The sequence below is a fragment of the Protopterus annectens genome, chromosome 15.part0 (genome assembly GCF_019279795.1).
Source record: "Protopterus annectens isolate FY-2018-M chromosome 15.part0, PAN1.0, whole genome shotgun sequence".
Classification (NCBI taxonomy): domain Eukaryota; kingdom Metazoa; phylum Chordata; order Ceratodontiformes; family Protopteridae; genus Protopterus; species Protopterus annectens.
This window is the reverse complement of record NC_056749.1, coordinates 540,806,589-540,950,767: the sequence shown is the minus strand read 5'-3', so window position 1 is coordinate 540,950,767 and position 144,179 is coordinate 540,806,589. Positions and strand designations below refer to the sequence as shown.

The 144,179-nt window shown below is 41.8% G+C and overlaps 1 protein-coding gene across 1 annotated transcript; it reads left to right on the top strand.

Annotated features, from left to right (window-relative positions):
* Positions 1 to 42,842: 42,842 nt before the first annotated feature.
* Positions 42,843 to 96,907, top strand: NDUFA1 (NADH:ubiquinone oxidoreductase subunit A1). The gene is made up of 3 exons (XM_044057359.1): positions 42,843 to 43,045; positions 79,513 to 79,602; positions 96,750 to 96,907. Exons 1-3 carry the CDS (start codon positions 42,944 to 42,946, stop codon positions 96,768 to 96,770), a joined length of 213 nt encoding a protein of 70 aa, XP_043913294.1. The 5' UTR covers positions 42,843 to 42,943; the 3' UTR covers positions 96,771 to 96,907.
* The last annotated feature ends 47,272 nt before the right edge of the window (positions 96,908 to 144,179 follow it).

Below are 144,179 nucleotides of genomic sequence, written 5' to 3'. Positions count from 1 at the left end.
ACCATTTTGTTTTTAGTTTGCAGGCATAATCTGAGTTAAAATTATAGCTTCAACCAAACAGCTTGGCTGCTTTACTTTAGTCCATATTGTGCAAGATAATGGAGCTATTTCTAACTGTCTTGGTTTAATTTCTCCAAGTCTTTTGGGTTTTTAATACCATGACTGGAATGGTCCTCATTCCGAAGTCTAAGTATGACCAAAGTTTGTGAAATCATCTTTATGTTAGCCAAAAGAGCTCTTTGCAGCACCCACAATGTGCCCAGAATTGACTCATTCTGCAATTCGTAAGGAGTTACATGTATCGTTAATATATCTAAATACAACTGTAAATTCTTTTTTATGTGGCCTATTGCTCTTAATGCTATTTGAGCTGTCTGGGCATCCTTCTTCTACATTGCCCTTGTTTATGCCAGCAAATCCTGGTATTTTATAACTTTGTGTCTCTTTGTACATAACACAGTGCAATCACTGAGTGCAGTGATTTCAACGATCAGTGCTACTTTTGTGTTCTTTTCATGGACTACTATATCTAGTTTTCTCGCATCTGTTTCTTGAACTGTTGGTAATGGGTGATCCCATGTGATATAAACTTCATTATTTTCTATAATGCTTTGTGGCTCATGTTTCCAATGTTCCTCAGCTACTTCATTATTGTAATGTTTGCACAAACCCCAATGCAACAGTCTTACCACATTACTATGCCTTTCAGTATACAGGCCCTCTGCCATTAGTGTATCATACTCCACAACAAGATGTGTGACTGTTTCCAGTTCTCTTTTACACAACCTGCATTTGTCTGTTTCTCCCATCTATTCAAAGGACTTGGTAAACCATTGTGTACGTAGTCCTCTATCCTAGGCTGTCAATATTAACCTTTCATCTTTTGGTTTAAATTCACCTGTCCTTAACCATTCCTAAATCAGATACAGATCGACATGAGGTTGTTCCAGGAGTTTTCTGCACTTGCAACTATATGTGTGTCTTTTCCACATTTCTTGCCTTCTTATCTGACCCTTCACCTTATATTCTTTCTTTTGTGTTTTCATACATTCAGTTGCTGCCTGATTTTTGTCTACTTCTGTTTGATTTCCTTTCCTGTTTGACACCAATATGCTTCTGCTAAACTATGCAGGGAGGTCATCTTACACTTGTTCTCTTCATGCTTTAAAACTATCACTATGTTTGGATCTGCTGAGGTCAGCAGATATGTATACACTCCTATGACTGCAGATCTATACATGTAATCAAATTCGAGGAGGCTCATACTTCCTTCAGAGTGAGGAATATATAATCTTAGTAAACACTGATTTGTATATATTATTTGTTAAGCGTGAAACATTTCTCTTGTTTTCCTGTCCAACTGATACAGTGCATTTTGGGGCCAGTCAATCACCCCAAAAATTTAAGTTAGAACAGAAAGAGCAAATTGATATATAGCTTGGACTTTCTTCCTATATATCAGGGCTGTTTACAGTATTAATTTTAGTCTTCTAAAATATTACTGAGTTTTGTTCACATTTGCTCATTTTTTATTGTTGAAGCTTCATCAGTTCCCAAATATTTATACACTTCCTCCTGCTCAAGTTCCTTTATATCACATTCCTGTCCCAGATTCATATTTTCTTGTTGCTGCAGCTTTTCTGCTTTAAATGTTGCTTCTGCACATTTATCAAGACCAAATTACATTCTTATATCATCTGAGAAAGTTTTGACCACTTGCAGTTGTGCTTTCAGCTCCTCATCTCATGAATAATATAGTTTTAAATCACCCACAAAAAGAAGATAAATCTTTACACTTTGTTATTTTCTGGAAGCCTAAGATAAGATAAAAGGAAAGGGCTATGAGGAGAAAGATCTGGCTAACAGAAGAATCAAGAATCATATTATAGTCAGTCCATATTTAAAGATGGAAGTTATGTATTTTCCCTTCAAGATCATATAGTGAGGAATACCAAAAACAGAATGTTAAATTGTGTGGGAGGAAGGTACAAACACATAGATGTGACATATGAATGTGAGGTAGTCTGAGAAGACAAAATATAACAAGCATAAACAGGTGCCTACATATAGCATGACAGGGGTCTAATTGGAAATATGATAAATCAGCAGGATGAGGTGAGGTGAGTGCCTTCACAAGGTAGACCCTGTTTTTACAAAATCTCACCAGGATCATAGGAAGTTACTAGGTTACTGGCTCTGAGGCCCTTATAAGCCTAGCCAGGATGACACTGATATAGACTGTATTTTATACAGAGTATTATCATGGACAGAAGTAAGTTAAAAATAAATAATACAGCTGGGTGCACAAGTTTCAGAATAAAAAAGTGCCCAATCCTGGTATGTGTACTGATGTCCGGCCTGGAAAAAAATGACAATGCAGAATCCTCAAGACATGGAAACATTCCTACAGTAGGGTTAGGCCAGGCTCAGGGGAGAATAGCCCTCCTGCTGTATAACGAAGTAGTAGTACACAAAAAACACAAAAACTGACAGGCCAAAAAAGAGCCATAAAGATGATAGAGTATACTACTGAGGATAAGAAAGAAATTATGTATTGTTACTATTATGCAAGAAGCCCAGGATTTCCAGATAAAAGATATTAAAAAAGATTAAGAGAAAAATTGGAGGAAAGAAAAATACTTGCACAAGAAAAAAGAGTCAAAAGCTTCAAATTCAAATTTGTGTTTATTAATACATTATATAGACCAATAAACTTTGGGCCATTTGGAAAAATGACAGAGGAAGTGCGAAAATATAAAGAACAAAACCTAGAGATTTTTGAAAGTTATAATAAAGAAACATAATATTTAAATCCTCCAGTTTATTTTTTTTTCTCCTCCACTTAACGTCTCCCATCTCCCCTTTTTTTCTAGGTACAAGCTCCTTGTCTACAGCCTTGCCAACTGCTCTCTCCACTGCATTGTGCTGTAATCTTGTACACCTAGCAGAACTACTGCATTAAATGCACCTGCACCCAAGAACTTTGCTGAGCCTCAAGATTATAATGTTGCCAGCCAACCTGCCTCAGTAATTAAAAAGAAGTTATGTACCTACCATAACGTTCCATGTTAGTTGTCTTCATCTCACCTTCTTTCTTGCTGGTTGGGATCGGCTCCAACTTGGCCATCTTCAATAGCTCGAGAGCCATTTACTGGCTCGAGGCTACCCCTTATCCCATGATGCCTAGCACTAGCTACCCAGATCTCATTTGATATAGCTAACCCAGACATAGCTATAGGAAGAAACCCCTCCAAACAAATGGTCAACATACCTGTTCCACAGTCTAAGTCAGTAAAGGAAACAAACCAGCAAACACTGAGCCAGTGAAAATTTGAACTCCTCTCGGTTCAACAGGATAGGGGGATGGAGGGGGGGATGCAAGAAAGAAGGCAAGATGAAAACAACTAACATGGAATGTTATGGTAGGTACATAACTTCTTTATGTTAAGTTGTCAATCTCGCCTTCATTTTTGCTGGTTGGTACAGTGTCCCTAGCACCTACAATCCTGGGTGGCTCATTGGAACAGACTCTTCAGAACAGTGGAACCAAAGTTAGCTCTACTTCTGGAGACCACATCCAACTTGTAATGAGAAATAAAGGTATGAGGATTTGCCCACGTAGCGGTGGCACAGATAGAGTCCATGGGCAACCTAGACTGGAATGCTACAGACGTGGCTAAAGCCCTGGTAGAATGACCTTTCAGTTTGATTGGCAAGTCTTTGTTCCTTAGTTGGTAGATAAAGGTAATGATATGAGACAACCACCTGGATAAGGTCACTTTGGAAACTGGGAGACCCTGTTTTCCCTGAGCATAGGAAAGGAAAAGTTGGACAGACTTCCTTATATCCTTCGTCCTATGCAGATAGAAACGCAACTGTCTATGAACATCCAATAGATGTAACTTGTATTCTGCCTTGTTGGTGTGGTTAGGGAAAAACACAGGTAGGTCTATAGACTGATTCAAATTGTTTTCTCAGCAGTCCTTTGGAAGAAAAGAAAGATTAGTCCTCAGAGCAACCCTGTCCTTATGAAATACTAAGTATGGAGGGTGGACGGATAGTGCCTGAAGTTCAGAGACACATCTGGCTGAAGTAATCGCTACCAGAAAGAGAGTCTTCCAAGATAGAAACTTAATGGAGCAGGAAGCTGCCGGTTCAAAAGGGGGCATAATTAATGAGGTTAGTACCAAATTAAGGTTCCAAGGAGGAGGAGGGGGATCTCTCTCTAGGTGTCTAAGGAGAGAAGCCCCTCTTAGAAACGCTTTACATAGCTTATGAGACATAATGTTGGCATTAGAAAAACCAACATGAAAATTTGAAATGGCCGCTAATTGAACCCTGATTGTAGCAGAAGCGGACCCTGAATGAAAGAGTTCTGTTAGGAACACCAAGATCTCATGGATAGGGGCTGTGAAGGGATCTATATTTCTATCCCCTGCCCAACAAGAAAAACATTTCCATTTACTAGCATAAGTCCTTCTAGTAGCTGACTTATAGGAGGAAACAATAATGTCGCGAATGGCTGGAGAAATACTCGGAAGCCTGGCTAAGGCTGGAAGTGGAGCAACCAAGCTGTGAGCTGGAGTGTTTGAAGGGATTGATGCAGCCCACCTGACTGATGAATCAGTAGGTCTGGAATCGGATCCAGAGTCCAAGGCCACTCGAGAAGGTAATGGTGCAGAAAAGGGAACCATATCTGTCAAGGCCAGTAAGGGGCAATGAGGATCATTTTGCAACCCAATGACATAGCTTTCTGAATGAGTTTCGGTATCAGGGGAAACGGAGGGAAGGCATAAAGAAGTCCCTGAGGCCAATCGTGGACTAGAGCATCTCTGGGAGGGTGACCAGGAAGCAGAAGAAGGGAGAAGTAGCTGCTGCATTTGCTGTTGAAGGGGGTGGCAAAAAGGTCGCAGCAAGGTTGACCCCATTTGCGGAAGATTAAATCCGCAACTACCTGATTCAGAGACCACTCGTGAGGCATGAGAATAGCTCTGCTGAGCCTCTCCGCTATGACATTGGGCATCCCAGGGATGTGAGTTGCAATGAGAAATCGTTGGGAGGAAATCACCCACTGCCAGAGTCTGAGGGCTTCTCGACATAGGGGGTAGGACCTGGTTCCCCCCTGCTTGCTGATGTACCACACCACTGACGTGTTGTCAGTTTGAATTGCAATGGTCCCCGAAGGAAGAGAGTCCTGAAGAGCTTGCAACGCTAGGAGCACAGCTCTCATCTCTAGGACATTTATATGCAGATGGTACTCATGAGCCTGCCAAGTGCCCTAGACTGTCCTTCCCTGATAATGCCCCCCCCCACCCTATCAGGGAGGCGTCTGTGGTCACTGTAGCAACCGGAGGAGGCTGAATGAAGGGTTTGCCCTGAATCACTAGTGGGGAGACCATCCACCAGGAAAGGTGTCTTTTGCATACTTCTGTGATGATGATCATGTGAGACATGGGAAGTTGTTGAAAGGACCACTGCGTAAACAGAAGCCACTACAGGATTCTCATGTGGAAGCGGGCCAGGGGTATCAGAAGAATTGCCGCCACCATAGAACCTAGAGTATGAAGGACGTACCGGACTTGCACTTTTTTGCACTGCATGAGAACATGAACCTGCTGGTGAATAGTGGACACCCTGTCCAAGGGCAGCTTTGCGGACATGTTCCTTGTATCCAAGCCTGCTCCTATATAAGTAATAGATCGACAGGGCAACAAGGCAGATTTTTCGAAATTTATGGTAATGCCTAGCTGGGAGCAAATTGAGATTGTATAGTCCCTGGCTTGAAGGAGTTGATGCCTGGTAGTAGCAGTAAGGAGCCAGTCATCTAGATAGGGAAACACCTGGAATCCTTGACGCCTCAGGTGAGCCGTGACCACTGCCATACATTTGGTGAACACCCTAGGGGCTGTGGTGAGATCAAAGGGCAGAGCTCTGAACTGTTAATGACTGGCTCCCAGCCGGAAGCGAAGGAACCTCCTGGAGCATCTGTCCATTTTGATGTGATAGTACGCATCCTGGAGATCTATAGAGCACATCCAATTTTCCTGACCCAGAAAGGGTAGAATGGACTGTGGCATGACTATCCAAAACTTTGTTCTTTGAACAGACTTGCTCAGTCTGCTGAGATCCAAAATAGGTCTCCAGTCCCCTGTCTTTTTTGGTACCAAAAAGAACCTTGAGTAAGTTCCGGATCTGTGTTGGTCTGCCAGGACTTCCTGGATGACTCTTTTTCCTAGCAGTTTTGAAACTTCTATAACTGCTTGGTCCCTCAGATTGGGTGGAACATCTGGGAGGGACTTGTATGACGGTAAAGGGGGCTGAACGAAAGGAATTCTGTAACCTCCGGATATTATTGAATGTACCCATTTGTCATGCGTTATACTTAGCCAGGTTTTTGGGTACAATGAAAGTCTTCCTCTGACTGCCTCCAGAGACGGACAGTTGGGCAACCCCTCAGGGATGTTGGAAGGGCTTGTCAGAGAAGGATTCTCTACTACCCTGGTTCTGCAGACCCCCTCTGCCACGAGGGCGGCATCTGATATTATTGTTATTTCCTCCTCTGCCCCTGGTGGAAAAATCACTACGTGTGTCAGGCGAAGATCCCTGGGATTTCCAAAACCACATCTTTCCACTCTTCTGACCCTTGGGGTATGGTCTAGAGGGAGTGGAAAAACGGACTCCCATGGCAGAGAGAGTCTTGCCTTCCTGTTCACACCTAGTACGAGTGTCTATCACCTGTGGTCCAAAAAGAAAGGAACCATCAAAGGGAGTGTTGGTGAATGACGCTCTGAAGGGTTCCGCAAAATTACACAGCTGCATCCATGCATGTCTCCGAAGTGCCATGCCTGTGCCTGCAGCTCTACTCGCCCCATTGGCTGCATAGGAAATGAGCCTCATGGAGGAGTTGACTACTGAGTTAAGGGTTGCCAGCTGAGAAGCCACTTTAGCCTGGGCCCCTTCAGCTGAAGGATACTGCAGGGTATCTCCGAGCTCTTTTAGGAGATCTCTCTGAAGCCTGGTAAAATGGCATAAGTAATTCAGTGACCTCATGGAAAAGGTCGCCAAAGCAAACATTTGCTTCCCATATGTCCTAGACTCCTTGTTAGGAGGATGGACAGAAGAAGAAGTTTCCGCTAACTCCTTTTTAGTGGCTGCTGCTACCACCATGGCATCCACAGGAACACCCTTAATTAGGAACTGCTTGTCAGGGGGTGCAGTAATAAACTTGGCTGGTCTCCTCGGGGTTGGTTCCACTGTATCCGGGGCTGACTAAGCCCTTCGAGCCACCACAGACATTAGTGGATCGAAGGGCGGAGAAACCCAGGAGGTGGAAGGTCGGGAACCGAACGCATCCAGGAATACAGATTCGTCCTCTGTAGAGGCTAGGGTATTCCAGTTCCCCCTGTGCTTAAGTATTTTTAGGATGTCCGAAAAGGAAACATCTTCAGAGGGGGATCTCGGGGACCCTTCAGACTCATCCAAATCTGTATCAGAAGTGACAGACTCGGGGGAGTCAATGTGCTTCCTCTTGCACTTCTTCTTCCAAGGGGGTTCCTCTGAATGATCAGGGGAGGCCTCGGAGGAAGAGGAAACATCCAGTGGGGTGCCCTGAAGCACTGGTTCCCCATGCTTGGGGTCTGGAGGAGGGGCAGAGGTCGACGCAGGCACTACGGGGGATGGAGCCTGTGGGGTCGAAGGTGGAGCTGGCTGAGAGGCCAGCACACTCCTCATGACATCGAAGGCGTCCCTGCCACGATGAAGAGAAGGCTCCGGCTCTGAGGAGACCGGAATCCACCTTTGCACCAAGGGAGACTGCTCTGAGGCCGATATAGGAGCCGAGCTCACCTGTGCCAACGCTCCGAGAGGGAGAGTGGGGTTGGACAAGGGTCCGATGCCACTTGCCCCCTCGGAGCCGACAAGGGAGTCTCGGTGCCCAGATCCCTCGAAGGAAGGCACCATCGATGGGATCAGAGCTGACGACTGATCCAAAGGACAGATCATTATCAGAGCCGATGGTTCCACAACTCGAACCCCAAGAAACTCCGTCTTCGAGCTCAATGGAGTCGGAAGGGGAACATCGATAGAGACAGACGGAGCCGACCCCTGTTGAGGGGGGCTGGACAACATTTTGGCCAGTGCCTGCGACTTCAATAACCTGCTGACCACTCTCTCCACATCATGGTCTGAGAGCCTGTAGGACCGAGAGGAGTGTGAAGATCTATGACTACAGTCACTTTGCAGGAGGGGAGACCGAGGAACCGAATGAATGGACTCTAATGAAGGGGACCTCTGCCTTTTCTGAGTCCTTGATGGCTCCAAGGGGACTATTGGAGCCGACAAGGAAGCAGTTTCCTCAGTTCCGGCCGGAACCGAAGTGGAAGGTAAGCCTTGGGCCAATGACGGCTCCGAGCTGGGAGCTGAAAATTTGGCCAGTTTAGGAGACTTCACTGGCAAAGTCTTGGCCGGTGAGTCCTGAGGCTTAAGCAGCCCTCTCAAAATAAGTTTATTCTTGCGCTCCTGCAGAACTCTTGGGCTAAATGCAAGGCAGATAGAGCAAGAGTCCTGCAGGTGTACAGCGCCTAGACAACAGACACAAGAAGTGTGCCCATCTATCAGAGATATCTTCTGACAGCATGAGTCACGCTTCTTGAGTCCCGACACTTTGGATTCCTTAGACATTATACACAATAAGAAATACCATTAAACTAACAGTAAACACTACCACACAAACCACAAATAAGACACAATATACTACAAGATAAGGATATATCTTATTATTATTATTTTTTAGGAATTAGGAAGCCTCTAACTAAAATAGCTACCTAAAACAAGGAAAAGGAAGACATTTTTACAGAGTAATCTATCGGATAAGGGAAGAGGGGGAGGGGAAGAACTCTCTAACTAAAACGAGTTCTGAAAAGCCCACAAAAACACACTAAACTATCACAACTAGTTAGCAACTACTAGACAAATACAATAAGGACAGAAAAAAATCCCTAATCTGACTGAAAAGGTAGTAGAAGAAAAATATACGAGCCTGAGCCAGTACCACAAACCTCGCAGCTGAAGCGGCAAACGAGATTTGGGTAGCTAGCGCTAGGCATCATGGGATAAGGGGTAGCCTCGAGCCAGTAAACAACTCTCGAGCTATTGAAGATGGCAGAGTCGGAGCCGAGGATCGGCTCCGATCCCAACCAGCAAGAACGAAGGTGAGATTGACAACTTAACATCATATGTTTATCTCCTAACTTTAAACTGTGTACTTCCCAAACAGCTTCCTGCACACCACCAGATCCAGCAAAAACCTCCTACCTATCCGCTCCTCTCTCTTCTTACTCTACACCCCTCACTAAACTGCCTCTCAAGCCTGCACCATATTTCTAAATAAGCTTTAATGCCCTACCTGTCTTCTAATCAGCCAGGTACACAGCCCACCTCTCCACAGTCCCTTCCACACTATCTCTGTCTTTGCTTCCGACATACCTAAAACCCTTTCTTTTCTATTTGCTGTATCCAATTGGTCTCTCTACTGCTGCTACCTCTTTTTCTGGACTTTCCTTCCCCTAGCCAAGCTCCCGAGTACTACTTTGCCCCACCTACATCTCACTCCTATTTACCCTCCTCTTCAAACTTCCCTAGTCTGACTACTTTTCACTCTCCTTGTTTCCCTTCATTTTTCTTCTTAACTTAAACATTAAATGTAAAACCACTTGCCTAGGCTGCTTTGCATCCATTAATTGTTTTTTGCAAACTTCTCTGGCCAGTTGTAGCCCTGCTCTGATTGCCCTCGCTATGCTTGGGCTCACTCCGCTCCCCTACCTTACCCCCACTCCCACCCACATATCAATAACTCCTCCCCCTGCAACTCTTGCACCCAGTCACACACCACCAATAATCTTTTATCTAATCACATACTTCCAATTAGTCTCCACCAAATCTCATACTTAGAATTTAGCTTCCAGCAAATAATACCATACACACCTCCCATACCTCATCACTCTACACTCCCCACCCAGCCTAACCCATTACACATACCCATTACTTTTCTACCACCCATTAAATTCTCTAGCATGTTTTACAGTAAACCTACCATACCCCTCTCATTGCTGTAACTCTCAGTCTTCTTATGCATATCACATCATTACACCCCCAAAACCTCCTCATAACAGAAAAATCTACCATATCCAATACCTCCCTAGAAATGAAAACAGATACTTCTCTAATATATCATCCACTGCATATGATTCTAGTATATTATTATTCAGCAAATTTAAAATTCTACATGCATCCCTAAACCAATACCCCCACCCTTAACAAAAGTGAGGCATTTAAACAAAACTACCATCTTCAACCACCACACAACAATCTGCAACAAAAAACTACAGAACTCCATGCATAGCTATCCCAACACTCCCCTGACATACTTGCACTCACTGAAACATAGCTTAAGCCACATATTAAAGATACTGAACTACTCCCACCAGGCTACAACATAATAAGAGCAGACCATACTCATAAAAAAGGGAGAGGTGTAGCCTTAATCTATGCCAACACTGTTACCTTACTCCCATATCCCAAACCCACCCCCTAATTTTGTAGAGCTGAAATTCTCTTAGCCTCCTTAAAAATCAATAACACCAAACAATTATATTCCACCAGGGAGCAACATCCCTATATTGGAAGACATCCTATCCTGGATCTCTCAAAACATATCCAATGAAACCATCATCATGGGAGATATCAATGTTAAGTGGCAAAACCTAAACTCCGACTACTCCACCAATAGCATAAACCTACATGGTTTTACTCAACTTATCTCTACTTCAACTAGAATTAAAAAAACTAACAACCAAGGATCTACTATTGACTGTATCCTGGTTTCAGATCCCCACAAATACTCCAACTCCAGAACCTACCAGATACTTTAAGTGACCACCTGCCCGCTTACACATACAGAACCATGACCCACACCTCCAAAAACCACATCTATAAAACCTCCCACAGTTTGTCTAACATCAACCAACACCACTTTAATTCAATACTAAATGAATAAACTGGCCCATACTAAAAACCCTACCCTTAGATGATGCTGTCAGCCACTTCAACAAAATATTTCTTGGTACCCTTAACATCCTAGCCCCACTCCACACAAAAAGAATAAAAACTATTCGTGCTCCCTGGCTAACCAAGCCTACCAAAAAATTACTAGTAACAGGAGAAAACCTCTGGTAAGAATGCCAAAGAACCAAAAATGACCTAAATTACCAAAAGTATAAACAGCTATGCAACCAAGTATAAAACTGTTAAACAATGATAAGAAGCACTGTTTCTCCCGCAGCTAGCTTCCCACAAAAACAACCCAAAAAATTCTGTCATACCATTTCTCACCCCTGGGACCAAAGAAAACCCATCTCCTGCCACTGATAAAACCCCATGCCAAATAGCAGAAGCATTCAATGCACATTTTATAGACACTATACTCAATTTACTCAACCATGACAACAAATCAGGAACTCTCACACCATGCAGAACTGCGGCCTCTCCTGAACTAATACAAAACACTCCTCCTTTTCTTCCTTTCTCCCACAGGATACACTTAGAACTGACCAACATCCTCCTCTCCTTACTCTCCAACCTGTACCCAGTCATCACATACATAGGTTATTCCTTAAACTAAAATCTTGTTCACCTTCCGCTGACAACCTCCTACCAGAGTACTTAAAATATGCAGCTGATGCTATAGCTTATCCTGTCAGCATATTCATGAACTCATCCATCTCAGAGTCCTACATCCCCACCCTATGGAAAAATCCATAATAACCCCTTACACAAAGGCAGAAAGTGCAATGACATTACCAATTACCATCCCATTGCTATCCTATCTTCCCTATCCAAACTGTTAGAAAAATGTATACATAAAAAATTTCTTAACCACATTCTTCAAAACAATTTACTTACTCCCACCCAACATGGTTTCAGACCATCACACAGGAGAACTACTGCATTAATCGCCTTCACAGATACAATCAACAAAGGCAGGGATGCTGGACTACTAACCTCAGTAATACTTCTTGATCTAGTTAAGGCATTTGATACAGTTTGCCACCCAAAAGCTACTACAAAGACTCTCTTCCCTCAGTCTTTCCCTTACAACTCAACAATGCTTCAACAGCTACTTAACAGACAGACAACAATGCGTAAAATGGTAGGGAAGTCTCTCCTATGTACCAAATAACACAGGAGTTCCTCAGGAATCCATTCTCGGACCATTACTCTTAAACAAACTTCACATTGCCTCCCACCAAAGCTCCCTAATCCAATATGCTGACAATTCCACTATCATCTCCTCCTCCAACATAAAACAACTTCTGCATCTAACTCAGTCTGCCTTCTATTCCATTGAAACCTGGCTACACAATGCACAGCTCCTGATGAACCCAAATAAAACCAAACTCCTCCTCTTCACACCCAAAAGTCTCTCAGCTGGCTTTAAGAGCTTTTCACTAAACAATACTCAAACAGAAGTTGTTTCTCAAGCCAAATTATTGGGTGACCACAGACAATAAGCTTTCCTTTGAGCTACATATCCACAATCTAATCAAAACAAAATGACTGCAAACTAGGAATGCTCTACCGGCACAAAAACTTCAGGAATACAACCCATCAAAACCACCCTGACCAGCACTTACCTGCTCCCCTTTCTACTCTATGGTCCTCTCATTCTGACAACATTCAGATTACCCTAAAAACAAACTAATACTGTTATAATAAAAATTCAAAATTTGCTATAAATGCATCTCATTACACAAACCACTGTACAGCTATCAGTGCCCTCAACTGGCTCAAACTTCCACATCTCCTAGACCACCTACAAATCAATATAGCACACAAAGTTATATATCAACCCAGTAACTGCCCTGCTCTTAACTCACTCCTCCAAACCTGTATACCCACCAGGATCTCTGATCTGAGGACAAGCAACTAGTAACCCTACACAGACCTAAAGAAAACGCTGGACAGTGTCTATACTCCTACACTGTACCAAAACTCTGGAATGCCTTACCAGCACACAGAGCAATAACAAACCACAAGAATTTTAAACTAACACTAAAAAACACCCTCTAGAAACAAGTATCTGCCCATTCCAAAATTACCTTGTAGAAACAAGTATCTGCGCCTGTTCCGAAACTACTTACCAACCTATTTCCTACTCCCTTCCCTACCTACCCCTCCCTTACTCTACTATACTTTTTGCTTCCTTCCTCCCCTCTCTCTGTCTTCCCCTCCTATATTCTACTTTACTCTACTATACTTACTTCCTTCTCCCCACTTCAAAGGACAAAGCAGCCAGATTTATTGAAACATGACAAAAAACTAATATATGATTACAAATATTAACCTCCCTCATTTTTCTCTGTAAATTAGCTGTTAGTCTTACTGATATATATTAGATGACTAATTTACCCTTTTTCTAAATGTATACCTGCAGTCTACCTAAAAATCATTGCAGATAACATCTAACTATACAAAACTTTTTAAACTGTGTGCCATCAGTCTAACGAAAAAGGACTGTAGTTGATAAACTAAATGTATAAACTTATATCTCTGTATTTCTTGTTTTCAAAGTTTACTGTTGTAAATGTATACCACATTGTCTCTGCCTTGTAACTTATTGTAACCTACACTCCCACATGTAAATTTGATATCTCTCTATTTTTTATTTTTTCAGTGTTTTATTCTGTGGAGCTTTTCTTTCCAGGCCTCCACTGAAAATGGGTTCCTGACCCAGTCGGACTTTCCCGGTTAACAAATGTCAAATACATATTATAAATAAAAATACATAAACATGGACATGGGGGGGAAAAAAAAGAGATCTGATATGGTGCAATATTTATGCAATGTAGAAAGCCAAATTAATCAACACAGAAAAAGCAGCTCCAAAGGTATTTGATACTGGGGATATTTGATCAGAATACTGGGGAAGGGAGTGCTAACACTGCTATACGAAAAATATACACGTAGGATGGAGATATATATATATATATATATATTTTTTTTTTTTTTGCCTAAACATGGACATTAGGATTGTGTGAGGCATCTGCTTTTTTTCAGGCCATAACATTTATAATTTTATTTTTAGGAGTTTTATGGACTTTTAGAATCTCTAAATTTTTGGTGGAATTCTAGAAATACTTTGACATTTGGGAAACTGACTTTTTGAAACTGATGATTAAATAAAAGGTAGACTGAAAGGGTGTTAAGATAATACTCTGGTTGCTGGATTAAAGGCTGGATTGTTAGATTGACATATCAATTCAATGGAAGAGGTTAGTCTTGTCTAAGGTAGGGAATTTTGCAGGCTGAATATATCTTGATTCATTTTTTTTTGAAAATATTTAATAAAATGTGAATATTAAAAAATGGAAAAAGGGGAGAAAGAGAGTGACAAGGTTAAAGGTACTTGACCAGCCAACTAGATACTGTTAAGCAAAAATCTACAACTTATACTAGAACAGTCCTGGCAAACTGAATGCCTTTTTGGGAAAAAAAAAACTCCACATGATGAAGGCATTATGCAAGATCGACAAATTACTGCTTAAGATATACAAGTGTTCCAGCTCACTGGATTTTGAATACATGCTGACCATTTACTTATTTCTACAGCCTCTAAAGCTGTGTTAATATTCAATTAACCTTATTGTTGTTTTTCACAAGATTCAGTTAGGCACTTTTCAAACAGTTTTCTTACTTTGGACCAGAGGGTAAGTGGTATTTGTACTTCATTGTTATTTGTATAACCCATAAATCCATTTGAATTGTCCATCATTTTTAAAATGAGACAGACTATGTCTCTTTTCCAGTGATCAGAAACTATTGCATACTATTAGATTATAATCTGTTTTGCTTCTGATCCCCAGTGACTGCCAAGCTTCCCTCCTTGTACATCCCATCACTGCATCCATTACTCCAAAACACAAGAGTCCTATGACCCATTTGTTCCTCTTGGGGCAAGGGAACAGCAGCTAGAGCAGTGTTGCCATCCATTCTGGGGATTTTTTATTTTGTTTATGGCTCTGTTGTTTTTCCCTACATATAACCATTACATCCAAAAACTGGTGAAGATTTGGTGTCAGAAGAATATGCTGGTCACATCAACGAAGCATAACTTCTAAGGACACAGACTGGCTTGGTGCCTAGAGGGACAACCTGAGAGTGTGTCCTCCCACTTTTATGAGAAACAACCCAAAAAAAGCCCTGCCTCCCTTAAAATGTATCTTGGATAAAACTATTTTGCATTAATGCACAATGTTTTAAAGGAGGAGCTAAAATACCATGTTCAGTATTACTACCCCTTTCTTTTACAGTAATCAGATGCCACCAATAAAACAAATCTGGCACACCAAGGTCACAATTACTGTGCCTGCTTCCAATAAACCAACCATACTATTAACACACAATAGCTATATTTAAGCAGTATATCTCTCAATATCTCTCCACAAAACTCACCAATTTGTGTAATTGTCCTTATATAAATTAATAAACAACCAATCACAGACACTTGAGACCACATAATGGAATTCTTTATTTAAAGGAATTAGGCAATGAAGTTTAATATTTAAGTATACAAACAAGCATATTCTTGCAAAATGGAATATACAATAAAAAGCACTGAACAGACATTTATAGAAAAATCATGCATACTATCAATAACTGTAAATAACTGTAAACGGTCCACTTCTAGTTTTTATCATCATACAGTAGTGGCAGAAAATACAATGGCACAATTTACATGAGCTCACAAACTCTGGGAAGCAGGATATCTCTCTTCTAACTTGTCCATGTAGAGCTCTTCTTCATACTCTATCAGGAAAGCACAAACTTAGTAGATTAACTGCTAAGCTGATTTCAAAAAGAAAGAGTAATTTTGCTTAAAGAAACTACAGAGAGATATCTTGAAATAGGTCAGTATTGGGAAGTCTTCAGTTAATCCTATTATTTTTGGACCCCCTCCCCATTTTGCACCAGTTAAAGAAGTCCTTCCCCTTAATTCCCTGCAGAGTCAAAACCGTATGTTCAAAAAACACCACAAAGCAATTTTACTTAGACAGCTAGATTGTTCCAACCCCAATAAGGCAATGTAGCTCTGCTAATTTATGTGTGTATGTACATGTGCATGAGCATGTGTGTGTGTGTGCGTGTGTGTGTGTGTGTGTATGTGAGATTGACTTTCAAAGCTCTGTTGCATGTCTATAAAAAAAGAATTATTTGCTTCATACAGGATATCATATTTCACATGTATGCTGCATCCTTACTACAACACTTGCTGGTTTTATACAATATTTCACATTTTCACACCTTTGCTGCATCATTGGTAAAGGATTTGTAATTTTGTACAGCTTTTCACAATAAGTATCATGACTGGAAAATTAAACACCTGGAGAATGGCACGGTTTTCTCTATAATTGAGTCTTTGAAAGTAGTCGGGCACTGTCTATTTCAGCAGGGATATATATGAGAGCTATAAGCACATGTAGGTTGCACATTTTTTTCAAAAATTACAAAAGAACTGCCAACAAAGTGTCAAAAAATGCAGACAGTGGATTCAATAAAAGAAGTTTATTGGTGTATCCAGTACCTCGGCTTTTGCCTTCAAAGGAATAACTTCACACCAAATGGCTCTCTTTTATATTGTGCTTTATCATTCAATTAGTACATAATTGTATTAAAAACAAATTGCCTGTAATACAATTAAAGTCACATTTTCATAACATACAAATTCACCTTTGTGCCTGATATGACTAGAAGAAACAAATATAAACTTTATTCATTGAAACCGAGTTCCTGGTTTAGCCCCCTAGGATGTAAAGTGCTAAAAGTTATAATCAGCTTGGTTTCTAAAGTTAACAATTTATTTAAGAATTCTTCCCCTTGACAATCATATGGTTTAGCCAAGATACTAATAAAGAAACTGGCATCTGAATTATCATGACTGTTCAAAATGTGATGTGCTATTGGACTGTCCATTCTTTTATTTCTGATATCACCTAAGTGTTCCATGATGCACTTTTTCACCGCCCTTTTGGTTTGACCTATGTACCAAAGAACTGGTACACAGACACAACCAATGATGTAAGACCACTCCACAGGAATCGCACCTGAATTCACCCTGGGCCCTGTATATCCTGCCATTAATGCCTACTCCATCCAGGTTTCTAATCCTCCTACAAGCCTTGCATCTGCTACAAGGAAAACTACCCCTTACTAGTACCTGTTGTTCCAATTTTTCCCATATTTAATAACTCTTTTAAATTCAAAAATCTACTATGAGAAAAAGTGACTCGCCTTGGAAATACATCTTTAAGGCTGACATCATTGGAAATTATTGGCCAAAATCTATTTATCAATCCTTTGAGTAAATCAGAAAGGGGAGAAAATCTGTTGACAAAAAAATAACCTATCTGTATCATTACCATTTCTCATGTTAGTACTCAGCCCTTCACATCTACTATATCCCCTTGTATTAGTTGCTGTGCCGGTTCCCCTTATTTTGTTGAAGACTTTACTTTCAGCTTTACTCAAAATGTCTTCTGAATATCCCCTGCTTGCCGACATAATCATCACCTTGGAAAACTCTCCTTTTAACTGTAATTTATTAGATGTATTATTGGCAATATGCCAATATTCACCATATGGCAAAAATGCCAATAAATGAGGAGCATGCATGCTGCTTGCCATCAAGAAATTGTTGACCGCTGTCTCTTTAACTGGCCTATACTGGATAGTTCAATCCCCTCCAATGAAAAACTCTAGGTTCAAATATTGGATTGCTTCTCTATATGTATGAAAAGTGAACTCCAATCTGAATTGATTTCTATGCAAATCTGCCATAAATTCTGTAAATTCTTCCATATCTCCTTTACATATAAAAATCAAATAATCTATAAATCTTTTATAGATGATTATCTTCTGACTGTAAAATGTGGTGTTATAAATGTACGAATTCTCAAAATAATTCATGAAAATGATGGCATATGCCGGGACATAAGATGCCTCCATGGCAGTACCCTCTTTTTGTAAGTAACACCTGTTTTCAAATTTGAAACAGTTATGCATTAATGAAAATTTTAACAAACACAAGACATAATCCATAATCAGTCTTTGGACCTTCACCTAACATGTTTTTGACTGCTTGCATTCCCCACATGTGTTTAATGCTAGTATACAATAATTTAACATCAACACTTGCCCAATAATAACTTTCATCCCTTCATGTCACCAATCAGGTCAGAGACCTCTTTTCCATTTTTTATGTGTGACACAATCCTATTTAAACACCCCTGAAGCTGATGGTCTAGGAAAATGCCTACATTCTGCAAATATGCTCCCCTACCCAATATAATTGGTCTGCCTGGGTGTTTAGTGAGATCTTTATGAATCTTTGTTATTACCTTGAATTTTGCATCCTTGGAGTTCCTAATATACAACTTTCTCACATCTGAAGCAGAAAAATTAAAACCTTTCTCCCCTCTCTAGAAGATCCAACAATTGCATGTTAAATTCAAATACCGGATTGCAAGTTAATACTTCACATACAGTACTGTCCCTGATCAAATCATTAGCCATGCTGTTATATTGTGGCCTAGAAAGAATAACCCAATTTCCCCCTTTGTCTGCTTGGGTAAACACATAATCTCTATTATTTTTTGCAAATTCAACAGCACTTCCCATTCTCCTTTACTTAAATTGAATCTCCTATTAATCAATTTGGCTTCTTTATATTCTACCTCCAGCTGCCGACATAAAACACTTTCAAATGTGCAAATGCTGGAGGAAATATTAGGAGGATGAAATTGGCTTACATAGGGTACCTAGAGTACTGTTAATTTCCCATATCCAGTCACAAAACATGCCCCATTGACATTTTCATATTCCCCCAAATTGTGAGTTTCTCATAAATCATACAATTCATTCTCATAAACAGAGATTTAACAAGGAATCATCACCATTTGAAAGTATATTTTCATAAAAGTTAGGATTATCCTCTTGAACATTTTCATTATAGCCTCAATTTCTAAAAAATACCTTCAAATGTAATTTGCGGCAAAACTGCATCACTTCCAAGGTAAGGTCAGCTAAGCTGGGGAAATAGGTGGGTATAAATTTTACCCCTTTGTTAAATAATGATTCTGTTTCATTGTTAAGCATTAAGTCTAATAAATTTACATTTTTTAAATGTTCAGAAGCATTTTGAACAGTTTGACCAGTCACATACCTGCTACAAACAAAAGTATCAAACCCAGCACCAAAGCCATAACTTGTATTATCCGTGTTAAATCCCACAAAAGTCAATACTTCTGCTTCTTGCCCTTGTTGTTCACACACACTTTTCCCTGCCATCTACATCCACGACCCCTGGATTGTTGTGGCGTACCGTGTTGGCCTGCAGTATCCATGGAATCCTCATTTAGCTCCTTGAAAGAGACACTTTTCTTACTACTAGTGGTAGCCGTTTCAGTTGACTGAAATTAAATGATAAAGCACAATATAAAAGAGAGCCCTTTGGTGTAAAAGTTATTCCTTTGACGGTGAAAGCCGAGGTACCAGATGTACCAGTAAACTTCTATTATTGAATCTACTGCCTGCATTTGTTTTTGTTTTTTTTTTGCTCAGTTTTTTTCAGTAAACTTTTACGGTTTGAATTAAATAATAACTACAGAAAAAATATTCAATACAACAAGAAAAAATATCATCACAGCCAACATTTTGTAACTCAAGAGATTTTGTAAACCTAAGAGCTTCTTTAAGAGCCTTACAATAAATAGGAGTGAACCATCTTAGAAACAAGAGAACTCTTAGAAAATCCTTAGTATAAAGCTCTGACTCCACTCTAAGGTGACAACCAAACAACTTTGTTAGAAAATTAATCCACACTACTGAAATGATCTTATATTTCAATAACTGATGACAATCATCTTCCCTAATTCTCCACATAAGGAGCCCTCCAGAGTATTAGCTTCATTATACAAAATTTTCTTCCAAACTTTATTATACAATTTGCATTTAAAGATTAAGCAACTATATGCTGAAAGTATGTAATCTCCCATTCCCAATTCAGCTGCTAAACAATTTGCTTCTATGTTATTATTTGTTAATTTCACTTTGTGCAGGATCCTTATTTCATTCTATATCTAACAGCACACTACCACCTTACCTTTCTGTTTAATGTTCCCTTAAAGTTATGTGTCCCTCAAGTTTTGTGCATCCCCCAATTCTGTCTCATTCAGACATATTTTAATTAATGCATGTTTGCCACCCCTGATTTTCCCTTTTCTGTTATTTCTGAAAAGCAATTTCTATTTCCATTTTGTCATTGTTTACATGATTTACTACAACAATAATTTCTGCTTTTTCTCCGTGATTTATTCCTTGTACAAGCCATGATTTGTAGTTTACAAATTCTGTGCTGTTTTCGTCTAAGTATTTTAAGATTGCAGTTATTCCATGAATCTTTCTTACTGCATTATTGCTGAACTCCTCTTTAAACTTTTTAACTTCAGCCTCCCCACAAGGAATAGTCTGAGTTCTAGAAAACAGTAGTTGTGGTGCCTCTACATAGGGCAGTATTGTAACTGAAATCCAAACTTATCATTCCATTGGCTTAAATAGTATTATCAATAAAATTATGGAATAGATTCCAGTCAGTCTCATATGAGTGAAACTGGTAATTTTCAAATACCAGATACTAATCTGTATGGTTTTGTGAAGGGTATTTCTTGACTGCTTACATTGATTGACTTTTTGAAGGTGTGACTGATGTCATTATTGGAGAACATTTTGCTTATGTCAATTATCTTGACTTTGTTAAAATATTTTTGATCATATGTTATTCCGTCCTTCTGTTTCAACAATCGGGTTACCTGCCTCTAGGTGGATCTGAGCCAGCAACAAGCTTCAGAGATTCTCCAGTGCTTGAGCGCCTCTTTCCCATCATTCCCTACTCCAATAGTCAAGCTTCAGATCTCACTGGCTGCCATTCTAATGAGATCAAATCTCCAGAGCTCTGATCATCTTTTAGAGTTTGTGAGATAAATGAAGGTTTTCATTATTTTTCTCTCAGCTTTCTGTATTAATCTGTAAAAAAAAAAAAGAATTCCTCTCTCCTATTTTCTTGAGCCTTTATTGCTTGTTAGTTATATTGTCTAGGTCCATATTTTTCCCTTTGAAATGATTACAGAGCCTTTAAGGTTTAAGAAGTGCCTCAAGTGCAGGCACCCTATCCCCTACAGGACCCACACACTCAGTGCTTGTTGACTGGGCTCTGCCCATTTCACTGCAGAATACAATGTTTGTTCCTCATTTGGCCAATGGGCCATAATGGACAGGAACAATAAATTAATCCTGTTGGGCCTTCTCCCTGATTCTACAAGAGTATTTGCAGTATTTCTTCAGACGCACTCCCTCCTCAGCTTTCCAAATATGCTAAGACACAGGCAGCTAGACTGTTGGATAAAGAAAAAGAAATAAAATCAAGTCTAAGGTCAGAGAAAACACCTTCAAAAGTCAGGGAAAAAGAAAAAGAGGAAAGGAAAAGGTCATCTGATTCTCTTCCACTGGATTCTCCAGCTTCAAATGTCTCATGATCACCAAGGACTTCCCCACCACTGGATTATCTTAGGGCCTGACTCCCATCCTCAAATGACTCAGACACAATAGTTTTCATGGACCACTCCCCCAAAAATAAGATTCTCAGAGAGGAAGCTCTTGAGGTTTTTTTACCTCCGATACCTCAGTTGTATCTGTCTGATTCATTAAATCCTCCAGAACTCACATATTTTGACTGGGATAAGATGAGAGCCTTTGTTAAGGCTCAGATTGATATAGGAGTCATTCCCTCCCCTTCAACATTGACAATGACAGTTTATCCCACTCATCTCCAAAGTCTTCGAAACCAGTGGTGTAATGAAATCGATCACTTGGTGCCAGTTGCCCAGAGACAGGTTCAACTCCATCTGGTTTTGAGTCTTCCTTGAGTCTGGGTACGCACCTCCAGTCTTGACCTTGGACTCACTTGGGTCATCAGTGCTGGGGATTCAGTCTTCTGGCCCATTAAATTTGGATTTACCTTCTGACTGAAGGTCATCTTCCTCAGCTCTATTGGCTCTGTCATTGGCATTCGTAGCTTTTGAGAAGATCCTGGACTAGCAATCCACTCAAGAAGGGGATTTGTCTCACACCTTAGCTCCTCCTGCCCCTCTGAATCTATCTGTGAACTTTAGATCTAATCATTTTTCCCAGGGGCAGCCTACTTCAGACACTCTTGAACCTCATCTTATTCAAGGTGCCATGGAAACTTCTACAATGGGAAGACATATGTATGGCTCCCAAGGTTTGGATCTTTGCTTGGAGGTGTTTGCATAGGTATTTTTATATCCCAAGCAGACTTCAAAGAATTTTCCCTCAGGCAGATAGCAAATGTTAGACGTGTGATGGGGAAGAAAGAGGTAACTGGAACACGTGTTTTGGGAGTGTAGCGAGTTGACAGATTTTAAAGAGCAAGCAAGGACATGATTCTTTTGAGCTAGGATACAGGATCTGAATTGCCTAGATAAAGTAATAGTAAGGCCTCATTAAGTTTAAATCTGTTGGCTGCCAAAAAAGCAATTACTAGGAAATTGAAAACAAAGTCTATACTACTTGAATTTGAGGTATTGAATATTTAAAAAAAAGAGATAAAATAACTTAAATAGGGCATTACATAGAAGTAAATAGACATTCTTGGAATAATACATGCATAATAACATTCAGGAGTAGGAGGAGTGAGGTTTAAGGGAAGGCAGGAATTCAGCATTTTTTGTAAAGTTGAACTCATGATAGTAGCAAAGAAAATATATGTGATGTGCATTGTTTTTAAATGGAAAATGTTAAAATGGTTTGTTTTCTTTTCTGTAAATGTATGTTTGTTTATGTATTAAGTGATAATTTAATAAAGATGTTTAAAAAATGTGCCACGGAAACTAGATGTCAACTCCTTCCCCATCTGGAATGCACAGAAAGTGTAGGTGTGAGAAGAAGTGCTTGGACTCCTTCAACAAAGACATTGACCTTGATGAGGGGGGAATAATCCCCTGGATCTCCTCTTGAAGACACCTATTTTGGTGAATTAACAGAACTGCTGAAACAGAGAGGGAATTGGCAGACTGATATCCCTTCCCGATGAGGAAGTGTTCTATGAGGCCTTTGGGTGGTTTCTCCAGCTGAAAGGCTATTGATATTTCCAAGAGGGCTTGTCAGGATCCTGATGTGGTGGAACTCATCCTGTGCAAACCAGATAAGGTGCTTGCCCCTCCCAAGGATTATCTACACTTAAGCAAGGACTACTTTTGGATTGCATTATTATTGCAGTAAACATGAAGAAAGAGCTTTTGGAGGAGAGCTCAATTGGCTATCCTTCAAACTGAGAGTTTAGAGTGATAAATCATTTTGGAATGCTTACATATGCTTAAGGGACTGTTATCCTTCTGGCATTAAATTTCATATCTCATATCACCAGATTCCAGGAGGAATTAGAGAATGAACTGTTACACTCCCTCAGGAGACCACCTACAACTCAGACAAAGAAGTCAATGGAGTTGCAGCTGGCTACCATGTCATCAATTACCAATGTCACCACGAGGCTGATTTCTAATGCAGCGTCTAGAGCAGCACACCTAAGCTTTGCACTATGTCACCATGCTTGGCTCTTAGTATGTGATTTTGAAGACAACTATAAGGCATCACTCAGTAATGCCCCTTTTGATATCCCTTTTCAGACCTAAGGTAAAAAATACTTTATCCAAGAGTGAGCAAGATGGGAAAACGTCTGCAGTAGGAGTTAATTTCTCCAACCCTCAAAGACCTTTCTTCAGGAATCAGTGGGGTGCATCTCTGGTTCAGAAAGTCCCAGCATTTTGTCACTCGCTCCTCTTTTGAGAGCACCCCATGGGTCAAAAGGAGGAGCTCCAATGGATGCTATCCCAAAGGCAGAGGAGCCCTGTAGAATCAAGAGGTCCCTTCACTAGGGAATGCTTGTGTTTTCACCTATGAAATTGGACAACCATCAAAACATATGTGGCAAAGAAAAAATAATGTCCAGATGCTATATAATTCTATTCCATTCAAAACGATCACTTCTCACAAGTCCTTTCCAGACATTCTACTGTAACAATAAAGGGTCACAGCCCAAAAAAATGTCCAGGCTGATAGAAAAAAGAATCATCCAGGAGGTCCCACCAGACTACAAAGGATCCAGAATCTACTCAAGATTTTTTTTTCATTTCAAAAAAGAACAAGGAGCTCAGGCCTATTTGGACCTCAGAAAATTAAGTTATGGATGGTCACATATATGCCATTCTTCCTCTTCTGGGGAAGAGATCTGAATGTGATCTATATAGCTTCAGGATGCCTATTAACATATTAAGATTGCACAGCAGTCCAGAAGGTACCTGCGCTTCTAGCTGGGAGCCAGTCACTATCAGTTTAGCACTTGGTGTTTACCAAACACATGGTAGTGGCAGCAGCACATCTGAGGCTGCAGGGGTTCCAAGTATTCCCATATTCAGATGGCAGTCTCCTATTTATAATAAAAAAAATCCTTAATCCAGACAAGAGATTATTTGCTTTACTTGCATCAGTCCTTGGGAATTTCTGTCAACTTTGAAAAATCAAACTTATAGCCCAACTAGTCCTTAGGCTTCCTACAAAGGCTATTCAATGTCAACCTCCAAACAGGCTTTGTGCTGGACAAATGGAGAACAGCAACTGTCAACTCCATGCACAAAGGTGGGGTATCAATGGGTCTGGGAAATTATAGCCCCATAAGTCTGACTAGTTTCATCTATAAGGCTATAGAAAGGATCATTATAGAACTAATAAATAAGGACATAGATAACCTGCAAACTCTCGACCCAAACCAGTTTGGATTTATTAAGGGTAGATCCTGCCTACTTAACCTGGATGGCTTCTTCAATAAATTACTGAAGCAATGGACAAGGGCAAATCAGTGCTCACTGCTTATCTAGATCTCACAAATGTGTTCGACACTATCTCACATTCAGGTATCATAGATAAACTATCCCAGCTAAAAGTTAATTCCTGTACCTCAGTGGATAGCAAACTAGCTCATAAATAGAACCGGGGAAATTAGGGTGGGTTTCTCTACTTCCTCCAAAAGAGCTGCCACTATCAGTCCTTGGGCCACTGTGAAACTCTGATGAAAATCCTTTAATGAAGTATCACAGTTATAGAAGTGGCCCTAGAGTCCTTGGGCCACTCCTCTTTAGCATTTACTTCATGGAGGTCAAAGCTAGTGCTAAGGATTTAAAGTTGACCAAGGTTGCAGATGACTATAAACTTGGTGCCATCATAAACTCCCCAGAGGACACCAAGATCATCCAAGGAGACCTTTCCAAAAAACAAGGTCTGGTGTCAAAACCATGAAGTAAAATTGAATACCAAGACATGTATAACAATATCCTTTGGCAAACAAGAAATCACTTGTATCAATCACACTAACAACACAACCATGAAAACTGATCTAGTAGTTAGGGACTTGGAAACCTATATAGACAATTAACCATTCTTTGATCACCACAAATCCACTATTGTAACAAAGTGCTTTTTCATTACACATCTTATTACTAAAGGCATAGCATTCAGGCACATGGATGTGGTCATTCTACTGTATTCTTCCTTCATCAAACCAGTCATTGCATATAACACAGAACACGCTGGTGGAATCGCTAATGATCACAGAGAATACCACTTCTTTAGAATTGTCTTTCCCTCCACATAAAGCAAAGTTGTTGTTGTCTTTCGGCTTTTCCCGGTTAGGGGTCGCCACAGCGGAATTCCGGTCTGCTAATGATTGGCAGTAGATTTTCACGAACGCCGAGGTGCCAGCTCAACGTTCAACCTTCAACGAAGGCATGCCCATTTACGCATGTCTTTCGAACGCCCACCCAACCGCGGGGAGGACATGCAGACTCCACACAGAAGGCACTCCCTGCACTCCAGCCGAGAATCGAATGGGAGAACCTCTTGCTGTGAGGCAGCAACGCTACCGCTGCACCACAAAGTACTTCTCTTAAATCTATTCAGGTGTAATCTGGATGAATGGATGGGTAACTACAAATTCTCCCCTGGTTTAGCATCCTTGTCCCTCACGAATAGGGGCAACATGTAGATGTTCTACTTATCTCTGGGTTATTCACACTTAAAATATAAGGGCTAAAAACTTCATGAGAATGTATAGCTAAGCTTCTAAAGATCTTCAAGGATCAATTGCTTAGTAAATACCTATGAACTTCATAGATAGTTATCTAGACACAGTATCACAAACTGCCAAACTACACTGTTAAGGTTGACTTTCCTTCATTTTCAGGCACAAAACAGCAATGCTACTCCAAACTCTCTAGCATCTTAAATTCTTATTTAATTGCACTCTAGGGCCACTTCTATAACTCTGATACTTCATTAAAGGATTTTCATCAGAGTTTCACAGTGGACAGCTGCAATCCAATGGTCACTGTTAACACATTCTCTACACCTTCCAGTCAGGCTATCCTGACTCTGCCATCATCACATCTCTCTGTGAATAACCTCCCTTCTCATAACGCAAGGATGTCTATTTGTCCACCCACTTTTCTTGTTCATGGTAACCATAGAGTGGAGAGAACAGTTCAGGGTGCATGGACCAGTCAGGAGATCCATTTTTACATCAATGTTCTATAGGTGATGGTAGTCCCCCTTAGCACTTCAGTGCATCCTTCCTCAGGTTCTGGTTTCTTTACAGAAATACAACACTTTGGTGGTCTGGTACATCAATAAACGGGGGAAGACTCGTCTACATTATGCTGAGAGGCCATGACAGTGTGGCAACTGGCAATGTGTTCTCAATGCTTTTTCTTAGCAATGCACATTCCAAGTCAATTCAGTATTCTAGCTGACAGGCTGAGTAACTACATTCTCATGCCTCATAAGTGGTCCCTCAATAAAACAATGGCATTGGAGATTTTCAGCCACTGGGGACAACCTTGCTGAGACCTTTTTGCTTCTCCAACTAAAGCAAAGAGTGGCAGAGATGTTGCCCTCATTTCTTAGCAGGTAAAGTCAGCAAGGGACACTCTGGCCCATACATGGTCACCTTGTCTTCTTTATGCCTGCCCATCAGTTTCACTGATACCAAAGTTCCTACAGAAAGCTTCCATGTGCAAGGCAAAAGTAATCCTCATTGTCTCTCATTCTGGCCTCAACAAGTCTGGTTCCCTTACCCATGGCTTCATTTTCTGCAGCTTCCCTGGGTCCTGGATCCTCTTCAGGATCTATTATCTAAGTTGTCTGGCAAGCCTCACCCAGACATCAAATCTCTCAAACAAACCGCATGGTTTCAACAATTTCAGTGATGTCAAAGATTATACTTTACTTTCTACAGTGGCATGCAGTCTGACCATCTCTCAGAAACCTTCCACTTGAAAAATGTAAAAGCACAAATGGAAGAGATTCTCAATATGGGCAGTGGAAAATGGGCTTGATCCTTTTTCTTCTCCCCTCCCTTCCATTTTGGACTTTTTTCATGTGTGTTTCACTCTGGAGCCAGCTATTCGACTATTAAAATAGGTTAGCGGTTATTTCTGTTTTTCATATTGAAACAAACTATTTGTCTATAGCAACTCTGAAAGTTTCCAAAGCCTTTCTAAAGGCTCTTTCTTTTGAGATCTCCTATAAAAGATCCAACTCTTTTGGTTATTTCTTTGATGTTGCAAGCTCTCCCTCAGCCTTCCTTTGTGCCTATCTCCGCTATAGAATTGAAATTTCTGTCTTGGAAAACATTATTTCTAGTAGCTGTAACTTTGGCTAGAAGAATTTCTGAACTTTACGCCTTGTCACACAAACATCCTAACCTGATATTTCACAAAGACAGAGTTTCCCTCAAATCTAACCCTAGTTTTTTTGCCTAAGGTAGCTACAGAGTCAGACTGGAACCAAGTAACACATTTGCCAGATAATTCAAACAAAGGTAAATACATTTTGTGCACCTTGGATGTTGTCCACCAACTTAGATTTTACTACACCCCACACTTTACAAAAAGTTAATCAGATTTTTGTATCTTATTCAAAACTAAATTGGGATCCAAAGTCTCTAATTTCTCACCATCTAAATGGCTCTGAGACTGTAGTTCCTTTGCTTATAATGTCAAAAGGATTATTTCTTTCAACCAAACCAAGAGCACACTCCACTAAGTCTGTTTCAACATCCATTACCTTTTCCAAACATTCATCGTTGGATGATATATGGGCTAGAGCAACCTGGTCTAGCATGAATACATTTGTCAAACACTACTAACTGGATCTCCATTCCAGATCCACAGCAAGTTTTGGTTCCACCATACTGAAAATTATCCTGACATCATGTTCTCTGCAACTCTTGGTAGCAGAGGACTTTGTCCTAACTGCTGAGACAGACAGACAGAAGGGACAACATAGGATTCAAAAGTTATGTACTTACCATAATTCTGGATCCTTGTTATCCCTCTCTGTCCATCTTGATATCCTGCCCTCCTTTCCTCTTCCAAATGACCATCATACACTTGCTTTGTTTCTGGAGGATCATAATGGACCAAGCATTTAGCAAATTTTCATGGGATACACGTATTAATCATGGTGGTTTCCTCTTAGGCTTCCATTCCAGGGATAGTTCAGTCCAATTAGAGCAAACTCAATCTGAAGCTTGATCACTAGCCAGGGAATTATGGGAGAGGAACTCAAGCACTGAAGATATGAAGTTTGTTGTCAACTCAGAGCTGCCTTGAGGTAGATAACCCAAATGTCAAGACTGATGGAGAGGGACAAAGAGGATTTAACGTTATGGTAAATACATAGCTTTCATTTATGACTCCCCTTGCAGGAGTTGCTGATAAACCTACCAGCTTAAATATTAACCTGTATATTATATGATGGATTGATAACTATTTTTCCGATTATAAACACGATGTGAAAGATGCTGGCACCTTCTCATGTTATAGAATAGTTACTAGTTTAGTCCCTCAGGGATCTTTGCTAGGTCCTCTTTTCTTTGGAATCTACTTTTCTGATGTGAAGACAGATATTCAAGGTTTGTGATTAACCAAGTTATACGATTATGGAAAAATGGGTGCCATTATTGATCCCCTCCCCTAGATTCTTAGCACCTGATATTCTGACCATGGCATTAGAGTAAATGCAAAAATTTAGTAAAGTTACATTTTGTGAAACAAGTCTTTTCCGCTGATTACAACCTAACTGGGACCTTGCTTAAAGTGGGTACAGTCATTAGAGAGATATGCACTGCCATTTGATCATCTGTCAGTTACAGAAGGATTTTTTTTATCGCCCTGTTAAGTATCAAAGTTGTATCCACACAATTCAAAAAAGTCTTAGTTCCCGTTTATTCCTTCTCTTATTAGGCTGATCACTGAATACAATGCTTGGATTGGTGTGTATCTGCAGCACACTCACCTTTGGGCTGTGGGTTTTATTCCCATACCAGGTTGCTTGATTGCTGACACTGTAGTGCAGCATAAAAGGAGTGCTGAACTCCTGAGTGTATCATGTGTACAAGACATTAAACTGAGGTCCCATCTGCTTGAGCTGGTGGTAGTTTAGGTGGATGTAAAAGATCCCACAGAACCTATCAAAAAGGAGAAGGGGAGGTTCCCGGATGCCCTGGCAAAATTTCCCCTAATAGTTTAAGTACACCTCGGATCTCCCTTGAAAAGAGGCTACTAGCCCAGTGGGACTACTCCAGTCAACAGGATAAATAAAATAAATAAAAATAAACATGTATCCCAGCTTGAAAGACTTCAAGGCTTCTTAACCAAGTAAACCAATGAGCTAGGCTCCCTTAGGTATTCCGAAAGATTATGAAGTCTTTCACTTTTTTCCATCTCAAGTAAACACTTTTGTGGAGGTCTCTGTCTTAATATTTGGGCTATGAAAGACATTTAACCAGATCTTTCCTGCCACAGAAACATTGGCAACATATAGGATGACTCACTCCAAAATGCTCAGCTTAGACTGTAACATAAATAAGTCTTTTTGGAGGGATAGGTTTATTGCTCAATTAATTGACTAGCTGTTGAACAAACTTCCCTTGTTTCTTAAATGGTGAACACCTTAACCTACTTTAAGTTTAAGTTCTGATGGCTGTATGGGTTGACTTACATTTACTGCAGGTGTTAAAAGTATGGCTCTTATCAAGAAGGAAGGTAAACCTACTGATGATGCTTCCTAGAATGCATGACTCAGCTACATACAGTCGTTTGGTCCACCTGCCTTGTACTATCCTGTGAGCATGCTTTTACAGGTACTGGGGCTGCCAATGAAACAAGCATATTATTTGCTATCTGTTTTACTTTCTTTATCATCTTTACATACTGTTGCTCATCTTGCATTAAGATTCTGTCATGTTGGGATAGGTGAGGCCAATCTATAACCAAATGGGATAGTTTATTTTGAGCATAAAAAAGGAAATTGGCTAGGCTTAAAATGGCATACAAGGGTAGCTAACCTGGTATTTACTTATGAACCTACACTATTTATACATAGATGAATTATGATAGAATAATTTTCCTAAGCCCCCCCCCCCCCCCCCAAACATCTTACATTTTTGTTTGGGTAGACATAGTATTCGGTTTAACATTGTGTTTTCCATAGTTAGAATAGTATTATTTTATTTTGTGAATATCCTATGAAGATTGTTTTGAGTGATATTGTTTCATTAATTCAGATGTCTCCCTTTCTGTTAATATCCTTGCTTCTTTCTGATCATCTCAATATGTTTAGGTTAGTTTTGTTTTGCTATTCTTGGATCCATGTTCTATGTGATCTAAACCTTTAGTGCTTTGCATATTATTTATGAATATTTCACTAATTTCTAAACTGTTTCTTCAGTTTCTTTTACGTTTCTTGTTCTTTTAATGTTTTTCCCTCCTTGTTATTATGTTTTATTTATTTGCATTACTCCATTTTCATTGCAGGAGGCCCTCACTGGCTCTGCTATTTTGCCTGTTCATATGTATAGCTGGTGCTCATTGATGACTTCCTTTCATCATAAGTGTCATTCTGTTTTGTCATTAATCAGTATCTTTATAATAGGTTCATAGCTGTATACTAGGCTAATAAACACTGTGGCTTTTAAAAGCCTAGCCATGTATCACAACTGTAAACTGCAAGTAAGTTTTTTGAGCCTTAGTGGTCATTTTAAGAGTTACATGGAAGCTAGGGTATGATTTATATACTGCTGTGTCCATTGGATACATAGTTGCTAGGCCTGGGGTGAATTTCCAGTTTCTCATCCACTGGTCCAGGTTATGTTTGAATAGGGTTAGGGAAGATCTCTGCATCAAATGGATGGAAAGTCAGTTCTAGAGAGGGAAATTCTCTGAGACATATACCTGTCAATCTAGCATGTCCTATGTTTTCTTACAAGCAAAGTTCACATCCCTAGACTGCATAGTTCTGATGCTATTAGTTTTGCAAATGTGCAAAAGGTCAATGACAGTTGGATCCAAGCATGCTTTATATGCCTGGCACAGATCAAATTTCAGCAGTCTATAGGAAACTAAGTAGAAAGATAGGGCTTTGAGGCAATCTGCATAGGACATGTTGTTTACAACCTGTATTTGTTTTGTGAGAAACCTCTGTGGAGATTGCTGCATGTTCCTGGTCAGGTACATACCGAAGGGGATGCTATATTCAATGATAGGTCTGATAAGGGCTGAATACAGAAGAATGATGACATCCTTGGACCTAGATGCCTGAGCAACATAGAATGATTTCCTTACTACCTTAGACACATGTTGGTTGAAAGCCAGGTTACTGTCCACATATGTCCCCAAATCCCTGACTACTGGGTCCACTCTTAGGGGAATGATATCAATGAGGTAGTTTCCTAATGTGAAGATGAGCAACATAAAAAGATTTCCTTACTACCTTAGACACATGTTGGTTGAAAGTCAAGTAACTATCTAAATACATCCTCAAATCCCTGACTACTGAGAATATTAGTGGGGTAGTTTCCTTGCACCTAAAATGTTTGTTGTGTTTTCTTACCACTGTCTGATTCTATTAGCTTTCCATGAAAGAAAGTCTCAACATTTTATTCATTTGTACTTTGTCATAACTTATGCGCACATTATATTGCAATTATTCTCATTTGACCCTGTAATACTGCATGTATTTTAGTATACACGCTCCATAAAGTCTCCCAGCATTTCTGTCTCTATCTGTGTTCCGGAACAACCACTTGACCTTCTTATATCTACTGCAAACATGAAGAGTACCAGATCTAAATGCTGTAACAGGACAGCAGAACAGAGAAAACCAAGAGCAAGAAGAGAGACAGAGTCAATCTTATTTCAGTATGCTATAAAGACTGGGATGCTATGCATAACTACAGTTATTTTATTAAATGAGATCAGCTATACAACCTGTTGTGATAAGAGGGCAGAGAAAGAATAGCCACCGATAAGTAGTTCTAATTTTACTGTTGTTTAAGAAATGTAATTGTACTTCTGAATATGAAACGCACAATAAAGTTGTCATAACAAATTAGGCTATCAATCATGTTTGTATTTGTAATTATGAAGTATTCAAGACTGACATTCTGTTGTTTAAGAATTACTTCACTATCCTAACTCTAGTAAAACATCTAATAGAAATAAAATTGCCTAATGCAAACTATTATCTTCCTTAACGTTTCCTTCTTATGAGAAAGAATACAGCCCTCCCCTATCCATCAAGTTGCACCACATTACCAGTTCATCCATTTGACTAGCTGGGGAAACTCAAGTGCCTTGTTTAGGTGTGGAACACACACACAAAAATAAATAAATAAATAAATAAACAAATAAATAAAAGAGAGTTTGCTAGTGGAGTCTCAATAGGCTGAAAACCTATGATAAGTTTGAGGTAATGTGGCATTGTTTACCATGTCTTTAAAGACCCTCCTAGGAATAATATGGAATACCATATGTTGATATGTTAAATACTAATATTATACAAAGATGGAATCATGTTTTTTAATATGAAAAGTCTTATGAAGTAGCTGTGTATGAATAATTCCTATCCATATTTATTTGTATTAAATGAAATAAGATTTTCTTATAAAATATGTTAACTGTACAGTAAATGCATTAATGTGTGCTAATTACATCACATTTGAGTTTAAGCAAACATCTATTTTCAATATTACTTTTATTTAATTCAGAGAAATTGGGGCCTATCCTAGCAGGCAAAAAGCATAAAGCAAGAACCAGTTTTAGTATGCACTTAATTACTGTAGTCACATGTTTAGATGAAACTGTTCCAAGAAGCCAGTTGGGTATTTTGTAGGGGAAGTATGCTAGCCCTTAATTGTGTGCGCAGGTTTGTAAGTTGGTATGTGTTTGGAAGGGGGGCCACAATATATAGTATAGCTTTAGATTCTAAAATGTTTTGGAATAGACAGTTATGCTGGTGTCAAGATTACATAAAGAAATGATTTAGGCTAGCTTTTGAAATTGTGCTACATGCAATGGTTGTGCAGGTCAATGTGAAGGATATTCGATGGATTGTGATCAATTATGAGAGATTACTATTGTCTCAGTCAACACACAGACATATATCATCATCATCAGCCTCCTTTTTTCCCCATTTTTTCTACATGGGGTCAGGGTATTGTGTTAACTGTTGCCAGCTCTCTCAGTTCAGTGCCACACTGCTGCCTTCTTCATCACTCATGCCTGACTGTTGCAGATCTTCTTTCACATAATCCATTCATCTCTTTGCTGGATGTCCTCATTTCCTCTTACCTTCTTCCTGTCTGTCCCAAATCTTCCTCACCAGATTGTCTTCTGCTTTCCTGCATATGTGCCCAAACCATCGTAATCTGTTCTCTTTGATCTTTTCTGCAATTAGAGCTACTTTGGCTTCTGCCCGTATATCCTCATTTCTTCACCTGTCCCACAGTGTGCATTCTACCACCTTTCTTAAGCACTTCATTTCCAACACCTCTAGCATCTTCAACTGCTCTGCCTTTACTGCCCAGGTTTCTGTACCATACAGTAGTACTGGTCACACCACTGTCTTGTAAACCTTACTTTTTAGCTTCCTTGGCATTCTTCTGTCATAAACTATACTTGATACTCTATACCAGTTGGCTGCGCCCCTCTGATTCTAGCTTTGACCTCTTCATTCAGACTACCCTTCTCCTCAACTACCCCTCCCAGATTCTTGAAGCTGTTTACCTGTTCCACTATCTTCCCATCTATCTCTATTCTCAGCTTCCTCTGTTTTCCCCAATTTGCTGCCATTATCACTGTCTTATCTGTGCTTAGTTTCATCCCATGTGCCTTCAGATTTGCATTCCATTCTCCTATCCTTTGCTGAAGTTCTAGCTCAGAGTCTGCTTGCACTGCCAACATCATCTGCATACACCAGCTTTGTTGATCCCTCCCCTCCAACCTGTTAGCTAATGTAGTTCCTCACCAGTATGAACAGCAGTGGGCTCAGAGCTGAACCCTGATGTACACTCACTCCCACTGGGAATCCCTCTGTGAGGCCGAACACTATTCGTACTTGAGTCATTGGGTTCTTGTACATAGCCTGCACTAATTCTACCAATGTTTCTGAGACTTCAAACCACCGCAGCACTGCCCAGATCAACTTTCTTGGGATCTTGTCATATGCTTTCTCCAGGTCTAGGAATGCCCACTTGGACTCTCTCCTCGTCTCTATCTTCTTCTGAAGTAGCTGTCTCAATGCAAACATCGGGTCAATTGTGCTGCATCCTGATCTGAATCCAAACTGCTCATCTCCCATCTTAGAGTCCACTACTCTGTGTATCCGTTTATCAATCACCTTCTCCAGAACATTCATGCAGTGTGATAGGAGTTTGATGCCTCTGTACTGCCCACAGTTGTGGATGTCCCCTTTGTTCTTGTACACTGGCATGAGTATGCTTATTCTCCAGCCATCTGGGATATGCCTTTCTCTCCACACTGCTATTAGTACCCTCAGGAGCCATTTCTCCCCTATCTCACCCAGCATCTTTATCATATCTGCTGTGACCTCATCTGAGCCTGCTGTTTTCCCTGACTTCATCTTCCTTAGTGCTGTTCTTACTTCTTCTAGGGTCGGCTCCTCTTTTTCTCTCATCATAGGCTGTTTCTGGGGCAGTACAGCTTCTGTAGGGTTTTCTTCATTCAAAAGCTGCTGGAAATACTCCTTCCATCTGCCTTTGATGCCCTCAGGACTGGTGAGCAGGTTGTTGCCGGCATCCCTTATGAAGGGTGTCTGACTATCTTCTTTATCTTTCTGTCTTTGTCTTGCAATCTAGTATAGTTTCTTTGTGCCCCTCACTTTCCAGAAGTTAGTACAGTGCCTCTGATGCCCTATTCTTTGCTATTGCAACTTCTTTCTTAGATTATTTGTTAGCCAACCAGTAGTCCTTCCTAGCCTGGTCAGTCTTTTCTATCTCCCACTTCTTCCTGCACTCTTTTCTTTTGATGACTTCCTGGACTTCTGCATTCCACCACCAGCTTTCCTTATGTACCTTATTTCCAGACCTGGTTTGGCTACATAACTTTTCTGTAGTCCTAACACATGCTGTTTTCAGGTGCTGCCATTCTTCTTCAACTCCACATATTTCCTCCTCTTCATGGGGTGCTAGAGCCCTGAGTAATTCCTTAAACCGTAGTACTTTCTCTCCAGTCAACTTCCAGGTCTTCAGTCTGGTCTCTATTGACCTTAGAGTCTTCTCCGACCACTGCTTGCAGCTGATTGTGGCAACTAGTGGTTTATGCTGTGGGCCGACTGTATCACTGGGGATGACTTTGCAATCATGGATTCTACCCCATTGCCTTTACTAGGAGCAAGTCTACCTGAGTTGAATGTTGATTACTCTTGTACGTGATCTTGTGACTGTCTCTCATTCTAAACCATGTGTTGGCTACTATGAAGCCATTTTCCAGACAGAAGTCTAGAATGGCTTCTCCTTTATTCCTGTTGCCCCAACCATGTGGACCCAGGCAGTCCTCATATCCTGTTCTGTCTGTCCTGATATGTGCATTCAAGTCACCCATTACCAATTCATGTTCTCCTGCTTTATCTAGTAGGTCCTTCAACTGCTGTCTGAATGCACTCTTTTCCTCACTCTTACAACCCTGTTGTGGGGCATAGGCTGAGATTATGAATACTGCCCTATCATTACACTGGAGTCTGACTGCCATGAGTCTGTCATTAATTCTGATTATATCCCTTACTGCCATCTGAAGCCTCTCTCTCACCACAACTCCTACACCATTTCTATCCTGCCCTCCACCCGAGTTGTAGACTCTGGATCCCAAGCCAAGTGGCTTTGCTGCCCTGCCCTTCCATCTCATCTCTTGGATACATAGGATGTCCAGCCTCCTCCGTATCATCATGTCATCCACTTCCAAGCTGTGCCCTGTCAGTGAATCTACATTAAGCGTAGCAATTCTCAGTTCATGTTTGACAGGTTGGTTGGTTTTATGTCCAGCTTTTGCTCAACAGAGCTATCCCAGGTTACTCAGGCTGGGCAACTAGACAACGGCCAGCCAGTAACTTATTTACCCAGGGCTTTATGGCGGGCACACACTGGTCAATAGGGGCACATATATCCCTCCCACTGTTAGCAAGGGTCCCTGGCATGGGTCAGAGAAGGCTGGTTCCTCAACCCACTTATTACTGGTAACTACCCATGCCCATTTTTGGTGACATTAATCAACATGACCGAATCACCTACAGCCATATTTTACACCATCGAGTTGCTAACCCTGCCATGGCACGTAGTCTGTGCTCCGTGTTCTCCTATCTTGAGGATACTGCGCACCACAGTAGATGCCCAAAGCGGTTGGTCTGTACAACTCTTCCCCCCTATAGGGCACCATGTACAGTTTGTGCTGCTGCCCACAGCTCCATTCACTGGTGAGTCTGAGATGGAAATACTCAGCATGTTTTTCGGACATGGGAGAAACCCCATGGAGACAAATGGAGAACATGCAAACTCCAAACAGGCATTGATTGGAGGTCAGGATCGAACCTTGCACCTTGTGCATGGGAGGCAAAGACCTTAACCACTAAGCCAGCTGGATTATATATGAATACAGATACTATATACAAATGTCTGCGGTGGTAGTGCTGCGGTAGCGTTGTCGCCTCACAGTAAGACGCTGTCCGGTTCGATTCTCAGCTAGAGCGTCTTCTGCGTGGAGACATGCGTGAATGGGCGTACCTTCGTTGAAGGTTGTGCATCAGGGCTGGTAACTCAGCATGTAAAAATCAACTATCAATCATTAGCGGACCGAAGTTCCGCTGTGGTGACCTCTAACCGAGAAAAGCTGAAAGACACAACAACAACAACAAGTACTATATACAAATACCCGTGCATATGTATAAATGTATATGTGTATATATGTACATACAAACATAAATGCACACGCATGTGTATAAATGAGTCTACTTCACAACAGTGAAATTTCATAACGTTGAATTTCATAACATTGAGACTATAACATCGAAAATTCAAAACACTGAAAACCCAAAACATTGAAAACTCAGAACATTGGAAGTGTGTTCATAACATTGGAAACTGCATTGCACAATTAAGTAAGATCCTCTCCACCTACAACAACACCTAACAAACACACTTTCTATTACATTTCTGCAGGGGGCAACCCCTCTGCACCACACACCCCGTAAAAGATATATACCAACTCCAAGATTGCACTACAGTGGAAAAAAATTAATTTCCTAACCTCAACAGTGAGGTTAGGAAATAAACTTTTTTCCACTGTAGTGCAATCTTGGAGTTGGTATATTTAATTTATGGGGTGTGGGCGGGAGAGCTCCCCACATAAGGGGTGCAGGGGGGCTTGCCCTCCTGCAAAAACTTAGTAGAAAGTGTGTTTGTTAGTTAGGTGTTGTTATAGGTGGAGACAATGTTATTTACAATATGCATTGTAGTTTTCAATGTTATGAAGTAAACTTTCAATGTTCTGAGGTTTCAATGTTTTGGGTTTTCAGTGTTTTAGGATTTAGATGTTTTGGTCTCAATGTTATGAAATTTCAATGTTATGAAGTAGACCCATATATATACATTTTAGTGTGTGCATGGATCTACTGAACTGTAAATATCAACAAAATAAAATAAAAAAAAAAAAATGAATGAAGGGCCGATCTTGTCTCTTCAACCTGATTGACTTCTTAGAATCAGTCTCCAGAGCTGTGGACGAGGGTAAGGCAGTCCACACAGCCTTTATGGACCTTGCCAAGGCCTTCGACACTATCCTCCACTCTGGAATCATAGATAAACTTACTAAGCTGGGCATTAATCCCTATGTCACTCGATGGGTTGACAACTGGCTTACTGACAGAACCCACACTGTAAAAGTAGCCCACTAAAAATCCAGCTCCATACAAGTGACAAGCAGAGTACCTCAGGGTTCAGTCCTGGGACCACTCTTGTTTGGCATGTACTTCTCTGAAGTACAGGCCAGCACTAAGGGACTCTGGCTAACAAAGTTCACAGATGACTGCAAACTGGGAGCCATTATTGCATCCCCAAATGATGTGTATATTCTACAAAAGGGCCTTACAGAAACAGATGCTTGGTGCCAGAGCCATGGGCTCAAGCTGAGTGCCAAGAAATGTATAGTTATCCCCTTTGGGAAAAAACACGTACCCATGAATTACCACATAAGTGGCAGTACACTAAACACTGAAAGTGTGATAAGGGACTTAGGGACACAGGTGGACAGTGGTCTCACCTTCGATAACCAAATAGCCACAACAATCAGGAAATCCTTCTGTGTGGCACACCTCATCACTAAGGGCTTTTCATCCAGGAAAAAAGAGGTCATTGTCCTACTGTACTCATCCCTCATTAGACCCATTATAGAGTACAACGCGCCATTTGGTACGTACCTCACAAGACATCTGCAACAACTGGAAGGGCCACAGAAATACCTCACTAAACGAATCACAGGCCTAAAGCAGATGCCCTATGCTGACCGTCTAAAAAAACTCCAGCTATACTCTGTCGCATATCGCCTACTCAGAGGCGATCTCTGCTTAACAAACAAGACCATGTCAAACACAGTGCTGTTGGACATGCTACACTTAAAGAGCTCCCAATCTCTCAGAGCCACACGCTCCAGGGATCTAAACCTGATCATCACAATGAACAAAACATGCTGGAGGGATAGGTTCCTGACCCACTGACTCCCCATACTCTGGAATAGACTGCCCATACATGTCAAGTTGAGCGCCTCTTTGGCCCTCTTCAAAAGGAACCTTGACGATTGGGGATCACATCAGTTGCCCTGCTAGACAGGGGACCAGGGAAGTAAATATTCTGGGAAGAAATAGCCAGGAAATTGTTATGGCTAGGCTTGTATAGGCCCTAGGGCCGATAGCCTAGTATCAACCTATGAATCTAGAAGATGCACAGCACAACCCCCCCCAAGCCACTAACATCCTACAGGAAGGGCTAAAACAGATAAATGACTGGTGTCAAAGACATGGCTTAAAACTCAATGCTGAAAAATGTGTAATAATACCTTTGGGAAGTCAGCCACCCTAGGAAATTACCTCATTGATAACACACCTCTAACAGCAGGACCAGTAGTTTGGGATTTCGGCATGTATGTAGATAGTAACCCGACTTTCAACCAACATGTGTCTACGGCAGTAAGAAAATCATTCTAAATCACTTCAGAGGTGCAGCTGGCTCAGCCAGCATCCTGTGCTCATCCCACAAACTAATGCCTTACTCCCTCAACTCAAGTGAAGAGCAGAAAAAAAAAAAGAATAAAAAACAGCTGCTCCTTCTACTCACACATGACAAGCAGGTGGCCAGATCTATGACACCCTCCACTCCATCCTGCCTCAGCCATTCATGTCCCTTTTATGTACCCTGCCCCTGTCCCTCCTTCCTCACATTTTAGAACAAAAAGTATTCTTTTAAACTGTAGAAAACTACCTGCTACAAATGTAGCACGCATTTGCAAACGTTTATACCCTGCAGGCACAGACAGCTACAGCTCTCATGTTTTAATTCATAAAAAAAACATCCTTCTTTTAAACTGTAGCAACCTGCTGGCTACAAATGTAGCAACTAACTAGCCCAAACTACACTACTATTCAACATATAAGCAAGGGCATGACATCTAGAGCCAAGAAATGAATTGTTCTGCTGTATTTGATCCTCATATTATGTGTCATCATTGAGTATAGTGCCTCCTTTGCTATGTAACTAACCAGACACATTCAATAACTTGAATATCCACAGAGGTTCCTCACAAAAAAAGAATACAGGGTGTAAATAGCATGCCTTATGCAGATCTCAAAGCCCTAGCTCTATTGTTTCTTACAAATTGTTGACAGGTGATATATCCCTACCATACATGGCATCCTTTGATCCCACTCTGATGGGCTTTTTGCATATACGCTAAATTATATAATCAGAATTACTTGATCTAGGGATTTAAACTTTGCTTGCCACATAAACAGGACATGTTGTAGGGACAGGTATGGGACACAGAAAATTCCCCTTTTCTGAAACAGTCTTCCCATCCATGTGAAGCAGAGCTCTTTCCTAACTCTATACAAGAGAAAGTTAGATCTGTGTAAGGGAAAACAGAAAGATGCCTTGGGTCTAGAACCTGTGTTGCTAATGAACAGAGGCATCCTGTAACTTGCCCTAGCTTGCATATACTGCTTAAAATTACCTCTAGAGCACAAACTTGCGGGATGCATTTGGGAAGCCTGGCTATACGTACAAAGGTTGTTGTTTGTCTTTCGGCTTTTTCCTGGTAAGGGGTCATCACAGCAAAACTCCGGTCTGCTAATGACTGGCAGTAGATTTTTACGAAACGCCGAGGTGCCAGCTCGACGCCCAACCTTCAATGAAGGCACGCCCATTTACGCACGCATGTCTTTCGAATGCTACCCAACCGCGGGGAGGACATTGTGAAATATATTTGGGATGCTTGGGTAGGCTTATAAAAGCCCCAGTGGTCATTAGTCTAGTCCTATGAAACTCTGAATCTATACATAGGTCCATATTTATGGTCCAGCTTGAATTAATTAACAATAATCTCTCTGTTAAAGCAGATAAATACTGCCGGTCATGTAAACCGGATTTAGACTGACGAAGTTTGTTTATGGGAGAAAGTACTCATCATACCTCTCAACCTCTTAGCACAAGAAATCTGGACAAAGCCTAACATAATGGGGGGATAAAGACCCAAAAACTACGGACACATTTTAAATACTGCTTTTATAACCATAGAAAGTTATTGGAATAACAGGATTTGTGTTAGCATGCATTTTCTTAATGATAAAACTGAAACAAAAGTCATTATTTAGTGATTTTAATCCTTAGATCATCCCAGTGATTTGTCAAAAAATACAATTTATATGAGGACCAGATGAAAATTAATTTATGTATTTAACATTTGCTTGCCAGGAGTGTCAGCTTGAGCCTGAAGGGCCCGTTTTCAGTGGAGGCCTGGGGAGAAAAGCTCCAAAATACATTTTTAAAAAACAGTGTTGGCATAAAACAAAAAATATATTAAAAACAAACAGTGTTAACATAGAGCAAGAAATATAAAACACGAGGTTACATAATCAGCAGTGAATACATGTTGAATTGAATAGAAAAATTATAAAAACAAGAGGTTACAAAGATATATTGAACTGAAATACAGAAATGTAGGAAAAAAGTATACAAGAGGTTGTAGAATAATTAATAATAGATATTGAATTGAGAAGATGCTACCCCAATGGTAAAAACTAATGCAGAAGAATTGTATGTCTAGCAATATTACACATTGTAATAGATGGTCCTTGACAGCAAAACACTTAAAAAGATATTGATGTGTTTCTGGCTGGGCGGCTGCGGTGGTGCAGCGTTTAGCGTTGCCACCTCACAGCAAGAGGTTCGGGGTGCATTCTGTGCGGAGTCTGCATGTCCTCCCTGTGGTCATGTGGGCTTCTTCTGGGAGCTCCGGTTTCCTCCCACATCCCAAAGACATGCTGGATTGGACACTAAATTGGCCCTAGGCGTGAGTGTATGCATGTGTGCCTTCTGTGGAAGGTTGGGTGCCGGGCTGGTGGCAACTCGATACTGTAAAACTTCACTGCCAATCAAGAGCAGATAGATGATCTCCTGTGGCGACCCCTAACCGGGACAAACCGAAAGAAGACTGATGTATTTCTGCCTAGTGGATGGGTTGTTACCCCCATCAGAATTAGGCAGACACCTTTAGAAATAAATATCTACTGTATATCTGCCTAGGGATGGGATGATACCCTCACCAGAATTAAGCAGTAATAGCAAAAAGAAACAGTACATTTTGCTGGAGGTAAGGTTGAAGACAGAGGAGAAGAACAGAAAGTAAGCTTTAGAGAGGAGATATTGTGGCTGAACTAAGGGATTAGGACAAATTAAAACTAAAGGCTCATCTTGGTGTAAGGCAGGAGCAGAGCCAGTTAGTAGACAAATTGGCTTTGAGAAGTAACATGTATTTACTTGTCTTGATTACACTTAGCGTAACATTTTCCGGATATACGATTCCCTAGATTGTTTGTTATTTTTAATAAATACATACTTCATGTAAAGTACTTCTGTCTGAACACGGTCGTTTATACATTCGTAATACTCATAGATTCACATCATAAACATTACTGTTCTTACCCTTATCATTCCCATCATAATCATCATCATAGTATCGCGATGAAACCGTTGTACTCTGAGATCACGCTGTGAGCACGCACTCGTGGGTTATGCTGGGATTGATGACCTTTAATGTCACTATTCTACTGCATTTCATGTGGTTTTAGCTTGTTTTCCAAATACTAGATAATGTGGTATGAGACACTGCCAGGAATTGCCATAATGGCAGCCTGTTTGATGGTGCCTGGTATTTCTACTATTTGGATTCACAGGTGGACAAACGGTGGAAAGGTAATTGTCTTTCCATGTAGGGTAGAGTGTAGCATAGGATTAGCCAACTAGTGATCTCAGGTGTGTCGGCGTCATGTGCATTTAAGTGATTATGGTTTACTTTAGTACCCGATTGTGCAGGGGGAAATCTACAAGTGTAAAACTAAGTGCCAGGTACTACGCTTTGAGATTACCGTGCAAGGTATTGCTTTCGTCCATTAGATGCTGAATGATTTTTTGTTTTTGTGCAGCTGGGGTGTCGCGTGCGTTATTTTGATAGGGCTTTGGTAGCTGCTTTGAAACTAGATTTTCTTCTGATTTGTTGATTGGGTCATGGTGTTTGGACTTTTCTTTCGCGGACAGAGTCTTCTTTTAACATAACTGAGTCCCTGACAACTGCCACATTTAAACTGAATGCTGATATTGTTAAGATTTACCAACGGAGATGCATTTATTTTTTGGCTTTTAGGGTTAGCTCGTGATAAACACAAAAAATTTGTTTGATGTATTGCTTGCTGTAAAAACAGTATCGTAATGGGATTTGATAACCGTCTCCAGTTTGCAGTCCTCTGCAAAAGGTGGTGAGCTTTTAGTTTTGTCAGTATCAGTTTGTGTGACATTTACGTGTGTATGTATGTAATATATAATCTCGAGAGACAAGGGCCCATTACCTTATTTTTAAGTCCTATTTTTTTTTTCTTTTAGCTAATTGGCATTTGCATTCCTTTGGTATTAGGCATGATACTGTTTGTTTAGAAATTATGCACGAAGGTGAACTTATTTAGAAATTACATATGTGAAGTGCTAATATCACATAATAGTTAATGATTTAATTTCCAGTGATATAGTATGGATTATATGACGGAGTAACTCCTGAAATGTTAAACTAATGGAAATAGTAAACACATTTTGTGTTATGTAATATAAGTTCAAGTTGCTGCTTTTGGCTTTCAAGAAGGTGGTGCTTACAAATTAACATTTGTTTGCTGTTACTGAATGTGTTCAAAAGTTAAAGTATGTTGAGGTTTTAGCCATGTGGAATAGCTTTAAACAGAGCAGGTATAAATTGGTGGAGACATTTTTGGATTGAGTAAGTAGTGCGGAATGTGATAAAATAGTAACCAAACAGAAGTGCCAACTACGAAATGCATATTCTGTATTAATTAATTGTGTTTTTATTTTCATGAAGTTTGTGTATATTAAAATACACTTAATTAGAATTGCACTAATTCTTCTTTTTGTCTGTTCCCATTGGGGGTGGTCACAGTGGATCATCTTTTCCATTTCTTCCTGTCCTCCGCATCTTGCTGTGTCATACCAATCATCTGCATGACCTCGCTCACCACATCCATAAACCTGATCTTAGACCTTCATCTTTCTTTCCTCTTACCTGGCAGCTCCATCCTCTGCATCCTTTTCCCCCCTATATACCCAGCATCCCTCCTCAGCGATGTCCTCTCTGCATTTGTCTCCAAACTGTCCAACCTGAGCTTGACTCTCTGATATACTTATCCCTAATCTTGTCACACCCAATACCAATCTTAACATCTTTAACTCTGTCACCTCCAGCTCTGACTCCTGCCTTTTTGTCAGTGCCACCATCTACAATCCGTATAACATAGTTGTTACTACCTTCTTGCAGACCTTCCCTTTCACTTTTACTGGTACCCATCTGTCACACATCACTCCTGACACTCTTCACCACCCACTTCACCCTTCCTTTATTCTCTTCTTCACCTGTCTTCCACATTCACCATTACTTTGAACTGTTGACCCCAAGTATTTAAACTCACCCACCTTTGCTAACTCTACCCCCTGGATCATCACCATTCCTCTTCACCCTTCCTTTATTCTCTTCTTCACCTGTCTTCCACATTCACCATTACTTTGAACTGTTGACCCCAAGTATTTAAACTCACCCACCTTTGCTAACTCTACCCCCTGGATCATCACCATTCCTCTGGCCTCCCTCTCATTCACACAGACATATATTCTGTCTTATTCCTGCTGGCCTTCATTCCTGTTCTCTCTAGAGCATATCTCCACCTCTCCAGGGTCTCCTCAACCTGTTCCCTCCTCTCAGTACAGATCACTATGTCGTCCGCAAATGTCTTAGTCCACAGGAACTCCTGTCTGGTCTCTTGTCAACCTGTCCATCACCATTGCAAATAAGAAAGGGCTCAGAGCTGATCCTTGATGTAATCCCACCTCTACTCTAAATGCATCTGCCTTCTAGTTTATAGCCTGCTACAGACCACCCTCCCAAACCCAGGAACCCCACTCGACCTTCCTGAGAACACTGGAAAATATGAAGGTCTCCCCAAACACCATTATATTGGGCGACTTCAACTACCCAAACATAGACTGGGAGCATTACTCTAGCTCCAACACCCTAGCCCAAAGGTTCCTAGAATTTATAAACTCAAATGCTATAGAACAACTTGTCACCACTCCCAGAAAAGGGGAAAACATGCTGGACCTGATCATCACCAACATGGGGACTCTATGCTCCAGACCAGAAGCGTATCCCTCACTGGTAAGATCAGACCATAAATTAATCTCACTGGATATCCACATCCCGACCCACCCTCTGCCCAGAAAACCACAGTGAAAAACTTCTCTAAAGCAAACTTCACACTCCTCAAAACCAAGGTGGAATCCTTCAAAGCCCCCGGGCCTGTGGAAAATACGGCCCAGACTGCAGAATCCTTTATAAATGCATTCTATGAACACCTTCAGGAATGCATGGATCATGCAATCCCAAATAAAACCAAGACCCAATCTCCCAAAGGCAGGCGTCCTGTCTGGTGGACCCCAGCCATAAACAAACTATACAATAGAAGGAGGAAGCTACTGCATGATAGAGCAAAATCCCTAAAAGGGAAGGCATCTCTGATCAGTATTGGCAAAAAACTACGGCCACTCATAAAATCATCCAAGGCCAGCTTCAAGAGAAAAAATGCACAAGACACTAAAGATAATCACAAGGCTTTCTTTAGTTATGTTAGGAACCTGGGTGGAAACTCCCAGATATGCTCAGAGTTGGTCCAAAATGACAAATACACTGAACCCCCACAGACATTGCCAACATCCTAGCTGACAGGTTCAGCGCAACCCCCCCCCCCAAAGAGCAATTATCTATCCCAGCAGAGTGCTACCCCCCTAACATCTCAGATGCTCAGGTGAGAGCCGCCCTCTCCAAAGAAAAAAACACAGCATCAATGGGACCAGACTGTGTCCCGGGCTGCATCCTACATGAACTCCAAGAAGAGCTGAATCCCAACATAAAGCTACTGTTCAATCTCAGCCTTACTACAGGATATGTACCCAAAGAATGGCGTACAGCAACAGTGGTCCCTCTCCACAAAGGTGGTTCCTCAATGGTTCCTGGAAACTATCACCCCATAAGCCTGACTAGCTTGGTCTGCAAAGCTATGGAGAGGATCATCATGGAACTCATAAATAAAGATATTGGGGACCTACAGACACTGGATCCTACCCAGTTCGGCTATGTTAAGGGCAGATCCTGCCTCTTAAACCTGGTTGATTTCTTTGAAACTGTCACCAAGGCCATTGACGAGGGGAAGGTGGTCCACACAGCCTACCTGGACCTCGCAAAAGCCTTCGTTACAATACCCCACTCGGGCATCATAGATAAGCTATCCAACTTAAATATAAACTCCTATGTCACTAGATGGGTTGCAAACAGGCTCAAGGACAGAACCCACATGGTCAGAATTGCTGGAGCCATGTCAGACTCCAAACCAGTTACAAGTGGCGTCCCACAAGGCTCAGTCCTGGGACCTCTCTTGTTCAGCATATATTTCTCAGAGGTACAGGCCAACACGGGAGGACTGTGGCTGACCAAGTTCGCAGATGACTGCAAACTGGGCGCCATAATCAACTCTCCAGCTGACACAAGCATCCTCCAAAAGGGTCTCCTGGAAACAGATAACTGGTGCCAGAGCCATGGCCTCAAGCTAAACGCCAAAAAGTGTATAGTCTTCCCCTTTGGCAAAAACAAAGTGCCCACAAATTACCACATAGGTGGTAATCCATTAAGTACGGAAGAAGTAATTGGGGACCTGGGGACCCAAGTTGATAGCAATCTCTAATTTGACAACCACGTGGCCAAAGTGGTTAGAAAAACCTTCTATATAGCCCACCTAATCGTGAAGGGATTCACATCTAGATCAAGGTAGGTCATTGTGCCTCTTTACTCATCCCTCATCAGACAAATAATTGAATACAGTGCCCCTTTTGGGATGTACCTTACCCGACACCTGCAGCAACTGGAAAGACCCCAAAAGTACCTCACCAAGAGGATCAAAGGGCTCAAACAGATGCCATATGTTGCCCGGTTAAAGAAACTCCAGCTCTACTCGGTTGCATACCACCTGCTTAGAGGCGATCTGTGCCTGACGTATAAAGTCATGTGCAACACGGAATTAATTTACAAGCTGCACCTCAGAAAATCCAAATCCCATCGAGCTACGCGCTCGAGGGACTTGAGCCTCAGCACTGAAATAAGTAGGACATGCTGGAGGGACAGATTCATAACCCAGAGGCTCTCTTCACTCTGGAATAGAATCCCAGTCCAAGTTAGGCAGAGTCCCTCGCTGACTCTCTTCAAAAGAAATCTTGACGAGTGGATGGGAGATCGTAGGTTTACCCCGGGTATCACTGCTAAACAGAGGCACAGTAAACTAACCTCGAAAAAGGGCATAGTAAAACATTTAAAATGGGTGGCGAAAGCCAAACACACTCTCTGGCTAGGCTTACAAATTCCCTAGGGCAGATAGCCTAGTATGAACTCCTACCGCAGATCTCACCACTGTCACATTACCCTTGTACATATCCTGTACCACTCTTACTACTTCTCTTCCACTCCCGACTTCCTCATATAGTACCACAACTCCTCTTTAGGCACCCTGTCATATGCTTGTTCTAAGTCCACAAAGACACAATGCAACTCCTCCTGATCTTCTTTGTACTTTTCCATTGACACTCTTGGAGCAAACATTGCATCTGTAGTGCTCTTTCCTGGCATGAAACCATACTGCTGCTCACTAATCCCCTCCCTTCTTAACCTAGCTTCCACTACTCTTTCACATAGCTTCTTGCTGTGACTGATCAATTTTATCTCTCTCTAGTTACTACAGCTCTGCACATCACCCTTATTCTTAAAAATTGGTACCAAAACACTTCTACTCCACTTCTTGGGCATCCTCTCACTTTGCAAGATTTTATTAAACAATCTGGTAAACTCCACTGCCATTGCTCCTAAACACCTCCATGCTTCCACGGGTATGTCATCTGGGCCAACAGCCTTTCCATTCTTCATCTTCTTCGTAGCTGTCCTTACTTCCTCCTTGCTAATCCATTGCACTTCCTGATTCACTATCCCCACATCATCCAACCTTTTTTCTCTCTCATTCTCTTCATTCATAGTCCCTCAAAGTACTCTTTCCATCGGCTCAACACACACTCCTCACTTTTAAGTACATTTCTCTCATTAACCTTTATCACCCTTACCTGCTGCAAAGCTTTCCCAACTTTGTCCCTCTGTCTAGCCAGTCGCTACAGGTCTTTTCATCCCTCTTTATTGTCCAACCTTTCATACAACTGTCCATACACCTTATTCTTAGGATTCGCCACCTCTCTGTTCGCCATATGCCTCCTCTCCTTATACTCGTGTTCTACTTTCATCTTTCTGACCATCCCATTTTTTTGCCAATCTCTCTCTCTCTCTCTCTCTCTGTCTGTCTCTCTCTCTCTCTCTCTCTCTCTCTATACTGTCCTGTACTTCCTCCTTCCACCACCAGGTGGTCTTGTCACACCAAGCAATTTTCTAGCGGTCTCCTTTGCCAGCTGTGCTGTAGTTTTCCTACTGTTCAGCAGCTGTTCACTGCCACCCAGTGCCTGTCTTAACTTTTCCCTGAACTCCACCTCACAATCACCCTTTTTCAGCTTCCACCATTTGATCCTTGGCACTACCCTGACACTCCTCCTTCACTTCTTGATCACCAGCATCATCCTACAGACCACCATCTTGTGCTGCCTAACTACACTTTCCCCTGCTACCACTTTACAGTCTGCTACATAGGATATAATCCACCTGTGTGCATCTTCTTCCACTCTTGTATGTCACCCTATGCTCCTCCCTCTTGTTAAAATACGTATTCACCACAGCCATATCCATCCTTTTCACAAAATCCACTACCATCTGACCTTCTGCATTCCTCTCCTAACACTATACCAATCCACCACTTCCTCATCCCCTCTGTTCCCTTCACCAGCATTTCCATTGAAGTCCACTCCAGTCACCACTCTCACCTGTGAGTACACTCACCAACATATGATGAAATTAACAGTTGAGGCTGTGTACCTGTTATTCTTGTATATGACTCTGTATAGTGTAGAAATGTACTTACTGTAGTGAAGTGGAGCATGGTAAAATACAGTCATGTGAATAAATAAGATAACTAAAAGCATTTTATTGTTAGTGAGTATAGATATAAAGCCGGAGTATAGTGATTTTAGTTAGGACTACTTTTTTGGGGAATCTGATAGTACAGCTCCATTCAAGGGGGACGTTTTGTCTTGCATCACCTATGAGATTCTGAGAATGAAGCCAAGCAAGCCTTCTTAAAACAGTACCAGTGGTCATAGCCTTGAAAGAAGTATCAACAGAGTTCATACACACACACTGCAAAGAGCGAGTAGAGACCTGTGCACTAGAAGAAGCCAAGTTATTTAAGCAGATTCTTTTTTTCACAAGAAGAAACTGTAGATAAAACATTCCTCCTATTTTCACAATTTGTCACAACAACAGACTTTAACATAGGGGCATGACAATTTTAAAGTTTTCTATTGATATTTTTCCCATCCGTATTAGAGTAGGATTGGAATTCAGTAAGTGCTTAGCAGTGGAGTCCACTAAGGCTAAAGCTGTTGGGTCAGTTTTAGGACTAGTTTATGAAAATTAAGACCAAGGAACTTCATACATTCTATCTGGCTTTTTAAGGACCACTGTCTGGCCATCAGAGTTTGCAGGAGGTAAGACACGCATCCTCTAAAGCAGACAGGGCAGAAAGAATGAATGTAGGTTCTGGAAAATCCATTTGTTACAACTCTAGTATTTTCTGAGGGCTTGAGAATTTTCCCACTGGAAACACTAGGACACACACTAGTAAAAATGTCAGAGAAACTCCAGCAGGGAGAATCAGAAGATGAACTCCCCTCCGAGTCTAAATCAGAAACTGAAGGACAAAACCATAAATCCATTTTTGCATCTTCCTGTTCAGATTCTGAATCTTGAATCTCTTCAGGAAAAGAGAAATCCCTCCTTTTTTTTTTTTTTTTTTTTTTTTTTTTTTTTTTACTAGAAACTACTTTTACAAGAAGATCAGAAGCCTGAATTACACCCCGAGGCAGACACAGTAAACTATTCCTGTCCAAATAAATTTTTGGAGGCGTAGAGACCTGTTTGGTTTTTTATTTTTTGGCAGGAAAAAAGGGGACACCCATGTTACTAATGGCAGCTGCTTCTTCCCCAGGTATGGGTGCAGCATTCTGATATAGCAGGGAAACCTTCCCTGCCCTCCCTCCTATGACTAAGAAGTGGCTCTTCCTTGCCTACTGAGTGAATTGCTGCAGAGGATATGGCTAACCCTTGTGCCATAATGACTGTAGGTGTACACCAGAGGAATCCAGTTAAAAGAGCAGAGTCGCTCGCTTGTGGCCTGGTGTGGTGAGAGAGGCTGTTTTGCTTAACTTTTTTCTTTTTGTGGCTGTGAAGGAAAATAACAAATTTTGAACCACCACGCTGTAAAATACATGTTCCACTGTTCTGTTTTTAAACAAAACAAAAACTTAAAAGATCTGCTATGTAATGAGAGGTCTAGGAAATGCACCAATAATATTGCATGTCAGGAAACTTTCCCATGTAAACGTTGCAAAGCTTGTAAATATGTTAGGAAGAACAATTTATTTATTCATCCTGTTACCAGTAAACCATATCCATTGGCATCATATGCAGATTGTCATACAACAGATGCCTACTTAGCTCAATGCAAGGACTGCTATTCGTTTATGTGGGTAAAACCAACTGTAACTTAAAAAATAGAATATTGCAACATTTATCAGCAATACATACAGGTAATACTCCCTCACAATGCTCTATATCAGCATGTAATTGAACATACTGGGCATACCTTTGATTTTATGGTGTTACAGACTGTTAAGTTAACCAGGAGAGGGGGTGACATAGGCAATTTGACAGAATACTATGAAAGTAAATGGATTATAGAGATGCGTCCACACAGACTACCTGGGATGAATGGGGTTATTCCCATTAAACTCGCCCTCCAGATAAGGAGGGCTCAATATTGACTGTGATTGCCTACTTTATTTGTGAATTGTCTGCAGAGTACTTCACCTGAAAGTGCTTACGTTGAGTGTCTTAATAAATAACTAGTATTTTACAGCGTGGTGGTTCGAATTTTGTTATTTTCTTCTCTTGCTCTGGTTGCTGAATTTGAACCTTTAGTGTTCTAGGTCCTATTTTGACTTTTTGGACTTCTTTTTGTGGGTGGAAGAAGGACCGACTGCGGAACCAGCAATCTGTTCCATGGTTAAGACAAAAATGGTACCTCTTTCCTGGGGAAGACAAGCAGCAAATGCTGGTAAGACCTACCAGTCCTTAAAAATTACTTTGCCAGAAATAACACAGTAACAAGTATTTTGTTTCTGTTGTGTGGCTGCCATGGGGTTTTAAACACAAGGTTTCCACAGAATGTGTTTTTTACTTACTTACTGTACACTGCTTTTAAACTGACAGAAACAAACAAGTGTTCTGTTTAAAAGAATGTTACAGTTCATTAAAACACAATACTCCTAATTGTCTAAACTGCTATCCTGAAGAGGAAAGTGATAAAACCACAATAAAATTAAGAAAATGGGAAGTTTTTCCCCAGAGGAAACTTGTCTGCCTAGCAAAGGAAAGCTGAAGCTGACCATTGATCCTCTAATGCGTCAAAGGAGCGTACTTTTTGGCGGTAGTAAAGCTGTGAAGGGCTTCACATCCAGACCTGTATTTTTAGTCTGCTCAGTTTGACCTGCTTGACAGTGCCCAGTTACCCTGAAGCTTTGGAAGCTGGATGGCTGTTGTATCCTCGGCAGGATATAATCCATATAGCTAACTTTACTGCAGGAGTGCTCATTCAAACATCTGCTCCTCTGGTAAGTTCAGCTTGCACAACTGTACTTTCCTTCAGTTTGTAAATTAGTTTATCATCTTCAGAAGTCTGTCTAATCACCCTAATAAACTGACTAACAGTCCCCCTTTTATAAAAATAAAGGTGCATTTTGGAAACATCCGGATACTTGTTCCCTCTACTAGGCTTCTTACCAAGCATAGTTTGTAAAGCACTAATCTTCTGGGATCAAGTGTTAAGATGACTGCTTTTAGACTCAAATGTAGGAAAATAAACTGAATTATTGCAATAGTGAGTGGAACTATAACTCTGCTTCAGTAATGTGTGTATGTGTACATTTATTTATTTTTTTTTTCAGTAAAACTCATTCTTAAACACTTTTTTTTCCCCCAGCCTGCCATGACTGAATTGACTTACTTTGGGCACTGTTGCTGTCCCCCATGTCAACCCCAATAGTTAATATATTTACTTGACAAAAAAAAATAAAATTAGTTGCATCAACAAAATTTTGTAACATACCAAGCTTGCCTCTTCTGGAATGTTTGTGCATAAGGAAACCGCATCCATCATCATTAAAACCATGTCGTGATTAACCTCTACTTCAGTGTGATTTTAAAAAAATCAAAACTGTCCCTCAGTCTTTATGGTACATTCCCTGTTGAAGGGGTCCAGGCAATCCAACCCCCATCTGGGGTTTATGAGGCAATAGAGGACACTGGTACATGGTTATACTGCTGTCATGGAGTGTGCTCTTAACTCCTACTATCCTGCGGTAGCCTTGCTAGTGCCGCAGTCACTGTCTTCATGTGGAGTTTGTCCCCTTCTCTGCATGTCTCGCTTCTCCACAGGATGGGAAAGCTGATGTCGACAACTCGCTGCCAATCTCTCCCGAGGCCTGTCCTCAATCGGTGGAGCTTATTGAACACTGGTTGTCTGGGGCAGAGTTGGGGCTTTTTTTCTTGTGGGCCATGGGCCTTCTTAGCTGCTGTTCAAATTCTTGGCACACATTTTTGGTTGGGGTGTCATTTATTTCTGTTAGAGTTTATTCACCAGCAATTTCTGATTTTCATCAAGGTATTAACTTTAATAGGTGTGCAAGGCCATTCTTAAAGGTGATTTTTTTTTGCTAAGGCTTATTGTTAGGGTCTTAAACTTCATGCTAGAAAAGTTCACAATACCTTGTCTTGAACCAGCAACCGAAGCAGATTTTAAAATTTGTCACACAAAATACTGTTTCTGGTAGTTGTTACGGCTGTTAGGATGGTTTTGAAACTTAATACTATTTCTTCCAAACTTCCTTAACTTTTTATTCCATTAGTACAAGAGTATCTTTGCAGAGTTGCCTATGTGACCATCTTTGTATACAGAACAAGTAAATGTAAACCAAGCTATTCATCTGCTCTTGTGTTTTTCCTCTGTATTCAAATTATGGGGAATATGAATTGTATTTTAGACGTTTTTTAGATATCTATAGACAGCTGCATTTCCCTTCAGAGTATCGCAAAGCATTTTCAAAAATGTAAGTTTGTGTGTTTTTGTTTCATTCATCAAAAACAATTTGTGCAAAAAGGGTCTGTGATCATTCTGTCTGTGTGGGTTACTGTACTACTTGTTACTAATTGTTTTATGGTGGCAAACCCGAAAGGTATTTCGCAAAGATGATGGCTACCGCCTCAAGACTTTTTCAAGAATGCATCAATTGGTGATATTTTTGCTGCAGCAACTCTGCTTTTGAAAGACACTGTAAGACTGATATTGTCTCAGGGTCCAGGCCAACCTTTGGGTTTGCCCTCATTTTCGGTATTCTGTCTTGAGGCCATCCAAGAGAACTGTGTTCTCTGTCCTGTTGTTGAAGTGGATGGACTGGATAATGTAAGATAAACAAAAGTATGTACTTACAGCATTCTTGTCTCTTGTAAATCCACTTCAATATACCCTTCCAGTTTCCCTCAGCCTCTTGTAAGATGTCACAAGTGAAGACTGTGATTGGTTATTATGGCTGCATTTAGAACAGAAAAATAGATATCCATAAACAAATCTTGAGCTGAAGATGCAGAATGAAGTTAGGTGGGTCATAGTATACCTGGCTGCAGAAAGTCTGCGCTGCAAATTTTCCCTTAGAACTAGGCAAGCCTCAACTCAAGTGCTTCAGATCAACTGCTCTTATTGCAGCGCTTGCATAACCCAAATCAGCACTTGTCCAAATCTCCTAGACAGCACTATTATAATACAGCATAAGACCCTTGATTGTCCACAAGACAAGTGAAATTTACTTTTCCAGATATGTCCAGAGGTTAGCTTCAGGTGTACTCTCCAGTTCAGCTGGTGGAATTGGGCATCCTGAGGCAATGTCACAACTGCCTCATGTATACAGACAACCCTCTCCTCATAACTCCAGACACAAGCACTTGTGAGAGCTGCAAATACACAGCCAGACTGGAGGGTAAGCGCTCTCAACCCATGACTGTAATAGACAGTCAAGAGGAGAAGACACACTAGCATCACACCACCAGTCTCGCATGGATCTATAAAACAAGCACTGGCAAAACATACACACAAATACACAAAAACATATTCTGAGGCACTAGGTACAAATCTGAAAAAGAAATGGTGCCCTCCGAAGCAGACCAGCAAGCAACCTGCACCTCCAAACACAAGCCAGAAAACACATAATTCACCTCGGCAGTGTGCCTCACGACAGCCCCTAAGGCAAAACACCATACCCAACATGCTAGTAATAGGAGACTGTTCCGCTCACCAGGCTGAACAAGGAGAAGGTTACTGTCAGTTGCCTGTCTGGTGCTAGGATCCGCCACCTAACACAGGCACTTAGGTCACTCCAGAACAAGTACAAGTATGACGCTGTCATTGTACATGTTGGTGTGAATGATCTAAGACGTACCTCCCTGGACTACATGAAAAGAGACATTGAGGTGCTCTCTGATCATGTAGCCCAAGCTGGTATGGCCCTGACCTTGAGTAGCATACTACCTTCACCTAGAATGATACCACAATACAAAGACAAAATGATCAATTTCAACAATTGGCTAAGCTTCTGGTGTCATTCTAAGGGGATCCAGTGTCCGTCTGCCTGGGATGACATGATAGACCAGCCTCGCTGTTTCACCAGAGATGGTTTGCACCTGTCACCCATAGGCTTTCGAATACTGGTCAAGGCTCTTGCTGTCCCCATAGTGTCTTTTTTAGGCAAGGCTCAAAGGGCAAACCAACCACCATAACAAGCACAGGTAACCAAAAACTAAGGGTAATGCTACTCAACACCAGAAGTCTCAACCTCAAAATGCACACACTCGAGACACTCCTCCGTATTGAGAAAATAGATGTTTGTGCAGTGACTGAAACCTGGTTCAAGGCTCCAGAGAGCACCCCAGCACTACCAGGTTACAATTCATATAATAAATTCCGGCCTCAGTTACCGGATCGCAGTAAGGGTGGAGGTGTATCCATATTCATCAAGGATACCCACATCTCCAGGTTAGTGGTGCAGCATGATGCCCCAGAGATCATCCATGCGCAACTATCAGCAGGCAAAACCACATTTGAAGTCGTAGCCTGTTGTAGATCACCCACCATGTCCCATGATGCTCACTCAGCATTCCTTGAGGCATTGGAAAATATAAAGGTCCTACCCAACACCATAATTTTTGGGTGATTTCAACTACCCTGGGCAACTACCAAAGTTCTAACTCCTATGCCCAGCAGTTCATAGAATTTATAAATTCAAATGCTCTTGAACAACTGGTATATTCTCACACTAGAGGGGACAATATATTGGATTTAGTCATCACAAATATGGGCACCTATTGTACCACACCTGTTATCACTCCCTCTCTGGTCAGATCAGACCACAAACTGATAACCCTAGACATCCTCACCCCTCCCCCTCTCCCAGTCAAAGAAACCATCATAAAAACCTTTTCAAAGCAAACTTCAAACTACTTGTGTCAGAAGTGGAAAGCTTCACTATCCCCCTGCAGAAGGATAATGATATCCAGGATGCAGAATCCTACACCAAGGCACTTTTTTATATATACATCTTCAGGATTGCATGGACTGTGCTATCCCAAATAAAACCAAGACTCCTTCCTCAAGCAAGAAGAAACCAGTCTGGTGGACCCCAGCCTTAAGCAAACTATACAATAAAAGGAGGAGACCTATACAAAAAAAGGCCAAATCTCTAGTAGAAAAATCTACCCTGATCAGCTTTAGTAAGAAATTGAGGGCCCTCATCAAATCAACTAAAGCCAGTTTCGAAAAGAAAGTTGTCAAGGATAACCATAAGGCCTTCTATGGTTACGTCAAAAACCTAAATGGCAATGCTAAGGTCTGTTCTGAGCTAGTACAAAATGGAACAAAATACACTGACCCCACTGACATTGCACTGAACCTGTCAGCCAAGATGTTGGCAAATCCCCCCCACCACCACCTACAGGGCCTATTACTATTCCAGGGGATTGTGTAACTTCCAATTATTACTGATACATTGGTTAATAAGGCTCTATCTAAAGCTAAAAACACGGCCTCCATGGGACCAGATGGTGTCACGGGCTGTGTCATACGTGAGCTCCAAAATGAATTAACCCCACATCTGAATACCCTCTTCAGTCTCAGCCTCTCGACAGGATATGTGCCCATAGAATGGCGCACAGCAATGGTGGTTCCGCTGCACAAGTGGTTGGTAGGCCCACAAACGACCTGGGAACTACCGACCAATAAGCCTGACCAGTCTGATCTGTAAGGCAATGGAGCAAATCATTATGGAACTCCATAAATGGAGAGATTGGGAACCTCCAAACACTTGACCCCACACAGTCCGGCTTAGTCTAGGGCAGATCATGCCTCCTGAACCTGGTGGACTTCGAGACAGTTACTCAGGCTGTAGATAAGGGAAAGGAGGTGCACACGGCTTACCTTGACCTTGCTAAAGCATTTGACACTATTCCCCATTCGGGTATTGATAAACTCACCAACCTGGGCATAAACCCTTACGTCACAAGATGGATCGCAAACTGGCTCTCAGACAGATCCCACAAAGTAAGAGTAGTGGGATCTATGTCCGAATCCAGACCAGTAACAAGCAGTGTGCCTCGGGGCTCTGTCTTGGGGCCCCTCCTCTTTGGCATATACTTCTCAGAAGTACAGGCAAGCACTGAAGGGCTGTGGCTGACCAAGTTTGCGGACGACTGCAAACTGGGTGCTATAATAGAGTCTGCGGCCAACATGGATATCCTCCAGAAGGGCCTTAACGAGACTGATACATGGTGTCAAAGCCATGGTCTCAAGCTAAATGCTAAAAAATGCGTAGTAATCCCCTTTGGAAAAAAGAGTACCCGTGAACTACCACATAGGAGGTAACCTCCTGAAATCTGAAGTAGTAATAAGGGATCTAGGGACCCAAGTCGATAGCTTTCCTTGATAACCATGTTGCCAAGGTGGGTAACCATCTGATCACGAAAGGGTTCGCATCAAGATCTAAGGATGTAGTGGTGCCCCTCTACTACTCCCTCATCAGACCCATTATATAGAGTACAGTGCACCAATTGGAATGTACCTGGCTAGGCATCTCCAGCAGCTCAAAGGACCACAGAGGTATCTCACTAAGAGGATTACTGGCTTCAAACAGTTGCCGTATGTAGCACGATTGAAAAAAAATGAAGGCTTTTCTCTGTTGCATACCGCCTTCTCAGAGGCAATCTCTGTGTAATATACAGAGCCATGTCCAACCCAGAACTGTTGAACATGCTCCATTTTAGCAAAACCAAATCCACTCGAGCTACACGCTCTAGGGATATAAACCTCAGCACAACAATGAATAGAACATGCTGGAGGGATGGATTCCCTTCGTAAAGACTTCCCTTGCTATTGAACAATGTCCCGATTTCCTCTTCAAGAGGAACCTTGACGAGTGGATGGGTAACAGAAAGTTCACACCAGGGATCATACTAACAGCTCTACTAGATAGGGGCCAAGGGTACTAGCTGCTAGATCAAGGGCCTAGGGAACTAACCAAAGGGGTGGTGAATACCGCACACTGTGGCTGGGCTAATGTATGCCTTTGGGCAGATAGCCCAGTATCTATCTATGTATATTGTGGAACTGTGGGAGGAGTCATAGTCTGGGAAAGATTCGAAGATGCTGTGCAACTACGTCCTGGTGCTAACCAGTCCTGTTTTTGAAGCGGGTGGACATGACAAAGTAGTATTATTCTGAAAGCTATTACAGTACAATAAACACAACCCTAAAAAATTTTGGAAATCCATTAAAGAAATCTTGTATCTGGGCCAAAACTTAAACCCAAACCCCTCTCCCAATTAACTAGAAACTGCAACACAGTTGAGCTCTCATTTTATAGGAAGTATAACTTCTCTAATCAAAGATTCCTCAACATCTAATCCCAACCCTGCCCAACATCCACAAATCACCACATCCACTTTCACCTTCAAATCTGTGCCTACATCCTATAAAAACTCTTCTTAAACTTGAACCATGCTCTTCTTCAGCCGATGACCTTCCAGCCGAGTATCTGAAAATAGCAGTCCATAGCATTGCCTATTCTGTCTCTATCTTTATAAGTAGATCAGTCCAGGAATCGCACATTCCCCCTCTCTGGAAAAAGTCACACATTATCCCTCTGCACAAATGAGGAAATTCAACAGACATTGACAACTTCAAACCTATAGCAATCTTATCTCCCCTTGCAAAAATACTTAGTCTAGCAATTGTTTTTTTAATACACGATCTCCTGTAGGAAGAACTATTATTCCTTACACGACATGGCTTACGTCCTTCCCATAGTATTAGCACTGCCCTTTTAACCTATGTAGAACCTAAAACAATGAGTAACAAGGTCACGCAAACAAAACCAGTCAGTAAAAACTGAAGGAAAATCTAGCCAAGCTAGATTTTCCACTGTGATTCTTTAAAACCTCTTGTATTAGAGGTAACATGGGATATATGCAAATGTCCCCTTAAGGACATCAGGTGTTGGTCTTTTTTTTTTTTTTTTAATTTCTCCAAATCTTTTTGGTTTCTAATACCATGATGGGATTGGACCTCATTCCTAAGTCAAAGTATGATTTAAAGTTCATGAAATTAGTATTATCTTTGTCAGCCAAAAGTGCTGTTTACACTACCTGCAATGTGCCCAGTAATGGCTCCTTCTACAATTTGTACAGAGTTATATGTATTGGTAACATCTAAATATGATTGTAGAATTTAATAAAACCCATTGCTCCTACTACTATTGGAACTGTCTGGGTATCCTCCTTCCACATTGCTCTCGTGTCTGCATGCAAATCCTGATATTTTATGACTTTGTGTTTGTACGCAAGACACTGTAGTCACTGGGTGTGTCAATTCCAATGATCAATGCTCTTTTTGTCTTTTGATGGATCACTATGTCCGTTTTTCTCGCATCTATCTTTTGAACTGTTGGTAATGGGTGACCCCATGTGATGTAGACTTCATTTTCTGTGATGCTTTGTGGCTCATGTTTCCAGTGTTTTTCAGCCACTTCAGTACCATAATGTTTGTACAATCCCGAGTGCAACAGTCTTGCCACATTATTATGCCATTCAGTATACAGTTCTTCTGCCATTAGTATATCACAACCAGCAGCAAGGTGTGAGGCTGTTTCCAATTCTGTGTTAAAAAAACTTCATTTGTCTTTCTCCCACATGTAGTCCACTATCATGGGCTGCCAATATTAACCTTTCTTCTCTTGGTTTGAGTTCACCTCTCCTAACATTCCTGTGTTCGATCCAGATCAACATGAGGTTCTTCAAGAAGTTTTCTATACTTGCAGCTATATGCATTTTCCACATTTCTTGCCTTCTCATCAGATTTTTCACCTTGTATTCTTTTGTTTTTGGCGCATTCAGTTACTGCCTGATTTTTTTTTTTTTTTTATCTACTTGTTTGATTTCCATTCCTGCTTGACACTGGTGTGCCTCTGCTAGACTAAGCTGGGAAGTCATCTTAGATTTATTCTCCTCATGTTTCAAAATTTTCATTACTTTTGGGTCTTGTGACATCAGCAAGTGTGTGCAGTCCCACGATTGATCTATACATGTAATCAGTTTCAAGGAGGCCCATCCCTGCTTCGGAACAGGGAATGCATCCTTCATGTTTTCCGGTCTAATCTATTCAACACGTTTTGTGGCCAGTCAGTCACTCCAAAACTGTTAGGACAGGAAGAGCAAATTGTTCTTAGATGTCAACACTGTTTTCAGGATTAATTTAAGCATTCTAAAATATTTTTACTAAGTTTTATTCGCATTTGTATGTATGTTATTATGTTTTCACTATATGGCAATTATGAATGCCCATGGCTTTTTTTTTTCCTTTTAAGTCTGTTGTGGACAAATTCAGGCCAATAAAGCCAAACCACACTAGCTATGGGCATGCATGTTTCAACTTTCTTATGGCCTCGTCAGCACAGCATAAGTGGACTGTTTTGGCTAACCTTTGGATAAAGCTAGAGGTAATGGCAAACTAGTCTTTCTGATTTCTAGGCTTGCCTAAAGCCTTTGACACAATTTGTTACATCAAACTTCTGCTTCAGTTTCCTCAGTAGGTCTGTCTCAGCCCTCGATTTTGTAATTCAGAAACTACCTGTCCAGTAGGTAGCAGTCAGTAAAATGGCACTCCATACTCTCCTTGCCTCCCATTCTCCACTGGTGTACTTAGAAGGCCCTGTTCTTGGTCCACTCTTCACCAACACCCTGTGTACGTTCACACAGCAGGCCACCCTAATATAATATGCAGATGATTCCATTCTCCTTTGCACATCTGACAACATGATAAACCTCCAAAACATTACTTTGGAAGCTTTAATAACTACTGAAACATGGCTTCAAGACAAAACTACTACTTATTCCCCAAATCCCTCTTTCATTTGAAAAAAAAAAAATTGAAGACCTCTCTCTTGGTAATACAGCCATTGAAATCACCTCTCATTGCAAATTATTAGGGGTGATAGTGGATGATCTTGCATTCAACCTGCATATACAAAAATCATAAGAAAAACTCATCAAAAATGAGGGATGCTTTACAGAGCCAAAAACTCTCACCGACGCAACTAAAGAAAGACTTACCACTACTTATCTCCTCCTTACTCTTCTTTATGGCGTTCCTATCCTTACTAACCTTAAGGCTTTACAAGAATTTAAACTTTAACAATGCTGTAACAGAATTACTAAATTTGCCCCAAATATCCCATTCAGAACCTACCATTGTATAGCATTGAAAAACTTATATCTGTTAGAACTGCCTCATCAACTAACATATATACTTGTTACCACCTGTAAAATTGTCCAGATTCTATCTGCCTGACCAGCACTAAAAGCATTCTACACAGCTATTTTCCCAGTCAGTCATTGCAATCCAGTGATTAAAAACTTTGTCTACAAACCTAGCAAATCTGGTCATTATCTGTATTCATACGAGGTCGCAAAGAAGTGGAACACCTTACCTGTATCCATCAGGACTATACCCTCCTCTAATCTTTCAAAACTACTCTGAAAGACGTCTTTAAAAACCAGGGTAAGCTGTATTCCTAAATGTCAACAAGTACCCATTTCATTCATTATAATCCCTTTTTACTCTCCCTTCTTCACTTGCTTCCTTGCTGCTACGAAGTTCTCTTTCCTGTCTTTCTAATATATTGTAAGCCTGTTTTTCCCTCACTTCTTATTGCAATTCCTGTTTGTATTGGACTAACCTTTTAATTTGTCTACAAACTGTCTAAAATTTCTATAAATAAAAGTTAAATTAATGTTTTTATATTATACCCAATTTAATTATTTGTTACAAAACATTTTAAGAATATAAATTTTACATTTTTTTTAATAATTTGGAGTTTTTCTCCCTGGGCCTGTGCTGTAAATCGGCTTCTTCCCAGTCGGACTTTCCTGGTAATCGATTTTCAATAAGTAAGTATTGTGAAGGTAGTGTTACGAAAAGTGCATAACTTTCGTTTCCCTCTTCCTTCTCTTCTGCAGCTCCTCTTTTTAACAAAAAAGGGGGGGGGGCTACAGTAGGGTGAGTAGTAGAGAGAGGCATAGCCATATACTGAGATGAAGCCTTCCATTTCCTGTGTGTAGCACCTTCAGCAGTCAGTTTTGGTGCACCAGGGCTCAGTGCTGAACCCATCATTCTTGCTACTGATGTCGATTTATAGTCTAGTCCTGAAGAACATCAAGTTGTGACATTGGTTAAAAGGAGTCTGCCTGACTTAACATTTTACTCTACATGTAGTGGCACCCAACATTAGTAAAGTCCTAGACCCTGGTCGTCTGACCCTAGTCTTTCTGGCTATAGTTGTATCAGCATAAGTATGTCATCATCAATCTTGATAGCTACTTCTGTCATCTTTCTCACAGCATCAAGATTCAGAACATTTATTGGCCATGCCATTTTTAATCCCCCCCCCCCCCGTGAGGGCGTTGGATTTTTACTTCTGCTTGGCTCTTGTCTTGCAGACCATATTTAACCATACCCCTGTATTTACCATCTGCCAGACCTCCCTTCTGTTCCACAGGCACTGTTGTTTGTCACCTTTTTGGTTTGTTGTCCCTTGCCCCTGCCTTTATCCCTCTTCTTTGTCAGCTGCACTGCAGACTTTGCCACTTGTGGCTCATTTTTCAGCTTCAGTACTTAAGAAGTTTGCAGCATTCTCTTAAGTTAACCTCATACAAAAGGCCAAATAAGTGCATTTGATCGTTTAGTATTTCATTTTGAAATGTTTAGCTTGGAGGTTTTAGATTTTTCTGCACTCTGTGTAACAATGTACAATCACCAGTTATTCCTTTATTTACTTAGAAAGCGAATGGATTTTGGGTGCTCACTACTTTACTGTTTTTTTTTTTTTTTTTTTTTCCCGTTTTCATTATTGGTCTTTATGATCAAAATAGTGATGGTCTTTGCTTGCAGTCTTATTCTTTCTACTCCCTTTCCTTAGCAGTGGGTACCGCTAATTTAATCTTTGGATGTATTATGATTGTGATGTGTATGATCCCGCGGTAGTGGTGCTGTGGTAGCGTTGTCGCCTCACAGTAAGACGTTGTCGTGTTTGATTCTCAGCTAGAGCGTCTTTGTGGAGGCATGCGTGAATGGGCGTGCCTTCGTTGAAGGTTGTGTGTCAGGGCTGGTAACTCAGCACATACAAATCCCCTACCAAACATTAGCGGACTGGAGTTCCACTGTGGCGACCCCTAACCGGGATAAGCCGAAAGACGCAACATGCTTGTGATGTGTATATATTGGGTACAGATGTTTTGCTATGCATCTAATGCACTTACTTCACCATTCATCACAGACATCTTGTGGCCTTGCTATTTTGCTCACCCGTTTCTTCCCACATAGCATAAATTACTTTTTAATGGCTTCATTTCTACCCTTGTTGCCTGTAAAAGAGAGTACATTGGAAACGCTACCTTTCTTTGGATTTTTCACCACAGATTTAAGGGTTTGTGAGAGAATTGGCCCTGCCTTTCTCTTGGCCATCTGCTCTTTGTTGTCCCCATGTCTTACTGTTTTCCACCTACACTTTTCTTCTACATCTCCTTTGAGTCCTCCTATGAGGACACTCTGCGGGTAACATTGTTATTGGCATCATTGATAAACTAAAACTCTTAAATGCATGTTTGTTCCAAAAGTCTGACATGGTGGTTTATATCTGAACTGTGGCTTAAGCATAACTCTCTGTTTATTGGCTTACTACTTGACCATTACTAGACTTTTGTGAATAACTAATTTATATTGACAATAGATTTGTGCAAGCTTTTTCACTGCATTTAATGAAATTGATTAGGGAGATTCGATTCTTGACAAATATTTACCAAATTTTAAAAGGTCCTTTTTTGTCCTCTGTTTAGGAACATGTATTAATGTTTTCTTAATATATTTATCTTTTGAAATATTGCCCATTTTTAAAGAGTAATTTATTATTTAACGTGAAAATTAAACAGCCAGCCTCACTGGCATAGAGGGATAAAGCCCTGAATTTGCACCTTGCAATCCAGGTTTAAGTATGTTCTTGGACACCTGTTAGAACTGGCAAGGAGAAATGTGGCTTTACCAACTTAAGGGAAAAGGGTGGAATGCATATTCTGGTATCTGTTTGCATTGTAGACCTCTTTTTTTTTTATAGAGACCAAAGGTCCAATCGGAGCACTGGCTGGGAGAGTGGGGGCAAGGCAGTCTTGAGGGGTATGTCACCTGTGGAAGTGAGTGACACCCTTTATTTGATGTTTAATTCTCTACTTTGTTCAGGAGTCAGGAAAAGCCAAAAATAATGAAGAATAAAGGTCCAGACTTAAGGACAATTTTTAAATATTCTGAATTCATTATTAGAAAGTTAATAGAACAGCAAATCTTGTGTTTTCTGAAGAAAAAGAATGAAAGTGTAAGTATCTCTTTATTGACTTGACCAGCTTAATCCTTTGGGATTTACTAGAAAATCAAAAACATTTTATAAGTGATTAGGCAAATTCTGGGACTACTGAGCAATGGCTGATGCTTCTTTCACAGCAAGCCCTGAGGCAGAAACAGGCATGTATGTAGGAGTAATGGACTCTAAAATCACAGCCCCCTGCTTCAGATGGGTAAAGGCAGTGATTTCCACTGTTCAGGGTTTCCCCTTTGGAAGAGGAGGAACGAATGGGCTGTACAGGTCAGTGGAGAGAGGAGAGCTTTGTGTAGAATAAAGGTTCTAAAACTAAGGCTTAAAGTATCATATTTCCTGTGATGCCCTTTTCTGTCTGCTACACCTAGAGTGTTTACAAAATATCTTCCCCAGTGTTTGGCTGTCGCAGAACCCATGTCATTCACATTTTTCCTTGTCTAGATGTCTTTCTGATTTGTGCGCTGTACCCGTATCCAGGTGCTTGCAGTCAGCAGACAAGGTTAGAGCCCTAATTTGCCACATGGGCTTCAACTTGAACCTTTTAAACGTCCTTCCTCACACCCTCTTAATGAATTGTTTTCCTGGGGTGTTGGATAGAAAAAAAGATAACCTTCCTGCAGAAGACAACGTTTTGACTTACCAGGGCATTTTCTTGGATTACTTTCTTGTAGACAGGCCTTCACCAAGAGAGTGCCTCAACAAATTTTGTGTGGGAAGCGGTGTCCGTGGGAGTTGAAATGCAAGGCTTGTTGTGGTCCTCAGGATGCACATAAACATACAAGAGATGCTGGCAGTGATTCATGCCATAAAAGTTCTTCACCTCTTATAGACTAGGTCCTCTTCTAGTGGTTAGAAACAACACAACCATGATGTGTTACCTGAACAAGTAAGAGGGTACAAGGTCATGCCTTCTTTGCTGGTTGGCAGTAATGGCGTGGGACATGCTGCTACAGTGACTCTTCAGGCCTTGTACATTCCGTTAGAGAAAAACACAGTGGCATACATATTGAGCAGTAACCGAACAGACCTTCACAAGTGGAAGCTCCACTTGATCCAGGTGTGGTGAACACAAAGTGCATATATTTGCTTCCTGTCAGAACAGACAACTGAAAACATTCTGTTTAAGACATCCTTGCAGCCATGCTTGGAAGACAGTTGCTCCATCATTCTTATTGCCCGGAATTTTCCTATATGTATTTTCACCCTTTCCAGTGATTTCCCAAGGTTCTTCTAAAGATTCAGAAAGAATTACCAGAGATCATTGTGGTAATGTTGTTTTGTCCCGGACAAGGTGAGTTTTCCATTTTAATGAAATTGGCCAAGGACAATTACCGTAAGCTTCATCACAGACTGGAGCTGCTCACGCAACATTGGGGACTAATGGTACACCCTAACTTATAGCAATTGCAACTGACAGCCTGAATGATTCTGTTCCAATAGCTTTTAGGCACTTGTTCCATGAGGATGTGCATCAGGTGTTTTAAGTAGTCCAGAAAATCTGCAACTAGAAAGTCTTACATTTACAAATGGAAACCATTTTCTAGCTGGTGCCTAGGCAGTAACAGAGGTCCCGAAAGAGTTCTGATCCGTCTGATTTTAAAATATTTGTGTGAGCTATTAGAGATGGTTTGTCATATGCTTCTATCAAAGTGTATCTTGTGGTATTTTCAGCTTGTCTGTCCATGGATCCCCTGCTTTCATCTTTTTGTGGACAAAAGGTTCATGTGAGACCCAATAAAGGAAATTCCTCTTCCCTGAGATCTCTATTTTGTTCTTGAAAAATTGACCTTGCCTCCTTTTTTGAACCTGCCTCTTAGGCTGATTTTATAGTTCATTATTTTGAAGATTCTTTATTCATTGCTCTGACATCTGCAAGTTCTAATGGTGGACCAACCCTGTCTGATTTTTTTTCCCCAAGAACAGGTTGTATTATGCACTAAACCATCATTCATGCTTGACGGCTTGACTGAAGGTAAATTGAGAAACAGCCTTAATCTCCCAGTCTTCTACCTTGATCCAAAAACAAGAGAGAAAAGAATACTTTGGATATACACAGGCAGCCCAGATAACTGCATTGATGGAACAAAGCCCTTTAGGAATGCTGAATAGCTGTTTGTCTCCTATATATGGGTTAAGAAAAGTCAATTTGTCAAACTACTGCATGATGGTTGTCCTCTGCTGCTGTTTTCTGTTATACCTACTATGGTAAATCCCTTTCGGTAAGGGTTGTTTGACTAGGGCGCTATTCTCTTCAATGGCATATTGGAAAGGGGTGGACTCTAGAAGCATTTTAGAGGCAGCATCCTGGACCTCTGTTCATACCTTCACAAAGCACTACCAACAGGATCCCTTTCTAAGGACTAGAGCAGGTTTTCCAAGGACTACCAACAGAATTCTACCCAAGATTCTGATGAGGCAGTGACAGCCGTTCAAATTTCTCACTACCTCATTGACTGCACCCACCTGCCATCCACCGGATTGTACATAGTTGAGGTGGGTTTCAGCCTCTGTTTCAGTTGTTGGATTTGGTTTTATGTGGTATTGTGACTGGCTGCAGATTTATGGCTTTGGGTACTTACCTTTCCTTCTTTGTGGAAGCAAAAAACCAGAACACTCACTACTACTTTCTTATTGAATTGGCTGACTGCATTTGCCACAATCTTCATCAAAGGCTGGATCTCTCACACAAGACCAGTGGAGTTTGTTATTCCTCACTCTAGAACAACTACAGCTAACTGCGTTGATGATTCAGTTCTGATAACTTTTAGGCACCTTGTTTCTGAAGATGTGCAGCAGGTACTAAGGAGGCAATAAACCCTGCTACTAGGAAATCTTTTTTGTTTTAATATCTGGAAGAGATTTCCTAGTTGTTGCCACTCTAGTAACCAGTTCCCAGTCTGGGATTAATGTACCACTGGTGTTTATATATATATTTGTGAGTTACTATCCTTAGTACTGTCTTACTCCTTTAGCAATGTTTGTCAGCCATTTTAGCATGTCTGCCCATCAATACTTCTCTCTCTTCTCAGACTTTTATTCAAACTGTTTTTGAAAAGGTTTCTATATTTAAGACCACTTAAAGGCTTGTGGCACTTGGTAGAATATTACCTTTATGCTGGCCAAGTTTAAATGTCCGTCTTCCTTTTGAACCAGTTCAGGTTTTTTTGCTTTTGATTTGGAAGACTTTTCCTTATTGCTTTGACATCTGCAAGTCATCAAAAAGTCGAGAAAATTTGGGACAACAGTGACAGTGCAAAGAACTGGACGTCCCTCCAAAATTGATGAAAAGACTAGACGAAAACTGGTTAGAGAGGCTGCTATGAGACCTGCTGCAGGAATTTCTGGCAAGTACTGGTTGTGTACTACATGTGACAACAATCGTGTATTCTCCATATGTCTGGGCTGCAGGGTACGGTTGCAAGACAGAAGCCTTTTCTTCCACAGAAAAACATCCAGGCCCCACTAAAATTTGCAAAATGGTACACCAACCTCCCAAAAACATGGGAAAATGTGTTATGGTCTGATGAGACCAAAGTTGAACTTTTTGGCCATAATTCCAAAAGGTATGTTTGGCACAAAAACAACACTTCTCATCCCCAAAAGAACACCATCCCCATGGTGAAGCATGGTGGTGGCATGTTTTGGGGTTGCTTTTCTGCAGCTGGAACTGGGGCTTTAGTCAAGGTGGAGGGAATTGTGAACCGTTCCAAATACCAGTCACTTTTGGCCCAAAACCATCAGGTGTCTGCTAGAAAGGTGAAGATGAAAAGGAATTTCACCTTTCACCACGACAATGACCACAAGCATACATCCAAATCAACAAAAAAAATGGCTTCACCAGAAGAAAATTAGTTTTGGAATGGCCTAGCCCAGACCTAATTCCAATAGAAAATCTGTGGGTTGACCTGAAGAGAGCTGTGCACAAGGGGTGCCCTTGCAATCTGACAGATTTGGAGTGCTTTTGCAAGGGAGCGTGTACCATGGTGATAGACTCCTTCCCAAGAAGACTGAATGCTGTAATTTTAAATCAAAAGGTACTTCAACAAAGCATTAGTTTAAAGGTGTGCACACGTATGCAACCAGCCTATTGTAAGGTTTTTATTTGTTCCCCTAACAGATTGTTTTTCAATTGAATTGTACAGGTTATAGCTCACATTAAAGGTGGGAAATGTTTCGAAATTATATATTGTGGGTTTTTTTTTTTTTTTTTGGCACAAAAAACTGGCATTGTAACGGGTGTGTACACTTTTTTTTTTTTTTTTTTTTTTTTTTTTTAAATTCTTTTTATATCTATATCCACTGCATGTATGCATTCTTCTGTTTTCAAATGCTTTGAATCATTACTCAACCTTGCGTGTGGTACTCATTTTTTTCTTCTGGTTACTATATGGTTCCATCTTGAAACAGATTTTGTTTTTCTTTGGGAGCTTCAGTAGTTACCCTTTGGCATCATTTGCAGTTTGCTTATTCTTCTTTCGGCTTTTCCCAGTTAGGGGTTGCGACAGCAGATCACCTGTCTGCTCTTGATTCGCAGTGGAGGTTTAAAGTGTCAAGTTGCCAGCCCAGCGCCCAACCTTCCACAGAAGGCACGCACTCGCACCTAGGGCCAATTTGGAGTGTCCAATCCACGTACAGCATGTCTTTCAGATGTGGGAGGAAACCGGAGCACCCGGAGGAAACCTACACGACCACAGGGAGGACATGCAAACTTTGCACAGAAGGCACCCCAGCCGAGGATCGAACTGGAGAACCTCTTGCTGTGAGGCGGCAGTGCTAACAGCTGCACCACCGCGGCCACCCTGCAGTTTGCTTATTGTGTGTCTTTTTTTTTTTTACTGCTCTATTTTATTATCTTTTGTATGTACCCATTAATGTTGTTGTGTCTTTTCGGCTTTTGATTTTTACGTGCCGAGTTACCAGCCCTGATGCACATCCTTCAACAAAGGTATGGCCATTCACGCATGTCTCCACGCAGAAGATGCTCTAGCTGAGAATCGAACCGGACAGCGTCTGACTGTGAGGCGACATTAATACTAAATCATAAAATATGTATTCTGCTGTGTTTTTAAGTCAGTAGTACCTTTTTCTTCTGTAATACTTAACTTTTTTTTTTTTTTTTTTTTTTTTTTAACATTGTTTTCAGGGTTAACAAAATTACATTTCAGTATCTTTTACAAGTTTAAAGCATGGTATAATTTTTCTTGGAGACCTTGTATCTTAACTGATGTTGCTAATCAGCTGAATGTCAAATATATTATGAGACGACAAATTAGTAATATTGTTTGTAAAGATTATTAATGTTTTAAGTATGGGATAAGTCATGATATTGTCTATTTTTGATATTTGGTATATTACAAGTGATTAACTGCTGTCAGCTTTTGATTGGCTGGTTAGGGCTTAGTAATAGTTTATACAGACTTTCAATGTGCTTTTTTTTAACCGTTAAATTTTAACACTTAGTCCCAAGGCACTGCTTGTATTTTTAAAAGATAAATGAAAAAGTGTTTTATAGAAACTGCTTTTCTAAGACGTTGTTGAAATATTAGCAACCTTGGTGTAGAAAACTTGAATTTATTCATTTAGTTTTAGCTATGTAGAATCCACTTTCAGGTGAATGACTGGAAGAGAATTTTTCCATACAAGAAACTGTTATAAAATCAACGCACAAATTTTTTGAGGTGTTAATATTGAGGAGAAGGTTAATGCAGTAAATTCTGCAGGGACAAACAAGTCTTGCCTTGTAGGAGGGGGTTCTGGAGTAAAGTAGTTGTTTATATAGGGCTCTGGCTGTTCACCTTCAGTTCCCCAATGATCCCATAGTCCAGGAAAATGGGCTGGTCTAGGAATGCTGCTTCAATCCACTAGATGATGCAGGAAATTTGCCAGGGTTCAGAGCAGACCTCTTGGGTTACTCCATCAATTATGGGAACCTTTCGCGAAGTGGTTGGCCAGAACTGGGAGTACCCTGACATGTTTAATTCCTGTTGTGAAGAATTTAGGACAGGATAGTCTGTGACCTTCAAAAATGGAGTAATCTAGGTAGATGTGGCCAGGTCTGAGGCTACTACTGCAGTTGCTTGAAAGAATAATTGTACTTGTTGGTTGTAGTTTGTCTGCTACCCATATAGAGAGCTCATGTCATTTTACAGACTGGAGAAATGTGCGAGTGCTGTACTGTATGTGTGAGTGAGGAGATTTGGCTAAATGGCACTGTCCTACTTTTTAATGTCATGTATACAAAAGGTGGGTTAGTGGGCATAGATACATAGGTTACACAACCACCAGGGAACTTAATGCTATCGCAATACCAATGAGGCAGACACGGTGGTCATTCATGGTTCAGTTTTCAACTTTTGCCAAGGGCAACAAGGCAGGCACCCATAAAGGCTCCTTTTAGTGTGCTTCTGCTGTTTTGGTCCAGAAATCAATAGCACCCCCAAGGCTTTGGCTAGCTTTTGTTTTCTTTGCAGTTTTTAATCCAGTCTTTCATTGTTGTAGTGCAACCCATTGTGTTCAGTTCGTCTGTGGGCCTTCATTTTTCTGCGGTAGAGGATTTTAATGGGAAAGCACTTTTGTTGCTTAGTACCTGCAATTGAATTTTGTCCCTGTGAAACGTGCTTTCTCAGAGACTAAGTGTTGTTGGTCCCCTTGACCACTTCAACAGATGTTTCATTCTCGGCTAGGCTTTGAAAAGTCTACCAATGAATCTAACAGATTTTGCCAGCATTTCATAATAAGGGTATGTATCCACATTTGAGCCCTTGCTGGCCATAATTTTAATAAACCCTGATTTGTAGGTGTGCAGTCTGTTCTATTCAAGGGAGAAATCTTCACTTGGTTGACTGCATAACCAGTTTATAATTGGTTTGTTGTTTCTATGTTTTTCTTGCTTTCTGCAAATGCAATTGTTTTACTCTAACACTGTAGTTCATACCTTGTCTTGGGTGTTTTTTTCATCCAGTTTATAGAAATGTAAGCCCTGTTGAGCTCTAAATATGTGGTCCCAGGCTTTAATGGATCTTTGCTAACTTTCTCTTTGGTAATTCCGTTATGCTAATCTAATGTACTCATTGACTCCAGTTACCATTAAATTTGTGGGAGCAGTTATCTTCTACTTATAGTTGCCCACAGTACCACCCAGGGTTGTCATAGCATTCAGCCAGGCTGCATCCCCTTTTCAAATCTGCCAATGTCTTCTTATAGGCCAGATGTCCTAACTTGCTCCATTTAGCATTCCCAGTGTGTACATTTTCTTTACAGAGGTGCGTTATTCCTTACTGTTTACTCTCCCCTGCATTTTGCACATCCCAGTTTGCCTTTTGATTAGGCAGCTGAAGCTGTGTAAAAAAAAAAAAAAAAGTAATACTTTTAGAGCTTGAAATGGAACCGCTGCAGTCAGGCCTCAACAGTGTCTTATCTGATGTCCTTCAAGGATGCATCTGCAGTCCTAACAAATGGGTTGTCCTGGCCTCAGGCAGCCCTTCGGTCGGCCGGATTCCAAAGTCTGGGTCTGGCCTCGGCTGGTGTCGCACTTCACCCGACGTCATAGCTGCAGTTCTTCGGGTATAAAGGCATCAGCCGATGCCATTTTCCTCAGTCTTTCTTGCTGCGTGGCGCCCGAAGCAGAAGCTGTTCGCAAGTGCTGGTCGGTCAGATCCAGAGATTACTACTACCGAAGACTTCTAAAAAGCTAAGTACTCCGTTGGGGACTCTCTCTTGCCTCAGCCGATGTCAGAAAAAGTGAATAACTGTTTAACTTGTGGGGAAACAAATACCTCATAAAGACTTCCACTCTTACTGCCTACCTTGTTTAGGCCCAGACCACGACGTAGCAGCTTGTTTAGCCTGTGCTTCTTTCAACCGACGGACGCTTAGACGTCGGTTGGAGTTTGCAGAGGAGTTTTTCGGCTCCGCTTTTGCTTATATCATGCCGTCGGAGACTCCGACTTCACATTTAGCTAAAAAGCGTAAGGAAAAGGACCGACACTCGCGGTCCGCGGTTTCGGCCGAAACCGTGGTTAAGCCAACCGCGAGTGTCTCGGTTTCGGCTGAAACAGAGTCTGCGGTTCTTCCTTCGGCCGAAAGCATGCCTCCTACTACCGAGGCCTCTTCTAGCATGGCTGAATCTGCTACTGAAATTCCACCTGCTCTTACAGTTTCTCAGGCTTTATCAGATACTATTCCCCTAGATGTATCTACTCCTACACGTGGAGCTGCTAGGCCCCCTGCATCCATGTCAATTAAGGCCTTTGCCAGGGCTAAAGCAGCTAAATCTTCCAAGGCCGTGCCTACTAAAGCCCCCTCTCACAGGCCTAGCTCTAGTACTCAAATGCTTAGTCCTAGCAGAGGATCTCATTTCTTTGATCAGGGGATCCCAGTCTCACCCTGATAGGGCCTCTCAACCCCCTCCAGAGAAGAGGCCTAGAGCAGAACCCCCTGAGCCAGTTTCTACTGATTACTCCTCAGATGAATCAGAAAATACAAACCCTCCTGAGGGCCCTTATTCTCCATATGAGGACTCTGATGCAGAAGACTCCATTCCTTCTGCCTCTCCTCCTGAGGAATTTTCTTTTGGGGAAACCTTGCATGCTATGAGGGAACAATTTCAATGGCAGGGTCAGGATTTCTCAGACTCTAGGAAAAGGCTTAGGACTTTTTTGCATTTGCCACAGCATAGGCCTTTAGCCATTCCTCCAGTACTTACAGTTGTGGATGATGCATTTAATGATGCTTGTACTGCTCCTGATTCACTCCCTCCGGCCCCTGCTAAGCCCGACAGATACTACAGGGTTCCGGACACACACAATCACTTGTATAAGGCTCCTTTTGCAGATCCTGAAACTATTTCACAGGGCCCCAAGGCTGTAGCAGCTACCTCTGCCAAAACCCACTCCCCTCTGAAAGGGAATCTAGGGCCTTGGAGAGATGGGGTAAAAAAGTTTATACTTCTGCTACTCTTTCGGCTAGGGCCTTAAACTGTCAATTCCACATGATTCAGTATCAGGAATTTATGTTAGATCAGTTATCTAAAAAGTTGTCCTCACCTGAAGCTTTAGATCGAAAGTCTCTTCAGGAAATGGTACATAACATACAGCAGGTCAGTAACCATTCCTTAAAATGTGGCTATGATGCACTGGAGTCTTCCTTTAGATCAGCTATGACTGGTACAGTGATCAGAAGGCATGCATGGTTAAAAGAGCAGTCATTACCAGACCATGTAAAATCAAAGCTCCTAGATGCTCCCATGGATAAACGCAACTTGTTTGGCTCTCCTGCACAGCAAGTGCTGAAGAAGGTGGAAGAGAAAGCAAAATCTGTCCAGACAGTCAAGGATTTCTTGCAGGTCCAGCCTCCAAGGTTTAGTAGGAACTGGCCTTCCAAGAATTGGTCCTTTCCAGACACCAGCAGAACACAGAGAGGCAGAAATAGGCGCCCAAGAGGCAGAGGTCAATCCAGAGGTGCCTACAGGGCACGTCAGTGGCAGCCTAACAACCAGCGAAGTACTGCTGCAGATCCAGCCACTACCACTTCCACAGGACAATCACAGTGACTTGGCTCTGAAGCCGCCTACCAGGGAACAACTAGAAGCACCCTTAGGCGGAAAGCTAGCCTTATTTTCAGTAAACTGGCATTGCATTACAGGAGACAAATGGATTTTATAGACAATAGACAAAGGTTACAGGTTTCACTTCCATACTCTACCAAGTAAGAGAGGAATGCCAAACCTACCTCCAAATCAAATGGCAAACGCTCTAGAACAAATGGACAACTTAAAAAGGATGAGAGCTATAGAAAAGGTACCATCTATGGAACAAGGGCGATGAGAGCTATAGAAAAGGTACCATCTATGGAACAAGGGCAAGGATTTTACTCCAGACTTTTCCTGGTGCCAAGGAAGGAAAATCAATGGGGACCTATTCTAGACCTGTCCGCACTGAACACATACCTCATTGTCCCAAAATTCAAAATGCTGACTCTACAGCAGCTTCTTCCCATGCTGGGCAAGGAGTCTTGGCTGGTAACTCTAGATCTCAAGGAGGCATACCTGCACGTCCCCATACGACCAAATTGCAGAAGATACCTCAGATTTCTTGCAGGATCAGAGCATTATCAATTCTCAGCATTGCCTTTTGGCTTATCTACTGCGCCCAGAGTATTCACGAAATGCCTGGCATCAGTAATTGCTCATTGCAGGCTCCAGGGAATTCAAATTTACCCTTACCTGGACGACTGCCTGTTACAAGCGGACAACAGAGACAAATTAACAAAAGACTTGAAAAGGGTCATTCATCTACTGCAAGCCTTGGGATACACAGTCAATATAAAAAAGTCAAGGCTGTTGCCATCCCAAAGGATAACCTTCTTGGGTGCGGAACTGGACACATCAAATCAAATGGCATCCCTCACAGCAGAAAAACAAAAGCACCTTCCACTCTACTTCATGGCATTAACAACGCAGAACCAGCTTACAGCAAGGAAAATCCTGCAAGCCCTGGGTTACATGGCATCCTGCATAATATTGATCCCACATGCCAGACTGCATATGAGGAAGTTGCAATGGTACCTCAGGAATTTATGGTCTCCGCACAAGCACAGCCTAGAAACCCAAATTCCACTAATTCCATGCCTGAAGCAAGAATTCCGATGGTGGGCTCAGGCCTGTCAATTGAACAAAGGACTGCCCTTCCACAGCCCTCAACCAAGCCAGACTATCACCACAGACGCCTCAGACCTCGGTTGGGGGGCACACATGCTGGACAAATGCATACAAGGCTTATGGACTCAAGACCAGCTAAACCTACACATAAACCAAAAAGAGATGCTGGCAGTAAAACTGGCAATTCAGTCATTCAGTCCGTTTCTCCAACAGGGACAATTGCTGATAAGGACGGACAACACCACAGTTATGTGGTATATCAACAAACAGGGAGGCACACATTCATATCCTCTATGCCGGATGGCAATGGATCTCTGGAATGTGGCCCTAAGCCTCAACATACAGCTCAAGGCAATATTTGTGCCAGGAAAAGAAAACATACTAGCAGACATCTTAAGCAGGACTACCACGGATGCTCACGAATGGATGCTGCATCCAGACATCTTCAAATCCATCACAAGGAAATGGGGACTACCAGAAATAGACTTATTCGCATCTCCACACAATCACCAATTGAAAAAATTCTGCACAAGGACATACAACCCACTTGCTTGGAAGGTGGACTCCCTATCTTTCAGTTGGAAAAACCTGACAGCATATGCATTCCCACCTCTTCCTCTGATGCACAAGGTGCTATTGAAGATCAAAGAAGACCACCCAAGGATCATCCTGATAGCTCCAGACTGGCCGAGGCAGCACTGGTACCCACTACTGAGGAGTATGTCTCGGGAACTCGCATGGCCTCTACCCCTGGTTCCTTTACTGCTAACACAGAACAACTTCAAAACCCTGCATCCGAACCTGAAAACACTGCAGCTAGCTGCTTGGAGCATTGCATGAGACAAAATAACCCAGATTTATCTCAAAGGGTTAAAGACATTATCTTGGAAGCTCGCAGACCCTCAACAAGAAAAACTTACTCAGCGAAATGGAAAAGATATCTCTTTTGGAGTGCAGCAAAAGGGCAAAATGTAGCACTGGTAAACATAGCTAACATCCTGGAATACTTAGCAGAACTTTTCCACAATGGCCTATCTTACTCCTCCATTAAGATTCATGCGTCAGCTATTTCAGCAGAATACAACATAATTCCTCCTGTCTTCTCTCATCCTCCTCTCAGGCAGTTTCTGAGAGGAATCAAAAATGTAAAGCCTCCAAGGAAGCCACCATTGCCTACATGGGACTTGAACTTTGTACTAGAAAAGTTGACACTTCCCCCTTTTGAACCAGCAGCAACAGCAGAATTACAGTACTTATCATGGAAAACTGCTTTCCTGCTTGCAATCACTTCAGCAAGAAGGGTTTCTGAATTACAGGCATTAATGGCAGTGCAACCCTTCCTTATCTTCCATCAGGATAGAGTGTCCATGAGAACTAATCCTACCTTTATGCCAAAGGTGGTCTCCAGGGTATCTTTAAACGAAGCAATCCACCTACCTACATTCTTCCCCAACCCACAGAACAGGGAGAAAGACTGCTGCATACCTTGGATGTGCATAGGCAATTGCGCTACTACCTGGACAGAACCAAGAACAATAGAAAAACTGACCAGCTTCTGGTAGCATATGCCACAGGAATGGAAGGAAAAGCAATTTCAAAACAGACAATCTCAAAATGGATAGGAAATTGCATTAGATTTTGTTATTCTTATCATGGAAAGGCAACTCCAGAAAATATCAGACCTCACTCCACAAGGGCTACAGCCACTACTACAGCTTTTTTACGAGGAGTGGCTACAAAAGACATTTTAGAGGCTGCTACTTGGAGCTCCGTGCATACATTTGCCAAGCATTATAATCTACCCTTATACTCCAGATCCCGAGCAGGTTTTGCCACTGCTGTTTTGCAAGGGATCTTAGCTACACCATAATCTAGTTAGGGCCTCCTCCCCCAGTTTGGCTATGGTATTCTACCCATTTGTTAGGACTGCAGATGCATCCTTGAAGGACATAGTACAGTTTTGTACCTTCCATAAATGTAGATGTCAGAGAGGTATGCATCTGCAGTCAGGATTACCCACCCTCCTTCCCCTCTGGTACTCCTAGGGTATTTGCCCATCTTGTAGCTAGCTGGGGGAATCTATTATGGTGTATTTGTTTGTATATATATACAATTTGCTCTCTGTTGTTTGGAAACATTTGCATTTATCCAAATTTAGCCTTCCTAGAGGGCATCTGGCATCTGGGGCAAGAAACACTGAGGAAAATGGCGTCGGCTGATGCCTTTATACCCGAAGAACTGCAGCTATGACGTCGGGTGAAGTGCGACACCAGCCGAGGCCAGACCCAGACTTTGGAATCCGGCCGACCGAAGGGCTGCCTGAGGCCAGGACAACCCATTTGTTAGGACTGCAGATGCATACCTCTCGGACATCTACATTTATGGTAGGTACAAAACTGTACTTTCATTGTCTTGCTATATGTAAACCACTTGGAAACTGCATGGAAAAAACACATACTTTTTTTATTAGATTCCTCGGCTCTGGCACTTTTGATGGGTAGAGAGAGGTGAAGGCCATCAGATAAGGGTTCACAAACCAAATTGAGGACTGATTTTTAGTATTCTTGTATATACAGTAAGTCTTCAGCTGAGCATTGGAAACTTACTCTACTAGAGAAATAACTTCAGTACTCTTAAAATGTACAGTGTAGAACACTTGTGTTGCTGGGATTTTAGTTAATGCACATACATTTACCATTACAGAGTGGATATGGTTTCCAGAGACAGCACTCATTTGGTAGGAATATCATTCATACCTTTTGTAAGAATTGTTGGGACTGTAGAATACTGGAATGAACGTATTTATTTTTTAATTACCCAGAACTGTGCTGACCCAGGTGCCAGTCTCTCCTTTTATATGCCAAATCTTTTTGTACCTTTCAGAATAAAAGTATGCATACACTGCAGTTCAGTTAAGAATGCATTATTATGTACAGTGGTGGTAGATGTCAGCAGTTTCCGAATAAAATGTTACTGTCTCCACTAACCGTGCTGATTAACTGAAATCGTATGTAGCATCTGCACTAATTATACTGGCTGTAAATTCTGTACTCAGAACATTATTATGGCTGTAACTTCTGCACTCGTATTCTTTTCCTTCTGAATAATGCAATTGGTATTCTGGAATGATGGATATTTGACCTGACTTCAACACTCAACTCTATAGAGTGTCTGTACCAAACGTCTGAGGACTGCACTGCAATGACTTTCATTTTTCAGTCCAAATGAGCTAACTAGCTGTGTCTGAAGCCTCTCCTACTAATACCAAAACCATGTAAATTTCGACATGCCTCTTTAACCTTGGTTCCCAAGCCTTGTACCATCTAAACGTGATCTTTGTGTCCGCACTGAATGTGTACTGCACACTCTTAGCACATTTTATTCTTATCAGTATTCTTGACTGAAGGCTACTTTCATTGATTGAAAGTGCATTCACTGAACGTGTATGCAAAATGTGAAGGTCTGCTTCAATATGCTTGCGTTTCTAGACTTATGCAGAGAATACATGTAATAAAAATACCTGATGTTACACCTTTTTTGATGAATACTTTGCCCTTATCATTGTTCCCCTTTTGATTTGCAGTCCTCTTTGGATTGAGGTACAACTTATGTCATTATTCCATAATGTGCCTTTACTGTAAGAGTAATTTTGTATAATGTTTGATCTCCAAAGCTGCTTCTTACATTAAATCCATGACTGCTTTGCCCAAATTTTTGCTGCTGCTTTCCTGAGTAATTTTGATTAACAGTTTTACCATCTTTTGACACACCTTTTACTGTCCACATTAAGCCTGTTTGCTGCAGTTCTTTTAGAACTTCAGTGGTCTGGAAGGAGCTATGGTCCTTGGTGTTGTGGTGTTTATCTTGTAGGAATGCAAAAAATCTGATGCCACTGATTGATGTATGTAGCTGGTGATGTTATGTAATCTGGATCTGAGAATGTTTCCTTCATAGACCAAGCTTTGTCATGATTTTCCTTTTTGTACGTTTTGTGTTCATTAACATGTTAGAGTAACCAGCAAAAAGAAGAAATAAGATAAGTCTTTAAGTGCAATTGTATTTGAGTTCTGAGTCTCTAATAATGGGTGTGTCCTTGTTCCCATTTCACTCAGTTTGAAGGTATGTCAGGTGCATTACAGTTAAAACTGTACAACGATCTAATATGATGTATTTTACATGTTTGCAGGAGAAGAGAATAGCTCTGTATCCTTACCAGTGGTATCTGATGGAACGGGATAGACGAATATCGGGTGAAAATTTGTATTATAAGTCGAAGGTAACTTTTAAAATGTTTTAATAATTAAATGGTATATGCCCACTGCTTGCTAACTTTTTGCACCTTGGTTATTGTGTATCGAAGCACAGATTATAGCTTAGTGCTGTCATATCACATGCAGTTCAGATTTTTTTTCCAAAGCAAATCTCCTTTAAAAAAAAAAACAGTTGCTGATCACAGCTTGAATTTGTGGTGCAAAATACTTGTGTGTTGTAAAGTTTCTTGTTGATTCTTCTACCATGCCATTACTCTTAATTCACCAGTGAACCATCTAGTTGATCATAAATGGTTAACAAATAAATTTGTGCAAAAACTTTCACAGGTGATTTTTTTTTCTTCTCTCGCCTGCATGTCTTACCCCTTACTTTTATCCCTTTTATTAATACATGTTAACATATGATGATGCATCTTGGGGAAATGCACCCATAGATCCCACTTAACTGGAGTAGTAACTCTCTCACTGTTCCGTTAAAATGAGAAACACTGGAGGAATTAATAATTTGTAACCTACATAGTTGATAATAATCGGGTTACATTGAATTGTTATGTAGGAAAGTCTTTTTTAATTAACCTCTTGCTGTCTGAATGACACCGTATTGAGGGCGGGTGTAACTGGAACCACAGTTTTATTTTACCAATGTTGCGTTGTGTCTGGTTTTCCTTTTCCAAAAACAAGCAAAGCCTTTTTTACCCTGGAAGGTAGGTAGATGACTGGTGGTGGTGAGGGGATAGGACTGTTATTAATGGAAACTTGCTTGTGTTTTGCAAGGGTGGTGGTGTTTTTTTTTTAGGAGGGCGTTCTACTTGTCTGCTATTTAAACGAAAGAAAATGGAAGTAATCTAAATAAAATTGTGGAAAATAGTATAGGAGTTTGTATGAGGGGCATGTCTTGTTTGCATGCAGTGTCGCCTGCACAAGATTACCTTACTATGGAGAGTAGCAAGTTTTGTACAAAGATACTGCTTGCTTGCATGCAATATTACCTGTCATCTTATGAAGGCAAGCTGCTTAGGAGATGCTTGATAATGCACATTGAGTGGAGATCGATAGTCTGTCATTGCTAGTGTAAAGTAACCTGCTGGAAGCCATGAGTTTGCAGTTACACTGCAGATTGAGAGCTAAAGTAATTAAGTAGTTGAATCTAGCTTCTGTGTTTATTGACTTTGGAAGTTTTTTTTTTTGTTTTGTTTTTTATTTAGTAATAACAAAATCTAGAATGTGCACTGAAGTGCAGGTGTGAATTTAGTGAATTTATTCAAAGTGACTGCAGGAGCTTTTAAAGGCTGCTGTGACTTGTGCAGAGACTGAAAGGTTTTGTATGTAGGCTGCACTTTTCTGTGCGAGAAACCTGTTGGGATTTGGAGTTTGGGATGTAAATGTTACTTGTTCCATGGTAGTACCACAGTGAAACTGATAGTCGGACAAGATTCCAATGTTAAAACTATTCAAGGAGTTGATGTGTGCGTAGAGTAACATGCTTTAAAGATATTGAGATAGTAGTTAGACTTTGGGTTGAAGTGGCTTCACTGAGATGCACCTTGGTTGTCATTGTAAACGTCAACTGAATATGTAGGACTTAAAAAGGACAAAGGGATGTGTACCCTTGGCTTAGAAACTTTATTTTGCGGTGGTGGTGCTGCGGTAGCATTGTCGCCTCACAGTAAGACGTCCTGTTCGATTCTCAGAGCGTCTTCTGTGTGGAGACGTGCGTGAATGTGCATACCTTCGTTGAAGGTTGTGCATCAGGGCTGGCAACTCTGCACGTAAAAATCTACTGCCAATTATTAGCAGACCGGAGTTCCGCTGTGGCGACTCCTAACCGGGAAATGCCGAAATACAACATCATGACAGAGTGAGAAAGTCTGCAAAACTGTACCCACAATCTCATAATAAAGTTCATTGACATTTTGGTTGTTGGATAATCTTTTTGTCACCTTCCCAGCAAATTTCTTCTGTCTTCTTTCCATGTTTATTGCTTTTTTTTTTTTTTTTTTTTTCATAGGTTCATAGGTTCATAGGTTTATACTAGGCTATCTGCCCTAAGGCATTTATAAGCCTAGCCCAAATTATTGTGGCTTATGCCACCCCTTATATGAAAAAATACTGTGCCCATTAGTTTGTTGTGCCTCTGTCCAGCAGTGACCCAGAGATGATTCTTATTTCCTCAGTAACTTTTTAAGTGCCGCCTTCATGCCTGCCCCCATTTGTCCCATTTCTATTTGTTGATCAGGTTAGTCCCCCTAGATTAGTAGCCTGTCTTCAGGGAAGACCCAGGGTAGTATTTTATTTATACTACTGCTGGAAGTTTGGTGAGGACAGTGGGGAACGTGTTCCTACTTTTTTTTTTTTTTTTTTTCTTCCGTTAGATGCCATGGGATCTTTTGCATCTACTTGCACTACCACTAATTTAAACCGATGGGGTCTTGAGTTAACATTTCCTCTGAAGGCCAGAACAGATACACACACACTTTTTTTTTGGTTTCTCTGTTTTTTATATGCTATTTTATTTTGGTATTTTTGGTGACTTGATATTCACCTTTGTCAGGTGAGTCATTTGGGGTAGTTTGTTTAAATGTATGTGTAGCTATACACACACACACACACACACACACACACACACACACACACACACACACACACACACACACAGATGTATAGTATCCTCCTGATTCTGCACTGCAGGGTGAGCAATCAGTCTGCCTGGTGTGAGAGTAGAACCCCCAGTCTTCTGCACCAAAGGCGAGTGTGCTGCCTGTTGTGCCATTGATGCTTGCTCTGTTGTGAGGCAGGTGGTGGGAGTCCAGCATCTGAGGCAATGTTGTCCATTCTTAAGGCTGAACTTTTCTTCTAAACTCTGATTCCAGTGCTCATGCCAAGTGGCACACTACAGGTTCCAGTGTGTAGTGTTATTTAAGAAGAGTGTCAGTTGCTTTTCCAAGTTCCATAACACCACTGAAGGCCCTACTTCCCTCAAAGTAAGTACTCCTGTAGAGTCTGTCTCCCTCTATGGATTTTGTCAGGTGAAATGTACGCTGGATGGACACATTGTCCTTTGTGAGAGGCGGGCAGCTATTGCTTTGTCATTTCTCTCATCTCTAGCATCTGGGTCATTGGGGCTTTGTATGCCAGTGGAGCTGGCAACTCCATGTTATCTAGTTTCTTAATATAGTCAGTGTCTCGTGTGAGCCTTGGCCCTCCTGGCAGTCAGTTTCACAGAAATGAGCGTCCTAACAAGTAATTACCCCTAAAGGAAACCATTGTGTTTGTTTTTAGGTCCCACATGACACCCAAAACAGGTTACTTGTGAAGGGGGATCAGTGACGCTGCTAAGGAACTGTAGAAAAGTTCTGTAGAATTTCTGATGGTGCAGAAGTTCCAGAAATTGGAGCAGAATTCCTGTACCTTAGTTTCTCTGTGTCTATCTTCGAAAGAGTAATGTAGGGTTTCTTGCAAAGAATGTAAGAAAACTCATCCAGTTAGCAGTAACCATCTCCGGCTAGTATGCTCCTTTCCTGACATAGCAAAAAAAAAAACTTTGCTTGTTAATGGTGAAACAGAGTCTGAGACCAAGTCACTTAAATTTACAGGCCTTGGTCTTCCTCTTTCCATCACTGATGTCCTACATTAGGTAGAGAAGATCCCATTTTTTAAACGGGGACAGTAGCTGTACACTACCTCAGCCTTCCCAGGTGCGAGTTTTACATTATTATCTTATTCACCGAGTTCCTGTAGAGTGGTGACTGCGATAAGTCAGCTGCCAAAATGTTGGTAGAAGATGCATGCTTTACTTGCAGTCCTACCACCTTACAGTCGGATTGCCCCTGCCAAGCACATCCATAGTAGTGATGGTCCCACCAACGTATATTAGATGCATTTTCAGCTGATGTCAGTGCACTAGGCATTGGCTGCACCCACACCAGTTGGTTCCATCAGATTTCATCTACTTGATATCCGTTGGGCAGGTTCCTGTTCCTCTTGCATCTTTTCGTCTGGTGGCTTTCCTTTTCCAGCAACCTTATTCGCATATGTAAGGCATAGCTTCACTTGTTTTAAAGAGAAGCCTATTTGTATTTGCCATATCCAGCTGTTATGGACTGTTTTCCAGTAGCTGCATTCTGCTGTCCCACTCCTTTACAGTAGCCAGCTCAAGCTACTTGTTTGAGAGTTGCCTCATTGCTTGCAGAAGTACAACTTTCAGCTCTTGAATTGGCTGACCATCCTTCAGCCAGAGTCTTTGTCTTCAGATTCTTTAGCTGTTAGGAAGCTTGGGAAATTTATCCAAAGGGTTAAAACATTTAGAGCCCCCATGGTTATGAACATATCTTGGAGGATGTAGGCTACAAGGAAGAAGCTTGTTGTCCTCTTGCCATGCATTGTCCTTATTTTTAAAGACGCGAAGAGATGGTGGTAGTTGTCCCACAGATTCCTAGTACCATAGCCTCTTCCAGAAGAGGCTGTAAACAGCCTGCAGGACAGCATAGGGGTTATTCTACCCTTAGTAAATACCTTGCAGGATCAGTGTGCAGACACCATGATACTGTGGGCCAGAGTCCCAGGCTAGCAGCAGCCCTTAAAAAGAACCCAGGTACTAAGTCTGTAGCAGTCCATCTCCCTGAATAATCCAGGTCTTTTTGACATATTGAACCACAAAACTGGAACTCAGCAGACCACAGAATAAACCAGAAGAAAGTGAGCACTCCAAAGGACACCAACTTTATTCCACAAACAGTTAAGCGCTTTCCTCTCCACTACAGGGACTTCCTCAGAACAAAAATCATAACCTTACCCAACCAAATTAAATACACCCATAAATTATTCAATTAAGCAACAAAATCCTTAAAGCAATATCATAGCTTCCAATATGACATTCACCACCACATATTTAAAAATCTTAAAAACAAGGTTTAACAAAATGTTACATTATTTTATGTGTAAAAATGTGTTTACATAAGTAACAAGCCAAAAATGTTCCTAAAAACTAATTGTTTATGGATGCCTCTAGGTATTCAGGTATTAATGAAACCATTAGTATTGCCAGTATTCTTAAACTTGATCAAATTTCAGGTTAGTTTTTGGAGAGCTTAGTTTTTAGGAACCTTGTTAAGATTTTTAAATATGTGGTGGTGAATCATGTCATATTGGAAGCTATGATATTGCTTTAAAGATTTTAATTGTTGCTTAATTTAATAATTTATGGGTGTATTTAATTTGGTTGGGTAAGGTTATGATTTTTGTTCTGAGGAAGTCTCTGTAGTGGAGAGGAAAGCGCTTAACTGTTTGTGGAATAAAGTGTTTGTGTCCTTTGGAGTGCTCACTTTCTTCTGGTTTATTCTTTTGACATATTGGCAAACTAGGGTGCTTGGCACTGCTTGCATTTCCACAATATCAGTAATGGCATTGACCTGTTTGATATGCATTTTCAGCAAGATTTATTTCATGGAGTCCAGTGCTCTGATGAACAAATCCTGGCTGCTGCCTTTTAACATGTAGGTGGATTAGACTTCCTGGCCCCTTCTTAGTCACTGCTTTGCTATAGCAAAACGAGCAAGGGCTCACAGCTAATAAAAACACAGCATTAACAAGTATGAGTTACATCAAATTAAAATATAATAAATACACCTTATACTTTTGAAACAATTTAGTATGTGTTCTCAATATATTTACAAAGGTAATCACAGCAGAGAAATTGAGAAACATAAAGGTATTCACTGGTGATTTCTGAGAGTTTTCTTTGTTTATAATTGTCCCATGGAGTGGGCTTTTATCCCATTTCTTATAGGACAGTCTCTTTTCATTGGCTTTTAGATAAATTAAGTAAAAACAAACTGGCAACGAGGAAGGCTAAACAAAATTGAATGTACACTGCAACACTAAAACAGTGCAATAAAATTAGAATAAGCCCTTTTGCACCTGCTCAGGGTGCTTAATAAGATCTAATCAAAATGCAATACCTAAAACAGTTAAATACTAAAAATTACCACCTCAAACCCTATCCTCTTAAGTCCGGTTTTAAATGGATATGCTCATTTAAGCCTCTCTACCTCGTAGCCTGTAACAACATAAGGTACTCTGTGTGAGTCCTTGTATAACCAACCCTGTCAGTTGAATGATACAACTCCAAAACAAGAAATTTAAACCCATGCATACAATCTACATTCGCAACATGATTACCTAAGACATTCCTAATGTTGCCCATATTAATACTATACAAATTATCCCTCCTAAGATCTCTAAGGCAATGATTGCTAATGTTACATGGGGAAGACCAGTCTTCACAGATTGCCAAATAACATCCTTTAGTACCACAGTCTGCATAAAAATTAAAACTCGGATACACACGCTGTCTCAGCATTTATAAACATTGCACCCTCTGCAGGGATAAGTACCTTTCCTGTTTGATTTCAGAATTCTCATCTCTGTGTTTAGAGGTTTGTAAAACAACGTACTCTTAATCGAGGTACCATTTTTAAAGGAAAAATGAGGCTGCTGTCCAAGTACTTTCATTTGTCATCCGACATAAGCAGTCTCCATTGCCTCCTATTATCACAAATGGAATGAACATTTATTAGAATACATCAGACACATCTTTATATCAAGCCTCGGCGTCCTTCCCCTCGCTAGTACAATTCATTTCACTTAAATGTGGTCTAGCTCTATTTTGTCTACTAGATAAAACCTCATCTTGTACTTGAGATGTCCAATTCAGAATAGCCCCTCTGATGAAACTCTTTAGATAAAACATCAAAGGCGGCATACATCTTACTGTCCTTAGTATGGAATCTAGCACATCTAAAAAAATTTACTTTTCATAACATTTCATTTAAGATATCTAGGCTGCATGCTACGAGCATAGAGTTTATTTTTCTTACAGGGTTTCCTATAAAGAAATGTATTGATACCTTCAGGGTTTTTAGTGATGCATACATCTAAAAAAATAATGATTGAGAATGAATTTAAAACAATTTGTTGTATGTTCTAAATCTGTAAAGTCGCACAGTCTCCAGAACCAGCCCAGATAAAGAAAACATTGTCCACAAAACGACCCTACTGTAAGACAGAACTGTGATGTATATTCCTCTCATTGAACACGTACTCAGATTCCCTGCGAGCACCATGTTTGCATAGCTGTTTGCATGTGTGGATCTGATGGTAAACTCTTAACCTTTCTTTGATCCGAAGAAAATTTTGGATTCAAGATTTTTGTTTTCTTATTCCCTTTAATGGATCCAGTGAAACCGTAGGATCCAAAGAAGGTCCTTAAAAAGATTTCTCCGAGGTCTTGGAGGAAACTGAGCTCTGAGAAGAGTAAGGTACATTTTTAGATACGTCTCCATAAATGACTTCACCAAAAGAGGAGGGGAATAGCCCTTTCATAATGAGCTTGTTTTTGTGTTCAACCAACTCCCTGTAGTTAAACGCTTGACCTATAGCACAACTCTCCCATAGGTGAAGTAGACAAAGGCAGTGCACACACCTCCTTTGGATCCTAAGTCCTACTTGGATTTGACAGGCTTGGCTACTGTGGTGATTAGTTCCTTACTTTCCAATTTTCCCTTCCCGCTCGACTTTTTCCAGATGTGAAATTTCTTGCTCCGCAAATCCAGATGGGGGTCTTGCCAAGTCTGTCCACTCATGGATTTGTGTGCGTGTCTGTTAGTCTAATTTGGCCTTTTTCATACCCGGCCAGTGATACCCTTAAGAGGTTTGCAATCTGATCCAAAAAAAGGTACCCTCATTCACTCTGGTCATCCCTCACCATTTCTGTTTAGATACTCTCAGATCAGAGTGGGTTTGAGACACCAAGTCTAAGGGGTTTGCTTCAGTCCCGACCTTTTACATCGTCCCATCCCCTCGGAGGATCAAATCCTTCCTTCCTTGGAATCTCCGGTACTGAGTAAGGTGGGGGGGGGTGGTTCCCTGATTACGTCACTTTTCTCTAATACATTACCCAGGAACTACCTTCGATCCTACCCACAGACACAGCCGTTCAATTTCTAAAGTACATTTTAAGAGGTTAAAAACAGATTTCATTAAAGGATTATCTAATTTGCTTTCTGGAACCAAAACTGCTATGGCTTAATCTTCAGTAGTCTCTCTGACTACCCTACGAACGATATCCAGTTCTTCCATGAGCCCTTATCTTGCATACTTCAGAAGGTGTCTCTAAGGCTGCAGGTTCAGGCATTTCCATCAGAAGACATGCGTGGATGCACCTCTGTTTTCTGCTGTCTTTTTCAAGTCCTCTTTCGTCAGTGCTTCCTTTTGACAGTTCTCCTTGGTTTGGCCCAACGGGGCAAGGATGGAAAGTCCCCATCTGCCGTGGGCATAACTTTTTCCCTCCTCTCAACAGATGTTTTCCTAGTAATCAACCGGGAAGTTGATGTATGTGTTTCAAGAAGTCTTTGGGTCCTTTACAGGACACATGGAGGTAGTTCCCACCAAGGTAGAGGGAGGGATAACTTAAGAACTCCCCAGTGGCAGAGGACTCTGTAAATCCGATGGTCTAGAGATGCTTCTGTTTAAACCCTGCCAGTGCTCCTGCAAGGAGATTTTGACACCTTCCTTTGCAGTTAGTTAGGGGTTTCTTATCTATGCACCAGGAAGCATAGCTAAACATTAGTGAAGGACATTTCCTTGCAGAGAATCATTTGCAGAGGTTATATCATTACCTTCCACCCCCTGTTACCCAAGAAGCAGCAATACTGGACTTCAAGAGCAGCTTGTCAGCCAAATGATCCACCAGATCAGTAGAATCCGTAACTCACTCAAAATTCTTCTAGTGCTTAAATAAAACAGGATACTGGAATCTGTGTGTTGAACAGTTCTGTTTGGCACACTAAGCTCTAATTAGTCTTGGTTCACTCCAGATTCCTCTTTTTGAGCAGGACAACTGGATGGGATTGATTTTTGACCTTCAGGCTTCGTACTGTCACATAAAATGAACAGACAATCTAGGCGGTAGTTGCATTTTAGGCTGGGAGCCAGCCATTACCACTTCAGAGCCCTGCCCTTTGGCCTCACCATAGCCCCCAGGGTAGTCACCAAGTGTATCGCAGTGATGTTCAACACAGTGTCTATGCTAGCATCTCAACCCCTTTACAGAGTACAAACAAGGTCAAGAAAATTAATTTGTAGTACCAAAATACCAGCAGGATTGATTCTGCAAGTTCTGGAATCTGTTAATGTCAGTAGTTCTACTTCCTGTACTGAGATCTTACTTGGTCTGTAGTAGATGCTAAGAACACAATGATAAATTCTCTCTCAACCTATGTTGATAACCTTAGACTACCTGAGTTATCTTTATTTCTCCGGGTGGATGCAGTCAAAAGAACTATTGCTTTCTCCACCAAAAGCTACAGTGATCATGGATGCTTCCCAGATTGGATGGAGTGGACAGTTCCTGGGGAATACAGTCCAGGGCACTTGGCCTCCAAGGTGACCAACTTGCGGATACTGAAGGTGAAGCAATGGACTATTTCTTCCATCCGCTTTGTAATTGCAGCCCATTTTTCTGTGAAAGTTCAGTGTGATAGCAGTCAGCCTGGGCAGGTAAGTGGCAAACATGGTCTGTTTTTGAATATTCACTTACCATAAGGACAATTTTCATTCTGTGCCCAGGAGTACAGGCTTGAGGCAAATGAATATTGCACATTTAAATGGAAGAAACAGTTTGTGCAAACTAAATATGTACAACAAAAACAAGGTGGAAGAATATAAAACATGGACATTTACAGTACATCTTAATAAAGATTACTTCAGAGAGCAGCCACATTGAAGAACAAGCCATCCTCATTGTACCTTACTGAACTCTCCTAAGATGGTTCCCCTGCCTTTGATCTCTGTTTCTGTACTGACCTTCGGTTTTGGATTCAACTTCAGAATTTCTTTCTCACTGGATAGGTATGATTCATTCACGCATCTCTAGGCTAAAACTGACTGTGTGGTTTCTCTGGTTACATTGATAGCCAGGCATGCTATGCTTTTTCACCTGTCCCATTCTGTTATCTTCCCATAACACTCTGTGAGGAATCTCTACAGAAGTTTATGGAGAAGATGTTTTTTTTCTTTGAGTAGAGCAGTATCAGGTAGAACATTTCCCATCTCTGATGCATTCTGTCTTTGAATTTCTAGTGAGTTTAGTTTAAGAAGGTGCTAGTTTATAGAATGTCTAACTTCTACTCGCAACCTTTTTCAAATATCTATGTGGGGTTTCAGAATTCTTCCGTGGCTTCCTCGAAACTTTGCAAAGTATTTTTTTTTTTTTTTTAATGTTTCTCTTCTACTTCGACCTCCTTACAAAGATCTCATACCACCGTAGACTTTAAAGTTGGTATGGCAAACCTTGACACATTCTTCTCTTCAAACCACATCCAAATGTAATCACAAGTTTTTGACCTGGAGCACTAGCCTTTTAGTTGCATTTCTTCCACTGGAAAATGTCAGAACATCAGACATTATATTTGAGGTCCACAACTTTGATTTTCCACATGGATAAGGACACTTTACATACCAATGCTTTCTCCCTACATGGGCAGTGTCAGAGTCCAGCATTACCCAACCAATTAACCTGTCATTATTTTTTCCCAGACTTTACAAATAAAGGAGGTACTAGATGTTTATAGATAATGGTGTTTCTACCTGCACAGAACTTGCAAATTAGGAAGATGCATAAATTCTTGGCTTCCTTGACGCATCATAAAAATGGGCAAATTGGTCCCAAACATAACTATAACCAAGCTGTTAAATCTATATTTCATTTTTCTGCATTAAATTGCATCTTCCCCTAACAAACCAATACAGGCTCATTCAGCTACACCTATGACTACTTCCACTATATTCCAGTCTAGACTACACATAAATTTCAGTTATGGAGCCACTACTTGGTCAGATCATCATACCTTTGTCACTCGTTACAAACTTGAGCCGGTCTGTAGGGGAAGAGAGGCATATGGTTCAACCATACTTGGGAATTTCCTTCATTATAGTCTGCCCAGGAGTTTAGGTAGCTGGGGACTCTGTCTCATACACTGAGAGAATGAAAGTTGACAGCATCAGATAACGAAATTATGTACTTACCATAACTTTCCATCTGTATTGTCCATTGTCTTTCTTCCTCAACTCCCCACCCTCCATCCATCTCCATTTATCACAGGTGAATTCTGGAGGAACGAAGTTCTTGGGGCACCGTATGTCCCATGTGTTGAACTCTAATGGTGACTGTTCTTGTTTGCAGCTTGACATGAAGACCATAAAGATCTGAGGGATGTTGGGGTGGTGCATTATAGGTAGGGAAGGTGCTAGAGAGTTTTTGTGGCCATGAGCTAGAGTAACGGCTGAGATGGATCAGAGTATGTAATCCAAACCCGTGCAATGTGGAAGAATGAAAATGGACAACCCAGGTGGAACGTTATGGCAAGTACATAACTTTTTTTTTTTTTTTTTTTTTTCCTGTCTTGGTTACTCTGGATAGGAGTAATTTATTAGGCTTAGCTGAGGCTTTAGTGCAGGCTGTTGACCCTTCTGTAGGGTTGTTTGTCAAAAGAAAAAGGGATTCTTCATGCTCTAAAAAAAACCTTGAGTTTGAACCTCAAAATGATTGTGGAGATGACAAGTAATTTGTGGTTTCACAGACTTCTGATTCAGATTCTGAGAAGTGTGGTTTTGGGAAGTACTTCTGAAGGATTGTGTCTGAAATTATTTCTAGAAATACTCTGTTTTAGCAGGAAAACAGTGATGTTTCTAAGTCCTTTAGGAAATACTTTGTTACAACTGGAATTTCAAAAAGCTTACTCCTGTTTGAAGAATGTTTGTCATGGCGTGCAGCTTCCCTGACAGCCATCCAGATTGTCGGTATACCAACCAGGGATGAAAATATACTGGATCTGGTTCTTACTAATTTGGGAGAGTGCTGCACAACCCCAGTGTAATGTTTTTTCTGGTAAGGTCACACCCGCAAACTGGTCTCCTTTTTGAAGTAAAAATAAAACCTGAAACCCCAGGTAACTCTGAAATATTCAGGTACTACTCAAAGGCTAACTTCCTACTGTTAAGTGATAACCTGGCAAAATTTCAAGCCCTCATAAACCCTGAGAATACTGCTGCCTACATAGAAATCCAATGCAAGCATGTTTATAGTTGCATAGAGGTAGCTGTACCAACCAGCAAGAAGTACAGAACTAACTCAAAAAAAATAATGTAGCACCCTGCAGGATAAAAGCGTGCTTATCAAACTAAAACAACTAATAAACCCTATCAAAGCTAGATTTTGGGTAAATTTGGCCTCCCAGGCCAAGGGCAACCTCAAGGCATTCTTTAGCTATATTCGCAACCTCGAAGGCAGTACACAATTATGTGCAGAGCTTATTGTTAATGGTGCCACCTATACTGAGCCAAGAGATATGGCAAACCTACTGTCTGACCAATTCGGCTCCAACTTCACCCCTCTCTACACCTAAATCTTCCCTCAGGAATTACCATCAATTATTACCCCCCCCCCCCACTATCACAAGGGAATAGGTCCTTAATGTTCTGTCTGTAAGGCCAAGAACACTGCATCAGTGGGTTCAGACAGTATCCCAGGATGCCCTCTAAATAGCATGAAACATGATCTGTCAGGCAGTGTGGAATTGCTATTTAACTGTGGTCTCCAAGCAGTGGAGAATTATAGCAATAACCCACGCCTGGGTGTGGGTAATGCTGGATTTACCCACAGTTGGCGTGATTTGGTCCCGAGGGTGAAGCCCGAGGGACCAAACAAAGCCAACCGTGGGTAAATACAGCATTACCCACACCCAGAAGTGGGTTATTGCTATTATACCATGACGTTATTTAAGAAAAGAAACTATTACTTTTCTTAAATAATGGCATAGTATAATGCCTGTTTACTGCCCTTCCGCAGATGTCTGGCATCCGCAGTTCTGATGTACTGCGCGCCTGCGCAGTACATCAGAGTTAATAAAAGCAACGGAGAAAGCAATATCTCCGTTGCTTTTTTTTTTTACTGTTTGGCTATGTTAAATGGGTTTAACATAGCGAGACAGCTTTAAAATAAGCAACGGAGATGTCCGTTGCTTATTTTAAAACTGTCTCGCTATGTTAAACCCATTTAACATAGCGAACAGTAAAAGCAACGGAGATCTTGCTTTCTCCGTTGCTTTTTAAACCTGTCTCGCTATGTTAAATGGGTTTAGCATAGCGAGACAGCTTTAAAATAAGCAACTGAGATCTCCGTTGCTTATTTTAAAGCTGTCTCGCTATGTTAAACCCATTTAACATAGCGAGACAGTGTTTTAAAAGTAGAGTTATACTAATGGAAAAAAGTCCGGGCGACCGGACCTTTTTCCATTAGTATAACTCGATTTACAATGTGCACGCTGGCCAATCAGCGTGCACGTTTTGGGGGGGTCATGGTATAATAGCAACACTAATCTCTCTGTACAGTGGTGGGTCATCAACAGACCCTGGAAACTGCAAACCTATAAATATATGTAAAGCCATGGAAATAATTATAATGGAAATGATCAATAATGTCCTAGAAAACCTCCGGACTCTATTTGACACAATACCCTACTTGGGCATTATTGACAAACTCAGGAGGGATATAAACCCGTGTGTCACCTGGTGGATAGTCACCTGGCTCACAGGACACACGAAGTTAGAATTGGACAGTCCACCTCCACATAGAGACCAGTCACAAGCAGAGTCCCACAAGGATTGGGTCCTGGAGCTGCTGTTTGGCATTTACTTCTCTGAAATCAAGACCAATACCGATGATGTCTGGCTAACTAAATTAGCAGATTGAATCTCCCACTGATGCACATGTTCTCCAGGAAGGGCTTACACAGAGAAATAACTGGTGTCAGTGCTGTGGACTAAACCTATATGCCAAGAAATGCATAACTGTATCCTTTGGGAAGTCGTCAACACACCCCCTGAGAGTTGACCTCATAATCGGGGACTTAATGACACACCAGACAGTAATCTAACCTTTGACTGCCACGTGTCTGCAATAGTGAGGAAATCCTTCTACGTTGTGCAACTTATAAACAAAGTTATGACCTTTAGGTCCAAGGAAGTCATTGTTCCACTGTGTCTGACATTCGTCAGACCTGTCATTGAGTGTAATGCCCCCTTTGGTATGTACCTAACCAGGCATGTCCAACAGTTAGAATGTCCACAGTGGTTCCTTACTAAAAGGTTACAGAGTGTGTGTAACATGTTCTATGCAGACCGCTTCAAGGCCCTATTCCTGCATGCTGTCTCCTACAGGCTGTTGAAGAAAGATGTATGCATGGCGTAGAAAGCATTGTCAGACCCCTTCTTGTGGACCTCCTGCGTATCTGCAAAACAAACAGCACCAGAATTACCCGTTCTAAAGACTTTAATCTTTCCTGTGATGCATATCGGACCTGCTGGAGAGGCAGGTCCCAGAGACTTACCCTTACTCAGGGGCAGGCTTCCCCATCCATGTAAAACAGCTCCCTAACCCAATTCAAGTGTAGCTTGGACATTTGGATGGGGAGCAGGAACTTCACCATGAGTTTGGCACCTACTTCTCCAATAGTCATGGGCAGTCTATAAATGGTTAATCTCTCAAATCCTTTCTTATACTTTTCAAGGGTACAAGAAGCTGTCCGAGACTGGGATGCATGGCTAGGCTTAAAAAGAGCCTTGGGGTCATTAGCCTAGTAAACACCTATGAACATATGAACCAAATGCTAGCAACTCTATCTTAGCAAATGGAAAGGTTTTGTAGTTGGTGCCAAGGAAAAACTAGAACTCATTTAAGGCCATTTTTCCCTGGCTCCACAATATTTGTGTGTTACTCTCCAATGGTCTGTTTTGTTTTGTAATCCAGGTTTGTTTGTCAGCCATTTCAGAACATCTTTCCATGGATCCCCCTCATTCAGTGCAGTGTTATGTGAAAATGTTTTTGAAGGAGTCGTCTGATAAGAAGCCTCCTTTTTAAAAAAACAAAAAAAAATGTAGCCGGTAGCTCCTCCTTGGAATCTTAAATTTTGTTAGAAAAACTAACTCTTGCTCTATTTGAACTAGCTCATTAAGGTGACTTGAGTTTCTTGACATGGAAGACTGTCTTCTTGCAGAGGTCAGAGTAATTACTAACACTGTCTGTGTTGTAAGCTCTCATGGTGGATCAACCTTATCTAATTTTCCACAAAGATAGGGATAGTTTAAAAACTAATCCTTCATTTATGCCTAAAGTGGTGTCCAAGTTTATCTTAACTCATTACAGCCAAGTGTGCCTCCAGGCATTTCAGCAGTTGCCTACTACTGAAGCCTGTAGGTGTCAAATGTTGCTTGTTCATATTTGCATTAGTAATTCTAAAATTATGCTATATGCAGTGTATCAGAAAATTTAATCGTAAAGTGTACATAATGGCAAACACTTTTATTGATATTTGACCTCTCTAATACAGCTGGTATTGAATATTAATTCTTTACTGTTTATTTGTATTGTAATAATTTTCATATGTGTGTAAATATCCCCATATTCGGTTAACACAGACTGAACTGGATAGCCTCTTATAAAAGCTGACGGTTGTATGAAGAAAGTTCTGCGGGCGGTATTTGTCTTGCTTGAATGGTTACTGAGAATGTTATAAGCTGTTTGTACAACATTATAAAATTAATACTCTGCCTTTATTTCGGCTTATAAATTCCATATTGAAGCATCCAAGTGATTGAATGCCACTAATGTAAAGATGTAAAAATTTATCCTGAATAGTTTGCCATTTACAATTTTCTAGTAACATTTATGGTTCCAGAGATATGAATATATTTGTTTGAGCTGTAAGGTAATTGCTTCATTTTTTAATGGCTCAAGCCATGCCTACTGGAAGTTAAATGTACACACTCAGGAACTGTACTGGAGGGAATGAGTTAAGCCAAGCCACCCATCTCGATATCTTCTTTCAGAACCTAAAAATAAAGGAGAAAGGGTAACTCCTATCTTGGGTGTCCACAGACAATTTGGATACTATCTTGGGAGGATTAGAAAAAAAACTGTATCAAAGCAGACCATTTCAAAATGATTGTCTCATTTTATTATTTTTTGTGACCCCACCACAACAAAACTGTTCCAGGCAGAGTCAAGGCCGATCCCACCAGATCCTCTGCTTCATCTGTGCTTTTGGAAAGGTTTGTATTCTGAAGTATTGTAGAAGCAGCAACTTGGTCTTCTCTGCACACTTCTGCAAAGTACTATAAACTTCTCCAGATCTAACACCTACTTTTCTAGGACTGTTCTCTAGGGGCCTCTGGACCCTGTTCTGTCCTCTCCTTGTCCTTTTCAGCTATGGTAATGTAGCTGTATAGCTTAAGCTACTGCAGTAGTGATCCTCATGGTGAACATAGTACAGTTGTGTAAGTAAACTGAACGTGAACAGATGTTTGAATACTACTGCAGTAGCTGCTCCCACTTGCCCCCCACCTTTTACTTTTGTATTTTTTTTTTTTTTTAATATTAAGGTGTGGACATTTTAGTATTGTACTCGCAGCCTGTCCTCTTAGGCTTTCACCTCACTCTCTCTCTCTGACAAGAAAGCTCTGAAAGTTTTTAGCATCTAAATCACTTTTTTTTTTTTTTTTTTTTTTACTTGGCTCAGTACTAGTAAACTAACATTTTGGGCATGTGGAAGGTTCTCTGAAAGCTTTGGAAGCCGGCCAGCTGTTATATCCTTTACAGGATGCAAGTCCTATAGCTTAGGCTACTGCAGCAGTGATCAATCAAGCATCTACTGTTTTTATGTTGAGTTTACTTGCACATCTTTACTTTTTCTATGGTTGTGAAGGAAGGAGAATATCATAGGCTACACTAATCTGCATTATGTAAGTTTGTGTAGATATATTTACAATTCAAAATGTTGCTTTAATGTAGGCATGATCCTTTAATTCTGTTTATGCATGGATAAATGAATGTTCGTTATGACACTGGAACGGAGGTGGAGTATACCTGTGACTTTGGTAGGGCAGTGCTTCTACTATAATCTGCTTTTTTGCAGGTGAAATTTTGGTCCAGCTGTAAAACAAGTAGGCTTGTGTATCAACAGTGATAAATGTAGTTAGAGCATACAAGGATCATTGCCAGGTCATATTTTAAAATTACATTTTTTTTTTTGTCTTCCAGGGCTTGGAAAATATTGACTGAAGAACGTGTTGTGTATCTGACTGCACCATTTCTTGTACATTAACAAATAGCAATGCGTAGGCTGTATTTTGGTTTCATTTGTTAAAAATGCAAATTGTGCAAAGAATGAGGAGTATAATAAACATATAAAGATGGAAGGTTGGCTGTTGTCCCATTTTGATATGCACAGTGAGATTATTGACTTCAAATATTTTGTGATATGAAATGGACTTTTTTGAGACATGATGTTCATCGTGTTTCACTGTTGCAGTCATGACTCTAGGGTTCTCCCCTGCCGGCAGGCAGTCCTCGGTCAGCCAGAATCCCAAAGTCTGGGTCCGGCGTCGGCTGCTCAGCCATGCTCCCTGACGTCGGAGCGCCAGGAGTACAAAGCTGACAACTGACGCCATGTTCTCCAGTCTTTCTTGCCGTGCGATTATAGCAGTTCGCAAGTGCCGGTTGGCTGACTCCTGACAATTTTTTATATACGTACTTCAGTCCGAAGACTCTCTTCTCCTACTCAAAGCTAAGTACCCCGTTGGGGAAACTTTTTTTTCTTGCTCCAGTCCGATGTCAGAAAAAGTTAATTGTATTTCATGTGGGAAGCAAATACCTCATAAGGATTTTCATTCTTGCTGTATTCCTTGCTTGGGCCCTGACCACGACGTAGGTAGTTGTCGGTTTTGTGCTACTAGATTCAATCAACGTACGATTAAACGAAGGTACGATTTTGCATTTCATTACTTAGGTAGGCGTTTTAATTATAAAATGTTGTCGGATACGGTTCCGACTACCGGAGTTCACAAACGACGCAAGGATAAAGACAGGCCTCTGAGGTCCAAATCAGACGATGTTGTACAAGCAGAGCCAGCTTCAGGTTCGGCCGTCGTCAGTGAGGCGCTTTTGCAGCCCCTGTCTGCCATTTCGGAACCGATGGCCGAAACTGACTCCCACGAGGAGCCAACTAGGCCTTTGAATATTTCTGTTGCAGGACCTTCGGACAATGCTCCTTCGGATGGGTCCGGAGGCACTGTGCAGGTACCGGCTTCCGAAGGGGTTTTCAGGCCTACTCAACTTCAAATAAAGACAAAGGCAAAGACTCCTTCCAAATCAAGACTGCAGCCCAGGCCTCTTCTGATCCGGCACCCAAGTCTCAGAAACTGTTACTTAAGATGGCGGAGGACTTGCTTACTATGATTAGGGGTTCACATCCCCCTCCAGATAAAAGGCCAAGACAGGAAGTGTATTATGACTCCTCTGATCAGGCTTCTGTTTTTTCCTCTTCTGACCAGGAGTATTCTTTTCCTCCTAATGAGGATTCTGATGCTGAGGAATCCATTCCTTCAGCTCCTCCCCCTGAGGATTTCTCTTTTGGGGAAACTTTGCATGAAATGAGGGAACATTTTCACTGGGAAGGACAGGAGTACTCAGAATCTAAGAAAAGACTAGGGGATTTTCTTCTTCTTCCCCAACATAGACCCCTGGCTATTCCTCCTCTTTTGGATATTGTGGATGATGCTTTTTCAGAGGCTAACTTGACTCCTGACTCTCTTCCTCCAGCTCCTGTTAAGCCAGACCGATGATATAGGGTTCCTGATTCCCACCAGTTTTTATACAAGAATCCTACTGCTGACCTTGAAACCATTTCTCAGGGTCCTAAGGGGGTTAAGGCCACTTCTGCTAAAAACCCCATTCCCACTGAGAAGGATTCCAGATCTTTAGAAAGATGGGGCAAAAAAGTGTGCACTTCTGCTACTTTATCTATTAGAGCTTTAAACTGTCAGTTTCATATGCTGAAATACCAGCAGTTTCTCCTGTCTGTTTTAAAACAAAAGCTAATCTCCGTTTCCGCCTGTGCAGATAAGGAATTACATGACTTAATGCATGCCACTGAACAAGTTGGGAAGCATGGTTTACACTGTGGATTTAACGCCTTGGGAAGCTTCTTGTAGGGCTGCTGCCTCTGGTACAGTCATTAGAAGGCATGCATGGTTAAAGGAACATAATTTGCCAGATCAAGTAAAAGCTAAATTATTGGATGCTTCTGTTCAGCATAATGTTTTGTTTGGATCTAAAGCTGAAGAGGTGATAAAGAAGATGGAGGACAAGGCAAAATCCATGCAAACAGTTAAAGATTTCTTACAAGTACAGCCACCCAGATTTAGTAGGAATTGGCTTACAAAAAAATTGGCCCTTTCCCAATTCAGACAGGCCTCAGAGGGGTATATACAGACACTCCCAAGGAAGGCCTCAAACGCAAGCCTCTTATAGACCAAGACAGTGGACTGCTTCCACCCCTAGGGGAGGAGAGGACAGATCGCAAACTCATAGAAAACAGACTCAATGACTCCCTCTGTTGGGCTGCAGGAACTTCTTGCCTGGTAGCCCCTCTTGGAGAAAAACTTTCTCTTTTTCATCTAAATTGGACTTGTATAACCCAAGACAAGTGGGTTCTGGATGTGGTTTCAAGAGGTTACATATTCCATTTTCATACCCTACCAAGACCAAGCGGATGGCCAGATCTTCCAAAACATCAATGGTTAGAGGCCTTAAACCAGGTGGAAGCTCTTTTGGCTATGAAAGCCATAGAACTAGTTTCACTTTCACTTTCAGAGATGGGACAAGGTTTTTACTCGAGGCTCTTTCTAGTCCCCAGGAAGCGAAATTCATGGAGACCCATTCTGGATCTGTCAGTCTTGAACATTTTTCTCGAGATACCAAAATTCAAGATGCTTACTGTACAGCAGCTACTTCCAATGCTGACCAAAAATGCTTGGATGGTAACTTTGGATTTAAAGGAGGCATATTTACACATTCCCATCAGGCAGGAATGCAGAAAATACCTCTGGTTCAAGGCCGGATCGAGGCACTATCAATTCTCTGCGCTGCCCTTTGGATTGTCTACTGCGCCCAGGGTCTTCACCAAATGCCTGGCTCCAGTAGTAGCTTATTGCAGACTCAAGGGAATTCAAATTTACCCTTATCTGGACGACTGTCTTATTCAGGCAGACAGCAAGGATGTCTTACTCCAGCATTTAGAGTTTGTTCAGAATCTTCTCAAGTTCCTGGGATTCACTGTAAACATATAAAAGTCAAATTTGATACCCTCGCAACAGATAATTTTTCTGGGTGCTTCTCTAAACAAAACAACCCAGATGGCATTTCTGACATACGAAAAACAATTACAGCTGGCTTCAACTTTCAAAACCTTGGCAACATTAACTCCGCTATCTGCAAGGAAATTCCTGCAGGCTTTGGGTTACATGGCCTCCTGCATCCGTCTCGTACCATATGCAAGGCTACATATGGGGAAAATACAGTGGTACCTAAAAAGTGTATGGTCTCAGCATTGCCACAGTTTAGACATTCAGATCACTGTCCTGCCTTGTCTTCAAAAGGAATTCCTTTGGTGGTCCAAGGCATGTACTCTAAACAAAGGAAAACCCTTCAGTGTGCCTCCAGCCACTCTGATACTAACCACGGACGCCTCAGATTATGCATGGGGAGCCCATTTTCAGGGCAACTGTCTGCAGGGCCTTTGGACAAAGGATCAGAAGCACCTGCATATCAATTTAAAGGAAATGTTAGCCGTTCAAAAGGCTCTATTGGCCTTCAGGGATCTTCTAAAACCAGGACAACTACTGATACGGACAGACCACAGTTATGTGGTACATAAACAAGCAAGGGGGATCTCATTCCTATCCCCTTTGCAGACTAGCCATGAATCTCTGGGACACAGCTCTAGCTTGCAAACTGGACCTTCAAGCTCAGTTTCTGCCAGGGAAGCAAAACTTCCTAGCAGACAGTCTGAGCAGAAACCTGTCGGACCCACACGAATGGATGCTGGACACCGAAATATTCAATATGATTACAGCAGTCTGGGGATGTCCTCACATAGACCTCTTTGCATCCCACCTCAATCATCAACTACAGATTTTTTGCACCAGGACATTCCACGAACTAGCTTGGAAAGTGGATGCACTATCATTCAGTTGGAGAAATCTCTCTGGGTATGCCTTCCCGCCTCTTTCTCTTCTTCCACGGGTATTATTAAAGATCAAACAGGACAAGCCCAAGATGATAATCTTGCTGGCCCCAAATTGGCCTCGACAGTTTTGGTACCAAACACTGAAAAAACCTTTGTATAGAGCCCCCTTCGGTTTTACCACAGACTCCGAACCTTCTGTCCCAACACCAAGGTCAGGTTCTGCACTTCCATGTCAAAACTCTCAGCCTGGCGGCCTGGTTAATCCAGGGTCTATGATTCATTCTGTCCTACCCAAGCAGGTTATGGATGTCATTTTAGAAGCCAGACGTCCTAGCACTAGAAAATCTTATGCAGGAAAATGGAAAAGATTTTGTTCCTGGATGCAAGCTCAGGATTCCGATCCTCTTATTCCTAACATTCCTCTGATTTTACTTTACCTGACAGACCACTTACATAAGGGTCTCTCTTTCTCTTCCATTAAGATACATGCCTCTGCTATTTCTGCTCATTGTAATACAGACCCTCCAATCTTTTTCCACCAGCTCATGACAGTTTCTCAGAGGAGCTAAGAACTTAAGGTCCCCTAGATCTCCTCCCATTCCTGCTTGGGATCTCAACTATGTTTTGGAAAAACTCACCTTATCTCCTTTTGAGCTTGCTGCCACATCTGACATCAAGTTTTTATCTTGGAAGACAGCCATCCTGTTAGCTCTGACCTCTGCCAGGAGAGTTTCGGAGTTGCAAGCTCTCATGGCTGTGGAACCTTATATTATTTTTCATCAAGACAGGGTGTCTTTAAGGACTAATCCTACTTTCATGCCTAAGGTGGTTTCCAAAGTGGCTTTAAATCATACTATTCACTTGCCAACTTTTTTCCCCACTCCTCAAAATAAGGGGGAAAGGAGCTTGCATTCCTTGGATGTACACAGACAACTACGTTTTTACCTGGACAGAACCAAGGACATCAGGAAATCAGAGCAATTTTTTGTTTCTTGTGCCTCAACTTCCCAAGGTAAAGCCATTTCAAAATGGACCATTTCTAAATGGATTGCTCATGGAATCAGATTTTGCTATTCACACCATGGAAAGCAAATCCTAGGGAGTATAAGGACTCTCTCTACCAGAGCTGCTGCCACTTCAGCTGCCTTCCTCAGGGGAGTTCCTACCAAGGACATTTTGGAAGCTGCAACTTGGAGTTCAGTGCATACCTTTTTCTAAGCACTACAGTCTACCTCTTTACTCTAAGTCTAGGGCAGGCTTTGCTTCTGCAATCTTGCAGGGCCTTTTAGCCACCCCCTCTACTTTATGACCACCTCCCTTTTATTCTGCTTTGGGATTCAACCCTACAGTCATGACTGCAACAGTGAAACCCTATGAACATAGTACAGTTGTGTACACTTACCATAAATGTAGATGTTCGAGTGTCTTCACTGTTGCAGTCTGGGTTTCCCTCCCTCCTGTCCCCTCTTATTTTTTCTTTTGTGTAGTTCTTTTTTTCACCCTTCTTCTGAGGTGTATTTGCAAAGGGTATGGGATCTTGCTCATTTTGGAACACCTGACATCTGGGGCAAGAAAAACTGGAGAACATGGCGTTGGCTGTCAGCTTTGTACTCCTGGCGCTTTGATGTCAGGGAGCATGGCTGAGCAGCCGACGCCGGACCCAGACTTTGGGATTATGGCCGACCAAGGACTGCCTGCCGGCAGGGGAGAACCCTACAGTCATGACTGCAACAGTGAAGACACTCTAACATCTACATTTATGGTAAGTGTACACAACTGTACTTTTGTTATGAGCAGGAAGACTAGACTTCATTTCGACGGTCCTTTTATAGTGTTCAGTTTTTGAGTATTTCCCTTTCTAATATTCCCAGCATCTCGCAGTTCTGAAAATCCTGTTTCCGCACGAGTGCTTGCACCTTTTGTTGATATACCACTGTGTTATACAGTAAGCTAGGAGGGTGAAGCAAGCCCTCTTTCTCCATGTTTCTTTTCTCTTGATCACAGTTAGATTCTTAGTTTTAACTTGTATCTTTGGAAAGCTTCTGCATTTGATACCTGAGAAATTAAGATTTTGGAGTTTTTTTTTTTTAGTAGTTACATTACAAAGACAAGTCCCATGCTATCACTGTTTTACTGCTTGGGACCAATACACAGTATGGAGAGCAACAAATCTCAGCTCTTCAACCAGGCCACCCATAAAAGATGACATGTTAATCTAGAGGCCTGTTACATTTCACTCCAGATGGCATCCTTGGATGATCACAGGAGACTTTCTCATCCCAAACCAGGGGAGGATAGATGGAACACTGTAAGGGATATTGGAATTCAGTTGTAGTCCAAAGCTCCCTATTAAAGATTTTTAACTTGGAGCATACTAGAGCATACTTGCATTCTTACTTTTTGTTTAGCATATATCACAGAGACTGCCACACCTATCCACTTTGCCCCAGGATAGGAATCCAGAGCAGTTTGGACAAAATAGGCAAGACTGTGTTTGCCGCTTTGGTTCTGTAACTGTCACTTTTACCAGTGTTTTGTAGCTCGGTATCTGGAAGAAGTGACGATGAAGTCTTACAAGATCTTGGACCTGCAGGCTCATATTTTCATGAGACCATGTTGGATCTTTCACGACAATTAAGTGTAAACATAATTGTTATGGGAATTTATTTTCTGTGTAGGAATTGCTTATAGGTGTCATTCTAACAGTCTGTCCCTGGGAATGTATGGATGCACTGTAAATGGGAGTGCACCCTTTGCCACATTCCATTCTTTTTGCTGCTCAGGCTGGATGTTGAGTGTACTTTGCATTGTTACTCACTTAAGGCAACAAAAAAAAATCTATGAATCAAGTGAATCGTTGCTGTGCCTTACTTAATCAGTCGATTTGTAGGTGTCTGTGTTTGGCAGTGCTGTATACAAACCTTTTATTTATTTTTTTATTTTTGTAATACTTGCGTGATATATTGCATGTTTTGAGTTTTGTAATGTCCCAGACAAATGCTTACCAACAAAAATTGTTGTGGTTGTCAGTTTCCTCTGGAAGAGTTTGTGTCTTTTCTGATTAGAAAGAATCGCTGTATTAATTTTGAACACTGTGCTAAATTGAGCAAAAAGACTTGAGCAGGAGGTAGTGGAGTTTACATTTCTTTGAGAGTACAGAAACTTGCAACTCTTTTACTTACAGCTGGTTAAAAAAAACACACAGGAAATCTTCATAAAGATAAAAAAACTCACTGGGGTGGTTAGCGCACTGAATTAGGGACAAGTATTGGAAGAATGAGGAACCTAGGGCTGTGTTGAATGAAGGTGTTAGATGCTCACCACCAGGTCAAGTCTTTTTCAATGTCTTCTTTCTTCAGCAATCTCTTTCTCTTTCAATTGCACTCCTCCCAGTTTCCCAGGGTATAGTACTGTGTGTCTATATTGTGTGCTTTCTTTTGTCTTCTAATGTGAACCTTCTAAACTCTTTCCCTGTAATCAAGTTTTCCCATTCCCTTTACCATTGTGGTAACACTGTTGCACACATTCTGCTGGTGTCCTCTCCCTTTCTGTGTATAGCCAGAGAAACTGGTCACTATACTTCAGATGTTACATTTCTTGTCTTTCATAATGGGAGAATGACCCTAGCATTTCAGAAGTTGGCTACTCATCTGGACAGCTCAGCATACTGTTGTGCTACTGTATTTTCACATTATATTGCATAATTGAAACTAAAGATGATTTTTAGTCCTGTGGTGATCCTTCCTAGGGCGATTCTTCTTGGCACATGTATTTCCAATATGATCCCCATCAGAAGGCTTAACCTTATGTTGTGTCTTGAATCCCAGCTGCCACCTTTGCACCCATCTTGCAGCCCACATTAGGCTTAACTATTCCACTTGTCTGTAAGCACTTGTCAAGCTTAGATAGTATGAGATAACAAGCTGTGCCTGCTCTGCAACTCCAGAGTGACATCTGAATAAGATTTTTTTTAAAGAACCAGACTTGGCACTTAGTCATGTGTACTTCCACTGGCTACCTGGTTTCCTTTTTATTTTCCTGCTCTGGTCATGTAGACAACTTCTGTTCACCTCTCTATCTTTGGTCTCTTAATAACCCTTAAATATACCCCCTACTTTCTGTGAAACTTAGTAGTACAGGCCTTTATAGGTTCATAGGAAGGTACTAGGCTATCTTCCCGAGGGCAATTTATAAGCATAGCCAGAGTGTGTCGGCTTTCGCCGCCCCATTGATTAATTAATTAACTGAGCCTCTGTCAAGCAGAGCTAATGAAGTGATCCCAGGGGTGTATTTTCTGTTACCCATCCACTCATCAAGGCTTCTCTTGAAGAGTGTTAGTGAGGGGCTCTGCCTAATGTTGTTATGAATTTTGTTCCAAAGCATGGGGAGTATCTGACGGGAATCTATCCCTCCAGCACGTTCTATTTATTGTTGTGGCAAGGTTTAGCTCACTAGAGCACGTGGCTCACAGCGACTTGGATTTCTTTAGGTGGAGCATGTCCATCGATTCTGAGTTGGACATGGATTTGTAAGTCAGGTAGAAATCTCCTCTGAGTAAGCGATATGCCACTGAGTGCAGCCAGAGTTTTTTCAGTCGGGCTGCATAGGACATATGTTTGAGGCCAGTAATCCTCTTGGTGAGGTGCTTTTGTGGTCTTTCTAGCTGTTGGAAGTGTCTTGTGAGGTACATCCCAAATGGGGCGTTGTACTCTGATAGGTCTGAGTAACTAGTAGAGGGGCACTATAACCTCTATTTCTAGATGTGAACCCCTTAGTAATTAGATGGGCCACATAGGATTTCCTAACTACTTTGGCAATATGATTGTCAAAGGAGAGATTGCTATCTACCTGGGTCCCCAGACCCCTTATTACCTCTTCTGTATTAAGGGGGCTGCCGCCTATGTGGTAATTCGTGGGTGTTTCATTTTTTCCCCAAACGGGATGACTATGCATTTTTTGGCATTTAGCTTGAGGCCATGACTTTGACACCAGGTGTCTGTCTCAGTAAGACCTTTTTGAGGGATGTCCGTGTCAGCCGGCGAGTCAATTATGGCTCCCAGTTTGCAGTCATCGGCGAACTTGATTAGCCATAGTCCTCCTGTTTTTGCCTGTACTTCTGAGAAATATATGTCGAACAGTAGGGGTCCCAGAACCGAGCCTCGTGGGACACCACTTGGGACTGGTTTAGAGTCGGACCTGGAGCCTACTATTCTTACAGTGTGTTCTGTCTGTAAGCCAGTTGGCAACCCATCTCATGACGTAGGGGTTTATGTTTAGGCTGGTGAGTTTTTCTATAATACCCAAGTGAGGAATAGTGTCTAACATCTTGGCAAGATCAAGGTAGGCTGTGTGAGAACCACCTTTCCCTCGTCTATGGCCTTGGTGACTGTCTTGAAGAAGTCAAGCAGGTTTAGTAGGCATGATCTGCCCTTAAAGCCGAACTGTGTCAGGTCAAGTGTTTGGAGGTTCCCAATGTCTTTGTTAATGAGTTCCATGATGAAGCCCTCCATAGCCTTGCAGACCAGGGTAGTCAGGCTTATGGGGCGATAGTTACCAGAGTCAGTTGTGGCCCCTCCTTTGTGGAGCGGAATAACTGTTGCTGTGTGCCATTCTATGGGCGTGTAGCCTGTGGAGAGGCTGAGGTTGAACAGTGTGTTTAGGTGGGGGATTAGTTTGTTCTGTTCGTGCAGGACGCAGCCTGGGACACCATCTGGCCCCATTGATGTGTTTTTTGGCTTTTAAAAGGGCTGTTTTACCTGTGCTTCTGTGATTTCCGGGACACTACACTTTTCCGGTATTGTTGTGGGCCGTTTTGAAGGTGAGAGGGAGGTGAAGTTTGCATTTAATCTTATCTGCCAGGATGTTGGCAATATCAGTAGGTTCAGTATATTATGTGCTGTTTTGCACTAACTCCCAGCATATCTTTAGTTGCCACTTAGATTCTTGACATAGCTAAAGAAAGCTTTGTGGTTATCTTTCGAATCCTTGGATATTTTTCTTTCGAAGTTAGCCTTGGATGATTTTATGAGGGGCCTTAGTTTCTTACTGCTACTGATCAGGGATGTCTTTCCTCCTTGTGATTTGCTTTTTTTCTGAACTAGTTTCCTCCTTTTGTTGTATAACCTGTTTATGGCAGGGGTCCAGCAGACTGGTTTTCTTCTCTTAGGGGGAACGAGTCTTGGTTTTGCTAGGGATGGCATGATCCATGCATCCCTGTAGGTGCTTATAGAGTGCAATTGTAAAGGATTCTGCATCTGGGCAGTGTTATCCTTTTTAGCGTGAGGGCTGTGAAACTCACCACCTCTGCCTTAAGTAAGGTGAAGTTTGCTTTAGAAAAGTTTTTCACTGTGGTTTCCTTGGTTGGGGGTGGTGGTGGGGTGTGGACATCCATGGTGATTAGTTTATGGTCTGATCTAACCAGCGATTGGTTGACCTCTGGTACGGAACACTTGTCGCCCATGTTGGTGATGACCAGGTCCCATATGTTGTGGCCTCTGGTAGGGGAGTTTACCAGCTGATCCAGGGCATTTGAGTTGATAAATGCCAGGAAGCGCTGAGCCTGGGAGTTTGTACTAAAATAGTTTTCCCAGTTAATGGTAGGGTAATTGAAATCACCCAATATCCGGGTGTTCAGTAGGACCTTCATGTTTTCCAGTGTCTCCAGAAAGGTGGAGTGGTGGTCCTGGGTCATGGAGGGTGATCTGTAGCAGGCCACAATTTGCATTGCAGATTTGCCCGATGTTAGTTACCTCTGAGATCATCCATGCGCATCATGCTGCACCACTAACCTGGAGGTGTGGGTATCCTTGATGAATATGGATAACACCCCCTCCTTTTGTGTTTCGGTCCATGTTCTGTGGCCGAAATGTGTGGTATGAGTTGTAGCCCAGTAGTGCTGGAGTCCTCTCTGGAGCCTTGAACCAAGTTTCCGTTACTGCACACATGTCAACGTTCTCCATACTTAGGAGTGCTTCGAGTGCATGCATTTTAAGATTTAAACTCCTGGCGTTAGAGTAGCATAACCCTCAATTGTTTTTACTTGTGCTATTTACGGAGGTGGGTTTGAATTTTGAGCCTTGCCAAAAAAGGCACTATGGGGGCAGCAAGAGCCTTGGCCAGTGTTCGAAAGCCAAGGGGTGACCGGTGCAAGCCTTCTCTTGCGAAACAATGCGGCTTGTCGAGCATGTCATCCCAGGCTGACAGACACTGGATCCCCTTTGAATTACATCAGAAGCTAAGCCAATTGTTGAAATTTATCATTTTTTCTTTATACTGAGGTATCATTCTTGGTGAGGGCAGAATGCTACTCTGAGGTCATACCTGCCTGGCTACATGATCCGAGAGCTCTTCCATGTCTTTCTTCATGTAGTCCAGGGAGGTACGTCTCAGGTCATTCACACCAACATGAACAATGACAGTGTCATATTTGTACTTGTTCTGGAGTGACCTGAGTGCTTGTGTTATGTGGTGGGTTCTGGCTCCCGATAGACAGGCAACAGTAACCTTCTTGCCCAGCCTAGTGAGTGAGGTGTCAGTGTGACTGACTATTGAGTCACCCATTACTAGTGTGTTGGGTATATTATTTCGCCTGAGCTGTGATTGTGTGGCACATTGATTTTGTGTTTTATGTGTTGTCTGGTTTGTGACGGGATGTGCAGGTTTTGTGAGTGTCTGCTTTGGAGCTCTCTGATGCTTTTGCAGGTTTTTATTTAGAGCCTCAGAGTATGATTTTGTGTATTTTTTGCCAGTGCTGGTTTAGTAGGTCTATGCGAGGCTGGAGGTCTGATGCAAGCGTTAACCTTCTCCTCATGACTGTCTGTTCCAGTCTTTGGTAGAGAGACCTTAGCCTCCAGTTTGGCTGTATAATTGCATCTCTCGCATAGGTTAGTGTTTTGTGGTAGGAGGAGACGGCTGTCTGTACATGAGGCAGTTGTAACATTGCCTCAGGATACCCAGATTCACCAGCTGGGCTGGAGAGTACACTTGAAGTTGCCCTTTGGTCATGCCTGAATAGTAGGGTGAGCTGTTTAGTCGCTTGGTTGGGGAGGGGTGGATAAAGAGCCTTGCCCTGCTGGGCAGTCAATTGTTGGGTTATATTAGTGCTTGCTATTAGGTCTGAGCAAGTGCTGGATTGCAGGATGCTTTTTGAGTGCTTAGGTTGAGAGTTAGACTAGTTTCAAGCGAAAAACTGAAGAGGAGACTTAGTGGAGCAGGGAATAATTTAACCCTAGCTAACCAGTGCTGCCCGGCGCACAAAACCGTGCAAATGCGGTTTTTAAACTATTAACTTCTGGGCTGGAACCACTCCTCCAGGGACAGATGGCTGCTCAAAGTTCCCCTCTCTCGCAGGTGAACAGAGAAACTTCCCTCTATCCAAGTAAGGTATGGGCAACTCAAACTTAACACCGCCCTGAATTCAGCACTAGCCTGAATACTGGACTATACTAGCTCAGAAAGGTGGGAAACAAGAATTTTTTTTTGTTTTTTGTTTTGAAAAGATAAGGCAAAAACAGTAAAAAGTACACTTAAAACAGCTTTAAATGACTACAAGGGAGCAGAAAAGGCTATCGCATTTTAGTGTGTAGCCTAAAACAGTTAATTTATTTAAACAAAAAACTTTTTAAAAGTACAGTCAGTCAAATAAGTACAATATGTGGAAAAAAAACAAGATTTAAATCACAGTAGGTACTGGAAAATCGGCATTTAGGCGGAAAACAGTTTTAAGCACAGCAAGAAAATACAGAAAACTGATAATCACTCCAACGGAATCCAGATGTGGTACAGGTACTGAATTATTGTTATGCACATCCCTGATGTTCTTTTTTGGATATGAATTAATTTAGATTGCACAGATAATGTCTTAAGTCATGGATGTTCGTGTTTCACTGCTGCAGTCATTACACTTGGGTTATCCTGCTGGCAGGCTACCTGCAGTTGGCCTGAATTCCAAAGTCTTGGTCTGGCATCGGTTGCTGTCGCCTTTTCCCTGACGTCCGTGGGCCAGGGGTATAAAAGATGCTGCCGATGCCATTTTCTTCAGTCTTTCTTGCCGCGTGGTGCCCGAAGCAAACGCAGTTTGCAAGTGCCGGTTGGCCGACTCCTGAGATTTTCGAAATTGAATTTCAGATCCGAAGTCTTCTATAAAGCTAAGTACCCCATTGGGGAAACATTTTTTTCTTGCTCCAGACCGATGTCAGAAAAAGTTAACAATTGTATTTCTTGTGGGAAGCAAATACCTCATAAGAATTTTCATTCTTACTGTATTCCTTGCCTAGGCCCTGACCACGACATTGCTAGTTGTCTGTTTTGTGCTAGATTTAACCAACGCACTAAGCGTCGGTACGATTTTGCTTTTCATTACTTTGGCCGAAGGTTTAACTACATAATGCCGTCGGAACAGCCGACGACCAGAGTTCATAAAAAGCGCAAGGAAAAAGAAGAGAACAGGCATCCAAGGTCCAAAACTGATGACAAAGCCTCTTCTAGGCCAGTCGCCAGTTCTCAGTGAGGCGCTTTCGCAGCCCCTGACACCCACTACCTCAGAGTCACAGGCCACCTCCGACTCCCACGTGGAGACAACTAGGCCTCTGGTATTCAAGGTATTGGGCCTTTGGAAACTAATCCCTCAGATGGGTCCGGAGCCGTTGAGCAGGCATCTGCTTCTGAGGGTGTTTTCAGACCTACACGGCTTTATATCAAGCCAACTTCAGCATCAAAGACAGATTAAAACAGTTTTAAAGACAAGGAAACAAGTACAGCATTCTCCAGGACAGACTTCCATGCCCAAGAAACAGATGCTCAAAATGGCCGAAGACCTAATTACTTTGATCAGAGGTTCCCATCCCCCCCCCCCGATAAGAGGCCTAGGCAAGACACTGAATATGATTCCTCTGATCAGGTTTCCATTTCCTCTGACTCTTCTTCAGAACGGGGATACTCTATTCCTCCTTATGAGGATTCTGATGCTGAAGAATCTATTCTTTCAGCTTCTCCTCCTGAGGATTACTCATTTGGGGAAACTCTGCATACCATGAGGGAGCATTTCCACTGGGAGAGCCAAGATTATTCAGATTCAAAGAAAAGGCTCGGAGACTTTCTTTTACTACCTCAGCACAGACCTCTTGCTATTCCTCCTGTTCTAGACATTGTAGATGTATTTTCAGAGTCCAGCCTGTCTCCCGACTCTTTACCTCCTGTTAAGCCAGACAGATACTACGGGGGTCCAGGTTCTCATAAATTTCTATATAAAAACCCTGCTGCTGACCCCAAAATTATTTCTCAGGGTCCCAAAGGGTCAAGGCTGCTACTGCAAAACCCCCTGTCCCTTCAGATAGAGATTCTAGGGCACTGGACAGATGGGGGGAAAAAAGTTTACACTTTGCCTACCTTGGCTGTAAGGGCTTTAAATTGTCAGTTTCATATGCTTAAATATCAGCAATACTTAATGTCTCTGTTAAAACAGAAAATGTTGACAAATTCTGAATGTTCTGAGAACAAGGAATTGCAGGATTTATTGCATGCAGCTGAGCAAGTGGGAAAACAAACTTTGCAATGTGGTTATGATTCACTGGAGGCCTCTTGCAGGGCCACTGTAACAGGCTCTGTCATTAGAAGGCATGCTTGATTAAAGGAACAGACTCTGCCTGATCATGTTAAAGCAAAATTATTGGATGCTCCATTACAGCATGATACTTTGTTTGGTGTTAAGGCAGAAGAGGTGTTGAAGAAAATGGAGGATAAAGCTAAATCTATGCAGACAGTGAAGGAATTTTTACAGGTACAGCCACCCAGCGTTAGCAGGAACTGGCCTTCTAAGAACTGGTCCTTTCCCATGTCAGACAGGCCACAAAGAGGCAGATACAGACACCCTAGAGGGAGACAACAGCCCCAGGGTTCATACAGGCCAAAACAATGGGGCGCTTCTACCTCCAAAAGCTGAGAAGACAAATCACAGCCATATAGGAAACAGTCCCAGTGACTCCCCTCTACCAATGCCATGCATTTATCTTTTGGCAGCACCCTTAGGGGGAAGGCTAGCACTATTTTCACAAAATTGGCACGATCACCTAGGACAAATGGGTCTTAAGTATAGTCTCTCAGGGCTACAGGTTCCACTTTCACGCCCTTCCAAAGGCAAAATGTATGCCAGACCTGCTACACAATTAATGGGCAGAGGCACAAAACCAAGTTTCATCTCTCATGGACATGAGGGCTATTCAACCAGTGCCACAACAAGAGCAGGGACAAGGATTTTACTCAAGACTTTTCTTAGTACCAAGAAAGGACAAAGCATGGAGACCAATTCTGGACCTGTCTATTCTAAATACTTTTCTGGACGTTCCGAAATTCAAAATGTTGACTCTGCAGCAGCTTCTGCCCATGCTGGGCAAGAAGGCTTGGCTTGTAACTTTGGACCTCAGAGGCATACCTGCATGTCCCAACCAGACAATCTTGCAGAAGATACCTCCAATTCATAGCTGGCTCCACGCACTACCCTTTGGCTTATCTACTACGCCCAGGGTCTTCACAAAATGTCTGGCACCAGTAATTGCATTTTGCAGACAAAGAGAAATTCAAATATATCCCTACTTGGACGTCTGCCTTATTCAAGCAGAGACCAAAGATATTCTACTAAAGCATCTGGCGTTTGTAAAAAGATTACTAATTTGCCTAGAGTACACAGTAAACACAAATAAATCAAGACTAGTACCCTCTCAAGAGATAATATTCCTGGTTGCAAGCTTAAATACAACTGCCCTGATGGCTTATCTCACGCCAGACAAACAAAGGCAACTGACTTCTTACTCCAAAAGCATGGCAACAAAGACCCAGTTATCTGCAAGAAAAATTCTGCAGGCTCTGGGCTACATGGCCTCCTGCATTCTGCTAATTCCATATGCAAGACTGCATATGAGGAAACTACAGTGGTACCTAAAAAGTGTTTGGACTCCACATTGCCACAGCCTGGAATCGTTAATTTCACTCATTCCTTGCCTGCAACAGGAGTTTCGATGGGCACAGGCCTGTCACCACAAGGGACAGCCATTCACTTTACCCACAGCCAGGCAAACACTAACAACAGATGCATCAGATTATGCCTGGGGGGCCCACATGGCAGGAACATGTATTCAGGGCACATGCCCCCCCCCCCCCCCAAGTCAAAGGCATCTACACATCAATCAAAAAGAGATGCTAGCTGTACAAAATGCCCTGACAGCCTTCAAGGACCTACTTCATCCAGGACAGCTGCTGGTAAAGACTGACAACACCACAGTCATGTGGTACATAAACAAGCAGGGGGGCACACATTCCTACCTTCTCTGCAGACAAGCCATGATTTTGTGGAACACAGCAGTGACCTACCAAATACACCTGCAAACACAGTTCCTGCCAGGAAAAACAAATGCTCTGGCAGACGAACTAAGCAGAAACCTCATGAGTGGAAACTAGATCCACAAATCTTCAGTAAGATAACCAGGAAATGGGAATGCCCAGACCTAGATCTTTTTGCCTCCCCTCACAACTGCCAACTTCAGAGATTCTGCACAAGGACTTATCACAAACAAACATGGAAAGTGTTATCACATGGTTCACAAAGTCCGTGTGCCACACAGTCACAGCCCTTAAGGCTAAACAACACACCTAATACACTTGTAATAGGTGACTCTATTGTCAGACACACTGACGTCCCACTCACCAGGCTGAACAAAGAGAAGGTCACTGTAAGCTGCCTGTCGGGTGCCAGGATCAGCCACATAACACAAGCACTCGGGTCACTCCAAAGCAAGTACAAATATGACTCCGTCATTGTCCATGCTGGTGTGAATGACCTGAGACTTACCTCCCTGGACTACATGAAGAGAGACATAGAGGAGCTCTCTGATCATGTAGCCCAGGCCGGTATGACCCTGACCTTGAGTAGCATCTTGCCCTCGCCAAGAATGATGCCACAGTATAAAGACAAAATGATCAATTTTAACAATTGGCTAAAGTATTGGTGTCATTCAAAGGGGATCCAGTGTCTGTCAGCCTGGGATGACATGCTCGATAAGCCATGTTGCTTCGCTAGGGACGGCTTGCACCTGTCACCCCTGGGCTTTTGAAAATTGGCTAAGGCTCTTGCCACCCCCATAGTGCCTTTTTTAGGCAAGGCTCAAAAGACAAACCCACCTCCATAGACAACGCAAGGAAAAAGAAACTAACGGTAATGCTGCTCAACGCCAGAAGTCTAAACTTCAAGATGCAGGCACTCAGGGCTCTCCTCAGTATGGAGAATATCTATATCTGTGCAGTAACAGAAACCTGGTTCAAGGCTCCCGAGGGCACCCCAGCATTACCAGGTTATACCTCATACCATGCTTTTCGGCCCCAAAACTCGGACCGAACCACAAAAGGAGGGGGAGTATCCATATTCATCAAAGATACCCACACCTCCAGGTTAGTGGCACTGCACGAAGCATCAGAGACCATCCAATGTGCAAGTAACAGTGGGCAAAACTGCCTTTCAGTATGTAGTCTGCTACAGACCACTCTCCCAAACTCAGGAACCCCACTCAGCTTTCCTGAGAACACTGGAGAATATGAAGGTCTCTCCAAACACCATCATATTGGGTGACTTCAACTACCCAAACATAAACTGGGAGCACTACTCAAGCCCCAACACCCTCGCCCAATACTTCCTAGAATTTATAAACTCCAATGCTATGGAACAACTGGTCACCACTCCCACAAGAGGGGAAAACATATTGGATCTGATCATCACCAACATGGGGACTCTGTTCCATACCAGAGGCATACCCCTCATTGTTAAGATCTGACCATAAATGAATCTCACTGGACATGCATATCCTGTCCCCACCCCCAGCCAAGGAAACCACTGTGAAGAACTTCTCAAAAGCAAACTTCACACTTCTCAAAACCGAGGTTGAATCCTTCAAAGCCCCCCGGGCCAGTGGAAAATACGGCCCAAACTGCAGAATCCTTTACAAACGCATTCTGTGGACACCTACAGGAATGCATGGATCGTGCTATCCCAAATAAAACCAAGACTCACTCCTCCAAAGGCAGGAGACCTGTCCGGTGGACCCCAGTCATAAATAAGCTATACAACAGAAGGAGGAAGCTACTACATCAAAGAGCAAAATCCCAAAAAGGGAAGGCATCTCTGATCAGTACTAGCAAGAAACTATGATCCCTCATAAAATTATCCAAGGCCAGCTTCGAAAGAAAAATTGCACAAGATGCTAAAGATAATCACAAGGCCTTCTTTAGTTATGTCAGGAACCTGGGTGGCAACTCCCAGATATGCTCTGAGTTAGTGCAAAATGACAAAAAATACACAACCCACAGACATTGCCAACATCCTGGCAGACAGGTTCAGTGCAAACGTCCCCCCCCCACAAAAGAGCAAATATCTATCCCAACAGAGTGTAGCCTCCCTGACATCACAGATGCGCAGGTGAGAGCTGCCCTCTCCGAAGCAAAAAACACAGCATCAGTGGGACCGGGCGGTGTCCCGGGCTGCGTCTTACATGAGCTCCAAGAAGAACTAAACCCTCACATAAAATCACTGTTCAATCTCAGCCTTACTACAGGATATGTACCCAAGGAATGGCGTACAGCAACAGTGGTCCCACTCCACAAAGGTGGTGCCACAACGGACCCCAGAAACTATCGCCCTATAAGCCTGACTAGCCTGGTCTGCAAAGCTATGGAGTGTATCATCATGGAACTCATAAACAAAGACATTGGGAACCTCCAAACACTGGATCCTACCCAATTCGGCTTTAAGGGCAGATCTGGCCTCTTGAACCTTTTCGACTTCTTTGAAACTGTCACCAAGGCCATAGATGAAGGGAAGGTAGTCCACACAGCCTACCTGGACCTCGCAAAAGCCTTCGACACAATACCCCACTCGGGCATCATAAATAAGCTCACCACCTTAAATATCAACCTCTGTGTCACAAGATGGGTTGCAAACTGGCTCAGGGATAGAACCCACATGGTCAGAATTGCAGGTGCCATGTCAGACTGTAAACCATTTACAAGTGGCGTCCCACGAGGCTCAGTCCTGGGACCTCTCTTGTTCGGTATATATTTCTCTTGAGGTACAGGCTAACACGGGAGGACTATGGCTGACCAAGTTCGCAGATGACTGCAAACTGGGTGCCATAATCGACTCGCCGACTGATGCAAGCATCCTCCAAAAGGGTCTCACAGAGACGGATAACTGGTGCCAGAGCCATGGCCTAAATATAAATGCCAAAAAGTGCATGGTCATCCCCTTTGAGAAAAACAAAGTGCCCACAAATTACCACATAGGTGGTAATCCATTAAGTACGGAAGAAGTAATTAGGGATTTGGGGACCCAAGTAGATAGCAATCTCTCCTTTGACAATCATGTTGAAAGACCTTCTATATAGCCCACCTTATCACGAAACGGTTCACATCTAGATCAAGAGAGGTCATTGTGCCCCTATACTCACCAGGCCAATAATTGAATACAATGCCCCATTTGGGATGTACCTTACCCGACACCTGCAGCAACTGGAAAGACCCCAAAAGTACCTCACCAAGAGGATCAAGGGAATCAAACAGATGCCTTATGCAGTTAGGCTAAAGAAACTCCAGCTCTACTCAGTTGCTTACCGCCTACTCAGAGGCGATCTGTGCCTGACGTATAAAGCCATGTCCAAACCAGAATTAATGGACATGCTCCACCTCAGGAAATCCAAATCCCTTAGAGCTACACGCTCCAGGGACTTAAACCTCAGTACAGAAATAAATAGGACATGCTGGAGGGACAGATTCATATCCCAGAGGCTCTTTTCACTCTGGAACAAAATCCCAATCCATGTTAGGCAGAGCCCCTCAATGACAGTCTTCAAGAGAAATCTTGACGAGTGGATGGGAGATCGTAGGTTTACCCCTGGGATCTCTTCTGTGTCCCTACTAGACAGAGGCACAGTAAACTAACCTTAAAAGGGCCATCTTCTGTGACCTACTATACAGAGGCACAGTCAACTAATCTAAAAGGGTGGCGAAAGCCAAACGCCCTCTGGCTAGGCTTATAAATGCCCTAGGGCAGATAGCCTAGTATCAACCTATGAACCTATGAAGTAGTTAACTTCATTTATCTGCAACCTGTGGGTATTCGGATCCGAGCCGGCAACATTTTATCAAGCATCTGCTCCAAGCTACCCCTTTACCCATAATCCCTCATCTCTTCTACCTTCTCTCAGATCTTGTTTGCTGCTTCATGCGTATGCATCGTGGTCTGTATAGCTCCAAGTTGGGTAGTGTAAGTGGAACTTTTGATTCTTTAATTAGTGTGTGAGAGTAGTTGTTTGTGATAGCCCTTCCTCCTCTTCGTCTTGTCAATTTGTTAAAAAAAGAAAAAAAATTGTTGGTTTGTGTTTCTTCTTGAATAGAGTAGGCCTAGCCAACCCTTGAGTGTGTGTGTCTAGTTTAGCGTTTGGCTCAGTGGAGTGTATTATGGCTGACCAGCCTAAACCAATGTTCAAGAAATGCACAGTGTGTGGCCACAAGCTTTTACCGGCTGATGGCCACACTGTTATTTGCCTTGGCATTCCCCATCTTAGTTTGCCATGTGCTGTGTGTGCAGGGTTCATTCCCAGAGCCCTTAAAGAAAGGAAGGCGAAACTGGTAGCCAAGGGCCTGCTACCAGTTTCTGCCATAGTGACGATGGCCTCAACATTGGCTCCTGTAGCCGATCAACCACTCCCTCAGGCTGGGACTTGACCTCCCTCTAAGCCTGTTGAGGTGGGGACAAAAGTGCAGATAAGGACAAAAAAAGAGAGGGGAAAAAAGGGTATTGAGGCATCGCAAGCGATCTGCGCAGGAACCTTTTCCCTGTCCACCTGTGAAAGTTGTTAGGACCACTTCTCCTCGGCTCCATTCCCCAAGGTTCTCCCCAGAGCCGACAGAGCCATTGGATCGGAGGCTTCTTCGAGGTCATCTCATAGGGCCAGATCAGAGTCCGTCACCTCCTCGCGGTCGAGACGGAGTCTATGATGCGTAGATTCATTCGGACCCAAATCCAAATAGGAGTCTTGCCAGGCCCCTGTCCGGCTGGAAAGGGGACCTCTATGCCCTTCTTCCATCCTATCTCTCCTTCCCCGATCTGACCATCTGTCTCGGGGTTTATGGATCCGAGGATCTTCGGAGCTGGGGGTTCAGTGCCGACCATTCCTCCAACCTCGACGTGGGCTATTACCTTGAATTCCTTGGATCAGACTTATTTGGATCCGAGCAACTCTCGGGGCTGAGAACAGGGAGACAGATCTGAGGGAATGGAGATGTCCTCGGCTCCGACTTTGTCAGATCCGAGCCGTTCCTTCAGAACCCTAGCTACCTTGGCCTCTGCCCTGATCCTCATGATGGAGCCAGGCAGAACTTCTTCATTGTTGGTTGCCAAGGAGGTGCGCTCTCCTTCGGCCTTCGACGTGGAGAGGGTTCTCTCCCAGAGATCGAGACCCCAGCCCATTGCCTTGGACTCTGCCCAGACTGCCTCAGATTTGGTCATGACTCCCATCAGCCTGTCCCAGAGACAGCCTGAGCCAGAGGACCCCCAGGTGGATCCCATTGTGGAACCCCCTCATGACTTACGAGCCCTCTTCAGAGTCCCATTGAGGAGGCCCCATATAAGCATTTATGTAAGAGGAGGCACATGGACTCCCCCCCCCCCCCGAGTCCTTCACAGAAGATACTGACTTGGATGAAGGTGAGGGTTTCCCCAGGTCACCTCCCAAGGATATCTCCTTTGGAGACATCATGGAAATCGTCCGCCAGAGGGGAGGCTGGTCAGCCCCAAAACCCTCAACGGACGAGTCCGTATTCTTGGAGGCATTTAGCATGGGCCCATCTACATCCTGGGTGTCCCCTCCTGCAGATCCACTAGTGGATCTTATCACCACGTGGGCATGGAAGGAGCGTGACACCATAGAGCCAATACCAAAATGCCCAGACAGGATCCTTTCTCCTCCCACAAACAGGCTTGGTACAAGGGATCCCCTGTGGATGCTTTGGTGGCGGCTGCCACCAAAAGAGAATTGGTCTTTGGTCCACCCTCCATACAAAAGTCTAAGGTGGTGGACCTCTTTGGGAAGCAAGATTTTTTTTTCTTCAGAGACGTTTTCCATACGAGCGCTGAATTATTTGGTACAGGTCATTCGACTCCAGCGAGACCTGGTCACAGAATTCACTGTGTTGCCCCCAGAGTCCTTGTCGCCAGAGTACAAGCGGCTGTTCTTGGCAAAAATGTCAACTCTGAAATCTGTTTCTAACACGTCCATGCGTCTTCTTTCCCATGCCACAGAAGAAGCGGCTGGGACTGGCGTCAGACTGTTAATTCATGGATCCCTTCAAGGAGTCTTACACGAATGCTCCCTTTGACGGTTCCTCCCATTTTGGGAAGACAGTTCGTGACACCTTAGTCCAGAGCAAGAAGGACGGGAAGACTGTCTGCCGTCGGAGTCCGCTTCTGTAGCCGTCAAAGATCCTTTTCCAGGAATCGGAGAGGGCAGAAGAAGATGTTCAGAAAATCTCAGTTTTCCCACGACACTCAGGATAACTCATCCCCTAGAGGCAGAGGGGGACAAGACAGCCACCGCCCCAGAGGCAGAGGGTGTCAGAGGAACTTTGGGTCGAGGGAGACCTTCTCGGACCGACCCGCGCAGCAACCTGGAGGGGTTGCCAGACTGTCCTACTCTGGAGACAGCCGGGGGAAGATTGTCATTGCACCTAACGGCTTGGGAGTCTATCACAATGGACCATTGGGTGCTCCAAATAATATCCAGAGGATACTCCATCCCGTTCATCACCCCCACCTATACAATCAAAAGCGCCTCCCGGATGTCCCACCCGCTCAAAGGGAGGCCGCAGCGCATGAGATTTCAAAGCTGCTTTACAATTGGGCCATCGAATCGATCCTCCCAGATCAGTCCGGATTAGGTGTTTACTCCAGGTTCTTTTTAGTGCCAAAAAAGACTGGGGACCTCAGACCCATATTGGACCTGTCTACCCTGAACCTGTTGGTAGCCAAGCAGAAATTCCGGCTGGTCACCTTACAGTCCATCCTACCTTATCTCCGAAGATGGGACTGGATGTGCTCGATAGACTTCCAGGATGCTTACTACCATATCAAGATTTGCAGAAGCTCCAGGAGATTTCTTCGCTTCCGGCTGGGAGCCATTCATTTCCAGTTCAGAGCCCTACCCTTTGGTCTCGCCACAGCCCCAAGGGTGTTTACCATGTTTATGGCAGTAGTAGCGGCTCACCTGAGGCTTCAGGGAATTCAGGTGTTTCCTTACCTAGACGATTGGCTCCTTGCTGCTACCGCCAAGCGTCTACTTTGCATGGCCAGAGACGCCTTCATGCATCTTGCAGTCAATCTAGGGATCACCATCAACATCTCCAAGTCCCACCTAAATCCAACACAGACCTTGGAATTCATAGGGGCATGGTTGGACACTCTACTATTACAAGTTTTTTTCACTCAGGACAGGATCCAGAACCTACGGGCCCATGTATCAGTGATCCACGGCCCCAGGACACAGATGGCGAGCGACATTCTCCACGCCCTAGGCTCCATGGCAGCAGCAATTTCAATTCTACTATGTGCGAGCCTTCACATGAGGATGCTTCAGTGGACCTTGCCAGTTCATTGGTCTCGGTTAGACCTCCCCATGGACTACCCTATATGGATCAGCAAAGCCTGCAAGACTTCTCTTCTTTGGTGGCTCCAGACGCCGGAAATCTTGGCAGGTCGCCCATTCTTAACATCCCCAGCCCAAGCCACAGTGACCATGGGCACCTCCCAGCTCGGGTGGGGGGCACTTTTTGGGAAGGACAGTCTAAGGCACGTGGTCCCAAACAGAGACCAGATTGCATATCCATGTTCTGGAGATGAGGGCAGTGCTTTTAGCGTTGCAAGCCTTTCACACTTTTCTCCCCCCGGGGACGATTGCAGTTCAGTCAGACATGTCCGTTGTCTAGTACATCAACAAACAAGTAGGGGCCAGATTTTACCCTCTCTGCCGCGAGGCCATGAGAGTGTGGGAGTGGGCGATTTACACCAATTCGTTTCTGATGGCAAAGCACATCCCAGGACGCTCCAATATTTTAGCGGACAGATTGTCGGGTTATTCTAATGCCATAGTCACAGTAAGCTGCCTGTCGGGCGCTAGAATCCACCACATAACACAAGCACTCAGGTCTCTCAACAGCAGGTACAAGTACGACTCGGTCATTGTCCATGCTGGTGTCAACGACCTGAGACGTACCTCCTTGGACTACATGAAAAGAGACATTGAGGAGCTCTCTGATTATGTAGCCCAGGCAGGTATGACCCTGACCTTGAGCAGTATCCTACCTTCACCTAGAATGATGCCACAATACAGTGAAAAGATGATCAGCTTTAATAATTGGCTTAAATTCTGGTGTCATTCAAAGGGGATCCAATGTCTGTCTGCCTGGGATGACATGCTGGACAAGCCACGCTGCTTCGCAAGGGACGGCTTGCACCTGTCACCCCTAGGCTTCCGGATATTGGCAAAGGCTCTTGCCAACCCCATAGTGCCTTTTTAGGCAAGGCTCAAATTCTAAACCTACCACCCTAGAACACAAAAAGTAAAAACTAAGGGTAATGCTGCTCAGTGCCAGAAGTCTCAATCTCAAGATGCACGCACTCGAGGCCCTTCTCAGTATGGAGAACATCGATGTCTGTGCTGTGACAGAAACCTGGTTCAAGGCTCCTGAGAGCACCCCAGCACTAGCAGGTTTCACCTCATATCATGCGTTCCGGCCCCAAAATCCGGACAACACCAAGAAAGGGGGGGGGTGTCCATATTCATAAAGGACACCCACACCTCAAGGTTGGTGGCAACGCACGATGCATCGGAGACCATCCAGGTGCAATTAACCATAGGCAAGACTGCTCTGCAATTTGTAGCATGTTACAGGCCACCCTCTCAAACTCAGGAACCTCACATGGCCTTCCTGAAAACAATGGATAGGATAAATGTATCTCCAAACACCATCATACTAGGTGACTTCCACTACCCTAATATAGACTGGGAACACTACTCAAGCCCAAACACTCTAGCCCAAAGGTTCCTGGAGTTCATAAACTCAAATGCCATGGAACAACTAGTCACCATCCCCACAAGAGGAGAAAACATACTTTATCTCATCATCACGAACATGGGATCAAAATGTTCAACACCGGAAGTATACCCCTCACTGGTGAGATCAGATCATAAACTAATCTCGCTGGAGGTCCTCATCCCGCCCCCACCTGAAATAAAAAAGACCACAGTGAAAACCTTCTCAAAAGCCGACTTCACACTTCTAAAAACTAATGTGGTCTCCTTTAAGGCCCCTGAGCCAGTGGTAAACATTACTCAAAGCGCTGAATCACTTACAAATGCCTTCTACCAGCACCTACAGGACTGCATGGATCAGGCAATCCCAAACAAAACTAAGACTCTTTGTACGAAAGGCAAGCGTCCAGTCTGGTGGACCCCAGCCATAAACAAGCTCTACAACAAAAGGAGGAAGCTACTACAAGATAGAGCAAAATCCTTGAAAGGTAAGACACCTTTGATCATTATAAGTAAAAACTAAGAGCTCTCATAAAATCATCCAAGGCAAATTTTGAGAGAAAATTGCCAAGGTCTCAAAAGACAATCATAAGGCCTTCTTTAGCTATGTTAGAAACCTAGGAGGAAACTCCCAGATATGCTCAGTATTAGTTCAAAATGATGTGAAGATTACTGAACCTACACACATTGCCAACATACTGGCTGACAGGTTCAGTGCAAACTTCTCCCCCCCCCAAAAGGAGAGGTATCTATACCAGAGGATTGTAGCCCCCCAAACATCTCCAACCCCCAGGTGAGAACTGCTCTCCAAAGCAAAAAACACAGCATCCATGGGACCGGATGGTGTCCCCGGCTGTGTGCTCCATGAACTCAATGAGGAATTAAACCCGCAGTTAGGACAGCTGTTTAATCTTAGCCTCACCTCAGGATACGTACCCAAGGAGTGGCGCACTGCGACTGTGGTCCCACTTCACAAGGCGGTGCCTCCACCGACCCTGGAAATTACCGTCCCATTAGCTTGACGAGCCTTATCTGCAAAGCCATGGAGAGGATCATAATGGAACTCATAAATAAAGACATAGGGAACTTGCAGACTTTGGATCCAACCCAGTTTGGCTTTGTCAAAGGCAGATCATGCCTTTTAAACTTGGTTGACTTTTTCGAGACAGTCACCAAGGCCATTGATGAGGGAAAGGCAGTCCATACAGCCTACCTTGACCTGGCAAAGGCCTTCGACACAATACCCCACTCAGGTATCATCGAAAAACTCATCAGCTTGAATGTAAACCCATACATCACAAGATGGGTTGCAAACTGGCTAAGTGACAGAACCCACAGGGTCAGAGTTGCTGGAGCCATGTCAGACTCAAAGCCTGTCACAAGTGGTGTCCCACAGGGATCAGTCCTGGGTCCACTCTTGTTCGGCATCTACTTTTCTGAAGTACAAGCAAACACAGGAGGGTTATGGCTGACAAAGTTTGCAGATGACTGCAAACTGGGCCATAGTCGAAAACACATCTGACACAGATATCCTTCAGAAGGGCCTCACAGAAACGGATAACTGGTGCCAGAGCCATGGCCTAAAGTTAAATGCCAAGAAATGCATAGTCATACCCTTCGGGAAAAACAAGGTTACCCCTAGCTACCATATAGGTGGCAATCCACTGAGCACAGAAGAAGTCATCAGGGATCTGGGGACCCAGGTTGACAGTAGCCTTCGCTTGACACTCATGTTGCTAAAGTAGTTAGGAAAACCTTCTACATTGCCCACCTGATCATGAAGGGATTCACATCTAGATCAAGGGAGGTCGTCGTCCCCCTGTACTCATCACTCATTAGACCTATGATCGAGTACAATGCCCCATTCGGAATGTATCTGACCCGACACCTGCAGCAGCTGGAAAGGCCCCAAAAGTTCCTCACCAAAAAGATAAAGGGTCTCAAAAATATGTCTTATGCTGCCCGACTGAAAGAACTCCAGCTCTATTCAGTCTCATACCGCTTGCTCAGAGGAGACCTGTGCCTGACATATAAGGCCATGTCAAACCCTGATTTGATGAATATGCTTCACCTCAAAAAATCTAGATCCCTCAGAACCACAAGGGCGGGAGACTTAAACCTTGACACGGTTATTAATAGAACGTGCTGGAGGGACAGATTCATCACCCAGAGACTCCCTATGCTGTGGAGCACCTCGCTGGCCTTGTTCAAGAGGAATCTTGACCAATGGATGGGGGATCGCAGATATACCCCAGGGATTACTTCAGTGTCACTGCTTGACAGAGGCACAGCAAAATAATAGGCATAGTTTATTCAAACTAAAGGGGTGGCGAAAGCCAAATAACTATGGGCTAGGCTTATAAATGCCCTTGGGCAGATAGCCTAGTACGAACCTATGAACCTATACAAGTGGTCTCTGAAACTGTCAATAGTGGAGGAGATCTTCCTAGCATGGGGTCACCCTTGCTGTGATCTCTTTGCATCTCCTTCCAACACGAAGTGCAGCTAGTTCTTTGCTCTAATCCCCTCCCCAGAGGACTTCCCCAGAGATGCTCTAGTCCGTGCTTGGCCCCCTGCGTTACTGTATGCCTATCCTCCGCTACCTCTAATTCCAAAGTTTCTTCAGAAAGCATACTGACTGGGGTGCAAAGTGATCCTCATTGCCCTGTTCTGGCCGCGTCGTGTGGTTCCCCTTCCTCTGGTCTCATGCTCTAACTCCTCCACGGATTCTAGATCACTGCCCAGATCTCATATCCCATCCCTCGGGCATCAGTCCGCCCAACCTGGACAGCCTCAAGCTGACGGCTTGGATGCCCCAGTTCCCCTGATTGCTAGGACTCCGTAGTTCTACTTCATCCGATATGGATACGTACTCTTCGGTAAAGAGTATTCTGGTGGCATCCCTCAAAGCTTCCACTAGGAAAGTTTACCGCAGTAAATGGAAATGCTTCTCTGTTTAGGCTTCTGAGAGAAACCTAGATCCATTTACTGCCCTGGTTCCTGCAGTCTTGGAGTTTGTCATATATTTTTCAATAAGGGGCTAGTTCCTCCACAGTGAAAGTACAACTGGCAGCCATATTTAATTTTCATATTGGCGAAAATTTGAATGCTCTGGCCTCCCTGAGATTGTGCAAGGCCTTTCTAAAAGGTACTTTTCTCTTGCGTCCCCCGGTTAAGAATTCCGTCCCACCTTGGGACCATACTCTAGTAGTTCTGCAAGCATTGGTGGCACCCCCTTTTGAACCAGCAGCGTCAGACTTAAAATTTCTGTCCTGGAAGATGGCCTTTTTAGTGGTCATTACTTCGGCTAAAAGGGTTTCTAAGATCCAAGCTTTGTCTGCCGTGCCCCCCTACTTGATTTTTCATAAAGACAGTGTTTTGCTTCGCACGAACTCTTCTTTTTTACCGAAAGTGGCTTCTGAATCTAACATTAACCAGATGATTAATCTGCCTGTGTTCTTTCCAAACTTCCAGAACAAGGGTGAATATAAGCTGCACTTGCTAGATGTTCATAGACCGCTTCGGTTCTGTCTACACAGGACTAAGCAATTTCGTAAGTCTGACCAATTATTCGTGTTCTTTTCTAGACCTTTTTTGGGTAAGGCCATTTCCAAGGTCTCCTTAGCCAGGTGGATTACACAATGTATACTGCAAGTCTATAGGGATAAAGGCCTATCCCCACCTGGTCCTATTAAAGCCCATTCCACCAGATCTATGGCAACTTCTGCTGCTTTTTGGCCTAGGGTTTCTGTGGACGATATTTGTGCAACAGTGTCCTGGGCAAGGTCACATACATTCATCTCTCATAGTAAGTTGGATTTGATCTCTAGAGGGAGAGCATCCTTTCGCTCTGTGGTGCTCAGGAATATCCTTCCATGAAGGCCTCCCAGGGGTTTTGGTAGCTGGGGACTGTGTCCCACAGGTTGCAGATAAATGAAGTTAACTACTTCAGATAAAGAAGTTATGTACTCACCATAACGTTCCATCTGCGTAGTTATACTTCATTTTCTGCAACCGTCCCTCCCTCCTTCTCCCAAACCTGTTCTAGGTTAACGCTATTGAGTTGCTAATAGTTTGGTTAGTGGCAAACTTGATCTGAGGGAAGGTAGGAGAGGTGAGGGATTATGGGTAAGGGGAGGAGCTTGGAGCAGATGCTTGATAAAATGTTGCTGGCTCTGATCCGATACGAATTCCCACAGGTTGCAGAAAATGAAGTAGAACTACTCCGATGGAATGTTTTATGGTGAGTACATAACTTCTTTTTTGTAGATTAAAAGGCAGGACTTCTGCATTTATTTGGTAGTGTGGAGAGAAACTAATATACTCTCTTGAAGCTAATTTTGGTTTGTAAATTGAATGTCAAGGCAAAATTTGTACTATGCTAAACATGCTAGACTTTTAATGTGAAAGAAGTTAAGGTGAGAATTTGTCAGTGTTCCCGTAAGAAACAACCAGAAGTAGTGTTGAAGAAATTTAAGCAGCCAGGATTGTCCATTGCTCAAACAGCAGGGGGCAAAGTTCTGAGATGAAACAGGAGACCTTCCATCAAGACAAATCTGTCTCATAGTGGGTGTGCAAGAGAGTCTTTTCTAAGATTCTTCTAAAAGCACAGAGACAATATAGCAAAGTGCAATGAGTGATGGTCAGTGACTGGAACCTGGTAGGTGATTGATGCTCAGAATGTTGAACCTAAAAGAGTACCAATGTTCTATCATGAGAGCCAGAATTCGAGGAGGGCAATGAAGTGAATGTTCTCTTCTCCCTCCAAGTTTATGAAGCCTCTGAATTGTAGTTTGCATGTATGTATGTGTATAATTTGTGTGTACAAGCATTATATATAAATGGCGTGAGTCCCCCACAGTCAGCGACTGCATTGGAGCACCCTGTGTGTTTCTCAATCTCAGGAGTGTTGCTGTTTTGCCTGGTAGCCTCTTAAGGTGTTAAATATGTTTGGAGTTTAATAATCGCTTATTCATAGTATACTCATCCAGAGGAGTGACCCAAGAAAATTTGCAGATGTAGTTGCAAGACTTAGGACATCCACTTGAAGTCTAATCACCTAAAGGAGTGTTTCAGAATATATCTTCATCTAATGAGGCAGCAGAAGAACTTCCACCCCCAAAGTTCTCAAGATTTGGAAGGTTATATAAAAAGCTTAGTTAACTGTTGTCACTCACCTGGTCAGGATAAAACAGATGGTTGTGGGGTTCAGTTCAGGCAGCTTTATTACACACAAACACATCAGGAATGAGTATTTGTAACAAACTTTAATTTATAAACAGACTGACTACCACACTCGTACATTTTAACATTCTGGCTGTTCTCTCAAAATGGCACTGCTGCCTGCACGTTCTCACTATTTATATACGTGTGTCTACATCTGGAAATGCTCCTTAAAGTGTGTGTGTATATATATATATATATATATATATATATATATATATATATATATATATATATATGTATATATATATATGCTCTGTTCTACATCCTCCCTCTTTGAGTAGTAGTTCATACATCAAATGACAGGATACGATGATATGCAGTTGTTCAGAAATTATCTTTTGACATGCAGTGTCAGACACACTTAAAACAGTCATGTCTAGGTTGCTGTGTATTTTGCACTAGGTCTAGAAATACGACCTGAAAGTGTAACAAAGTCAGAATTGGATCTGGCAATGCGGACAGTCTGCAAATAATGTTCAACTTTGGGGAAAGCTGGGACATCATCAGGAACAGAAATAGATACTGAGACATTCTTGGGTATGAGCATCGTCAGGGTTACTCTGAGATCTAGAGTTTGTATCACAAGTACAATACTAAGATATCGTTTCTGATGCAGCAAGAAGATGCCTACAGTGTCTCCTGTTTTCTGTACCCTCATATTCTACTAAGTAGATCTTGGCTTGGCACATATAACTCTCACTTGACCAGTTCGATCAAAGCCTTTCGCTATTTGCATCCTCACTATCTCCTTTTAACAGATGAATAAATCTGCTCATTTTATCATAGCTGGACTTCTAAGAAAAGCGCTTCTTAAATAGTTAGTCTTGGATTGCTCTGGTGTGTTTAACATTAGGTACCAACAAGCTAGAGCCAATATGCAAGGTTGTTCTGGTTTGCCTAGATAGAAGTCTCTGAGCAGGCAAGCGAAGTAGGTTGTCACTGGGTGTATTTCTGAGATTAAGTAAATTCAAGAAGATATTGGTATTGTCATGCTTTGACCTCTCTAGTAATTGCTTTGCACTCTGTACTGCACGTTCAGCAAGGGCATTTGACTGTGGGTATTCAGGACTACTAGTAACATGACTAAAGTCCCACTCTTTTACATATCTCAAACAGTTGACTGGTAAGCTGGGTACCGTTGTCAGAAGTAACTTTGTGTGGACTATCATGGACTGAGAAATGACATTTCATCTTCGTAAAAACAGCACTGGATATTAGGTTAGGTAGCAAATCGATGTCAAATTAAGAGTCTATCAACACTAAGTAATGCTGATTGCTATACTCAAATATGTCAGTGGCTACAGTTGACCAAGGTAGTTCAGGAATTTGGCTTTGCTGAAGTGGCTCTTTATGCAAATGCAGTTTAGTACTATTACATACTGAACAAGAAGAAAGCACTTTATCGATGTATTTTGATAGAAAACCAACGTACTAGTCCTCTCTACCTTCTTTTGGTAGAATCGGAACCTGGGTGGCCACAGTGCAAAATCTGAATGTACTCCTGTTGTAAGGAGGTAGGAGCAATAACTTTGGGACCTTTGAAAATGATACCATCTTCCATCAGTATCTCATCTCTGTATGGAAAGGAAGGTTGCACTTCTGGCGGTACACAAGATTGCTTTGACAGCCATCCTGCTTTGATGAAGTGGTTAAGCTTTTGCAAGATTGGATCAGTCTTTGTATGCTCTCTCAGCTCATCAAGTCTCTTGGTAGAAAAATTACGTGCTTCCATGACATCAAAGTCAAAATTCTCTGCATCAAGCTGTTTGTGGTATTTCTGGGCAGCCTGGATAAGGTATCAACCAGATAAAGAAGTTTACCTTTTGTATAGACAATTTTGAAATTATACTTGTGTAATGTAATCTGAGCATTATTCTTTGTAGTCTTCTGGAGCTGAATGCATGGCCTTCGTTAAAATAGTGACATGTTTGATGATCAGTTTCGATTTGGATAGCTTTTGCCAAAAATATAATCATGGAACTTCGAACATGCAAACACAATTGCCAAAAGTTCCTTCTCCATTTGAGCATATTGCATCTCAGTTTGGGTAAGAGTTCTAGATGCATAGGCAACAGGTCTGCCCTCTTAAAGAATAACTGCACCAAGACCAAACTTTGAAGCATTACAGGTAAGATCTACTGGTTTGTGGACATCATAATCTCAATTGGCACTTTGCTGTTTGAGGTTATCATATGCTTCTGGTGGTGGTCTAACCATGTCTAGGCAACATTTTCGCATGTCACCTCTTTCAAAGGCACTGATAATTCACTAAAGTCAGGGATAAATTTGCCCAAATAGTTAACCATACCAAGAAAACGCTGTAAGGCTTGGACATTTTCTGGAGCTGGCATTTCAAGAATAGCTACTTGCCTGGAAGGGTCTGGTTGTAAGCCTGTACTGGTAAATAAATGACCTACATAAATAACTTCTGGTAGTCTGAATTTGCACTTCAGAGGATTGAGCTTTAAGTTCACTTCACACGCTCTGTCCAGAACTTTCCTGAGGTTTCTGTCATGCTCTGCTTCACCATTGCCTCCCACTAGTAAATCATCAACTGTTATTGCATACGGATAACCTGAAAAAATTTGCTCCAGCGCATGCTGAAAGACTTCACTGGCAGAATTTATTCCAAAAGGCATCCTGTGGAATATGGAGTTACCAAATGTAGTCGGTAATGAAGATTTGCGATCAAGCATTACTTGCCAAAATTAACTCTGCATCTAAGATGAAAAAAAACTGTAGCATTTGGTATGAGGGTGGCAATCTCCCCGACTGTATCCATAGGATGATGAGGTCTCCATAATGCCTTGTTTAAGTCTCTTGGGTTTGTGCACATTCTGATTTCATCTGAATTTTTCTTATGAGCAGCTACCATGGAAGACACCCACTCAGTTGGTTCTGAGACTGGACAAATCACACCTTGCTGCACCATTTTGTCTAACTGGACCTTGACTTTGTCCTGCATAGCTATTGGAACACACTCTGCTGGTTTGTCCACTGGACTGACCACTGGGTCTACTTTCATGGAGTACACAACTGGAAGTTTGCTTAGCTTGTCGTCATAAACATCAGCATACTCTATAAGAAAATGGCATCACTAAAAATGGAACTGGGCCATGTGCTTACATGATCTGCATCTTTGGTAAAAGAAAGCAGTTTAATTCTTAAACTGTCTCTGAGATTTAATGACTGCACAGGTTTTCTGACTACATAAAACTGCAAGCTGTAACTGTTCCCAGCCGGATAGCATGAAAGCACTACTGAGCCTTTGGTTTGAATCTCTTCACTTCCATAAGCAACAAGCTTCGCACAATTAAAGTTGCTCACCTGCTCTCACTTTAGCAAATGTTTCTGCTGACATTACATTACACTTTTGAACCAGTGTCCACGGTCTCTGTGGGTTTACCATTGATCAGGACAGTACAAAATGCTTTGTTCTTTGCCAATAAAGCTACTGCATTAACCTATTCACTGACCACTGATATACCGTATACATAGAAAGTAGAGTTGCAGCTTTCTATATGATCAACTTGCTTTTTTTGAGTGACCTTTCCTAATAACTGAATGAGCCTTGTTTGTTTTACAAAACTTTTGAAAGTGGTTCTATTTTTTCTTACACTTGCTGTATTGCTGACCAAATGCTAAGCACTTCTCTGTTTAGACTCATGGTTGGCTCCACAATTAACAACAGTTAAGATTTGACTTGGGTTTTGCTGACTCATCCTTATACTGCACTGAGTATGTCCATTTTGCTGAGCTGGTCTTAGAATTTGCTAGAAAGTTACGGCTTCTCCCAGGAAAACTCTCAGGGATTTGTAGCTGCCATGTGCTTAAGCCTGCTTCTGCTTGCCACATGCTGCATGCTGTCTGTTTGCTCTAGAGGCTGCTGAAACCATGCTCTTATCACTTACAAGCATACTTGTGTGCCATTCTGTGAGTGCATGGATTTGACAAATCTCTGTGGCTTTGCTTAACATTAAATCACGGTCACAAAGCAAAATCTTTTTCACTGCAGCATTATTAACACCACACACAAGCCTGTTCTTTATTGACTCATCTTTCAAGTCACCAAATCTGCACGTTTTACCCTTATTTCTCAAGTCAGTGATATAAGCTGCAAAAGTTTTGCCTGGCTTTTGGTCTCTTGTATAAAATAAGTGCCTCTCTAATGTAACAATTGTCTGGGGGTTGCACATTTCTTTAAATTTTGTTTCAAGCACTCTGGGTACTCCGTTGATTCAGCCGGTACAACAGTATGGGTCCCCCCCCTCCTCCTGCATATACTTTTCGTGCATACACAAATGAGCACTCTTTCATTGGCTTCTGACTCAGCTAAGTTCAGCAAAATGAATGCCCTTGTATGTGCATATTTGTCTGAAAAAGCTGCTTGTATGAAAATATTGTATTCCTGCTTGAATACTCTCCAGTTCTCTGCTATGTTATGATCAAACACAAGTGGACTGGGTCTGCGAAATGCCTCTGCCATATCAACACACAGTAGTGAAGGTGCTTGGAATTATGTACAAACATGCACACACACAAAAATGCCTGAACTTTGTATAAGAACGTGTAATTATGCCCAGTAGCACAACAAACTCTGAAATAACTGCACTTGCCAAATAAGTCTCCCTAGCACAAGAATAATTTAAAATCACTATACTTTATGAAACCACTCCTTATCAGTGTAAGAAATACTTCAAAATGACTGTACTTTGCGAATAAACTCTACACAGAAAAAGATGAGTAAGAAACACTTCAAACTGAATGCAGTTTGCAAATAAACTGTACACAGCACAGAAACTCTTCAAAATGGCTGTACTTTGTGCAAGAACGATGTACAATTTTAGAACAACTTTAAAATGGCAGCACTCTAAATAAATGCACACAGCTCAAGAAACTTTTAGAAATGTCTGTACTTTGACTGCACTTTGCAATGTAACTGTACTTTGCACACAGCAAACTCTGAAATAATTGCACCGTAATAAAGCATGCACTCTGCAAACACTTTGCACACTCTGAGATACTTCGAACCTCTCTAGTTCTGCTTTGAATGGCTTCGGTTAATGCAAAATAGTAGTTTGTGCCCAAACACAGTCTTTTACTAAAAAGCATGCAGTTGCCTTGCTCTTGAAGCTTATTTTGCTCTTTTATTGTACTCATTATGGCCTTTTAAATCTCATCATGCTCATATTTTTCTTGTGCTAGTCTTACTTTAAACATGTTTGTTATGCAAACCAAAGGTAATTCTAAGCCCCATATGAATATCTCTGCTAGTTAAAATGTTATACTTTTGAACAATTTATAATTTGTTTCATACCTTTCGTTTGATAATGTATTTTGTGCTACTTGTTTAAGAAAGTGTTTTGTGCTTTACAAGTGCTATGCTTCATTTTCTTTGCAAAGTAAGTAATTTGTGCAAGTTCTGGTTACCTTAAGTTCGTTTCTGGCCCTTTTTGATCGCTGGAGCTCTTTCACTCAACCAGCTCAACCTGCCTTCCCCTTTAACTCTGCACCTTATGGCTTGAAGAAGTTGCTCTCTCAATCCCAGTTCTGACATTGTGTCACTCATCCGGTCAGGATAAGACAGACGAATGGTTGTGGGTTCAGTTCAAGCAGCTTTATTACACAAACACATCAGGAATGAGGCTTTGTAACTTAAATAAACATAAACAGACTGGCTACCACACTCCTACATGTTAACACTCTGGCTGTTCTCTCACAATGGCACTGCTGCCTGCCTGTGCTCACTATTTATATGCACGTGCCTAAATCTGGAAATGCTTCTTAAAGGTACTTGCACATGTTCTGTTCTACAACTGTTTTGACATTGTTGCATTTCAAATCATGAAATGTGTTGTTTTAGTATTATATATACTACTTTGTAATAAAAATTAGTAATATGTAGTGAAAATTTGCTGCAATAGAAAGATCATACTGTTTTATGTATGTACTGGGGAAAAAAGTGTTCCTGAGATTAATTGTGATCCCAAATTGAAATGTATACATTTGTATTTGTGTGAAATACATGCCTCAAAACAAGCATGTATTGTTTTCTTTTCTAAAATTGAAAATGTATTATGTAATCATAACTTCACAACAGCTTATAGAACTAAGACATAAATCTGTTATGCCCCCTATTACATTAGCATTGTAAAACAGTTTTGTCTGTTGTAATTACTGGGGATGTTTGAAATTACTTACATTCTGACTTTTTCTAACTTATTTGAGGAATTTATTCCAGTGGTACATCACCTTGTCCATATAGATGTATACAACGTTTCTGTTTTTCATTCATAGTTCTTAACGGTCTGTATTTTCCAGCAGGAGTTCATCATTAAATGCCTTGTAAGCTCGTATTTTATTTCTCGATATGTCTGTAATGCAGTAAATGGAGATCTATGTTTTTTCAGTAAATCATTGTAGTCAAGTTGTTTTAAGCCCTTGTTGTGATGGTACTTTGTGTTTTTCATGTTTTTAATGTACCCCTTTTTATAGGTGGTCCATGCTACATGGATGTTTTCTGATTTTTGACTGTACTGTGATAGCACAGAGAGGAATTAGTATTCTAGCAAAACTGGGCATTAATTTTCTCAGTATGCATCACAGTTTTTCCAGACTGAATTTGCATGTCGCATCTGTGCAACCCTTGAATGTCATTCTAGAGTTCATCCATGTACCTAAATCTCTAAACTGGTTTACCTTTTCAAGTGAATGTTTTGGCTTTCATAACTAGTGTTAAGTCAATACAAATGAAGGTCACTTTTTTGTTAGTATTGATATACATCAAGTTTGCATCTCCAATGTGCAAGCTCATTTATGTTTTGTAAGATTTGTAGATCCTGCGGTTGTGGGATAATCTTAGCAAGTTTTGTATCCTTTGAATTACTGTTGTTCTCCACTGCCATGACAGAGATGGAAGTAATAAATCAGTACAGTCCTGGCATGATTCCTTTTTGGAGCCCAGTTTACTTCATTCCAGTGATTGTTGTGTTTCGACTTTCCAAAGTCTGTCAATTTAACCATTTCTTAATCCAGTTCATTAGGCTTACCAGCAGTTATATTACCATTTTTTTATATCAAAGATGATTATTCACTCTTTCAGTGGCAAGAGTTAAATGTGTGTATGTTACATTCACTTGACATCACTTTATTGATTCTCACAGTCTTTATTTGCTTGCTGTATCACTTAGCCAAGTAATGGTTCTATGTCACCTTGAAAAGGAATATACCACATCTGCTAAGCACACATAATAGATTAGCAGATTTATTTGAACCATTTACTTAGATCATGAGTGGCATATTCATCTTTAAGAGTTTCAGATTTAGATGCGTTTCCATCTTCAGGTAGAGCTCATCTGTGCAGGTTTTGGGCTAGAAGTTGAGGACCCACACTGCTGTACATATCCCCTTCATTGCCTGTAATCCAAAAGGTGCTGTGGGGCAAAAATGGGTCCACAAAAATATAATAATCTCATTCTGCCCTTGACAGACTTGTTTTCCATTAACAGGAGAGTTGGTAATGTGTTACTAGCATCAGCCTGTCAGACAAGTTATTTATTCAACTAGAAAGCAAGGTGATCCTTCTGGCTCACAAGTCATTATAATGCACAGCTTGTGAGATGAATCTCTAATGCAAAATAGAGAACTGCTTGCATCTTGGGTCAAGTACTTTGAGGAATCTTATGTATAAAAAAAGTGTCTAAATGGAAATGATTTTTCTAATAGTCTGTCTTCTTCCAAGTACTGCTTCCTCAGTGGTTAGACTACCATTCCTTGAGAAACATTGCCATCTGTTTCTGGTGACTGTATTTTTAGAGTCCTGCCCTTTATGCCTTGTTTAAAAAATGGTATTTATGTAGGATCTTAATTTTGTTCTAGAGTAATTTGGATGTTTGTCAGAATGTTATATAATCTATTCAGTGTGAATGTCTTACTATCCTGCGTGATATGTCTGCCGAGAATATTTCTAAAGAGGATGCCACGTGACGTAGCTAGCTGTTGGCATACTTTAGGATATACATATTCTATGTGCTGCATTCCCATTTTTCAGCAGCAAACAAGTTCTTTTTGTGCACTTTCAAAAGGCGATTTTTCAATGATCATGCAGATCTGGAGAAATTAGCAGGGCTGTTCTTTCTGGGCATATACTCTTCCTTTTGGGGCAGTTCTTATACATACAGATATTTCAAGCACAGGCATTAATGCCCTTCTAGATTGCCAAGGTATCGAAACATTTGTTCCCATAATAAGTATTTAGGCTGTTCTTAAAAATATCTAAACTAGTACTTGCTTTAATGTAGTTTGGTGGTCTGTTCCAGTCTGTTACTCTGTCAGAGAACAAATTAGCACATGTCTCATTCTTAGAGTCTTCAACATAGATTGTCTGATGATTCTCTAGTACTTTGTTAACCCCAAACATTCATAGAGGTAGTTGTCGCTAAATGCTCTATATACCTGAGTAAGATCTCTTGGATATCTGTAAGAGACACTGTACAAGTTCAGATATTTTAGTCTTTCATAACTTAAATTTTCACATCCATATACCCTTGGTATATTTTCGTTGCACTCTTTCCAGTTTACACATGCTTGTTTTCTTATAGGGTTTCCATATTGTTATTCCATACTCAAGTTTGAGTCTAATGTAACTAACAAACAACAACTTCATTATTTTTGATTTCCTAGACTTTATAAATCTTTTTATACAATCTATAATTCTATAACTATCATTAGCCAATTGGTTGATATGATTAGAAAAACTCATAGCTGAATCTACCCATAAAGCCAGGTCCTTAAATGAGTCTACAGTTTCAGTCACTGTGTGCTGTATTAAATATTCACCTTTTAATTTATGCCTACCAAATCTTATATGCTTAGTTTTTGATGCATTTATCAGTGTATTATTCTCCTGTGCCCAAATGGTCAATTTAGTCAAGTTATTTTGCAGACATTCCTTATCTGTGACACAGATAATCAGTTTACTCAATTTTAGGTTGTCTGCATATAGACTGTAGAACACCTCAGATGAAAAAGTTAGGTCTGAAAGATACAATCTAAACAAGTAAGAGCCTAAGACAGAGCTCTGTGAGACATCCTGACTGTAACCAAGGAATTCACCTCTCCAGTTGCTGTATGATACTTGCCATGTCCTATTTGTAAGCCATGTAGCTATCCATCTTATCAAGAGTACATCAATACCTAGTTGCAGTAATATATTGATGTTGTGTATGACCCTGTCAAATGCTGGAGTTAGAATCTATATAAATTACATCACAGCGCAATTTTTCATTCATAGCTGTTACTATATTGTTATAGAACATCATGTTACAGGTGGTAATAGATCTGTTTTCAATATGTGCATACTGAAATATGGTTTCAAGTCCCAACCTATCCAGCTCTGACAATAACTTTTCCATTATTTTCCCACAACATAAAAGTAGACAGGTGTCTGTATGACTCTGGGTTTGTTCTACTCTCCTTTCCCAAAACAGGTTTAATAAGCAAGTGTCTCCAATCTTGAGGAATCTCCCCACTATGACCTATAGAATAATAGATATAATGGGTAGTGTAAGTTATTGCTGAAGTGTTCTCGGGTCATTGTTACAAATTCCATCCCCTCCCTGCACTTTGTTTGGATCCAGTTTGTGCAGTTCTTTTTCAAGATAATCTAATTTGATTCCAGTATTGGGGGGTTACCTGGATGTCACAAGGACAACTTATCACCCCTTTTGAGGAGTCAAACTGTTTTGCATAAGATTTTATAAATATATCTATAATCTGTTGTGTGAGAATAAACTTTAGAATCGACACACAGTTTATCAATTTGTGTGTCTTTACTCCTTTCACATCTTATCTATAAAAAGGTTTCCTATTATGCTCAATATCTTTATATAAAATTTTTTCAAATTTTTCTTGATGGTTTCTCACGCGATGCTTAATCTGTTTGTCCAGCTTGTTTATTTCAGTTTTCAAAGTTGTAGTTCGACCTCTCTTCCATTTGTTATATTTTTTGTCTTGCACCTTAATCGGATATCTTGTGCTTATGGAAGAATATCCGCCTGATGTTGTATGCCTAGATCCTGATGTTAAGCATTTTTTTTTTGCACTCAATTTCTCTTTCAAAACTTTCCACATTCCATCTGCAGTTTTTCCACTTAACACCTCACTCCAGTTAGTTTTACATAGCAACTGTTTTGCTTCCATATAATCTGTAATTAACCATCTGTGCATTGGTTTAGATTTCAGTTTGGCAGAATTATCTAGCAACAAATTAACCTTTATAACCCCATGTTCACTGCACATCAGTGGTAGTAAAACTTGACTTGAAGTTACAGTAATTTCTTTGGGAACAGAAATAATGTCTATTATGTTCTGTCCCCTGGTAGATGTTTTATACATTACTTTCTTATGGCACAACAGCTTTCCTTGGAGCACACATTTAGTAACTTATGGCTGCCACAATTATTACCGTCTTGATTTCCCTGTAAACTTTTGGTTCTGACTGTTTGTGTTGCATGCCAATACATTTGTCTTCTACATTTATTTGTAATTCTTCCTATGCAAGTTTTCTGTGATGTTCATCGCGTTTCACTGTTGCAGTCATCACTGTAGGGTTCTTCCTGCCGGCAGGCAACCCTCGGTCGGCCAGAATCCCAAAGTCTGGGTCCGGCTTCGGCTGTGTACTCACCCTCCCTGACGTCAGAGCGCTAGGGGTACAAAGCTCACAGCCGGTGCCATGTTCCCCAGTCTTTCTTGCCATGTGGTGGAAGCAGTTCGCAAGTGCCGGTCGGCTGACTCTTGCTATTTTTGGTGCTTCATTCCGAAGACATTCTTCTTTTCAAAGCTAAGTACCCCATTGGGGAAACTTTTTTCTTGCTCCAGACCAATGTCAGAAAAAGTTAATAATTGTATTTCATGTGGGAAGCAAATACCTCATAAGGATTTTCACTCTTACTGTATTCCTTGCCTAGGCCCTGACCACAACGTAACTAGTTGTCGGTTTTGTGCTAGATTTAATCAACGTACTATCAAAAGGAGATACAATTTTGCCTTTCATTACTTTGGGAGGCGATTTAATTACAACATGTTGTCGGACACGCTTCCGACTACCGGAGTTCATAAAAGGCGCAAGGATAAGGATATGCCTCCGAGGTCCAAATCAGATGACATTTTACAATCAGAGCCAGCTGTCGGTTCGGCTGTCGTCAGTGAGGCGCTTTCGCTGCCCCTGTCATTGACCATTACAGAATCGCTTGCCAAAATGGACTCCCACGAGGAGCCAACTAGGCCTTTGGATACTACAGGGGTAGGACCTTCGGATAATGCTCCCTCGGATGGGTCCGGAGCCGCTGTGCAGGTACCGGCTACCGAGGGGGTTTTCAGGCCTACGCAGCTTCAGGTAAAGGCAAAGACTCCTTCTAAAACAAAGACTCGAGCCCAGGCCTCCTCTGATCCGGGACCTAAATCTCAAAAACAAATGCTTAAAATGGCGGAGGACTTGCTAACTATGATTAGGGGTTCACATCCCCCTCCAGACAAAAGGCCAAGACAAGAATTGGATTATGAATCCTCTGATCAGGCATCTATCTCTTCAGTGTCTTCCTCTGAACAGGATTATACTTTCCCTCCTTATGAGGATTCTGGTGCTGAGGAAGCCATTCCTTCAGCTTCTCCTCCTGAGGATTATTCTTTTGGGGAAACTTTACATGACATGAGGGAACATTTTCACTGGGAAGGACAGGAGTACTCTGAATCTAAGAGAAGGCTTAGGGATTTCCTTGTCCCCAACACAGACCCCTGGCTATTCCTCCTGTTTTGGATATTGTGGATGATGTCTTTTCTGAGTCTAATTTAACTCCTGACTCCTTTCCTCCGGCCCCTGCTAAGCCTGATAGATATTACAGAGTCCCTGACTCCCACCAGTTTCTTTTTAAAAATCCTACTGCTGATCCAGAAACCATTTCTCAGGGTCCTAAGGGTGTTAGGGCCGCCACTGCTAAGAACCCTATTCCGTCAGACAAGGATTCTAGAGCTCTGGAGAAATGGGGCAAAAAAGTGTACACTTCTGCTACTTTATCTATTAGGGCTTTAAATTGTCAATTCCATATGTTGAAATATCAACAATACCTTTTGTCTGTTATGAACCAAAAATGAGTACCATTTCTGCATGTGCAGACAATAAGGAATTACAAGATTTGATGCATGTTACTGAGCAGGTGGGGAAACATACCTTACACTGTGGTTTTGATGCTTTGGAGGCCTCGTGCAGGGCGGCTGCCACTGGCACGGTCATTAGAAGGCATGCTTGGTTAAAGGAACAAAATTTGCCTGAACAAGTGAAAGCAAAATTACTGGATGCTCCTGTTCAACATAATGTTTTGTTTGGGTCCATGGCTGAAGAAGTTATAAAGAAAATGGAGGATAAGGCAAAATCCATGCAAACGGTTAAGGATTTCTTACAAGTTGAGCGTCCTAGATTTAGCAGAAATTGGCCAGCTAAAAATTGGTCCTTTTCCAGCTTGGACAGGCCTCAGAGGGGTAGATATAGGCACCCCAGAGGGAGGGCCCAAGCTCAGACCTCTTATAGACCTAGACAGTGGAGTGCTTCCACCCCCAGGGGTGCAGAAGATAGGTCTCAACCTTATAGGAAACAGGCTCAATGACTCCCCCTGCATTGCTCCAGGAACCTCTCTCCTGGAAGCTCCTCTGGGAGAAAAACTTTCTCTTTTTTACCGAAATTGGACTTACATAACCCAAGACAAGTGGGTTCTGGATGTAGTTTTAATAGGTTACAAATTTCACTTTCACACCTTACCAAAACCAAACAGATGGCCAGACCTACAAAGAACTCAATGGGTAGAGGCATTAAAACAGGTGAGGTCCCTCATGGCTATGAGGGCCATAGAACTGGTTCCAAATTCAGAGACGGGACAAGGCTTTTATTCAAGACTGTTTCTTGTTCCCAGAAAGCAAAACATTTGGAGACCAATCCTGGATCTGTCCGTCTTAAATACTTTCTTGGAGATACCAAAGTTCAAGATGCTTACTCTGCAGCAGCTCCTGCCAATGTTGATCAAGAATGCATGGATGGTGACATTGGATTTAAGGGAGGCTTATCTACACATTCCTATCAGACAGGAGTGCAGAAAATACCTCCGGTTCAAGGCAGGCTCAAAACATTATCAATTCTCTGCACTGCCCTTTGGCTTGTCTACTGTGCCCAGGGTCTTTACCAAGTGCCTGGCACCAGTAATAGCTTACTGCAGACTCAAGGGAATTCAAATTTACCCTTATCTGGATGACTGCCTTTTTCAAGCAGGCAGCAAGGACATTTTACTCCACTACCTGGAATTTGTACAGAATCTACTCAAGTACCTGGGATTCACTGTGAACATAAAAAAGTCAAATTGACACCCACTCAAGAGATAACTTTCCTGGGTGCTCTTTTAAACACAACAACCCAGATGGCATTCCTGACATCAGAAAAACAACTGCAGCTGGCTTCAACTTTCAAAAGCCTGGTGTTGATGTCTCACCTAACTGCAAGGAAATTCCTGCAGGCTTTGGGTTACATGGCTTCCTGCATCCTACTCATACCATATGCAAACACTCTGGCAGACAGCCTGAGCAGAAACCTATCAGACCCACACGTGTGGATGCTAGACACCCAAATATTCAAGATGATTACAGAAGCCTGGGGCTGCCCGGACATAGATCTATTTGCATCTCCCCACAACTACCAGTTACAGATTTTTTGCACAAGGACATATCACAAGCTAGCATGGAAAGTGGATGCTCTCTCATTCAGTTGGAGGAACCTCTCGGGGTATGCCTTTCCATCACTACCTCTTCTACCGAGGGTGTTATTAAAAATAAAACAGGACAAACCAAAGCTGATCTTACTAGCCCCAAATTGGCCTCGACAATTTTGGTACTCAACACTGATAATTCTATCCCAGGAACCTCCTTGGATTCTACCTCAGATTCTAAACCTTTTGTCTCAACATCAGGACCAGGTCCTGCACTCTGATATCAAAACTCTCAGCCTGGCGTATTCAGGGTCTATGATTAATCCTACCCTTTCCAAACAGGTTATGGATATTATCTTAGAAGCCAGAAGGCCTAGCACTAGGAAATCTTATGAAGGTAAATAGAAGAGATTTTGCACCTGGATGCATGCTCAGGAATCAGATCCTCACATTCCGAATATTCCTTTGATTTTGCATTACCTAACAGGTTTGTTGCATAAGGGTTTATCTTTTTCCTCCAATAAAATACATGCCTCAGCTATCTCTGCACATTATAATACAGACCCTCCATTTTTTTTTTACATCCACTTCTGAAACAATTTCTCAGAGGAGAAAAGAATTTAAGGCCCCCTAGGACACCACCCATTCCTGCCTGGGACCTCAATTATGTTCTGGAAAAACTTACTCTTCTTCCTTTTGAGCCTGCTGCCACATCTGATATAAAGTATTTATCATGGAAGACTGTTATCCTACTGGCTTTAACTTCAGCCAGGAGAGTCTCGGAGTTACAAGCGCTCATGGCCGTGGAACCTTACATTATTTTTCATCAAGACAAGGTTTCTTTGAGGACTAACCCTACTTTCATGCCTAAAGTGGTTACTAAAGTGGCTTTAAACCAAACTATTCACCTGCCAACTTTTTTCCCTAATCCACAAAATAAGGGGGAACGCATCTTGCATTCTTTGGACGTGCACAGGCAGCTTCGCTTTTACCTGGACAGAACCAAGGATATCAGGAAAACTGAACAACTGTTTGTTTCTTATGCAGCAAATTCCCAAGGTAAAGCTATTTCAAAATGGACCATTTCTAAATGGATTGCTCATGGAATCAGATTTTGTTACTCCCATCATGGAAAACAAATCCCAGGAAAAATTAGGACACACTCTACCAGAGCTGCTTCTACTTCAGCTGCTTTTCTCAGGGGAGTCCCTACCAAAGATATTTTGGAGGCTGCAGCTTGGAGTTCAGTGCATACTTTCTCTAAGCACTATAATCTCCCTCTTTATTCTAAGTCTAGGGCGGGCTTTGCTTCTGCAGTCTTACAAGGCCTTCTAGCCGCCCCTTCTACTCAATAACCACCTCCCTTTATTTCAGCTTTGGGATTCAACCCTACAGTGATGACTGCAACAGTGAAACACGATGAACATAGTATAGTTGTGTACACTTGCCATAAATGTAGATGTTCGAGTGTCTTCACTGTTGCAGTCTGGGTTACCCACCCTCCTGTCCCCTCTTATACTTTTATTTGTGTGATTCCCTGCGTCACCCTTCTTCTGAGGTGTATTTGCTACAGGGTATGGGGTTTGTTGTATGTTACTTTTTTGCTTTACTTTTAGCCTTTACTTTTGGGCACCTGACATCTGGGGCAAGAAAAACTGGAGATCATGGCGTTGGCTGTGAGCTTTGTACCCCTAGTGCACTGACGTCAGGGAGGGTGAGTACACAGCCAATGCCAGACCCAGACTTTGGGATTCTGTCCAACTGAGGGCTGCCTGCTGGCAGGAAGAACCCTACAGTGATGACTGCAACAGTGAAGACACTCTAACATCTACATTTATGGTAAGTGTACACAACTGTACTTTCTGCATGAATAGAGTATTTTGATTCAGCTGCTTGACTAGCTGCTTCAGTGTCAGGCAGCAGCATTCAGCTAGTATTAGTATTATTACTCTTTCAACATTCTTAAAATTGAGTCTTCTTGCAGTTTCTTTCACCAATAATATTTCTGACTGTGCTGCATTTCCTGCAGTATTTCCTTTACGTTTTATGTTTCATTAGTAATGTAGTTGAAGTAGGTAATTTGCTTTTTAGCCTTCTGCTCATTGCCTGTTCAGCTGATGAAAGACAGTCTACTGCAAAGTATTCCTGTATTTCAAATTTATGTAAACCACTGCAAAAATAAAAATATTGTGTAAATCACTTAAGTGAGCAGAAAAAAGTAATTTTTTTTCTCTTTAGTTAAGTGGTTTATGTTATGTTCCAAAGTGACGTATTCCAAAATTACAAGATGACAATGCTCCTAGCTCTTTGCTGTTACTTTTTTTTTCTCATAAGATTCATCAACATTCAATTATAGGTAGTGTGGACTGAATGTTATGTGACTGGAAACAAATGTAGAAGAAATGTATGGCACAAATACACACTAAAATACCACAAAACAATTTGGTGTATATTTGTGCCGTACATTTCTTGTACATCTGTTTTTGGTTATTATTATTATTTATTTATTTTTTTATGATTGAATTCTGTTTCATGCACAAGTCTTCTGAAGTTTGATTTTTTGTGTATTGTGGACCATATCTGATATGGCACCCCATCTGTCTTATTGATAAATATTAATGCACTAATAGAGCTTGCATTTCCTATGTCAGATTTAATTATTTAGCACATGGAGTAATTTGCAGATAGTGAAACATGCCTTTTTTAAAATCAAAGTAAATCTGTTGCATCCAGTCTGCTCCATGATCTAAGATGCCATTTTCTACTATGAAACCATGGAGTGACAGTTGGTGCAGAATGTGATGCCCCTGCACTGGCCCAGTAATCAAGGAGCCTCAATCCTCACCACTAGCACTATTGAGGGATGTACACATTGGGAGGATGACAAGTACACACACAGTAAAATACAGTTTCCCTTAAGAGCACACAGAGATCACAGTCAGTCTGGTGTTGGTTTCTTCCTCTCTGACCAGATCCCCAATAAGACTTCCCACTGGCACAGCTATAGGGTTAAGATCTCAGCCGAGCGGTCAAGCCAAAACCTCCAGCACCCTGTCTCACCAATGCTTCGTGTCCCCACCCAAGTAGCTGACACACATACACACTTTGAGATTTGATTGATATGCAAACACACACGCACCTGGGAAAGGTTGGCACAGGTTTACTAGCCATGTCCCCTTCTGCCCAGACTAAAATGTAGTTATCACTTCCACCAACCAGCTCTTTATCAGCTACTATAAGGCCCTTACAAAGGGTGACCAATTCTACTGTGTAATGTTACTATTACCCAAATGGCAAGTGTGAGCAAGACTTGCAAGGCTATTTAAGAGTGGCCTGTACAGTGTCACCA

What these genes read in the sequence shown, in the direction of transcription:
- NDUFA1 (XM_044057359.1), top strand. Translation starts at nt 42,944, where the DNA reads ATGTGGTATGAGACACTGCCAGGAATTGCCATAATGGCAGCCTGTTTG. An exon ending in GGTGGACAAACGGTGGAAAG is followed by an intron (nt 43,046 to 79,512) that starts GTAATTGTCTTT and finishes ACATGTTTGCAG; the next exon opens with GAGAAGAGAATAGCTCTGTA. An exon ending in ATTTGTATTATAAGTCGAAG is followed by an intron (nt 79,603 to 96,749) that starts GTAACTTTTAAA and finishes TTTGTCTTCCAG; the next exon opens with GGCTTGGAAAATATTGACTG.